The 115,455-nt window shown below is 42.3% G+C and overlaps 8 protein-coding genes across 26 annotated transcripts; 4 read left to right on the forward strand and 4 right to left on the reverse strand.

The window, feature by feature from the left end:
- Positions 1-4,803: 4,803 nt before the first annotated feature.
- Positions 4,804-7,598, reverse strand: LOC306942439 (uncharacterized protein). Of its 2 annotated transcripts, XM_079528319.1 has the most exons (3): positions 7,329-7,598; positions 6,774-6,890; positions 4,804-6,689 (listed from the first exon to the last, which is right to left on the reverse strand). In XM_079528319.1, exons 1-3 carry the CDS (start codon positions 7,519-7,521, stop codon positions 5,953-5,955), a joined length of 1,047 nt encoding a protein of 348 aa, XP_079384445.1. In that variant the 5' UTR covers positions 7,522-7,598; the 3' UTR covers positions 4,804-5,952. The 2 variants fall into 2 exon arrangements, with proteins under 2 accessions (XP_079384445.1, XP_079384444.1); XM_079528318.1 differs by having other exon boundaries at positions 4,804-6,890.
- Positions 7,599-8,570: 972 nt separating this feature from the next.
- LOC306942437 (uncharacterized protein) lies at positions 8,571-12,183 on the reverse strand. The gene is made up of 2 exons (XM_079528316.1): positions 11,903-12,183; positions 8,571-10,982 (listed from the first exon to the last, which is right to left on the reverse strand). Exons 1-2 carry the CDS (start codon positions 12,090-12,092, stop codon positions 9,688-9,690), a joined length of 1,485 nt encoding a protein of 494 aa, XP_079384442.1. The 5' UTR covers positions 12,093-12,183; the 3' UTR covers positions 8,571-9,687.
- Positions 12,184-15,864: 3,681 nt separating this feature from the next.
- On the forward strand, positions 15,865-20,346 carry fam216a (family with sequence similarity 216 member A; the record flags this gene model as incomplete). Its single annotated transcript, XM_079527436.1, has 3 exons — positions 15,865-15,939; positions 17,495-17,621; positions 19,248-20,346. The coding sequence occupies 3 exons, from the start codon at positions 15,865-15,867 to the stop codon at positions 19,376-19,378; spliced, it is 333 nt and encodes a 110-aa protein (XP_079383562.1). The 3' UTR covers positions 19,379-20,346.
- A 126-nt stretch (positions 20,347-20,472) lies between these two features.
- vps29 (VPS29 retromer complex component) lies at positions 20,473-24,812 on the reverse strand. The gene is made up of 4 exons (XM_079527174.1): positions 24,652-24,812; positions 22,010-22,201; positions 21,329-21,564; positions 20,473-21,041 (listed from the first exon to the last, which is right to left on the reverse strand). Exons 1-4 carry the CDS (start codon positions 24,652-24,654, stop codon positions 20,924-20,926), a joined length of 549 nt encoding a protein of 182 aa, XP_079383300.1. The 5' UTR covers positions 24,655-24,812; the 3' UTR covers positions 20,473-20,923.
- A 537-nt stretch (positions 24,813-25,349) lies between these two features.
- Positions 25,350-36,743, forward strand: eif5 (eukaryotic translation initiation factor 5). 2 transcript variants are annotated; one of them, XM_079527172.1, is made up of 12 exons: positions 25,350-25,507; positions 26,288-26,515; positions 29,342-29,624; positions 29,835-29,916; positions 30,776-30,948; positions 31,534-31,645; positions 32,013-32,146; positions 33,130-33,291; positions 33,637-33,798; positions 34,125-34,289; positions 34,769-34,909; positions 36,356-36,743. In XM_079527172.1, the coding sequence occupies exons 3-12, from the start codon at positions 29,553-29,555 to the stop codon at positions 36,452-36,454; spliced, it is 1,302 nt and encodes a 433-aa protein (XP_079383298.1). In that variant the 5' UTR covers positions 25,350-25,507; positions 26,288-26,515; positions 29,342-29,552; the 3' UTR covers positions 36,455-36,743. The 2 variants fall into 2 exon arrangements, with proteins under 2 accessions (XP_079383298.1, XP_079383299.1); XM_079527173.1 differs by lacking the exon at positions 25,350-25,507 and adding an exon at positions 25,537-25,797.
- Positions 36,744-37,885: 1,142 nt separating this feature from the next.
- Positions 37,886-82,132, forward strand: mark3a (MAP/microtubule affinity-regulating kinase 3a). Of its 15 annotated transcripts, none has more exons than XR_013792313.1 (20): positions 37,886-38,513; positions 41,254-41,442; positions 43,670-43,723; positions 52,918-52,966; positions 54,333-54,398; positions 56,060-56,130; positions 57,933-57,989; positions 60,684-60,920; positions 63,215-63,355; positions 65,337-65,436; positions 68,901-69,013; positions 69,144-69,291; positions 71,605-71,825; positions 72,116-72,219; positions 74,147-74,422; positions 75,634-75,660; positions 78,282-78,361; positions 78,808-78,880; positions 80,356-80,400; positions 81,257-81,347. XR_013792313.1 is itself a non-coding variant. In XM_079528597.1 (20 exons), the coding sequence occupies exons 1-18, from the start codon at positions 38,463-38,465 to the stop codon at positions 78,877-78,879; spliced, it is 2,037 nt and encodes a 678-aa protein (XP_079384723.1). In that variant the 5' UTR covers positions 37,886-38,462; the 3' UTR covers position 78,880; positions 80,356-80,400; positions 81,257-81,347. The 15 variants fall into 15 exon arrangements, 11 of the variants coding, with proteins under 11 accessions (XP_079384723.1, XP_079384721.1, XP_079384714.1 ...); XM_079528597.1 differs by having other exon boundaries at positions 78,827-78,880; XR_013792314.1 differs by lacking the exon at positions 78,282-78,361 and having other exon boundaries at positions 78,827-78,880.
- Positions 82,133-85,147: 3,015 nt separating this feature from the next.
- On the reverse strand, positions 85,148-89,551 carry ckba (creatine kinase, brain a). The gene is made up of 8 exons (XM_079527233.1): positions 89,449-89,551; positions 88,814-89,015; positions 87,570-87,724; positions 87,211-87,343; positions 86,484-86,655; positions 86,173-86,296; positions 85,839-86,028; positions 85,148-85,484 (listed from the first exon to the last, which is right to left on the reverse strand). The coding sequence occupies exons 2-8, from the start codon at positions 89,004-89,006 to the stop codon at positions 85,306-85,308; spliced, it is 1,146 nt and encodes a 381-aa protein (XP_079383359.1). The 5' UTR covers positions 89,007-89,015; positions 89,449-89,551; the 3' UTR covers positions 85,148-85,305.
- A 679-nt stretch (positions 89,552-90,230) lies between these two features.
- trmt61a (tRNA methyltransferase 61A) lies at positions 90,231-112,430 on the forward strand. 3 transcript variants are annotated; one of them, XM_079528252.1, is made up of 4 exons: positions 90,231-90,360; positions 92,521-92,901; positions 99,155-99,421; positions 111,145-112,430. In XM_079528252.1, the coding sequence occupies exons 1-4, from the start codon at positions 90,294-90,296 to the stop codon at positions 111,468-111,470; spliced, it is 1,041 nt and encodes a 346-aa protein (XP_079384378.1). In that variant the 5' UTR covers positions 90,231-90,293; the 3' UTR covers positions 111,471-112,430. The 3 variants fall into 3 exon arrangements, with proteins under 3 accessions (XP_079384378.1, XP_079384379.1, XP_079384380.1); XM_079528253.1 differs by having other exon boundaries at positions 90,348-90,489; XM_079528254.1 differs by lacking the exon at positions 90,231-90,360 and adding an exon at positions 90,664-90,725.
- Positions 112,431-115,455: the final 3,025 nt, after the last annotated feature.

The following is a 115,455-nucleotide window of genomic DNA, read 5'->3' on the forward strand; positions in this document are numbered from 1 at the left end:
ATGTTATGTTATTGAGACATGAGACACTTGCCAAAATGTTGCTCTTTATTAGGTCGACGTTTCGGTCGATTAGACCTTCATCAGGACAGATTGTCTGTCCTGATGAAGGTCTAACAGTGTGCGGGACCTTTTCTTTGTTTTTCAAAGATACCCTTTTTAATATATTCTCTATTGCCCTACGCACCTGTCACTAGCCTTCTGAGGTGTGCATCGGCCTTTTGCAAAACAAATTGTTGAACTGGATAGCATCAACTTTGATTGAAAGTGAAACAAAAACATACAAATTATCCCATTTTAAGTGGACCCACAACACTTTGGAATCAACTAGCATGTACACACTACTGCTGCAACACAAGCAGACAGATGGGGTTGGGATCCGGAACCGGAGGAATCAGACTGTTATTGAGGAACCAGGAATCGGTTCCATTACATTTGGAACCGTTACCGTTTCCAGAACCTGTTTTCATCCCACTGTCAGAGCTGGTGTGTGGACTTCACGTCTGCTATACAATTACAATACCAGTGGTTCTCAAACGTAAATGGAACCAAATAGACACTTGAGGGTCCATTTGGTTCCATTTGTACACTCTCAGAGTTATAGACCGTTAAGGGTCCATTTGGAACCCCCCTAAATTGTTCAAGGGATCCGTAAAGGATTCAGACTGGTTAAGAGGGAATCAGAACCGGAATTGGTTTTAAATTCTTAAAGTTCCCAACCCTATACAGAGACTGTATGAGTTAGGCATCAGCAGTGTCACAGGTTACATATACTGTACTGTAGCCTACATGTATAGTACAGTATTATTATATATACAGGTCTATCTTTTCCACAAATCCTTAATGCTGTGCTTGTGCTTTCTGTTTGCTGTGAGTTTCCATGTGTTTCAGCAGTTCTTTTTTGTCATCAAATGTTTGCTTACAATCTTTGCAGTCAAAGCACTTCTCAGTATGACTCAGTATGTGCGTCTTCAGCGCTCCACTTTCAGAAAATCGTCTTTTACACAATTTGCAAGCAAAGGGTCTCTCCCCTGTATGAACCCTTATGTGTTTCGTTAGTGAACCGCTCTCAGTAAATCGTTTGCCACAAACTGTGCACTCATAGGGTTTCTCACCTGTATGGACGCGCATGTGTGTCTTCATGCTTGTCTGTTGGCCAAATCGTTTGCCACAAATTTGACAAGAAAAGGGCTTTGTGTGGCTTTGTGTATGTCTCTGAAGAGCAGATACACAAGAAAATCCTTTACCACAATCTGTGCAGCCAAAGGGCAGCTCCCCAGTATGAATTGCCATGTGTCTTTCACAAATTGAAATAGAGGAAAATCTTTTACTACAAAAACGACATCGCTTGTGAGTTTGAAAGTGACGTTTCAAGGTCTCTTTAGGTGCTAAAAGTTTTCCACACAGACCACATTCACATGTATGTGTTTTAACATGCAGCATTAAAGCCATCCGGTCCCGAAAACATTGCTTACATACTTTACAAGAATATGAGGTTGGACTTTGTGTTGGTGATTTCAGATCATTACATAATCGCAAAGCTGCCATGAACTCATTTTGGACCGAAAAATTCTGCATGTTGTTTGGATCCAGTGTGAGGGAGTCTGTATCTGACTCACAATCCATAGTCTCCTCCATATTATTCTCTCCAAAATGTCCAGTCTCACAACAGACTGAAGAGACAACAAATGGTTCAACATTACAAGCTGAATGTAGATTATTGTCTGGTTCTGATATTCTATTGTTGTCTCCAGTGCTTTCTATTTTAATCAGTGGGGTTATGGTGCACGTTGAGCGTGATGTACTGGCTAGTGGCACTGTCTTTCCGTTTTCCTCTTTTCGGTTTCGACTTATTACGTCTGAGGACAGAGGTTCTCCATCATCATTGCCAGCTTCACTTTCCCCCGACAATAGTGTCACCGTTAAGACATCATTCTCCTCTGGCCCAAGTGGTTCATCTTGTTCCTCCTTAATCAGTGGAGGCTCTGGATCCTCCTTGCCCAGACTGGGGATACTCTCCTGTTTCACTTCACTGACCAAAACCTGGAGAGGGTCTAGAGAGAAGAGTGAAATACTTAAATGTCATTTTGGGAAATCAGCCCCCTTATCTCTGAGGGGACATTATGCCAGAAGGCAGATTATCATATTTAACATGCATAGCTCATCCAGAATCTGAGATGCTAAGGAAAACCCACACCGTTCTCTCTTAGTCCGGTAGATCGAGACGAGATTTTGGGTGAATTGTTCACTTTTTCATAAAAGCATGAAACTTGGTACACTTGCTGTAGAACTCGCCCTAGCCCAGGCGGGGCGTTACCATGTGTATGTGTATATATATGTGCGGTATTTTTTTTTCTTCTTTTAATCAATGCTGACCAATGGAAATTACAGTGATATCTGAACAAATGATCCATCTCTTTGCTATTGTGCTTGCATATTGTAATTTGTGTTTGTTTTGTGGGTTTTTTTCCTCTTTTTTGTGTTTTCTATTGTATTGATTGTACAGTTAGGAGTGGGACCCTCTCGAAAACGAGATACTCTCAATGGGGTATTCCTAAATAAAGAATTTCAAACAACCATGTCTATGCTCGGACGCAATCTAGATGTACGCGGCTGGCGTCGGAACTATCCCATTGAGATAGAATGAGCACGTCCGCATTCCATTGTTACAATGGGAGTCAACGCTAGTGTCGCCACTCTCTTATATTACTCTGAGTCGGCTGTGTTAAAGTTGTTGCTAACAAAGATCATGTTGCTAGGCAGTTGCGGAGTGACTGTAGATTCCTGAATGGTTGCTATGCGGTGGGGATGGGGTGGATACTAAAAGAGAGCAACAACGGTCCTGATGTTGTGAATATGATGTGAACAAAAATAGTTTGTACCAACCTGTTATTCTGTTTAACTGGTTTTCAATCCTCAAAATGGCATCGAGCTGTTTCTGTTTGTGCTCGCTTTCTGCTTTTGAACGGAAAACTTCAACCTCGTATTCAGTTATCGTTCTTTCAAACACCACAAATATCTCTTCAACTGCCACAGTTAGTCTTTCGTTGACGAACGCTCTCAGCATCTGGACCTTCTTTGACATCTTAACAGTAGCCTACTTGATCACTCTGACTGCTTGATCCAGTTGAGTTCCACTGCCCTCCACTCCAGAGAAAGGAGATGGCTCCTCCTCGTCTCACACGACAAAGCGATGTTTGCTGAGCCATGTTGCCATGGCAACATGCAGCAAGGGTCCGCTACTCTGCTTGTAAATCTGCATCTGGATACCGCCTAGACTAGAGCTAGCTGGCACAAAATATTTTCAGATTGTGGTCTGCGGCCTAAATTATAATTAGGTCTACCATGCTAACTAATAATATCCACAAGAATAGCTATTTCAGCAGGATGACTATTGACTAAGACTGAAATGAAATGAAATGATTACTATATTTACCCAGGGTATCTGGGCTAAGCTCAAGAACTTGTTTCCAGCCAGGCCCTGCGCATAGAACATTTCATCGTAATGGTTCAATGCCTTGTTCAAGGGCACTTCAGCGGTGGTAATTTTAACGTGTCGGACCGCTGATTCGAACTGGCGACCTTCCGGTATCAAGACCGCTCCGCAATCCGTTCGGCCACCGCTGCCACTGACATGTGTAAAATAAACAGGCTACATAAATACTTGCAGTATAGGCATATGGTTTACAAAATTACAAAAATAGTCTGTGTGCATAGTATTAGTAGGCCTACATAAATCATGAGGTGCTCGTATCCAGATCTAAACTATTAATGTACAAATATAGGCCTAGTTCAGACTGAAAATATTTTTTATCATAAAATACCATCTCTTGCACATTTAAAATCTTATTTAAATGTTTTATTAACAAGCAATGTTCAAAAGATTGCAATTTTGATTTGTGGTCTTTGAATTGCCCAATAAACAATACAACATTGCCATCAAGTTATGACATTAGAAAACACACACATGGAACCATTCAATGCTGACTATTTCAAATCTGATTGACTCTTTACCTTACAGAAGCAAAAACAATATATGTGAACTGTGAGGTAAGAAATCTTTTTTTGCTTAAGTTGCACTGGATAAAGAGTGTCTGTTAAATGCCTAAATTGTAATCTTTGAAGATCTATGCCAACACAATTTACAAAGCTGATGTTGAAATTTTATGACATTTCAGACCAACGCAGCACATCCGATGTTGTTTTTATAGCCTACTACTTAACCATAATACAAAACTGACTGGAACATGTATAAATCCATGTACTGATTTAATTGAATGAACTTGGGGGGAAACGGCACAATGGCTATTGCATACAGTACACAATACACATACAGAAAAGTACATACCAATGACATTTTGTTTGGCCTTTTCTATTGGTTGAAAGTAATCTGACAGGACATGGGGGGAAGACACGCAAAGGCCGTCAGGATCGGGAGTCGAAAGCCACGGTGCCCAGGCGGTTGAGCTTGAGTCATACTGTCAGGTCTAAATTCTCTCTTCTCATGTAAATGTCACATGACAGTAGGATATCATTGGCGCGATCCACCTGCCATAACGAGAATGGCACCCACACCTGGACATCGAGAAGCTGAGTCAAGACACACACTATAGCTGACCTGTGATGGTCAGGGACAGTGATCAGGGACAACCTGGTGGACTCACTGCCAGAGACGTCCCAGGCAGGCCAGGAGGGTCCCACTGGGCAAAGCCTGCTGTGGTGCACTGACCTGGCTCTGCCGTAACGTCCAGGGTGTCAAATGATAAACTATCAACCAGGTCAAAACATGGTCACGTCCTACTGCACTTTCATTGACATGTGCCTTTACTGTCTTAAATTATAGAGAAATAATCTGCTTTAACACAAAGGACACACAATCCCTCCCCCAAAAACAAACACTACAGTCCTACATTGACTATGTACACAATGCACTCAAATGCGTATACATTTTCAGTACACTAAGTTAACATTACATTATACAAGAATATAACAGCGTCAGCTGTTCAGAAACCTGCCTGGAAAAGAAAATCAGACCCGTGTGAAGTGAGGGGCGCTCTTATCGTAATATGTTATCTCATTCCAGCCAATCACAATTTGCGTCTTCACTTTTGTCTTCAATATTTGTTTACACACTTTTCTTCAATGTTTGTTTACACAAACACTCAAAGCTGGGCATACGAGGCTAGCGCCCCTCGAAAGACTGTTACTGAGATCGGTGGTGTGCCATTTGATGCTCAGTTAATGTTTTCCCATGCCCAGCTTTGTGTGAGTGTGTACCTCATAGCGATGATATGATTGGCTCAGCAAAGTACGTATTGGGGATTAAAACTGAAGACAGAAAAGTGATAGGCAGTGGCACTCATCACAGTTGCTTACCACCTGCAATCCCATCAACTGTAGTCATTTTCAGTTTGGCCCTATATGGTCTTTTTTTAGCAGCTTTGATGGCGCTCCGTAGATCATACCTGGATTCTTTTTGTAGAATTCGTCTTAACCTCAGGCAAATTGTTGCTGTTAATCTGGGCGTCTGGCAGGAATGGGAGCAACTAGTACCGGGATAGTTATCCACACACAATCTAACAAAACCACTTAACTATTCAGCATTGATCTAAACTCGAAGCTGAATCCTTAAAGATTGACCCTTCTGTTGATTCAAAACATTTTTAACCATATTCTGAACACAACTGTCATAATTAGACAAACATTCAGCGAAAATAGTGATACAAGCAGTCATGAGCTGGAAGAGTTTTAAGTACTGACCCCTGGGGGATCCCGGTCAACAAAGTATAATAGGGTTTAAGTGGTTACGTTTTACTGTACTATCCTCAGTGGGATTGATTGTGCAATAGGTGGTCCAGGAAATAACGTATTGCCTCTGGTTGGCTAGTTGACATTGTGGCACAGATTTCACGTTACAGTGTCTGGCCTATGTTTTTTCCACACTTCAACAAATCATTACCCAGTACATGCAGAGGTGTTCTCCCCATGCTTCCTCCTGTGTTTTGCCAGTGAGCTATTGTCTTTAAATTGCTTCCCACAAACTGTGCATGGAAAAGGTTTCTCCTCTGTGTGTACACTCATATGTCTATTTAAGGTTCCCCTAACATGAAATTGTTTTCCACATACTTTGCAACTAAAGGGTTTGTCCCCTGTATGAGTCATCATGTGTGTTTTCACTGCTGACTTTTGACGAAATCTTTTGCCACACAATGGACAACTAAATGGCGTTTCACCCGTGTGACTTTTCATATGCCGTTGGAGACCCCACATACAATCAAATCTTTTGCTACAAACGTTACACGTTCTGTGAGCTTGTATGTGATGTTTCAAGCTCTCAGAAGGCTCTAGATGTGTCCCACAGAGACCACAATCTCGTTTATGGGTTCTAACATGCAAAATTAAAGATGACCAACTAATGAAGGACATTTCACATATTTTACAAGTTGAAGTGGTTGATCTTTGATTTGTTGAATTCGGTTCTTGGGACAATTCTGGAGGTGTCTTGAAGTCATCGGCGAGGGACAGACATAGTCCTTCCATGTTTAAAGATGAGTGAGGGTCCTTGACCTCCTTAGAATCATCATCTTCGTCTTCAGTCTCAGAACAGTAGGAAGAGATGAGATGGCCATCATTTGATGTATTGACTCGAAGTTTTGTAACTTGGTATTCCTCGGTTTGGCTTTGACTGGGCTCTGAAGACATAGGATTCTCATCTTCATTTTCACTTTTTACTGGAGGCAGTAGTTTACTTGTCACCTCTGAGAAATCTGTCTCACCTGGGCCTTCAAACAGTTCCTCTTTAATCAGTGGAAACTCATCATCCTCTTGATCCAGACTGTGGCTCCTGTCCAGTTGCTCATAAAAGCCCTCTTCACTGGCAGAAATCTGGGGACCTATGGGATCAAATTACATTGTTGGAAAGCACAGACCCATGTCATGTTTTTCTTCCTATTAAGATAATTATGTCACCTGAAATCAAGTTTGAAATTGTAACGTGTGTGAGACTAAAGCTTGCTCACTGCATATTTGTTTTTCCCTTTTTACTTCCTTTATATGATTTGAAGTGTAATGCTTAATCATGGTGTCGTCTAGCTCTGGTCCATAGCATATTAGAGCTATGGACCAGAGCTAGGTCATAGGTGTCGTCCACAGTACGTTTTTGTATTGAGTTTGTGCTTTCTTTTGAAATGTTCTGCATATTGTTAATCAATTTCAGTTTCAGAAATCAATAACGTTAATGACAGCAATGCTACATTTCCTCCTCCTCACAATGGAATTAATTGGATACATTGTGCGCAAATTAAAAAAAACATGCTATTTATTATACATGCCTGTTCTATACAACCTAATTTCAGGTTTTAGAATGACGTCCAGCAGCCGCCGGTGTCTATCGTTCTCTGCTTGTAATCGACACACTTCATCCTCGCACTCAATTATTGTCCTTTCAAACACCACAAATATCTCCTCAATGGCCATAGTTAATCTTTCGTTGACGAATGTTCTCAGCATTTGCACGTTAGCCATTTCCAGAAGAAAATAATAAGGCGTTTTAGTAACTACTAATAGCAGCTATAAAACCATGGATGTCCACATACAATAGATTGTCAACAACCGAACAACGCAAGCATTCGCGCACAATTATGACGCCATTCCTTTTAGTTAAAATGTGAACATTGCCTTTAGGTACATACCGCCACCTACTGGTCAATATTTATTATGATATATAGAGTATTATCCATATATATATATATTATTATCCATATAGACTATCTATATTAAAGGTTTTGTTAATACAAAACCTTTTATTGAGGTGGGTTGCCAAATTTCAGCCAATCAGGGGGAAACTAAACATTTAACAGCTTCATTTTGATAATGTTCCAGTTCCAACTTTGTCTTATCATTTCTTGTCATCACTTCCAATTTCACTTGTTTAATCTTTATCCTGTCTGAGTTCAGGATAGAGAAAATAAAAATGGTATCCCAAAAAAATGCATTTTCTGTTCAATGAAGAGCTGGAGAGACATGAAACAAAAGTATTTAACGCTTATATTAACCAAAGAAAATCACTTACCCCATCTTTAATAGTTAACACTTAATACATTAATATCTTGATGTTGCCTGATATCTTGATGTTGCCCTTGATGTTGCACAATGTATAGCCTACTCAGTTATAACTTATTTGCTGAAAATAGCCCATCTACAAGCTCACAATGCGTCACAAATGCAATGCATTGAGCTTAGATCAGATATATTTTTGAGGGGTGCTAGCCCCTCCTATATACAGGTTTAATGTTTGTTTTTAGTTCAATGTTTGTTGAACTAAACGCCATTGACAATGAAGGGAAAATGTACGTCATCTTGTCCCTAACACAAACATTAAATGCCATTAACAAAGAGAATTTAATGTTTGTTTTGTCACTGTTTGTTTTACATCACATCACCTAATCAACATGAGTTAGACTTTAATATATTAGCACCCCTCACTTCACACAGGTGTGATTTTTTAATATAAATCAGATCTAATGGTAGTTTAGTGAGCGATGTTTCTTTTGCCTCCCTAGGGAGGTCCTCGACGCACGTCCCACTGGGAGGAGACCCCGGGGCAGACCAAGGCGCAGTTGGAGGAAATACATCGACTCACTGGCCTTGGAACGTCTCGGAATCCCCCAGGAGGAAGTCACTAATGTTGCTCTGGAGAGGGAAGTCTGGAGCACTCTGGTGGAGCTGTTGCCCGCGCGACCCGACTACGGATAAGCGGTTGAAGATGGATGGATGGATGTTTCTTTTGTGTGCACCATGTGAAAAACAAACCTCTGGACCTGATGTTTTACTGTAACTATACAATGCTGTAGCTAAATACAGATTGTTCTGTAATGGAATTAATGGTCTCCTCAATCGCTACTACTTCATTACACTTAACTACCTGTAAACTAGACTGAACATCCTGCCTACTCACTCATTAGGGTAATGTATTCCTTATGAAACACCAGCAACAGAACATGTAACTTAATTTTAGTTAATAGTTTGTCATCATGCCCCATTCACTGACTGTTGTGAACAACCAAATAAACAGTAAACACGTTTATAGAGGTTACAGCTATGCTGCACTATTATCACACATGATATCAGGAAACTTCAAACTAGTATGGAATATGATAAAACCTTGCATCGTCCCACACTCCAGACTCCAATTTAGTAGTGCACACAAGTAACATTTTCCTACTTATTGATCCCAAGTGATTTGCCATGGCTCGTGTGGGACAACCAAGGCATGGATGCGTGTGTAATGACAACTAATAACAGATTGATGAAAAAAAATCACCTTTGAACGCAAAAGAAAGCGATATGCTTATGGGATCCGCTCTATGCTTTGGTCTGCTGGGTGTAATGACAACTAATAACAGATTGATTAAAAAAATCACCTTTGAACACAACAAAAAGTGATATGCTTATGGAATCCGCTCTATACTTTGGTCTGCTGGGGAAACTGGACAGGGGCATTTGGGATCAATATAAGTAGGAAAATGAGCCTATGTAATTTAGTTTGGAGTTATCCTTTAACAGAACAAGTATCTGGAATGGAAATGTCAGTTTTAGGGCTAGAAATCAATTCAATAATTTATTTCTAACATAAGCAAGCAACATAAAAGAATACAAGCATGAGTAAAATGCTGAAACCAAATCAATGTTTCAAGTTTCGTCCTTCATTTGAAAACTACAGCTGGCGCTTTGCTCTTCTAAACTGTCCACTGGAAGGGAGCATTCGGAGTACAGCTTCTGTGCTGTGTGGAATTTCACATGTCTCTTCAGCTGTCCACTCTTGACAAACCGTTGTCCACAATGCATGCAAACAAAAGGTCTCTCCGCTGAATGAATCGTCATGTGGTTCCTGAGAACTGACTCACGAACAAATCCTTTACCACAGACTGTACAGGTAAAGGGCTTTTCCCCAGTATGAGTTGCCATGTGTCTTTTCAGTGCTCCATTCTCTGTGAATTGTTTTCCACAAACACTACACCCAAAGGGCTTCTCCCCTGTGTGATTTCTGATGTGTACATTTAGATTTGCTTTCTGGCCAAACCCTTTACCACAAAATGGGCAAATAAAAGGTTTTTCACCAGTATGACTTCTCATGTGTATTTTTAAAAGTCCTTTAGCATATATTCCCTTTCCACAAATAGTACAATTGAACGGCTTTTCGCCTGTGTGTTTCCTCATATGTACTTTCATATAGGCTTTCTCGCTAAATACTTTACCACAAACTGTGCAGCTGAAGGGTTTCTCTCCAGTGTGACCCTTCATATGCCTTTGAAGACCTGAAACCCATGTAAATGTTTTACCACAAATATTACAGGTACTGTGAGCTTGAAGGTGAAGTTTCAAGCTCTCTGAAGCCTCTAAATGTTTTCCACACAAACCACAATCTCTTGAATGAATTCTAACATGTACCATTAAAGACAATTTACTTGGAAATGATTTTTCACAGATTTTACAACAAAGAGGAGTTGGGATTTGGTTTGTAAATTCAACAGGTGTCTTGTTACTGACAGACGGATTTTGTCCTTTCATGAGCTGTGCGTTCTTTGGTTTCAGCATGTATAAACCTGACTTAAGTTCCCCAGTATCCTCCTGATCCTCATCACTGTCTTCAGTGTCAGTTTCAAAACGGTCTGAAGAGAGGAGCTTAATGTTGGTAGTTAGATTTCCATCAACTTTCATTTGCGCAGTTGAGGATCCAACTGGTGACTCCGTCTCTCTGTTGTCCTCAGTTTTGCTTTGATTGACATGTGAAGACAAAGGTCTAACTTCATCAGTTTCATATTTCACCGACAGTAATGTCAACATCGAGACGCCCACCTCCTCTGGCCCTAGAAACAATTCCTCCCGTTCCTCTTTAATCAGCAGCAGCTCTGGTTGCTCCTGGCACAGACTGGGACTCGTCTGCTGCACAGAGGAAACCTCCTCTGGAATAACCTGGGTAGGTTCTAGAGGGAAGAGTGAAATATATCAATAATAATGATGACATGCAAAAAGAAACTAGTTCTCTTCTTGGGAGAGAACAATGAAACAAACACAACAGAGCAGAAATGGATTTGAACAAATATCATAATATCACACCATCAGTGGTGTTTTAATAGCCCAAATGTTGAACTCTCGTAGATGTATTTATCGATTCTGACATTTAGCCCAATCACACATACATCTACGAAAGTTCAAATTTTGGGCTAGTGTTTTGCCAAAAAAGTTAGGTGGACCCTAGGTTTAATGCTTTATTGGGTCGTCCACTCACAGTTGACAGTTTTTGTATTGAGTTGTGCTTGAAATGTACTGTAATTCTGCAAACTGTTAATAAATACTTGTACTTCAATCAATCAAACGTGTATATTCTGCACTATTCCACGAGATTCATACAGACAACATTCTCTGTTAACAGAAGTTATTCACAACACTATTAAGCATAATGTAAACTCCTTTCAATGAGGACATTAACCCCTAGCTATTCTAGGGCTAGGCTGGCTATAGGAGTTTAATTTAGCCTTGGTTCAAGTCTTCAAGACTGCTTCATTTCATTGATATTCATTGATATCCAGCTAAAAATGTGGAACTTGACAGGTAACATGTTAACATGCGTCTTTATTTGTGGCATAGCCTAATTAAAAGTTATCATGTTACAAATTAGCCTAAGATTTAGACTCGTAGATGTATTTATCGATTCTGACATTTTCAATCAAATGTCAGAATCGAATCGATCAATACATCCACGAGACTCACGAGAGTCTAAATCTTAGGCTAGTCACAAATAACATATACGAATAAGATGCACACATTGCACACTAAGTAGTAAGTCAGAGTAGTAGGCTAACTTGTAAGTCATAGAGCTGTATTGTTTATTTTTTAAACAAACCTTTTCTTCTACTACTTTGAGTTTTCAAAATGGTGTCCAGTCGCGTCTGTTGTTGAATGTTCTCCGCTTTTAAACGAGTAACTTCATCCTCGTAGTCTGTTATCGTTCTTTCAAATTGCACAAATATATCTTCGACTGCCACAGTCAATCTCTCGTTGACGAACGCTCTCAGCATTCCTACTTTTGACATCTTCAGAAGACAAATTGTAAAACAAAACAACAAAAGGAGCCGGGGCAGAGCTATGCCAACCAAACTGCTGCTGCAACAAGCAACGCGCAGTATTCTGACGTCATTGTTTACTAACGCCCAGTCAGTCGCCCAGCAGGGAACTTTAAACAGTAATAAGCAATGAAAACTAAAAACTAGTTTTCACTTAATTGTTATATGATACTTGATACCCCTATATATATTATGTATATAATTGTATTTAGGCCTATATAGGTAACTATATAGTTACGTAATTATTAATACATAATAATAATAAATAATAATAGCAAAGTCAGAACCATGGAGTTATAACTCCTTTATCAAGTAAGTTTGCCAATACAAGGCATTTTTACTTTAAAAATACTTTAAAAGATTGAATATGGAATATTTTTGATAATAGTATTGAGTCAAATGACCGCCTGTAGTGTAGGAATGCATCGTTCGCCTGTGGATGTGACCCCATGTGTTAATAAGCACTGATCCCACAAAGTTTCAGCAGTAGTATCAGCTCATTGTTTACATATTGACGGTCTGTCAAACAGCGCCAATTAATCCTCGGCCTAAAAGTTTAACTATTTCCAGAAAACAGCAGATCTACAAGCTCACAACAGCACGTGAGGTGTTGTGAGCGTGTAGATGGGCATTGTCACAGCAGCCTGGCATGATTAATTAGTAGGGTAATGTTACATCCTAATCTTTCACAGGCGATACCAATGACACGAATAGCCTACCAATGATAAACAGAGCCTTTTCCAGTGAGCCAACATGCACAATAGAAGTACCATATGATTCTGTTTGACCTGAATGGAACACAACTTAATTAGTAAGTATCATCGAGATTGTAACATAACCCTAGCCTACTATTTTATGGCAATAAAAAAAACCTGTCTATTAGCCTATACACCTGTATGGCAGCATCTGCATTAATTTGGTGTCTTCACTCAATTATACAGGACTTTCCTTATGTCTGTGTGTATACAGTAATACACAAAAACACAAATAACACTTTTAGGGGGTTTTAAGGGTGCTGATTCTGATGAATATGTCCGTAACCTTATTTTATGGTATACTGTAGGGTCCATTTCAAGGGAAATTCCATAGGGTCAATGTCAAATATGAATATTGTGTAAGTGAAGCAAGTGAAGTGTTTATTTTTTGTTTGAGGAGCGCTAGCCCTCCAACATCCCGCTTTCAGACATGATGCTATGTGGCAGCCAAGTAGCTATGGACTTTTAATGTGTTTTTTTTTTTGCCAGGTCTGTCTGCATGGCCATGCCAGGCTAACCTCATCCACCACCACCAACATGTCTACTTCATAGTGTGGAATAATTCTTAGGTGATGAGACACTGGAGTTTATCTGGGTGCAAAGGAAACAAAAATATAGAGTGCATGCAGGACAACAGCAACCTTCAATGGTTCAGACTGTGTAATGGTGAGGCTGTCAGCCAGCCAGATGTGTTTTTAACACATCTGGCATTTCCTACACTGAGGAAATTCCAGCAGGACAACCTTTTCGTTCACTAGGGTCAGTTTTCCATGGTAGTACGTGAAATCTTGGAAGTTCATCTTAAGCCACACAACATATTTTAGCAGAATGATAACCCAATTTGGCAGTAGGCCTACAGATGACCAGCAATAAGGAGCCACAAAAATACAGGCATGACTGTATTTTATTCTAATGAGGACTAACAAAAACAAATTACATTAATTAAGGATGGAACTCTACTATTATATTGTCCAGTTGATATCTACATGTATTAGTTCATCACATACTCAGCCTTAATTTGCCATCGATGAGGAGAGTGAAAAACGTAGCGTGAGGGTGATAAACCAATTTGGTTGTGTTATAATGCAGATGAGTTGGGGATAGCACTTGTTACATTTATTATTATCTCCCCCCATCAAATATCCAAAGGTCAAATTCACAGTGCTAGGTCAAAATGTATTCCTATACATATGGGTCATATTTAGAACTGGGGTTTTCAACTGATTTTCAAGCAGGGACTACCGCCATGACTAATCAACCTGTGGACCACTGTGGTGTCAGGCGGGCCGGCGGGGGATATGGGCTAGGCTATGATTAGGTTTTATCTTGAGTTGCAGTCTGTCTATTCTTGGCTATAGTGGTGCAAGTCTAAGTCTAGTAGTGTCATTTTATGGCTCTAATCTACAGTAGGCCTGTACCAATTCTGGTATGCCAGTGTGGGGAAAAAAACTCACACAAATATGTAGTTCCAAAAGGTAAAAAACACTTTGCTTTTACTATAAGCTCTAGGGATTCTAACAACTCATCCAGAACGTAACTTCACAAGGGACTGTGTTTCATACATGTGCCTCTTGACAGTCTGTGGACTTCATGTCAATGAACTGATCCTCATCGATCATAGTTAAGCTTTAAGTACAAGCCTCCTAAAATGACCACTGATAGGCTAATGATGATGTCTAATTCCACTGTTCTCCCACCAACAGCTGTGGTCTAAGTTTATCAAACAAACCTTCTCAGACCACCAGCGGTCCAAGGTCCACCAGTTGACAACCCCTGATTTAGACTGATCCTATTGAGCATGTAGCACAGGTGTATAGCACTTCTGTGTTTTTCTTTTTAATTAAGTGAGTAACTGAGTAATTCGTATGTATAATATACATACGAATTACTCAGTTACTCACTTAATAATAACAATAACAAGACAACACAAACATATTATGTTTGTGTTGTCTTGTTATTGTTAACCACAATCTTTGCTTAGCATGTTATTTTTTCAAAAGTGACAGCTGTATGCTTTTATTTTGAAGGTGCTACTCCCATGCAGATTGGACATAGATACCTGTTCAAGAACACACCTACAGGGCCCTCTAGTTATAGGAGCCAGCATGCACTTCTAAAGAAATCGTCTGCCCAAGACAATTAGACAGTAGCCTTTCCTTCATTCTAAAGTTATAGGTTTGGACCTTCAGTGAATATGGATCTGTATTTGTTTTTTTGACCTTTATGTATACAGGTGAGTCCCATTGAGATACAATATATCTTGATATTATTAATATATTATTATTAATTATTATTAATATATTATTAATAGGCTATATTATGAATTTACAACAAGGGAGACCAGTTCAGCCCTACTTTTTTATATCATACATTTTCTTCTAACGGGTAGTGGGCAGTCTTATCCTATTTGCATATTTTCTTTATACAGACAGACAGTGGTGTTAAAAGTACATTTACTCAAGTACTGTACTTAAGTACCATTTTGAGGTATTTTTTTACTCTACTGAGTACTTCCAATTTTAAATAATTTGACTTCTAGGCTACTCCACTACATTTCAAAGGCAAATATCGTACTTGGACTCGACCAGAATTATTTGAAAACTTCAGTTATAGTTACTTTGTAGATTTTTATTAATATTATTACAAAAATACTTCAGACCTATAACTACATACTTTGGCCATTTGAAAATAGCCGATTTACAACCCCAAACCATGCATGCTTTTCAAAGGATTTTTATACATTTAGAAAACTTGTGAAATGGGACATTTTGCATAACGAGTAATTTTAGTGGTCTTTTGATGCCAGTACCTTTTTGCTTTTAATCAAGTAAAATTTGGAGTATCGAACTTGTACTTGAAAACAGACTATTTTTACAATAAAAAATGTGAGTACTTCTTCCATCATTGCAGACAGATGATATGGAAAGTTGGAAACAGCATATAGGGGAGGCACAGGAAAGAGGGCTTGGGCCTAGACCAGCTGAGAAATGTGTGCGTCCAAGGTCAGTGGGCTTGACCACCTGCTCATTGCAACGTCACCTCTTCCTGCCATGAAAAAGCAGGTGACGTTTGCAGAAAATCAGAAAGTGAACAGTGAGCATCCAGATAGCATTTTGCCCAGGTAAAGTGATACTGTACCAGCATTTTTTTCACTGTGAATAATGATCTGCTAATCGTTTCTTTTTATTTTCTGCCTATAATTATTTTATTAATTAAAAACAAATGCCTTTTAACCTATAGGTTCCCTAGAAATGAAATAAGGGAATATTATGATTCAATATGCAGTTCATTGTGATTATACTAACTGAAACTTGTTTCAAATTGCAGGTTAACAGGGATACCTGATTCAAATAGCGGTACGTTCATCATGCTCCTTCTCTAGTTAATACTAGTAATATCAGTTCTGAATAACTAATGAAACATTCAAATCTAAAATACTCCTCCATGATTAAGGCAAAAGCAGATATACATAGTTAATAAAATGACAGCTTAATTTAGAGAAGAGAGTAGAGACAAGCATATTTGAATCCAGAACACGAGTTTAACTTTTCTTTCAACTCACTCTCAGTCAACCCAGTCAGCATTTCGGACACATAGACACCATCTCCATGCTGAATCAACAAAATACGTCAGTGTCTTGTTTGGTTTGAAACCCGAGAGACAGATTTTTCAAGACCCAGCAGTGTGCACTTTATCTGTGGAAACTAGAGGAAATACTACACCTGAGGTTGAATTTGGGTCATGCCTGCCTGAGCTGTAACAGGAAGAACGCTGGTGGCTGGTGTCCTAATTAGGAATGCTTTGGTTTGACACACTAACTACAGCAAAGACATACGGTCTATGCTGAGTACTAAACAAAGTTTTCCTTTTCAATCCATTGGTCATAATTCAGTTCAATTCAACTCAATGCAACCTAGATCAATGAAATGAAATTCAAAACATATCACAAGAAGAGGGAGACACTGTAGCGGAGATAAGAAACAGAAGGCAATGGAGGCATGTCTTGGGTCCGATGCACAGTAAAAACCTGTGTTAAATTAATGTATCCATTTGTACAAATGTAACCAAGTGGTTATGTGTTCAATTGATTACATTTGTAAAAACTCGAGATGAAAACTGATGATTTTTATTGTGATTTTCAAGAGCTACATTAGACAGTTGTGGTGTTCTTGTTAACAGTATTGCTCGATGTCAGTGTGAACTCGGACAGTGGTTTGAGGGTCAGGAGACCCCTGGCTAGACACTCTCCACAGCATGAACCCATCATTCACATTCGCAGAACTATGACTTCAGCCCCATTTTTAAAGGTGAAAATCCATGTTATGTCATGCCATGGTATTGTGTTGTATTCAGGTGCAAATTAGCCTGTGTAAACTCACAACATGTCCCATTGTGACACGTTGTGAGCTTGTAGATCTGCTATTTTAAGTATTAAAAAAAAGAAAAGAAAGTCTATATGACATGCCCTAAAATAGTTATGCCCGGTGATTCAAGTTAATCTTATTGAATGCAATGCAGAATATAATCACCTAAAGCCATAAGATTTTATTTTGGGCAGATTTCTAACAGCATGGAATGAAAGACACTAGTGAGCCAGTGACTTTCTCTCTCCTCTAGAACGCAGAGCTGACCCCAGCTCAGAAGGAGTATCTGTATACTATAGCTGAATCCTACAGTGCACAGCACGTGCGCAACCTTATTACCCAACATTACATGAATGTGCTCCACAGGTGCATAAGGACAGGTGAGAGAAATGCAGTTCGTATTTGATTTGTTTGTATTTTGTGTGGGACAATGTGCTGCTGACTTAAGGGAAAAGGAAAAGCTTGCACATCTAAACCTGATCGCTGCAGATCCATTGCATGTAGGATGAAACGTGGAGGAAATGCACACTGCTGTTGCAATTCAGCATCATTTGATAACTTACATTGAACCTTATTGATCCTCAAAGGTGGTTGTTTCACTAGCCATATATAGAAACAAGCAGTCCTGGAAAACTATAAGGAGATATTTAAGAAATAGAATAAGAGAAAAAATGCAATGTCAGACTCGTAATACAATGGTGTTGAATAGTAAGAATGATGCAATTTGTTCTCATTTCATTTCACTGCATGATTATGTAAATTAAAGTTATGTGTTCATTGTTTGATGTTTTTCATAGACAACAGTCCAGAGAGGGACAGTTTTGTTGTGACTGAGGTAAAGCGTACACTAGAAAATAATACAAGTGAAACAGAAGTTCCCAGCAGCTCAAAGCAACAGACACACAGTGGTGCAAAGCATGCAGGGAAATCCAAGCTCTCCAAAATCCATGCCAAAAGACAAGGAAGGTAGGACTAGGAAACAATTTTTCATATAATTTAATGTATTGTTTTATCTTCTTTTTTTTTTTTTTAACAATTTAGCTATCTTGAAGCCAATCTTAAACACCATACAGATAATCTAATTTATTACATATTGAAAATAAATCTCGTCTCTAATTTCCTTACCTAGCACTATTGTACATACAGTACAGTACTACAGAGACAGAAATGTGTATTTAGTATAGTTGCACCTGCACCTAGTAGCTTTACTGGAAAAAAATCTAATACTATTTTTTGAGTGGTGCAAACCACTCCAACAACCAGCTTTGTCTGTATGTTTGTGTACCTGTGTACGTACGTGTCCGTGCACAGGTGAGCATGGTTACCATGGTCACTGACATTACGTCAGACCACAGCTGATCAGGCTATATAAGACCTTGCACCACTCAGTTCACACGGGTGTGATTTTTATTAATATTGCTAATTCTAGTCATGTTGGCACTTTATAGGAATTTAAGCCTTTTATTTTGAGTAACTAAATTCTTTAATACAAACTCTTGTTTTTGTTTTAAAAAACACAGATCTCCTGGTACACCAACATCAAAACATAGAAAGACCATAAAATACACCGCAAAGGTGCCTGGATTAAAGAAAAAGACAAAGCTGAAACGTAAGTTGATCAAATGGCATTAGTATACTATAATCTTTTAAATCCGTTCCCGAGTCCTGACAGAGCTCTACTGCACTGGTTCTCAACATGGAGTCTGGGTAGTGGGGACCCACATACAGGAGTCCTTGGGTGGGTTCCAGGGTGTCCCCAGCATAAAAGATTGATAGTGAGGAATCAAATGGAACCTTTTGGTTCTGTAACTCTGTGTACAAATGGAAGCATTTGTTTCAGAATTAAATTATGACGTTGGATTTTACAGTGTAGATTGGATGAATAGGTTTCTACCTTTTTTAAATTATACCTCATTGGATTTGACTGATATTTTTTATAAGTTGAGGATGAAGAACTGCACAAATAACAAATTTTTTTGGGGCATTTGGCATGAATCTGTGACCAGGATCCAGGAGCAGCAGTCTGTGGGATGACCTGGATCTGGACATTGAGGAAGGACCTGATGATTCTCTCAGTGAATGTCTGAGTTTACTGTCTATAGGGGTGGACGGTGACAGCCTCTCCTCCGATGTGTGACACAAAATATTTAAAAGGTTCTGCTTCTGTGTTGTTCAGTGGATACTAGTCCTACTCCTAGACCACCGATTAACGGATGTTAATATTTTCAAGCATTTTCAGGTTTGAGGTTTGAGGTTGGGACACATGGACTTCAATTGCAGATACCGATGTTGTAAAAAGTCAAATAATGGCTCTAGTATGCTCTAATAAAGCATTCTGATTCTGATCAAGATCTATGACTGGATTGGGGGTTCCGTTCCCTGTGTAGCTCAAAGGGTTGAGAATGGCACGCCTATTGCCTTGCTTAAGGTAGAGCATGTAATTCTCTCTCTCTCTACACTTTTAGTTAAACTAACGGATGATATTGCTGTGTGTGTGTGTGGCGCGCATTTGATCCTCAATGGAGATGAATGGAAGCTAATGTTACACACAGCTCTAGCCAGATGACCTACTACACAACAGCACACGTGCCTCCTGACCTTGGTGTCAAACTCTGGTCTGCCGGAGGTAGACAGCCTTCCAGGGTTCAGTCCTACTGTAATTCAGCCAGGGTACATGCAGTTAGACACAGGGGATGGAACCCCTGTGGAAATTATCTCTGGGCACAGGTTTAGCCAAATGCCACACACAGTCTGGATCAGGATCAGCATCAGAAAAACAAAAATTCTCTCTCACACTACTGCCAATGTGTTGGCCCAGTGTTTTTTTTTCCCCTAGGGTAACCATTTACAGTGTAAATTTTACACTGTACAGGAAAATATTCTGTTGGGACACTACAAGGGGGTACAGGGGCTGCTTGCAGAGGATTTTGTGTGAACTACAACTCCATCAAACAGCACACTCTCTCTCTGGTCTGGGCATGTGCTGCGCAAGTTATGTTCTTTAACCACTTAAGCAGTACTTCTTTGTATGACAAATAGTGGAAATGGGACCGATTATGAACTTGTATTGTAGATCTGCCTTTGCCTAGAATGACATTTTCGGTATGAAGGTTTTGGTATGAAGACGTAGTAGTCAACGCTTTCCTCCCATTCCACAATGTTCATTTCCATGTTACATTTATGTTTCACATTAAACTGAAAGGTTTGGATAACTAATGCAACTACTATCGATTAAATGAGTGAAATTAGATATTTATTGTGGGGGTGAAATGACAATAAGAACACTTTCTCAGGGGTTACATGTACTAACAGGAGATCTGGAACAGCTAAGAGGTAAAAATTAAAATTAAAAAAATGGCACCAAATGACCCCCCTCCCATTGAATACAAATACATGTGACGTTATTGCATCCTCTACAGATACCAAACGATAGCTTGGACACAAGCAAACGTTGATGACATATATAAACCTATATAATCATACACATTCTTTTCTTTTAGAGTTTAAGTTAGCAAACAGTTTGGTACAGCATTAACATTGTGTTGTAGTGGCCCAGGAAGCCGCAGGTGGAAAGGAATGAAACGATAAACATGTAGCCAACAAGTGCGCCAACCCCAAGCCTCACCCTCCTCCTCCCTCTTCTCTGCTGCAATCTCTCCCTCCATACTCCTTCACTCCAGCTTTACGACTTCTTGTACTCAATTCTCTCCACCTTGACGTCGTCTCCGATGAGCTGGTAGACGTACGTGACCACCGTAGATGCCTGGATGTCCATTAACACGAAGGAGGGGATGATGTTGCTGCCGGGAAAAAGTTAAGACTTAATGCCATTGAAGTGACACCGGTGATTGGGACAATCAGCTCATTTCTGCAGTACAGGAGTAGCTCTAGCTTAACTCTCTGTGACATGATAATCTAATGACTACAACCTAACTAGTATTTTCACACATAGAGATGATAGGTCTTGTTTTTTATTGATTCTCTCTCTGGCCACCTTCCTTCCTCCAACCATGTGCTCAAACTGACCAGACTACAATTTCGGCTTTGATCCTATTCCCAACTGTGAAACGGTCTCTTGTTCCCATACCTTTCCAGTGCGTTGTAGGCCCCTGTGGCCGAGCCGGGGTTGATGTAGAACTTGTTTTCATTCTCGAAGGCCTCAAACTTGTGTGTGTGTCCCGAGATGAGGATGTCGACATCCAACTGCCTCTGCAGTAGCGCCAGACTCGCCATATCCCCCCAGGGGATCACCTGGTGTCCGTGGATCAGTCCGATCTTAAACTGGCCCACCGTCACAACCTTCTGCTCAGGGTAGTTCAGGTTCTGTTCAATGAGATGGGTGAGGTATAAAGCAGTGAGATTGTTGTGCTGTCATTTATTTGATGTACATTATTTTTTTCCCCTCAAGCAGAGCACTACTCGCTCTTCAGCATTTACCTTTACTGAGATGAAATCTGACAGGAAATCAACAAGTAGAGGAAGCCGAATTACATTTACATTTGTGGGCTTTTAGTTAATGCTTTTATCGTGCAATGTCCCGAGAGTGGGCATCCTTGAAAACTGACAGGACTTACAGCTGCAGAAAGAACTGAACTATACATGCATGTACTGTATAAGTATTGCACTTTAAGATTAAAGTACTTCTGAGACTGACAGTGATCCGATTGAGATTTGTGTGTTTTTGCAGCTGTGCAACGGAGTGCAAACACACTTGTATACTGTATATCCCGTAACTGTGCACATGTACACTACTACTACACCAACCCACCTCGTCAAAGTCTCCTCTGACAATGTGGACGTCTCCAGCTAGGGTCTTCAGGTAGTCATAGCTCTCCTTGGTACAGAGGTTGCCTGTACAGAGAATGTGTTGGATCTTGCCTGGGACCAAGAGCTTCTTGAACTTGGCTGGCAGGGTGTTGCACCGGTGGGGGATGTGCAGGTCACCTAACACCAGGACCAACTACCAGCACAGGACAGAGAGATTATTTAATAATAACCCATTAATAAGACCTCATTCTACAAATGCCTTCTAAATGAGTGCCTTTCTCACTCTTTCAATATTTTTTCAACAAATTTCAAAAATAGCAGATGTACAAGTTTGCAGCGTGGCACAAAGTGACTTTGTGATCTGCTATTTTTGAATAGCCAACGCTAAAATGACAAATTGAATCTGTACTTTCAGAGAATGCAGAGTAAAATAACAAATACCCACACACTGTCTTCAAATGCAGTGAAAAAACTTGAATAGGGAAACTAGCAACATTTCGGCCTATGCAGCCTTCATCAGGCTATCCAAAAGATAGGCCGAAACATTTATATGTTTACCTATTAATTAAAGTTTTTTCACTGCATTTGAAGACAGTGTGTGGGTGCTTGTTCTTTTTCATTGTCGGGCACTTTACCCTCTCCTACACACCTGTCGGTGTACAAAAGCCTTGCCTTTTTTTGAGAATGCAGAGTAAAAATGATGGGGGTGAAAATAGAATCCAGGTAATTCATTTTTTGTGGAGGATTTAGGATTATATAGGTACTGTATATCTTCCTGCTTCATAGCAGTACTAGCAGCACTATTACGCTGGTCGTGACCACAAGAATAGCTGGTGTAGTGTCATGGATACACAAGCAATAATATGGACCAGATAATAAGCTGTGAAATTGATAAGAAATTTGTAATCCAGAATACACCAGAAGAAATATCTGGCAAGGAGGGCTCGCCTGAGGACGACCTAGACTAGAGAGAATAAGTAAGGGATCAGAGTGCATATTCAAGACATATACATCAAGATATTGTCAGGCTTGACAAAGCAAAAAAAGGAAACAACAATTAATAAAACTGAATGGGAGAATACGCACGCACACACATACATTACAGAATCCTATGTTTTATGTTAAAAAATGTTGGACCCTGTTGTAAACAAGTGTAATGCTTTATCAAGGTGTCGTCCACAGTAACAGTTTTTGTATTGAGTTGAGCTTTTGTTTCAAATGTACCCATTCTGCATACTGTTAATAAATACTTCAATCAATCAATTTTCACACAACACAGGGGTCAATCAATGGTAGAAACATCCACAAGTCATATTCAATATAAAACCCATAATTGACCACACTATTTCCTCATTACACGCTTCAATTCTGTAGATCAGTGATCATTAGTTGGGGACCAGAGCAGAGCATCAAATGCCTGCCTGCCAAGCACAACAATCCACTACTGTCAGTGAACTGGCAGACCTGGCAGTGGCTGTGAAACTCCACAGCTGTGTCCCATTTAAATCCCTAATTCCCCTGTTAGTTAGTGTGCGAGGCAGGCCCTCCACCCAGCAGAGATGAGAGAGAGAGAGATAGAGAACAGGGATCCAACACGGAGCATGGGGCACTTACCCGGTGACCAGCCTGGTTGATTCATTGGAGACAAGCAAGGTGGGGAGGTGGGAGGAGGGGAGCGGGTGAGATAGGTGGGAAGGCAGGATGTGTGTGGAGAAAACAACATGAGGCATGATCAAAGATTGGAAGAGGAAACGAAACAAAAAAAACAAAATAATGGTTTAAAACAGGACAACGAGGGGTTAAAACTGATATTAGAAATTAAAAAGTGAATGAATTAAATAGACTGACATCACACAAAACATCAGTTTTGTTAGTGGTTGCTGGTTAGTGATTTCAATGGGGTGCAAAGTAATGACTGATGTTTCAAGCTTATGAAAGATGGGTGAAATATTATAAACAATAGAAACGTCATTTTAACAGTGGTCAGACCCAGTCACAGTCCATACAATGGTATCTCCCCCAGTTGCTGGTCCTCAAAGAAATGTGTACATGGTTGTGTGTAGAGAGAAATAAGAATGGTAGATACAGTAGAAAGATAGAGGATGAATGAAAAGTTCTGATGTACAGTACAACACGGCCTCTTGCAATGAATACCCTGCCTACTTCAAAATCATATTTAGAATACAAAATGGTTGGATTTGGAATGATTACTACATCAGAAAGTGACTGATGAAACGATGAGATGTGTGATGACATTAGTTGTTAGCCTGCTAGCTTATATAGCTTAAGCTGAACGGCTGACACAAATTCACTATCTAAACCAGGGTTTATCGTCATCAATATGACAATGCTAACTGTAGATAAAAATAGTAGACTGGAAATAAAATCCAAACTAAAATCAAACCGTGCAAACTAAAGAGAGATTTAAAGGAAGCTTGATGAATGCATATAGTGGAGCTGTCATGTGATCCGCTCCTTCACGGGATGGGACTTGACTAAAAACATAAAAGGCTCTCTCTCTGCCCCCCCTTGAACCCCACTGGGGCCTCTCTGTCAACCAAACTCAGCATCGTCATGCAGGCAACGTGTTCCAAACGCCAACGTTTTAAAAGAGAGAATAGGTTTTCTTCTTTTCATACTTACCATTTTATTTTGCTGCTTCTGCTGCTAGTCAACTTCAGGAAGCGTCTGCGCACGTACAGCGTCACCAACAACCAATCAAAAGGGAGTTTACGTCCGTTTACATCAATAGTGAATGGTTTGTATAAAGTCAGCAGATGCTAGCATAAGTAACGATCTCCGGTTTAGTCGATTGTCGTCAGAATAAAAGCATTGTTGTGGAACACGTTAATTAAATGAATAGATCACATTTTGATTATTGATGCCAATTTGGGGATACAGACAAGCTTAATTATTTAGTGATAGAGATTAACTACCAAGGACATAATGATTTCAGGATTGTTTTGATTGATTGATTGAAGAATTTATTAACAGTTTGCAGAATTACAGTACATTTCAAGCACAAACTCAATACAAAGTTTTGTGTGTCTTGCTGCGCAGACCTCGACATGTTGCTTTTCCCATTGATTGATTGATTGATTGATTGATTGGAAATTGTATTCACACTTCACAGTATGTTGACTGGACCTAGCTATACATTTCAAACGAAAGCACAAGTCAATACAAAAACCAGAACAAGGATATGTTCACTTGCCTGCTATTTAGCATTAAAACAATAATATAGATATGCTCTAAAAAAACCAATATATATATATTATAATATATATTTTATATGTAGGATATTATTTTTATTATTATGTTTTTTACGAATAAAAATGAAAATGCAGGACATCTATTATTTTGGAGAAGTGCAGAGGACGGAAGTCGTCGTGTGTCAGTTTGTGCTGACTTACTAGCGCTGACTTGACGCTGCATGGTTACAGTGGTCGTCAGTAAAATCTACGCAGCAGGCACGGTTATTCCGCAGAACATTCGAGAGGTAAGCACAGAGACGCGCTTCTACTACACGCCTCGTTTTTTTATATCCCGACGACGTAGGTTAACTGTCCGTTTTATTATGTCATAGCTAACTAATTCAGCCAGTTGATTTCAATTACGCGACTTTTGTTTTGGCCAATAATATCTGGATCCAACAACCTCGACGTCTCGATGCTGGCGGCTAGCGTTGTTAGCCCTGTGAGCTAACAGGACCGTAATGGCACGTCGTCAATGGGCTTCCTGAAGCATCTCCGTGTATCCAGGCTGGCTCCGTCTATTTCCTGGAGCTCAGTGAGAAAACCCCGACTTTTCCACTTAAATTTAATGTGGCTCTATTCGAAGCCTAAAAGGTGGCTTTTTACAGTCATTGGTAACGTTAAACTTCGCTAATATCCGTTGGTTGAATTTGGTCGCTATCTGTGTATTACTTTGAAACACGTGTGATTAATTTGATCCAGTTAATGGCTGGTTTAGTTGACGATGCCTCGTCGTTCATACTAAATTTAGCTCGACACAGAAAACGTCGATCTTTTGATGACTAGCGTTGCTTTCTATGTATTGATTTATTGACCGTTCATTTAACGCCCCGTCACAGCGACACACGCTCGATTAAAAATGACGTGTAACTTGTTACTTGAGGGAGAAAAACAACGATGCGTCACTTTATTCGGTTGAAAGTACGTCATTTTTGTCAGTCGTAATGAAAGGCCGCGAACTGACACACCTGATTATGTACTAGCAAGCAACATTCTGCTGGATAACAATCATTTTCTCCCATAAGGTTTCCAAGCCCCGAGGACGTTCCAGATATTCCCGTTTCTTTTGAGACGACATCGGCTCCATTGTTGGGACTTTTTCCGCTGAACAACTGTGCGCCTTTTTGAAGCAAATAAAGCACCTTTGCTTGTTAAATCAATTATCATACCTACCAAGCGACAAGACAGACAACCCTTCACTGCGCCTCTTGGGACGATCAGCGTTGTGTTTATGTCTTTGTTTTGTGAAAACGGTAAGTTGTATGAATTGATGCATGCTCGTTTACTGTATCGGCGTGTGTTGATTTAACGGGTGGGATAATTTATAGCAAAACATAACTAATTTACGTTCACTGTGTCGTACAAATATGCTGTTTGTGAGCAAGTGGATCAAAATGGCGTCTCCCAGCTCGATCACTCGTGTGCGGTGACTGTACAGCCCAGATATGGTGACGCACTATGCACCAAGTAGCAGCCTGCTAGAGCCTGATCTAGACCAGGTCGTATAACTGTCGGTCTCGAAAATGGCAGATCTACAAAGTTCTGAGCTTGTAGATCGTCTATTTTCGGCAAGCGACATACCCATAAAGGTAAATTATGCGCAACTCTTCTATGGAAATAATACAGCATGATCTCTGCCCCATCCAGAGCAGATTTTGACCGCTACCACAGTGTCATTGATAAAGCAGTTAGTAGTAGTAGTAGTGAGTCATTTTCTCGGGGTGGATTTAATTATTACCATGGCTGCGAAATACCCCATGAGCTGGAACTCAACATTGTGCAATGTTAGCCGACACTTGGTGGGGAGAGGGGGAGCGAAAGGGAGAAAATGCTTTGGCAGCAACTAGGCCCCTGTTTGTGACCTATTAACAGTAGCAGCCTTTATTTCACTAAACCCAGAGGCCTTCATTTTAAATAAAGGGCTCTTACAAAGCCAATTTAAATAGACTACTGCTCTAATTTCTTTGCTTAGCACTTCCAACGTCACATGATCATTCTAGGTATCACAGGGATATTTTGTTACTTATATTCCCACGGCACTCAACCGTTTATCCATGCAGTCTGTATTTTGGCTGGTTTTAATTTTGTAGATCCTGGAATGTAGGCTTACTGCATTGTTCCTCTCCTAGGTTGCTCTGGACAGTTGCCCGTTACTGGATAATGGTGTCAGACAAATTCCTAAAATGCAGGGGGCTTTTGAGGACACACTGCTGACGTTTCTTTCCTTTTTACATGACTGTTTATTGTGGACATTGTTGAATTTGCTGCTATAGAACATCCTACAAATGGATGCCTATTAGTTTTTGTTGATAATAGTTAATAATCTGAATTCATTTATCTAACCAGCTCAGTGACTTTGGTTAGTTTGTCCACCCTGAGAATTGGAGGTCAGGGCTCAATGACTGAGTCATACCAAAGACCAACTATACAATGGTGCCCAATGCCTCTTTGCTTGGCACTCGGCATCAAAGGCATAATTCCCTGCTCCATATTGGTGTCATGTCCAAGGTGTACATCAAGCTCCCCTGCTACAGAAACAGGAGATGGGTATGGGCCATATGGCTCAAGTCTACTAAACGGATGCCGTTTAGTAGACTTTAGCCCCCCCCCCCCCCCCAAACTACATGTATCACCGAACCCAATGACACGTTCTTTAATGTCAAGAGGTTCCACTTATTTTTTTCCTTTTGACAGTGGGGGCGGGTGATGTCACGACGAGCTAAACTTATATTACATTATGTGGGCTGCCTCTGGAAGTGTGATTGCGCAATTTAAGCAAAACAAAGTGTTTGCCTCTGGAGTCGGGACGCAACGTCCTTTCACGTACTAAATTGGAACTCAGGTTTGGCTCTAGGGGGCATTAAGGATTCTTTAGAAGATGGAACCGCAGTAAAAAGCCACTGTTTACCGGCAGGTAACCACACTCCCTAATTACCCATGACTCTAGAGATAATGTGTAACGATTTATGTGAGCTTTGGACAATGTATTTAAGATTAGTAACAAAGTGGCTTGGAAGAATATTTGCCAGAGATGGGCGTGGCCTACATGGGAAGTTGTGCTATGTAATTTGTGTACGTCCTAAAAGTTATGGGCCACCTGAGGCAATTTTGGAGTGGTTTCTTCCTTGTCCTACTGGCAGTTTGCATGAAATGATTGACTGTCCAATTAGCTGCACACACAAACCAGTAAAAAATATCTCCGCCTCCCAGCCGTCCAGCTTACTATTGATACTAATCGATGACAAGTGGGTACATCTTAACCCCCTTATGGCTATTGACGTATTTGACATAATGAATCAATAAATCCCTTATGGCCAGTGCCGTAATTGACGTAATTGTTTAATTTCCTATAATCGGGGGGGCTTAATGTAACAAAATGTAGCAACTTTTAGCTTTTTTGCTTAACTGCCGATGTAATCTACCTAAAACCGTCCGAAATCCTCGCATGCACGCTCTCGCACGCACGCGGTCTTCATGTGCATCGCTGCGTAAAATGCGATCTTGGAGCTTAATTTGACTTGGTTATTAAAATCATCGATGATAGCTTAGCATCCCGGACATCTGACAAGCTAGCAGATGTTTACGTCTGAACCGGAAGTGATATCGCCTAATTCGCTCCGATTGGTCAAAATCGGCATAATGGTGAAGTTACCGCCACCATCAGGACTGGGTATATACTATAGGATTGCCGTGTTAAAATGAGATATAGTGTGTATGGCACAGATTTTTCTATTGGCATTAAAATGACGAATTAAACATGAATAGTGCAGGCAGAAGGCACAATCCACTGTTAATTAGGCTGGCCATAAGCCAGTTAATATAATTTATACAGAAAAATATCTAAAATAATGCAAGGCTTGGGCCTGGCAGGTGTTGTGAGCTACTGTTGGTATCTGTGGATTAGATTTAGTCTTTGTTGGTATCTGTGGATTAGATTTAGTCTTAACTGAGGTGTTGCTCATGCAAAATGGCTCAATAAGCACAAAGTAAGTATTGATAGATACAAATTGTCATAATGTTTATGCTAATGACACACAGCTTGCTAACAAGTGTCCCCTTATCTCCCTCTTGTCTTGCAGAGCTGTTGCGCAGCCGTTGGAACCTGTGTGGTGGAAACCTAGCCTTCAAGCGAGGAGCTTGCGGCCACAGCGGCACGACATTTTTCATGTCAGAGACCGAGCACGCTTGCAGTCGTTTATGTCATCCCCTCTTTTCCAGACAGAAGATCCCCAAAAATCGCCATTCAAGATCTGTTTATCTTACTGATAGTGCTCATAACATCCAGCCAACATGTCTGTCAACGTCAACCGCAGCGTGTTGGACCAGTTCTACCGCTACAAGATGCCCCGTTTGATTGCCAAGGTACCCAAGTCATTTCCGCTAAGCTTTAGCCATTGTATTTGAAAATGTTGTGAGCCAACAGTCTGTCTTAAGGCTAAGATAACTAGTCGACAGAAGTCAACACATATAGTTTGCATCATATTTGAGTAATTAATTAAGAATGAACATTTATAGATTTTGGCAACTTGTAAGCCAGTGCACTAAGATTTCTTATTTCTGTGTTCTGTTCAGGTTGAAGGCAAAGGGAATGGAATCAAGACGGTCATTGTCAACATGGTTGATGTTGCAAAGGCATTGAACAGGCCTCCAACATGTGAGTAAAACCTGGCTGACACATTTATTTGGAGATTATAATATTATGCACTTCACAGTGCCTCACAATATTATTGCTATATAAAAAAGGCAAATGGATAACAGCAGCTGTTTAACTTTAGCTTACATCCACAACACCGTTTAACTACATCAGCTAATTTAACCTTTTCATCTGTCATTCTCCTGTCCATTTGGCCTCGCTCCCTGTAGTGTATACAACCACAATACAGCTTTTTGTGTTCATTGGTCACAAAGTGCTGTAACGATTTGAACAAAAGGATAGTGTCACAGGATGACAACAAAGTGGTTTCATTAACAGCTTTATGAATACATTCTTTCCTGACTGGACACCACACCAGGGAACACCTGGTTTTCTGCATTCACCTTGAATCTCAAGTTTTAACTAGTCCCTGAATAAGAATAACAGAAACCTAACCGGAAGTCTTTGTCAGTTAACTTAATGGTACGATAGAAAACCACCATACCAGTTATATTTGACCTGTGCAGTCGCTTAAATAACTTCTATTGGAAACACATTTGTCGAAGCTAGATGTATAGCAGAAATAGACTGTTCACCAATACAGTAAAGATATTTTAAAACGGTTCCATGGAACACTGCTGTGATTGGTCTAATAGTCTGAAGAGCAGATGATGGCTTCATGTTAACTTGTTATTTGGTGCAATGCCCTGAATCAAATTCCTTGTATTTGAAAATATACCAACACATGAACAAATTCTACACGTGTCCTAAGGCTGAAACCTAACTAGGCACTTCAACTGGCTGACCTGCCCCTTGAGAGCATCCTTTGAGATGAAGAAAAATGTCTAATGTATGCCTGTATGTTTTCTCCCTCCGGCAGACCCAACCAAGTTTTTTGGTTGTGAACTTGGTGCTCAGACCCAGTTTGATGCGAAGAACGACCGCTTCATTGTCAACGGCTCCCACGAGGCCAATAAGTTACAGGACATGCTTGATGGGTTCATCCGAAAATTTGTGCTGTGTCCCGAGTGTGACAACCCTGAAACTGACCTGGTAAATGTTTGTGAAGCATAAAGATTGAATGAACTAGTTTATAAAGGATCAAAGTTAAACATCTGAGCATTGTACTGTTAATGAGCTCAAGTTACTAGCCATATTGGCTGCTGATGCATACATTTGAAAATGCACATCAAATGTACATCTAGGATCTTTCAAAATGGCATGCATCTGAACACATAGACATATAAAGGTAGAACACCCCCTTTCGGCTGTGGAGCGTATGTGCTCAAGGTAGGGCAAAAAATTCCAGAGATTCCTTGCGAAGCCCCACGGAAGCATGAGTGTGCGTCACAGAGCGCATGTTCAGGTCTGATAAGTCCCGGAAAAGATGCGCTGTGATTGGCCAGTAGTCACTTGAGTGGCAGCGTGACGTAGTGTTCCGTCCACTCTTCCCGCGTACCAGTGTAAATTCTTCCGCCCTCCCGTCAACACACAATGGCTCCAACGAACTGCAGCAGCCAATGAGGCATCTATTTTTTAATATCTGTCTGAACATATTGGTGACATATAGTAATCTATCTTGTTGTTGTAGCTTGTTGGGGTAAATTAGTATTGATTTGTCCATCTTGCAATTCTCAGCATGTCAATCCCAAGAAACAAACCATCGGCAACTCCTGTAAGGCCTGTGGATACCGTGGCATGCTTGACACCAGACACAAACTCTGCACCTTCATCCTCAAAAACCCACCAGGTGAGACCTTTGATATCATTGTATAGCCCTTTCATACCAAGAATGTAGCTAAACTGCTTTACCTGAAGCACTCTAATACAAATTTGGCGTGTAGCTTTGCGTCACAAATCTTTTGAATTTCAGAATCTAGCTCGGGTACTTTCTTAGTGACTGTTAATGTTAATACTACTAAAGTGAAAGGCTTCCATTCCTATTGAGGTGTGTTGCATCAGAGGTTTTCCATGCCCCACCATTGCGCTAGACCGGGATTTGAACCCATGATCCTGGTAGTGGTTTATGAAGCATGTCGGGCTGCTTCTAAAGCAGTTTAGGTTTCCACGTATGAGAAATGTGACTTTAATGACTCGCCTGCTGTTCTTCACCACAGCTATTGTTGACTGTGGATATGGATCAGCTTCTGTCAAGAAGGAGAAAGACAAGAAGAACCGCAAGAAGGACAAAGAAAACGGTTCTGGTAGCGGAGAGGCAGGAGATGATGACATTGATGCTCCGGATGCTGTGGTGTGTAACCTCTACATATGTGTTGAACACACACGTTGGATATACATACACACTTATATTTCAAGATCTTGTATTAACTTGCTCCATTAGTCTGTTAGCTGTAGCATTTGTAGTTTGCGTTATTTATTACAGTTAATTATCTGTTGTATACTGGACAAACCAGAAGGTCTGTCAATCACTGGAGTCTGGCCTTTCTTAAAGAAGTCACTCTCCCTGAATCTAGAAATCCTGCTAGAGACAGACCAACATCAGACAACCTCGCTCCTACAATACTTTTTGCTAATGTTGAAAGTCTGCTTTAAATTCTCCATTTGGAATAGCTGTAAACAGAAACTTATATCTGTAATGAAATGGAAAGCCTTTCTGTGTACAGGACATGTAGTTTGAATTGTAGCCTTTGAATTTGTAGTCATCAGGCAGGAAACCCAAACTTCCCTGTGATCAAGGATAATTTTAGGGCTGACCTAATGAAAGCCTTGATGCGGCGTATGAATCCAACAAGTTTCTTAAAGTACTTATTGGAATAGTTAAATCCATCTTTTATTCCAAAACGGGGGTGACCAAAACAAAGCGGCGCAGGAAAAAAACGGAAACCCAAAACCGGAATACACTCATAGACCGGATCACACAGGCGATTTAGGAACACAGACTAGGCTTTCCTTTGAGGTGGAAAGTCTGGAGACACGAGGTTAACTGTTGGGTGTACTTGCTAGTTGCTTCTATGATACTGTGACTTTTACTCTTACAATGTTTCATTTGTATACATGACAGCACAGGGAAGGTGACATTTCTGCTGGCAGACATTTAAGGAAACGCTGCTGGGGCCATCTATATTCAACTGCTTATCCGTAGTCGGGTCGCGGGACCTTACTGGGGCGTTATCTCAAAATAAATGATCAAACTGACAGCCAAGCATACTGCATTTAGCTTTTGTCTTGACCCCTGCCCTTCCATCTGACCTGTGTATTTGTGTGACCTTTTAGGATGGTGATGACGACGATGAAGACTGGGTGGAGGAGACAACGGAGGAGGCACAGAGACGACGGATGGAGGAGATCAGTGACCACGCCAAGGTCCTCACCCTCAGTGAGGATCTGGAGAAACCCCTGGAGGAGAGGGTCAACTTGTTCTACAACTTTGTCAAAGTAAGAATGGTGATAATACATTGTTAATTTAACTTGTTTGTTTTAAGTAGTTGAAACGGAGTACTACATAATGGTGTTACACATTGAGTGATGTTTGGATAGTGTGGATGTGTTTTTTTTTATAGAACAAACTCTTTATTTTATACTCACAAATGCTAGTCATCTAATCACATTAGCCCACAAATGCTAGTCATCTAATCTGTAGCTATTATTGTTGGCTTAATTATTTTTTGTTTTCTTTCCACTTGCATAACAATATAAATCGCCTTAACGCCCTGCAAACAGCCCACATGTTCATGCTGCTATAATGTTCAAGATAAATCAAATGTATTCTGGTGTCTTCAGCACAAGAAGGAGAGTGGAACCTTAGATGCTGCTGATAAGGACATCTTGGCTGAGGCAGAGCGTCTGGATGTGAAGGCCATGGGACCTCTCATCCTCAGCGAACTGCTCTTCGACGAGAACATCCGAGACCAGATCAAGAAGTACACACGCCACTTCCTTCGAGTAAGTTTGTGCCTACCCTGAGGCATGGTGGTGCTTGGCTGCAGTTGTGGAATCTCAGACTACTGCCCGTGCTTTGTAGTAAATTGTATTCAGCTGGTTTCATAGGTCTGAATTTGCCCATAGTTGGACATTTAGACTGAAACCAGTAGTAATCTGGGCAGAGAGGAATGCCCTAAAATGTGTATGAAATGTATCAAACTCTGATGAAGGGATGAAAATTATTTCTATTGTCTATTTCCACTGTAAATATGGTACATAAAAGTCACATTGCTCGCTGTCTGAAAATATACTGGTCCAATAAAATTGGTTTCTAATGCTACCCACAGTTCTGTCACAACAACAAGAAGGCCCAGAAATATCTGCTGGGAGGGTTTGAATGCCTGGTGAAGCTGCACCAGACTCAGCTGCTGCCACGCGTTCCCATCATCCTCAAAGACCTGTACGACGCAGACCTACTGGAAGAAGACGTTATCTTCGCCTGGGCAGAGAAGGTAGCTGGAGTTGTGTGTGTGTGACAGTGTAAAGGCGGTGCATTCGTGTCTACTTAGGAGAGTGGGTGTTTTAAAGAACCATTCCAGCATTACTACATATCGTCTATTAAACTTTGGCCTCATAACGTATAAATGTAGGTCATTTTTCTGTAAATGGCTTTATTTTTTCTCATATGCTTATATTTTTGTCCATAATCACTGCCATCACTCCATTTTAACTTGCTAGGTGTAAGACATTCAGTCTTGTGAAAACCACAGTATAATTGTTAATGGAGAAAATATAACCAGTTAACTGCAGAATAATGCAATGCATGTTGTACAATGTGACTGACGTTATGAGTAGGCTGTATCTATCTATCTTCTGAAATAGTTTACAGAACTTCTTACTGGGTTGACCGTGGAAACGTATCTTTCCACTGCCTCCACGTAATTCTTTCTAGACTGCATAAAGTCTGACTTCCTGCGCTTTCCTCCACCAGGTTTCTAAGAAATACATCTCTAAGGAACTTGCCAAAGAGATCCAGGCCAAGGCTGCGCCGTTCGTCAAATGGCTGAAGGAGGCAGAGGAGGAGAGCGGGGGAAGCGAAGAAGAGGAAGATGAAGAGGATGACAACGTTGAGGTAAATGATTTTTGACAATCAAAACCAGCAAGCCATCCCTACACATATCAGTGGCTGACTGCAAGTCACTGAGTGATGCTTACAGTACAGCATTGGTTAGCCAATATTTAAACTGTTTTGATAAAGTAAGTTTAATGTCATGGCGTTTGTAGGGTAGTGGTTTTCAACCAGTGGTCCTTGAGGGGCTTCCAGGTGGTCCCTAGCCAAATGGAGAGTTGGTAACCAAATGGATCTTTATAGATCTTTAACTCTTGAGAGCGTAGAATGAATCCAAATGGACCCGTAACTCTCAAGAGTTCAATTATTGTTAAATTGTACATCTGCATTACAAGAAGGGACATTTAAAGCATGTAGAAGAATTGTTATTTTGATCGTTTGCCTGTTATCTCCTATGGTACCACATCAGTACAGCATGGAATTGTGGACAATGATAACATGGAACAATGTTCTAAGTTTTGGTTTTGAGAGGCTACATCTCATCAAATGTTGGTCTGTGGCTTAAATGCTGAATAAATAATGGGCCTTGATATGAAACGGGTTAAACCATTGCTGTATGGTACAGTTGCTTTAAGACTTCACTAAGAGGTCACAGATTTTACGTAATTTGATAAAATTTCTAGGCATTTTGCCGATGTCTGATCAAAACAAACTTGTAGCATCAACTAGCCGCACTGTGGGTTGTTAAATTCTGGACAATGGCCCGTGTGTACTCTGGCTGAGTTTGTACTCTGCTGGTTTTGCACACACAACCATTGGTGTATTCAATTAGTTATTTCTTTGGTAGGTGTTGCACCACAGCAATCCATAATCTTTGGGGATATGCACATTAATCAAACTAATCAATTTAATAGTTTAAGAAATATAATAAAATGGGGCTTAAGTTAATCAGAGTAATCTATTTAATCAGTTATAGAAAACTTATAGAATTTGTTGTGTTGATACATTTTAACCATAAAATGTCTTACTTTAAAAAAAAAGTGCTTATTGATTATACAATTAATCACATCTGTAGAATAATTTCTTTGAGGGAAACAAATTATACTTGCTGCCCTAAGACAAATAACCCGATTCATTCCCTGAAATTGTTAACTAATGTCCTGCATTAAGCTGCAAGTCAGCCCCATGTGCTTAGCACTCCATTCAACATTGTTTCAGAAGACAAATGACAATGCTCACTTGACAGTAATTTTAAGCTTGGACAGTGACTAGAGTCGCAGCGCGACATGATGTGAGATTGTAGCTCTTCTGTGTTTGGTGTGAGACATGGTGCGCAAGTATAAATAAGCAATAGTAGTGTTGGTCACACTGACATTTAACTTGGGATACATGGACACAAACTTGACTAAAGGTTCTGTATGGATGTACTCATGACACAAACATCAGGTTAGATTTATACAAAAAATCCTGACCAAAATGAACACCACCTAATCTGATTTCTGTCCCCAGGTGGTGTATTCATCCTCTGCCCGAGAGCTGAAGGTCGAGATTGTGAAGCCAGACAAACCTGAGAAAGAAGAGGAAGACATCGATATTGATGCAATTTAAAAAGACGATGGACTTGGAAGAGATACTTTCTTGCATTGTGGCTTTGACTCAAATCTTTACCCAAGTGGCTGGCCTTTTTCCTGCCCCCCCTCCCGTCCTCTTATTAACCTTCCCTCTCTCCATCCTCATCCAACAGCCCTGTCTCTGCTTTGTGGCATGAATAAACATAGTGCTTCACTTGCTGCACATGATGTATTCGAGACGATAAAAATGTTAAAAAAAAAAAAAAAAGCTTTTTGGGATTTTAATCAAGGTGTTTTGGGGTGGGGGGTGGGTTCATTTGACTGCACATTTATTTTGTTTCTGTGAATTTTCCAGTCAATAAAGAATGTTTTGCTATCCACCTAATTTAAATGTGTGATAAGTGTTCAGTACTGTAGTCTTTGCAGTGACTAAAGTGTTTCGGCCAATAATTACTAATGCTGTATGGGGCAGGTTATGCCTGGACAATGTAATGGTTCAGTTTTAAATCCCGGTAAACTAGTAGGCTATATATTTTGCATGTAAAATATGGACAAACTAATATGGTGAGTTGGTGACTTTATTAAAAAAAAAACACCCTAGCAGGAGGTTTCCAGATCTTGACATAATCTAATCTTAAATTAGATGTTCTCTACTAAAGTGTTTAGTTTATTTGGTGCTGCTGGGCTTGTAAATACTGACATTATCAGCGAGCCACAATACATTGATATGAGCTTTCAAATGAAGCCATTAATTCGGCAGTGACTGTTTCCGACCGTCTCCAAAATGATGACACCAGCCTGTACTCTGCATTGTGCTCCAATGAGTGTGGAGGTCAGGCCGTTTCCTCACTTCCTCCAGCGAACTGTTCAGCTGTCTGCAAGCAGAGGGGACTTTTTTGCCTTGATAAAAGTCCCACGGTAGAACTTCGTAGTAACAGTTTCCCTGTTCAACACTGTAAAATAGGTTCATACTTTTATCACTGGTAACATAGTTTGAAAGAAGTTGACCATAGATTTGACAAAGTAGGCTACATGTTTATGTGATCTTCCACCCATAATTGACTTGGTTAGTCTTAACATCAGATTGCATAGGCCTATTTTGACTATCAATGATTACTATGTAGGCTAGTATAGTGTTGAAATGTAGCCTACTTTATAGTTGGGAAAACATGTACCACTTGTATTTATATATTAATGGTATGAGAAATCCAGTATGGTAGGCTATGTATACATGTTATTTTCTATTTTAATTAGGGTAATATAACTTACAATAAGTTAGAAATTATGTTACTGTAATATATATATATATATATATATATATATATATATATATACACCTTTACAGTTTAACATCATTTCCAACTTAGTGTAAGTTATATTAGCCTACATTTACTTAAGACAGGCATAATGCTAAACTCACAACAAGTAAAGGCAAAAAAGTACCGTATGCGGTGTTGAGTTGACTCTAATCCAACTCCAGCCTCTGTCTGAGGAGCCATTTTGGTCCCACCTAAAACACCACCACCAGCTTTCAGTGTTCTGGGCCGGAGATGGAGGAAACGGAGCCGACAGCAAGTCTTTTCTGGGTCTCGAAGCTTTGAATCTCTGTTAAAATATCGACGGGTGACAGCGGACGCCATGACGTGTTGTTACAGATAGTTTTGATTGTAAAACCAGAGGAGATTTTCGGAAGCGGCTAACGCCGCCGTCACATTTTTTTTTTACTTGCAACCCCAACGGACAGTGATTTTTGTCTGCCTGTGCTTGCCTTTAGTTGAACGCAGGCCATGTACGGTATAGCTACGCCATGTAAATACTGATCGTTAGGATATCTAGTACAACTTTTCGATCACAAACAAATCTAAAGGATATCGGGGCTGATAACACGTCTGTCTTGTTGGGAGTTTTTGTATATCGATCAATGTGGAGACTCTTTCTTTGCGAGAAGCCTGAATGGTTTTCGGAGGAACATATTCCATTAGTTGAAGGTGGTGCGACATTTACAAAAAGGACAGTAAAGTCTTTAACGGATTAAAAACCCAACAATGTCAACAAAACCTATCCTGCCAACGGTCAACGAAAAGTCGACGGAAAGCGTAAGTAGTAAAAAAATAATGGCATTACACTTTGCTTTGTGTTCGTGATCTACCGTAATATGGTTATTATTAACTCTGGTGGAGAAGTACTTGTGTTGTCTTGTGTGATTTCGGTGTTTCGCTGTGGGTTCACAGGGGGGGTGAAACATTGTTACCAACTCGTAAACACTCATATCCTCTACGTCAAACACGCCCTGTGATCGCCCTGCCCGCACGGCGAACTGGAAACTAAATATCCAAAACACATCCAATAACAAAGTCATTAACTTTGTGTTCAATTGTTGAATGCGTCTGTGTGTGTGTGCCAGGCCAGCCAGGATACACAGGAGGCCCCAGCCTTGTACAGAAACTACAATAATTCTGCCTGCTGGTACTGGTTGGCTAACCCGGTTGGCAACAGGACTTGTAAAAAAAGGAAAAAAAAGAATCGGGCTCGCTACTGGTTTTCCGATGTGTCAGTCTGGGGTTTCAGTCGTTTCCACATATGGACTTTTAGTTTGTCCCACCCATCCCTCTTTACCAAGTAGGACCCCCCCCCCCCCCCCCCCAAGTCAGATTTATTTCCCAAGTCTAGTTTCTGGGAGTAAAAGCTTTGGGAAATAAATCCATGAGCGACTACTACCAGGCTGTTTCCTGAGTGGACACCATGAGATGAGCGTCCAAATGTTCAAACTGAAGACAAATTCATGGCAATCTTGATGTGGATCAACATCCCGTCTCGTAAATCCAATTTAGGTGGTCAATACAAACAACGAGTTTTGTTTTTACTTTACAAACTCAAAACAAAACCTATTTAGTGCAGAGATGGGGGATAGACTATTGGTACTGGTAGCTAGTAGCTACATCCTAGTACTGTGGTTCTTTAACTTATTTTCATGACAAGGGCCCCCAAATGTATATGTATTTTACCCCCATTTGAATAGAATATATGCGAGGGGGACTCCTATAAGAGAACATTTGTGATTTTCTTTTTAAAAATGGCACATTTGCAAGCTCACCACGCCTTACAATCGCGTCCTATTTTCGAATATCCTAAAAATAAAATGGGCCATAAGTATTTGAACTGTTCGTCATTTAGCTGGGGAGCCCCTTTGGAGTTGCCCCTGGGGGTCCCTGGCCTGGATCCCACATTGAGATTGAGGACCACTAGTTTATCCCCTCCTCATTTGACCGAGAGGATTCCCAGTACCACTGTCAGTCGATGCACACTGATCAAGGAAGAAAGCTTCTAGTCTACAGTAACGACCAGGTTGTTTCCTGACATGAATGCAGCTGTAGGAACATGACAGGCTCTCAGTCTGAATGGAAGCATCCCAGCTTTGTGAGTAAACCCACAGGGAATTCAGAGGAAGTGGTAGAGGGTGGGTGATGATGGAAGTCACCGGGAAAAATGGGAATGAATGCACACTCTCTACTCAAAGTCTTAAAGACTGTGTATGGGTATAAGGAAAATAGTATTATTTTCGAATTTCATAAGTTGCGCTTATAGTCTTAGAGGTTGGTTTTATTTATTTTATTTTTTTATCCCACGATTTTATAACCCATTTTTCACCCCTGTATCAATTATCTAACGTGATCCTGGGCTCTACACACCCTCCGCCAACCTGGGGAGAGCAACAGACTTGAACTCATTCTTCCTTCATGCATGAGTGTTCAAGTCGCTCCTTTACACCTAACAGGGGGGAGTTTCCCTGGTTGGACATAGCGCGTGGAAGGAACACGTTATTCCAACTGCTGGCCAGGGCGAGGCAGTTTTAGAGACCAGCATTACTGCATGTTTTTGTGAGGGTACCTACCCTATTTATTTATTTTAATTAACACAGTTGTGACGAAATTACGAATGTAAACAAAACATTTTCATGGCCTCATGAGACATTTTAAAGTCACATTTATTTGTCACGTGATCAGTTCTCATTAACACAATCACTTAAACACAAACATTTTCTTCAATCAGTTGGATCAAAATGTGGACAATGCCGGTGATGTGTGACCTGAGAACAGTGCAGACACTGCAGACTTTAACCTTCAGAAATATTTCCATCTCACTTCACTGTCTTCTTATGCCCTAGTGCTGTACTGTAAATCTTGTGCTGAGAATATTCGGTCTACTTTATGCCTTTTCTTGGTGTGCCATACTACTATAAATATCAGATGGTTTTGCTTGAATTAATGTTAAGAGATGTGTAACGTCCGGCATCATTATGAGTCAGTGTGGCCTATATGTTTTTGTGTGTAAACTCAATTATCTGTGTAATAGTAGTGCATGTATGTGTATTACAGTATCTGTCTGCTGTAATTGCTCTCTCCTGATCCTCTGTGTGTAAGGTCCTGTTATCGCTATGTACTTATGCTAAGAGTGTGTCAATGTTACTAGTGTCAAATTCCATAAACTGCTATTGAATGAAGTGAATCAAGTTTCCTTTAGAGACAAGTGTAGTTGGTATTCCAGGTAATTACATTTAGATGGTATTAGATGGTTGATGATCTGACGGTTCTGACCATTTTTCAATTAAGAAACAAGTCACAGTTTACTTTATTTGAAAGCATAACGGGTACTTTAAGTTCTTGATTGACAAGATGGCATTTTTATATACTGATAAACATTGTTGTGCTTCAGAAATATTGAACAACAATCTTCAAGTAATGACCTTGTCTGCAAAATGGCTACAGTACGTAGTATTTTTGGAGCAGATCTAGTCAACATCATGCCTCACATCTCTAACTTCTTGTCTGTCCTCAGCACACATCTCACAGCAATGGCCGCCAGGAGATCAGCACACGATCGGTTCGCTCCGGGGTTCGATCCCGTAGCTCGGGGGCCGACGAACCTCAACAGCCCCACGTCGGCAACTACCGGCTGCTGAAAACCATCGGCAAGGGCAACTTTGCTAAGGTCAAATTGGCCCGACACATCCTCACAGGCCGAGAGGTGAGATGGAAGGCAGAGGGGAGTGTGCTGCAGAACTATTTCTAAGCTTTAAAAACCTGAATGTTAACATTTACACTCTTAAATTAAGTGTCCATGTGGTCCATGAGCAGATGGAGAAAATTAACAATTTTGCAATAAAATGAACAGTTTATTGCAAAATTCTGGGTTTGAGATGTTAACATTCACGTTACTATTGTTACTTTTCCTACCTGCTTGGGAACAGTTAAGACAGTTTTCTTTTTAACACATTTAGACCTGATGTCAATTCAAAAAAATCCTGATCTAATATTAGCCGTGCTTGCCAGCGTGCGTGCGTGCCTGTCTGTCTGTCTGTCTGTCTGTCTGTCTGTCTGTCTGTCTGTCTGTCTGTGTCGTCTGTGTCTGTGTCTGTGTGAGACTGGCTTTTTCTACTGGTATTTACTTTGTGTTATATTGTTTGTTGGTATTTTTAGTTGGTGTTTTTCAATGCTCTTCATCAAACCATACAAAGAATATTCTTTGTATTCTTGAAATATTTGTGACATCAATATTTTGTTGTGTGAGGCCGCTGAATGTCAGTCATAACGGATCAACGCAGGAACACCCAGCCATGATAGTCAATGGCTGTTTGTTCCTAATTACCACATACAACAGATTTGTTTTTCTAGCAAAGGAGACTTGATTTAGACTTAGACCGGTGATGATGATTTCTGACCCGGAATCTTCTCTTAATTCTGAGGTTAACAATCAATTTAATTTGAGTGGAAGCCTTTTATTTAAAAAAAATATATATATATATATTTTATTATTGGGTTTTTTAATTTTTTTCCCCCTCCTATGTGGGGTCCTTGTTCATATACATATACATGTACATATACATTTGTGATACATAGATATAGACACCCCTCATTTCCCTCCCATCCACCCCATTGTACCCACCCACTCTTCCCCAATGCAGAGACAATGCTAGAGAAAAGAGAGGGGGAAGAAAAACTACAGAAAAAAGCAAAAAAAACACAAACACAAAAAGGTGGATAAATTAGAAGAGAGAGAAGAAAGGAGGAAAAGAGGGGAGGGGGAAAAAAATAAATATAAGACACCGTGTAGCGTGTACTGTACACCCACACACTTCAGAGCAGCTACTTGCGTAGGCGTCCAATAGTTTGACGTCATGCCAGACTACTGGTGTGTCGATGTCACAGTGAAGGCTCAATTTCTTGTGATGGCTTAACTACAGTTTTGCTTGGAAAATAATCTTATTTGGTTGGGCTGTCCCCGAATATTCAAATGGTTGTTTGGCAGGTTGATATTGGGACATAATTTCAATATTTGGATGCTGCATAATCATGTCATGTGTGCACACAGAGCTGATGAAGAGTGTCAGCTTTCAATCCACTGTAATCTGCCACTGGCTGCTTGTGGGTGTTTAAGCTAGTGTGGAAGTGACTGTCTGGGCCTAGTTGTCCCCTTTGGCAAAATGAACATGACAATCTTTAAAATACTTCTATGTACCTTGAAGTGCAAACTGCTTCACAAGATCAATGTTAGTGTAACTCAGAGATTGGCTGAATAACATTATTTTACATGCAACTATGTCAACAGTACATGTTTCACATTCTAAATGACTTTGACTTAAATTTCCTTGTCACTGCAGCGGCAGATATTTTATGTATGTAAAAAGTATTTAAGAGCACTGTTTGTGTAACTAACTAGGAGCTTCACAGAAGAATATTTTCTACATTCTTTATTAACTACAATACAACTTCCTTCTAGTTGCCATTTCATAGTCTTACACAGACAAGATTTCCAAGCTACCATGTGTTTTGGACAATGTGATTGGAGACATGGCTTACTGCATTTGCCATAATGTGCTGGCCTCTGAGTCTGCAGAGATCAATCTCAAACAATCTCACTGCAAAAAGCCTGGTTTTCATTGGCTAATTGAAAATGTGTATTGATACTTCCTCGGAAGGTACAGGGAATATCGGGCTGTCCCAAATATATTTTGGACGGCCCTACTAAACTTTTCCTTTCTATTTTCCCCATGTCTATTCCATTCTGAAGTGTCCTTGAACAAAACCATGTCCCTACTGTACTATACCTGTCCTGTACACTCGAGCGTCAGCAAAATGCCTAAAATTCTTCTGTTCTGTTCCGCTCTGTTCCATCCTATTTTACTCTCTATTCCAGTGTTCTGAATGGTTCCGTTCAATTATCTCTGTTTCAAATGTCTTTTCTCTCTCCACAGGTGGCGATTAAGATAATAGACAAGACACAACTGAACCCAAATAGTCTGCAAAAGGTAATTCACCCCATCCCTCCCTTCCTGTTCATGCTGGGATAAATTTAACTTATAAATGCACAAACCGTCCTCACGTTGTCCTCTGTCCTCACATTCTGGGAGGACAGCATGTGTGCATGTGAGATGTGACGCAGGGCATCTCTGAGAAAAACCAGTATACATACGGCAAATTATACCCTTTTGCCGTACGACAGTGTCACTCGCTGAAAATGGCACACATACAAGCTCACAGCTTGTGGATTGTCTATTTTCGGCAGGTGTACGACGGACAGAGTATAATTAAGCAAATGAACACGCATGCGTTGTGGACTTTGCTACATAAATAAACTAGAAATTGCAGTAAGGGTATTTTGATAGGTAAAGATGATAAAGATCAGCTGTGATAATAAATGTGATGTGTGTGTCAGAACCAGAGGGTCAGTTCAAGAAAGTGGTTTTCTTTAACATTTCAAGTTCAACAACTGCGAGACGGAAGAAATAGGGATCATTGGGGTTGTCTTTTGGCTGTGTACCTTGCACTGGTCACAGAGCAGATCAGTACTATTACTGTGTACCTTGCACTGGTCACAGAGCAGATCAGTACTATTGACTCCTTGCTGCGCTGGAGGGGGCTTGTGTTAATCAGACAACCAGAACATGGACCGGGACACACTGAGCCTGCTGGCTGCCTCCCTCTCTTTCGCGTTCTCTCTCTGTCTTTTACTTTGTCGTTTTGTCTCCTTTCTTGCTGACTCGCTGTCTGTTTTACTCTCTTTCCTTCCCTTTATACTGCTCCTGCTGTCTCTCTGTTTCCCTGCAACGGAGTCTCCCCACTAAGCACCTCACTGCTTCTCCCTCTCTCTACTTCCCTCTCTCTCTTTTGCTCAGTGGTCGGTGGCAGTTTCCATCAGTTTTTCCAAAGCACCATTGATTGTGGGTTCTTTGTGTGTGTGTGTGTGTGTGTGTGTGTGTGTGTGTGGGGCCTTGGGCCGTGTGGGGCTGGCCGTCACTGCTAAGCTGAGTCATGACAGGAGCCTGTTCACAAAAACAAAAGGCGTCAGGCTCTTTGTCGGCAGGCCGTGTTGTTCTGGGGGGGCGTCATTACTTTGTGACCTGCTCGGCTGAAATCAGTCAGTTGTTACTGAAACTGCCATAGAGAAAAACAAGATTCTTAGCGATTATTTTTGTCTAAATATAGCCTCATGTCACAGAATGAATTATATTTGAATTCTGTGTGCACTTCTGAAATCAGCCATGTTTTGTCCTATACTTATATAATGATAAGAGATATTGTTTTGAAGTCTTAAAATATACAAAGTGCAATGCTACCAGAGCTATTTAAAGACAAGGCGCTCTACTTCATGCTTGGGCATTGTCATTTTTTTATCTAGGCTTTTGTCTTTCCTCTTTGAGGACAGGATTTGTCAGCTACATGCTATTTTATTTGCTATGGCTTTGAGGTGTTTCAATTATTATTTTTAGTCAAAGGGACATGGAGTATGTTTTATTAAAAGTATTTTCCACAAATGGATATCTTTAAAGTTCCTCTGCCTTTCCAGTTCTTCTATATTTAGGCTCTCACTCTGTCTAAGTTCTTTGTGATGACAGAAAGTAGCTTGTCTTTAGAGTCAATCCACTGAGGCATGCAAGGAATAGAACCCTCAACCCTCATGCTATTTCCATTCTTATTCCATTGAGCTACACAGACAACTCTGGCAGTCTTGGGCGCTGATCACATTGGCAAGCAGTAGAGGAAACGGTAATTTCCATTTTCTGCTGTGCATTTGAAGTGGTCAAGCATGAACTTGGTTCAACTTGAGACTGAAGCATGTCAAAGTCACTTCAGTGCGTAACCTGGCAACATTTTAGGCATTCTGACCAAACACAAACAGAATCTAATAGGGAGGTGCTTCCCGGAGCCACAAACCAAAGAAAGAACATTGGAAGATGCCATTTTATAGCAACTGATTAATTGTTGCAGTTTGCACTGTCCAGGCAAAGTGGTACGCTTTGCAGCTGGCGCTTCATTCATCCAGTGTGATCGCAACCTTTAGAGTCACAGTCTACTCATTTTAGCTATCCAATGAATTGAACCCCAAACTCTGTCAGTTCTGTAGTCAACACTCTGACTCACACAGGAAATGTGACCACTAGCCCTTAGTAGTGTTGGTGGCGTTGGCGCCATGCTTCCCCCTCTGAACATCGAGGGGGATTGAACCCTACACAGTAAAACTTTGGAGTGTTAATTTAAACCTGACTTGGCGTTGGTGGTGGCGCCATGCTGTCCCTGTTTCGCAGGGCCACTGTTTAGCCTGTCAATCTCAGTGCAATGCTGCACTTTTGTTCAGGCTCAAATACGTCTCAAAGGATCAAATCTTGGACATTGTGTTTGTCTCCCTTCTCATCTGTCGGCTCCTCTCTGCTGCTTCCTGCAGTGATTCTGGCTACCTGTGAGGTCCATCTGACACCATTGTGTTTATTTTCAGCATCTCCTTAATAGTTGGAAGAGTTGATATCAATCCTGAATCCTCTCACATCTGTCACTGTCCCTATATGTAATCTTCTTTTACTCTCCCTTTCTTCTATTCTCACTCTGTTCCCTCCTTTGTGCTCTTCTTTTTACCGGCAGACCGTCTCTTTAGTCTATCAGGGTAAAGGTTGAAGAAATAGAGCATGCTGTTAAGTCTTGATTAAATGTAAACACAGTAGTTCCCAATACGCTTCAGAGTTCTGAAACTCCCTGCCTCATCTCCCCCTCCCTCTCCTCAACCATTTCCTGTTTCATAAACTGACCAGTGACCAAAGTTCAGTAACAGTTCTTAAATACCTAGTACGAGACTAGTACGGTAATCACAATTAAATCCATTTGTGTGCTCTAAGTTACAAATGGATACACTAACACAGGATTTACTGTGTTGTTACATTATAATGTTTATGGTCTGTCATTCTGTTGTAAACACAGCATAATGAATTGCAAAAGATATTGTAATCATAATATTGATAAACGTTACATCCATCTCACAAGAAGCCATTTAGGAAGTGTGGTCAGAAATATATTTACTTCTACTAGAATCAGAACTATATTTTATTCTACTACAGAATCTGATGTCTACACGTCAAAGGAGGAAGTCATTAGTAAATTCTAGCCACATATCCTCTTTTCCATGTAATTCTGTTCTCCTTTTGAACATGGAGGGGGAAGAAAAGTTCTACACAATATACTGTATATGATTGTGAACAATGCAGGCCTGGTGAAGATCAAACATTACAAATCACCCCTAAATGAAAGGGAAACAATTTAATGTTGATGCTTGATAGATATCTAAATAATTATTATATCGAACACACGTTCGTTCATGATGACTATGTGATTGTATTGATCTACCCGTGATTATTATCTCCACAGACTCATATCTTGGCTTGTTGATCTATCAGTCTACTTGGTGGACTGTGGTTATTAAAAACCTACGTGTCAACTCATTAAGAGTGGAGATGTCTCATCTGTGGTCTCCTAAACCAAACTGACATTGTGTCATTTGGCCTGAAGGTGTCTGCTGCATGCTAATCAGCATAAAATATGACGTGTTGGAGATCTGTGTTTCACTGCAGTGATGTGACTCGGAGGGTTTCATCACACTACTCGTCCCCCGTAGGGTCGATTCACATCCTGGGCCTCCTGACAGTTGTGTTGGTGAATCACTCTCATCCTGTGTTTTTCCACTCGGATGGAGCTGAAAGTTTCAACTTTCAAAAGAGCAGACCTAGTCTTGGTATTTGCCAGTATTTGTTATCGTTTGATTGTGTTCTTGACCTGTGGTGTCAGGTAGGTAGACATCCCAGGGAGTCAGAGACATACCATACTGACCTTTTGTATAATCCGTAATGAATTGGGAATTTAACACAATTAAGGCCTTGGACGTGTATACACCTCTTTTCTTATAAAACCGCAGGTGGCCTTGGACATGTATACACATCTTTAGGGCTTTTTTATTTGCGCATGCGCACTGCCGTTCACTTCCGTTCACTTCCTCAGAAAGAATGGCTCGTATCTCCTAATCTAGGGAACTCTCCATGGTTTTGACCAAATGTTCTGTCTTCATTTCTGAATTCAGCATGCCTCTCGTTTGGAATATTAACGCTTCTAGAGAGACTTTAGCCAGATCTTAATATTTGCAGGGTTTGATTAACTGCTTTTCATATCCCCAATATGTGATATTCCTCTTCTGGAATGGCCATTAATTTGTATGGCCAGTGGGGTCAGACTGAATTAAATAAATAGTGTTTTTCAATTTAGCAAAAAGAGAAATGCCATTCCTATCCAAATTGTCCATTTTGTTTAAAAATTTAAAAAATAGATCTATTTCAGAACTGTAATAACCTCACAACACAGCGCCTCATGAAGGTGGGAGCCTCAGCTTGTAGGTCCATTTATCGTATGAAGAAGTGTATATATAGGAGTTATAGATTTAAGCTTATCAATTAGGGCTTATCGATTACTAATGGAACCCTGTTGCCAACTCTGTACACCCAAAGCGAGAGCTGTGTCCGCAGCCAAGTGTACGGCGGCTGGGATGAGGATCAGCGTCTCCAAATCTGAGACCATGGTTCTCAGCAGGAAACGGGTGGATTGTGCAGTCCAAGTAGGGAATAAGGCATTACCCTAGGTGAAGGAGTTTAAGTATCTCGGGTTCACGAGTGAGGGGACGGAGAAGGAGATCGGCCGGAGAATCGGAGCGGCAGGGGCGGTATTGCAGTCGCTGTACCACACTGTTGTGACGAAAAGAGAGTTGAGCAAAGCACTCTGTCTACCGAGCAATCTTCGTTCTTACTCTCACCTAGGGTCATGAAGTGTGGGTCATGACCGAAAGAATAAGGTTGCGAATACAAGCGGCCGAAATGAATTTTCTCCGACGGGTGGTTGGCATCTCCCTTAGAGATAGGGTGAGAAGTTCAGTCACGCGAGGGAGACTCGGAGTAGAGCCGCTACTTCGTCGCCTGGAAGGGAGCCAGCTTAGGTGGTTTGGGCATCTGGTTAGGATGCCTCTCGAGCGTCTCCCTAGGGAGGTCCTCGATGCACGTCCCACTGGGAGGAGACCTCGGGGCAGACCAAGGCGCAGATGGAGGGATTACATCGACTCACTGGCCTTGGAACGCCTCGGGATCTCCCAGGAGGAAGTTACTAATGTTGCTCTAATGTCTGGAGCTCTCTGGTGGAGCTGTTGCCCCCGCGACCCAACTACAGATAAGCGGTTGAAGATGGATGGACCCTGTTGCCAAGCTACCCTGGGAATATAACCCATGACTTAGACTGTTCCTCACTAGTATCCACGGTGGGTTTCCACGGTGAATACAGATACGGGGGACAAAGACGAAACTGTCCTGTCCTGGTTAAGCAGCAATGATAGGGCTTCCACTGTCACAGTCAAAACAAGCTGCGATTTATTCCTCTATACTTTCTCTAACAGCAGGGAGAGTATTTAGATTATAATGATGGGCAGAGCTGTAGTACGGGCGCAGGGTAATGACAGTGAGGTAGACCTCAATCTCAGGCTAAAACATCTCCTCGTCTTCTTTTTCTTCCTCTCCCCTCCTCCTCCTCCTCCTGGGTAAGCAGACAGAGTCCTGGCCCCATTTGTTACCATGGCATCTCTCAAAAGGTTGATTACATCAAAGGCCCCTGACAATGATGGCTATTTTAATTAACCCTTTAATTAACCAGACGCTGTCTTGCTGATGATGGTAGATGAACTGTCATAGTTGACACATGGAGCTGGGGTTCTGAAGTGAACCATGGCATTTAGAGGCGTTTTAAATGTTACATGACTGACATTATTGATCCTACAGATTTCTTATTTTAGTACAAAGCAGTGTATCATTTAATGATTTATTTGAGCGCCCTTCATATTATTCTTATTTGTGTCATCTAGTTCTTTGTAGAGGAGGAGTGTACTCACTGTAGCCATTACCTTACATTTCTTGTATATTGCCTAATTATGGAATAACGTCTTTTTTTTCTCATCTCATTTGTTAGCCCTCTGCACCGTGTCTAGTCCTAGAAATGGGGTCCGGGGTTAGAGTGGAGTCAGGGGACAGCATCCTTAAACATATAGTGCATTTATAATTTATCAGGCGGTCACGAGGACAGAGAAAGGGTAGAGAGGATGACACGTGACACAGGAAGGAATACAGGTTCTGGTGGTAAGGCGTGGCACAGGGTGACTGAAAGCTGTTTACTCCAAGAGCCAATATTGTGTGTGGTATATTTACTGTACAGTAGAGTACACATTTCTGCATTTCTCAGTATGGACGTTTTATCTCAGATTGATGAAAAGGCATTTTGTCTATTAATCATAGTTCAGAGCTGTGCACAAAAGTATGAGATTTTATTTTTTATTTGTATTTTTTCGGAGGGGGTGGGGGGTAGCCGATCTACAAGCTCACAATGCCTTGCATTGAGAGGCATTGTGAGCTTGTAGATCTGCTATTTTCACTATTTATCTGTGGAACCAAGTAAAAGAAAATGGAATGCTTCAACTCCTACATTCCATGTGCTTATCAGGGTGGCGGGCCGGCTCCCTAGTTCAAATGTGATTATTTTGGGGGAGCTGACAAATTAATCTGCCATGTGAGTTCAGTAGTTTTTTACCTTTTGTGGAAAACATTAAAGTTGGTTAACAGAAAATAGTTGGTAACTTTTATTGGACTCACTTTAACATAAACAAACATGACTATTAACATTGAGATTAATCCATTGAGACCTGGAACGCATCCATGTCACGTTAGCGTTTAACCACATTAACCATTAACCCATTTTGGGCGGGAACCCCTTTTGGTGTTTTAAACATTATGTTATAATTTAGCTATTGAAAAATAGCAGATCTACAAGCTCATAGCGCGCCACCGAGTGGCGCGCTATGAACTTGTAGGTCTGCTATTTTTGAAAAATCGTTAAAATGTGCCTCAAATCTTTCCGAAAATTGTCATGATTTAGAAAACTTTTTTTTTTAAATTTCGATGTCAGGCCTGAATGGGTTAAGAGAAGTATACATTCCTTGCCACTCATGCCAAATCATTTCCTTCTCCCAGCAGGGTGTTCACATGATTAGTACGTCACAACATTTTGCCCGTGCATGGCTATGTAGGTCGATACACGAACATACACACACGTACCACATTTATGCCAACAAAGTCAGACCCATGCAATCCCGTACATGAATGTGTGTACATTTACATGAACATAAACCCACACACCTCACACAGAGTATTGTCTACAATGTAATAATAATAACATTAGTTTGGAAGAAAAAGAGTTTGATATTATTTGATATGAGGCTGTCTAATGTGGACCTCTGTGCATTTCATCACGTGGCAGGCTTTTTCTAAATATCCGTTTGTGTCCGTGTTCTGCAGCTGCAGACCATCAGAAATTCAACTAGCACGCAAGAAGCATCAGCCCCTATTCTCACTCCATGAAAGATTGATGCCTTTTATATTTTTATGTAGATGGGGGGGGGGGGGGGGGGGGGGGGAGCAGTGAGGAGAGGGAGAGTAGCGTGGGAGGGGTGGTTAGTAGTGATGGTATGAGGGGGGGGGGAGCAGTGAGGAGAGGGAGAGTAGCGTGGGAGGGGTGGTTAGTAGTGACTAGTGATGGTATGAGGAGAGGGAGAGTAGCGTGGGAGGGGTGGTTAGTAGTGACTAGTGATGGTATGAGGAGAGGGAGAGTAGCGTGGGAGGGGTGGTTAGTAGTGACTAGTGATGGTATGAGGAGAGGGAGAGTAGCGTGGGAGGGGTGGTTAGTAGTGACTAGTGATGGTATGAGGAGAGGGAGAGTAGCGTGGGAGGGGTGGTTAGTAGTGACTAGTGATGGTATGAGGAGAGGGAGAGTAGCTTGGGAGGGGTGGTTAGTAGTGACTAGTGATGGTATGAGGAGAGGGAGAGTAGCGTGGGAGGGGTGGTTAGTAGTGACTAGTGATGGTATGAGGGGGGGGGGGGGGGGAGCAGTGTGGGAGGGGTGGTTAGTAGTGACTAGTGATGGTATGAGGGAGAGAGAATTAAAGGGAATTGTAAAGATGCTCAGAGAGAAATGAAGAGGGATCAGAGATGGAGGCACATGGAGAGGTAGAGATGGAGAGGGATCAGAGATGGAGGCACATGGAGAGGTAGAGATGGAGAGGCACATGGAGAGGTAGAGATGGAGAGTGGGGGAGGACACGTAGAGAATGTAGTTAAAGGGATCAATATTAAGTAGCACTTAGTTCTTTTCGTTCCCAGTTGGGCCAGACAAAAGACAGTATTTTGTCCCTGACTGATCACTCAGCACTTTGGGTGGGATGGTAACAGCTAGCACACTTTAAAACTTTATTCACATCACCAGGTTGTCACCACAACGATGTGACAAGCAAATACGCTCTCTTTGCAGAACAGGGTTTTCTGTAAAACATTCCCTTGTGGGGGGTGGTTGCTATTTGAAATTCTTCACTGTGTGAATGTTTTTAACAGAGAGTGGGCAGTTCAGAGATGGTAGGAAAGCTTAGAGGAGACTGTGTAGGAGAGACAAACAAAATGAAAGAAGCTGAGAGGTAGTATGGGGAGAGGGAGACTGTAAGGGAGACAGAATGAAAGCTGAGAGGCGGACAGTATAGCGAGACAATAGGACAGCTGAGTGGGAGACGGTGTAGGAAAGACAGACATTAGAACAGCTGAGAGGGAAATGGTGTAAGACAGACACAGTAGGACAGCTGTGGTGGAGACAGACAGTAGGTGTAGTAGACACTACTAGACAGTGTAGGAGAGTCATAAGAGAGAGGTCTTCAGGTGGCATTTAGTGGGTCAGGAAGGAATGACACGTGGGTCTACACACCATTAAGCACACTGAATATTTTATAATACCAACACTTACCTTTTACCTTTTTTGTCTTGTTTTTGTAAGAGCAAGTGTCAGTTGTCCAAAATGGCAGATATGACATATGGGAATGAGACTGAGTTGAGTGAGTGTCTTTCTAAATGCATCGAAACAGGCACATAAGTCCCTGGCACAATGGCACATTGTCAGTACATGTGCTTTATTACTGACTATTTCTGGGAAATCATCAGAAGAGTTGCACAGAATGATACATGAAAATGATGTAAAATGATCTCCTGTAGTGAAAATGCATCATCATGAGGTCCATATAATCACAAGTAAATTATTAATGCCTTTTCTTTTCTTTTTTCAGCTTTTCAGAGAAGTTAGAATAATGAAGATCTTGAATCACCCCAATATAGGTAAGTGGATGACATTTGCTTGCATGCATGCACATAATCACACACATACAGTACTACATGCGCATAAACTGCATTTAATTGCAACATTAATATAGACACGAGCCCATAACACAAGCACAACAAACACACGCAACACAGTGGATAAAAACACGTGCACTTGTCATGATGCCACACGGCACCTAGGCAGATCAGACCCGACTAGAGGGTATGTTTGGTTTATGTGAAGGGACAACGCACCATGGTTTCCTGTGCAGAGACATAATTACCGGGCCGATGGTCAAAACGTTTTTCTCTCTCTCTCTGTTCTTCTCGCACTTTCACTCATTTTCTTTCTCTCCTTCCCAAAATGTCTATCGATCTTCTCTCTCATTCTGTCCCTGTGTCTCTCTCGCTTTCTCTCTCTCTCTCTGGTCTATATTTAGCAGTGTTCAGCTGCTCATCATGCAGTCCTTAGCCCGATTTATACGAGTGTCCCGTGCCGAAAATAGCCGATCTACAAGCTCAATTTGTGTCAGACCGTAGCGCGTGACACCGCCATACAACAAACTATAGTCTATGAGTTAAGAAAAGTCTGTATAGAGCGTCGCAGTCCCGCCTCCTACCATGGACCAGGAAATGAATCCCAATGCATTTTTCCCATAGACATTTCAACAAGTATTTATTTAAAGACGGTTACACCGCGGACAAAGCCAACTCGAGTCGTGACAACTCATGACAACACAAACAATATTTTGGACCAAACAAATAATTACAAAGAAGAAAAACAACAAAGACAGTGTTGTAACCTGCCGTTTTTTTCTTCTTTCTAATTATTTTTTCGGCCCCAAAAATTGTGTTTGTTGTCATGATTTGTCACGACTCGAGTTGGCTTTGTCCGCGGCGTAAACGTCTTTAAATAAATACTTTCTGAAATGTCTATGAGGAAAATGAACGGAGAATCATTTCCTGGTCCCTGGTAGGAGGCGGGACTGCGACGCTCTATAGAGGGAGCAGGTCTCTGATGGTGAACATTGTTCCCTGAGATGCGGAAACAGTGGTGATCTTTTACTTTTGTCTCTGTCTCTCTAATAAAACACAGCACGAATTACTTGCATCTCTCTCTCTCTCCCTCCCTAAGTGTCCTCTGACAAATCTGTTCGTTCCCGTTTAATATTTTTTAGGTATTCATGTCCATGAAGTTGTGACTGTTCTACAATGTTGTAGATCAATGTAAATGTCAAACATTGATCACTGCCCTGAGATGTAATTGAATTTCCCTGAATAATTGTTTCTAACTCGCTCTGTCTTTATCTCACTCCTTTTTCTGTCTGTCTCTGTCTTTCTTTATCTATCTACATCACTTGCTGTCTGTCTGTCTGGCTCTCAGTCAAACTGTTTGAGGTGATTGAGACCGAGAGGACGTTGTACTTGGTGATGGAGTATGCCAGTGGAGGTGAGTGACCGTCACAAACACCCTGACCTGATCTGTCTTATAAATTCCATGAATCTATGTGTCTCTGTCCAAATATGGAGATGACTGACCTCCAAGAGTACTGTACTAGTGCTTTTATACAGTGACAATAGCATACGGATGTAAACCCCACATCCTGAATGCGAAACCCAGGAGGGCCAGGGCATTGCTGTGGTCAGGACATCCTAGAGTTTATTTTTATTTTTTATAATTGTTTACTTCCTGTTGCTTTTCTGTTCCTGTTCTTTTTCATCTGACCTATTTATTGTCTGGTGTACTATTTTCATATTGATCTGTAATAGAGGATTTTATCTCTTATCTTATTTGTTATTATCTTTTTTTTACTATTTTTTTTGGGGGTGGGGTACCAGCCCCTCCAATGCATGGCTTTTGAAGATTACGTCATATGGCAGCCAAGTCTATCGGATTTGTAATGTTTGTGTAGAGCACTTAGGACGTAAACCGTTTGCCAGCCAAGTCTGGACTTTAATATTCGTTTTTGTGCACTAAATGATGACTTAAGACGTCGTCATGTGGCCGATATAAATACATTAGGCACCACTCACTTCACACAAATTGGCAAGTACCCCCACAATAGTTCCTGCCAATGAATGCTGGCCCTTAGGTAGTTGCATCCTGCCCATGTTTTTGGGTCAAAATATCCCTGAGCAGGTTGTTGCCTGTTTTCCTCATGTCATTCCTGAATACACAAGAAACATGTATCTATCTACACATGTAAATACACTTAAGCATACATGCCTGCACACACGTCACACTCTTAGCACATACTCGATGCACAATTTACACACACTTCTCAACCATCGGCGCCATTTGACACGCCACTTGACACGCACTTGACAGACTTCACACAAAGGCATCGATTCGATACATGCACAGACACGTAAAAAGTGTACACACACGTGCACGCGCAAAGGACACACTTAACACAGATGCGCAAGCACCCCCACGCTTCGACGGTCGACCACTCTGCTTCTGTTGGCACACGAGAAAGTACACTACAGTCACGTTTGGGCTGGAGGGGGATGCATGAGCTCGAAGGCACGAGACGGCATGGGCTGAGGGAAGTAAACAGTCTGATGTTGGACGCCATGTTTAGAATAAGCAGCATTATTATTATTATCATCATCTCCGAGACAGACACAGCTTCACTGGCAAGAAGTTCAAATATTGCATAGAGGGAAAGTGTTGGGTTCTAATCCAACACATGAGAAGGGATATCATATGTTTCTCTGGGTGGCCAGCTCGCTTAGTCTTTTCATATCGGTGTCCCTAGGACAGAATCACTTGATCTGGGGATCCATGGCATAACGTTTGAAAACCCCATGTCTATTTGCTAGAGAGACTGCCCTGTACATAGAAGATCCCAGGTTGAATTTCCACCCCTGTACCCCCTACTTTGAGCAAGACACATACCCCCTCAGTGCTCTAACTCAGTTGTAAGTTATTCTCCTACAGTACCTCAGTACAGTCAGTAAACACCCTATGTAGGGCTGCTGCTTTGGGAAGTTGAGTTCGATGATGATTGTTCTTCTGTAAAGTTATTATATTTGCGGTTTGAAGTTACTCTTATGTCCCTTCTCTCTCCCCCTTACATCCATTCTCTCTCCTCTCTCCTCTTGCAGGAGAGGTGTTCGACTACCTGGTCGCCCATGGAAGGATGAAGGAAAAAGAGGCCAGGGCTAAATTTAGACAGGTACCCAGTATTTTCCCCTGCAGTGCTCTGATTTCATCACTCTGTTCTGCCTTGTGGCTGTTCTCTCCAGACAGCCCAGAGACCTGACCTGAGAACAGCTCTGTCACCACTGACATCCTGAGTAATGAAAAATGTCTAAACTAAACCACTTCCGCATCACATAATCTATGTCTTCCCGTCCGCAAGACCCATGGACCTATGGGACAACACATTTTAACCCTGACTTTCAACTGATTAAAAATGCAACAAATACAACAAACAATTGACTCATTTGGGTGGAGAGATGAAAAGGCTAATGAAAAAAACTCACCACCACCTCACCAACTAAATTGAAAGGTGAATGTAAAGATGAGTCACATAAGTGTAAATTCGCTGAAGTCATCATATGAAGTTGTGACATGTGACAATCTTCTGAAACGGTTACACTGGTAACAGTTGTACAAGGAGAAGTGACCTATAACTCTCTACCTTGGTTTAGTCGTATCATTATAAAGCAGAACTGAAGTGATAGAAAACTCAGGAATAAGTCTTTTTAGAACCAAACAAAAATAAAAGGAACGTTGGAAAGAAAATTGCTCATTTGTGCAGATGAGATAAAAACAAAAGACGAAGCAAACACTTACCCTAACCTTAGCAAAGAGAACAGTGCTTAACCCTGGTGTCAGAATTGTGCATTGAGTCGACACGGTCCGCATTCCTTTGGTGTCAACATGGCTTACCCTCTGAACGCCAAAGTTACCTGCCCAAATGTAAAATATTTGACTATACACGATCAGTGTGTGTTGATTGCTACTGTAGGTCGCAGTTTACTATGAAAACCTGCATCTCGTGTCCGTCAGGCCTCGTGACACGATCCATATATGGCCAATACAGAATTAATTCCATATGTTGATCTGACCTCATCAAACCCTTAGATCTCCATATATGGAGCTGACCTGTTCTGACATTCCATATGTTGATCTGACCTCATCAAACCCTGGATCTCACCTGGATCTGCATATACTGTATGGAGCGGTCCAGCAACTCTACCTCTGGCCTTTAGGGCGAGGTCGCTTCTCGCCCTCAGGGCATCTTACTGGTTTTAAATAATACAATATCAAACAAAGTCATGTGTTGAACCACAGGGGAATAATATAGTTGCTTATATTGTCACTGTTGGCCGGAAATGTTCTTGGTAATGCTTTTTGTTGGTTAAATATTAATAAAAAGGACAGACAGACCTAACCACTTTCTACTTGGTCTTGGCATCCGCATTTTGGGCATGTCACTTTAGGCAAAAACCTTGTTACACATTGTGAGCTTGACTATTTTCACTACTCATGCGATGAGGGGCGGTGGTGGCTCAGGGGTAGAGTGGAGGGATGGGAACCGCAAGGTTGCCTGTTCGAACCCGGGCTCCCCCCAGAGCCAGTGTCGAAGTGTCCTTGAGCAAGACTCTGAACCCCTAATTGCCCCCCATGTGCAGGTTGGTGCCTTGCATGGTTTCCTCTGTCATCGGTGTATGAATGGGTGAATGTAATGCACAATCTATGTAAAGCGCCTTGGATGAATGCGCTATCTAAATGCATCATTTACCATGCGACAAAGGACAAAGGCATTCATGTACTGTATGAAAAGAACATAAGTTGAAATATGGAGATTTCATCTTTATCGCCCGACTGACGATATACCAAGCCCAGCCCTAGTATTTAGCCCGTGTGTGGTCTTATCTTCCCTCTCTCTGTCTTGACTACATCTGGTAACCTACTGAGTGTGAGACATTAGACTAACTCTGTGTGTTTGTCTTTGTCTTGTGTGTCCAGATTGTATCAGCAGTGCAGTACTGCCACCAGAAGCACATTGTTCACAGAGACCTTAAGGTGAGTAGAAGACGTGGAGTCTTCTGCACTTTGATTAAGCACTTTAACCGCTTGGGGTCCCTATTAAGGGCATGTCATTATGGGCGAAAAATGCAGTTTAAGTAGGATTTTCAACACTATAAAACCCACATTATGCTCACAAATATGACTTGATGAATACAAACATTTTGTAGAATGTCATAAACATTGGCAGAGATTATGATGATGATACTAAGGCAAGAGGGTAACATCTACAATACCAACCCCAAGAAGAAAAACGAACAAAAAATACAAAGAATTTTCATTCTCAGTGGACCCTCAAAGTACGTATGACGTGATAGTAATACTTAGAGGGCGCACAATAAAACCCACAGTGTTAACGTATCCATTTGTAACTCCCGAAAGTGTACAAACGGAACCAAATTGTTAAATAAAACACTGAGGGTTTTACCGCGCACCGATGGCACAAGGCTCTGCATTATACCTTTTTTTTTTTGCGTCACTATCTGACTCATAATCACAGTGAAAGATGACCTCTCGGGTATTAACCGCTATAATAAACCTCCATAAAGCCCACTGGTGGGCGGGGGGGGGGGGGGGGGACGCTGGTGGGCGGGGGGGGGGGTTGTTTCTACATGTGTGAGTCACACGTGTAAGGAGCGTAAGTGGATCCTCTTTCCTTCTCACCTGCTCACATGTTTCCCCCTGCTCTCTCCCCGCACCAGCTATTGTCGTTTTAATGGCACCAGCAGTACACACCAAGCTTCCAACTTCATATTAATATTGATGGTTCCGGTATTTTTATCTAGGCCTCGGTGGGCCAGGGGCCTCCACGTCACTGGGAGTGGTGTTGGTGGAGAGTCTGTACAGTATATATATCTCCCATTTGCCGGCAGCTGCTTGTCCAAAGCCTGTTTTTCTCTGCACACACACACACACACACACACACACACATGAAAGAAACATGAGCCAAAGATTTGAGAGTAGCATGTGTGTACGCACTGTGTGTGTGTGTCATGGTCACATGGGAAAAGGAGAAGTGGAAATGGAACATTAAAGTTTTAACAGTACAGCGGCTCGGACTTGTCGGCCACTTTGTTGTTCTCGAGCAGCTCCACGTGACTTCATCACTTTTGGTCCACGTGACGACGATCACTGCGGATGCTTCTGGAACCTGACTCCCACATAGCAAAATAATCTTACGCTCACGCAATGCCACACGTGTGAGCTTGTAGATCTTGTATATCTCGTAGATCTGCTATATTTGGCGAATGTTCCCCCCAGAATATGGTTGCTAGAATTCGAATGGTTAACAACACTGAGGATTTTGTGCACTTTCCTTTTTTCTGTTGACATAATGAGACTTTTAGCTGATGGTGGTTCTCTAGATGTTCAGTACGGTGAACAAACAAGCAGTGAGTATCTTGCTCAAGGACTTTTATAGGATGCACTGCAAAAAGTGGCCCATTTTAACCATTTAAACGAGCATAAAGTAAACATGTGTCCCCCATCAATGATGCAGAAACCCTCCTAAGCACTGCGATATATTTAATTGCTTGAGTATATTTAAAGGATAATGAACAAGCAAAGTGGTCATTACTGAGATATAAACTCTGAAAGGGTAATGCAGGACCTAAAATCACCCAGAAAAAGTTTATTTCTCAAAGACTGCCTCGCTGTTAACTATCCTGCTTATTGCACAGCTACTTACTGAGGAAATCAATTATTTGACATAAAAAAAATGTATAACAAAAATAATGTAATAGATTTTATTGATTTGAGCCATACCGCCCTGCTTGTGGTCAATGTTAGTAGTTGACAAATGAACACACGCACAGAGACCACTTAATTCATTTGTACTGGCTTTTGCTACATTGGCTATATTCTATTTCACTCATTTACTGCCAGAATTGGTTCAGTGTGTAGTCCCTTCCCTGCCCAGTGAGGTGCCTTATTCAATGGGCAAAAATTACTCTGGGTCTTAACCGGAAGTTGGCTAACTGCTAAGTGATCCTCCCGCGGAAGGATCGCTTAGCGACACTTTTGTTATGAGCCGTGAATGAAGCTTGTTTTGATCAAAAAACGATATCTGGGAAATGGAATCCGAGATAAAAGGGTTTTAAAAATCCATTGAGGTCCGTCTATGGCAAACGCGGCCATCTTGTTTCCAGTCCATTGCCTGTTTAGCAATAGCTATAGAAACCAGGAGCCTACCAGATGATAATGAGACGTTGATCTTTCATAATTCAATAAAATCAAAAAAGGTTGTCAAAGTCGTCTTTGGCAGTGAAAGCCACTGGGGAAAGAAGTTTTCAAAGACGCCAGTAAATGAGTCGTACTGTTGAAATTACTTATTGTATCATAATGTCTTGTCTATGGCTGCTGTAACTCTCTCGCTCACTCGCTGCCTTGCTCTCTCCCACAATGTTAAGCTACACCTATAACCTGGGTAAAATTTGCGCCATTGGGAGGTAAAGGTGAGAAACTTTATTGTGAAGGGACGACAGGATGAGGACAGGTGTTGTTGCTGCGTAATTGTCAAGAGTAATGGCTGTGCGCGATATTGAGCAGTCCAAACTTGTATCAATACGTCTGTAGCAACAGAATAATTGTCATATATATATATGGGGGCCTCATATTTGGTCTTGAAACGGGCATAAAAAAGGCCGCCCCTGACTATTTAATGTGACCTTGCACTCCTCTGTGTGTCTCCAGGCAGAGAACCTGCTGCTGGATGCAGACATGAACATAAAGATAGCAGACTTTGGCTTCAGTAACGAATTCACTATGGGAAACAAGTTGGACACGTTCTGTGGTTCCCCTCCCTACGCCGCCCCGGAGCTGTTCCAGGGTAAGAAATACGACGGCCCAGAGGTGGACGTCTGGAGTCTGGGAGTCATCCTTTACACATTGGTCAGTGGCTCGCTGCCTTTCGATGGACAGAACCTCAAGGTGAGTGCAGATCTGATGCTCACACTTACAGGAGTTTTAAAAATGCAGACAATTTTTTAGGGATGCACCCAATATTCGGCCACCGAAACTATTCGGCGGAATAGTAGCAAAAAATGCCACTCGAAACCAAATTGTCAAAAAACCGGGGTTACTGTAACCTACTGTTTTGTTGTGATGACGTGATCAAAACATGGCTTAACCCATTTAGGCCTGACGTCGAAATTAAAAAAACGTTCGCTCTGAAAGAATATTATATTCAAAGATTTGTGCCACATTTTTACGATTTTTCAAAAATAGCAGACCTATAAGCTTGTAGCTTATAGGTCATATATGCGCTATGAGCTTGTAGATCTGCTATTTTTCAATAGCTAAAGTATAACATAATGCTTAGTTAAAACACCAAAAGGGGTTCCCGTCCGCACACACATGCCTGTACGTAGCAACAACAAAAAAAAAAGTTAAAAAAAAATATATATATATATAAGAGTAATCATATTTGGTATTATTCACTTCCCATCTGTCTCCTTGTGGGACTGGACTCTTGGCTTTTGTGGTCACCTGTGACTCACACCTTTCCACTCAGACTAGTGATGCAATCATCCAGACTTTAAATCCTTAATATCAAACAAGTTTGATATTATCATGGTGGCCAATGTGTCTGAGCAAATCAGGAGGTTAGAACTGTAAAACTCATCCTCACACTACAGGATCATTTGGGCAGATAATCAGTTCCGACCAGCCTCAAATGGAAATGTTGGCAGTTGTATATAAATCTGCCTCATTATCCTATAGTGTGAGCCCAGCTTTAGAGAGTGAAAGAGAGAGTTTGACAAAACAAGCCTACTGAAATGAAGCTTTGCGTTTGTTCAGGCAGTGCACTCACTGCACTGAAGCCGCACATGCATCAGCTGATCAGCCCAGCTGACTTGTGCATCCACCAATCACATTCAAACAAATCAATGCCGTGTGGTCTATAGAGGGTATGCACATGACATCATCGTACCTGGAAGTTATGCGGGAACGCCCACTGAGTGGCAAAAAACTACTTTCTGGCCATGACAGCCCATTCATCCAAACAGAAAAGTCCTGTCTGATTCCATTAAACAATGTTAAACTCACCAACATTGCAGCTGTACAAAAAGCTTGAATTATCCTCTTTCTATCTGCAAAGTTTTTGTTTCATAAAAATCCACCATAGAAACGTTATGAGCTACTTTCTGTCAAGAAATGCCCTGCATTTGATTATTTGTCTAAGTGTCAGAGTTCTGGAGTGCTTGTTTTCAATAACACAACATTTTACTGCCTCCTGCATTATGTGACATTTAGAAACGGGTTGAGTGAAACGGGTTTAGTGAAACCGGTTGAGAGCAGGACGGTTGAGTGATTTCCAACGAGCGCTTCCAAACTCCAACACTCCATGCTGCTCAATGTTTTGCCACTCAGTCTAGATGAGGGGGGCGTGTCCTGCTGGGAAAATCATGCATGTGCATACTCTATTGAAGCTGACCGCTCGTACTCTTTGCTATTCATTCAAAACGCTGCTGCATTTCAACTCTGATCACTGCATCATTTTAGTCCAGTCCCCAACCTCTTTGTATTTATATCTGGTTTTGTGCTATTGTTTCATATGTTTTAGAATGATGTTTATTTATTGCACTCCCTGTTGTATCTCTTTAGTCTTGCCTGCTGCTTTGATTCATTGGTAGGTCGTTTGACTCTTTCCCCTTCTAGCTGCGCCTTGCAAGGGCTTAACTCCCAAAGTGTCAGTTTGCTCGCTACAAGTGCTGGGTGCCATCCTTCTCTCTCTGACCTTGTCCCTGGTCCGCGTTTATAATGTGATCCTCCAATGCATACATCAAGTACCCTTCGTAGTATTCTTGTGTAGACACCATCCAGGGCCTTTTCCTGCTGTAGTCCACGTCTCCTCCCTGTACAACAGATTTCCACACTCTTATCATTCCTTACAAAAGCACTGAAATATTTCATCACAAACACATTCTCTCACAGACACTTTATCAATTACACCATGGAACAGTTCTTTCCCCGCTTTTTTTCTCCCATCTTAGTCGTTACCAAATGACTCACACCCTTGTGGGAAAAGTCTTGTTAAACTGCCCCTGTCCTCTCCATGGGAGTTGAGGGAGGGAGAGTTCTCTTTCAACATGTCCACCATAACACAATTACTTCCACAGTTGGAGATTAATGATGAACTAGCAATTATTTTTGCGAAACATTGAGGAATACACAGATGTATTATATCGCTGACTCCTTCTTATCCTTGTCTCCGCCTACAGGAGTTGAGGGAGAGGGTTCTCAGAGGGAAGTACCGCATCCCGTTCTACATGTCCACAGACTGCGAGAACCTCCTCAAACGCTTCCTGGTGCTCAACCCGGCTAAGAGGGGCACTCTGGAGGTGAGGGAGGACCTACAGAATGTAAATATGACCTATTTTAAATTTGAACCACATCAGAATGCCCACAGCCAGCTGGAGAATGCCTTCACCTCTCCTGTATCTACCATCAACTCCTCCACCACTTCCTGACCCCTGCATCCACCCTGCATCTTCTCCAGTACTCTCACACACAAGTCATCTTTGTCCGAGTGTGTTGAGGCCTCCCTCTCTCTCTCTCTCTCTCTCTCTCTCTCTCTTTCTCTCTGTGCATCATCAGTCTTCCATTCAGTTCCTTACAGATTTTGTTTCCTCCTTTGTGTGGTCTGTTGTCAGTTGAGAATTTGTGGTAGAAAAATAACAATAAATAAATATAATGATACAATTCACCCTTTGTCAAGGCCCGCCCGTAGTTGTGCCCCTCTTCGCACCCATTGGTTGCCGTTTCGTGGTTGGACAAAATTCCTCTCTCTCCATCCACTACATGAAATAACATGTTTTTCAGTTGCTTCATATTGATATTCTGTGCATTCAATTCTTTTTTTAAACTTGGTGTCAGTAAAAAGGAACATCACAGGTGCAGCATGGTTTGTTTTTAAGCAAATTAGCAAATTCAATATACCGGTAAACAAGGCGGAACCAGGCAGAAAGAGCCTGCTGGTTAGTCAGTCAGGGACCAATCAGACGGCTGACAAAGGGTGAATTGTGAAAACATGGGAAACGGTTGAGATTGGGTAAGATGTGATAGTGGCACATTTGTGCCGATGAGATCGGGGACAACACAGTTATGGCACATATTTGGCTACCGGCATGCAGTGTTCCTTGGGAGCAAAATCTAAAAATGGTCTTGTCCATTTCAAATGCAAATGTTCTCATTCTAGTTTCTAGGCCATCACATTGTTTTTTGTTTTTTATTTTACGTGCTTAGCTTACCCATGTTAACACCACCACCTCTGCTCTGCCACGCCCTGTGATGCAATGAAGTGCAATGCACAATTTGATACCCAGCTTTATTATGGCACATCATTTGTATTAACTTCCAACATGATCACTTAACCTGATTAGACTCAAAGGCAGAGTCCCGGGCCGTATAGCGCAAGACCCTCCATATCAAAGGCATAGCAATGTTCCCATTCTGTCTGTTTGAAGGAAACAGTCGATACATAAGTGAATTAAGTTGAATGTGTCTGACTTGAATATAAAGCCTGAGTTATACTTGGTTGCTCGTCGTGTCGTTCACCAGATTTCTAAGCTCACGTTGTGAGCTCTGTGTGCGGAGCCAGCGCGCAACTAGGTTGATTTTGGGGTTAAGAGGACCATGTGTCAGTGAAATGTCTCCACACCAGTAGCCACATGACCGGCCTAGTTCACGCTGTGAAGGGGTGGTCTTTCTAATCAATGCAACCCTTACACTGATTCATTAGATCACACAGTGAACAGATGTCTTATCTCAGCTCTTTATGATGACCCAGTAGGCAGGTGATGGACAGCAAAACAAAAACCATAGTGCATGCTGATAACACATTCTGTTACACAATAGACTGTTTAATTAAAAACCCACTGCGTTTTAGAGCTTACGTATTTGCACCTTTTTAATCAACCCATTAAGACCAGAGGTTGATTCTACAAATGCTTTATAAATCAGTAGTCCTCACACTTTCAGGTCAAAAACAGACGTAGAAGCTCACAGCTTCTATTTTTAGCTGTATAACTGCTATTTTTGAAAAGCCAATGCCTAACATCTAAAATGCTTTCCCCGTTTGAATGGTTTTATTAATGTAACACTAAAGTTGAGTTGTGTGCTCCCACCCGGGAGTTTAACTCCCACATGGGCGTTTAGTCCCGTTTACACGAGAAACTCAGAGGTCAATCTTTCTCCACTGATGGGATTTGAAGCACACTCCATGTTTATTACAGAAGCACAGGAAAATGCAACACTCGCAGTCCCAATAATATTGCAGTTAACTGGTGCCCGGCTAATGTACATCTGTATCATAGTCTCGATGTGTCATTCTCTAATTTCCAGCAAATTATGAAGGACCGCTGGATCAACGCAGGCTTTGATGAAGATGAGCTCAAGCCCTTCACTGAACCAGAATTGGACATTACAGACCAGAAGAGAATAGGTAATGTGTGTGTGTGGGTGTGGGTGTGGGTGTATGTCGCGTATGTCGAATTTGAAGTCGGTGGGACGAACGGTTCTCGAGTTATGTGCATTGCAAACGTTACAGAGACATTTATAGATTGATGATAATACCGTTATCCATTATTCTCTAATGTAATTATATGCTCAATACATCCTGATAACTGCTGCAACAACAGAATGGCTGAACTGCTCCCAATATTTCAACACTGCAGAACTTTTAAAGAGAGACATGAAACATGCTGATAAATAAAGAGAAAGAATGAGGACAGAGAGAGAGAGAGATGAGCAGAGAACAATGAGAGGAAGCGGATGAAGTCAAGAGGGATGAACAAGGATGCAGAGAGACTGATTAGAAGGATGAAATGGAAAGAGTGAAAGGGATGAATGCTGAGATGATTCTTGTGGAGTAGATGGAGAGAAAACGGCAGAGGAAGACAAATGTATGAGAGAAGGAAGTCAAATGAACAGAAACTAATGAAGCCGATATAAGATGAGAGAAAGAGGAGAAAGTGAGGGGAAAAAGGAGGGATGGGTGAATGACACAGATAGGAAGAGGAGAGAAAGGCAAAAGAGAAATGGAGCCAGAGAGGGAGGGTCGTGAAGAGATAAATTAATGAGAGAGAGAGAGGGGGGGTGGGGGCTAAGAGGCGGCATCACATGTTGTTCCTAATCAGAGAGTCGGAGCACGTTACAGGGAGCTCCCCATCTCTCTTTTTCTCTTGCTCTCTCTTCAGTAAAAGTGAATTCCCTGCTGCTTTGATGAAGCTGTTATGTAGGGCTGTGACGCTATGGATTTTTTCTTAGCACTCTGAAACGGAAACGTATCCAGGCAGTTTACCGCACTCAGCACTAGCCCACATGTACTCCATGCTAGAACACGCTTGCTTGGGGAGAATGTTGCATGGTTGAATCCCTCCCACTGCACTGCACTGCACGGACCCTAGAGTCCTTATTCTGGGGGGTGAACATTCGGTGCAAATAGCAGATCTTCAAGCTCACACCGTGTCCCAAATGTCATGTGTTCTGGCCTTGTAAATGGGGTATTTTCAGCGACGAGATTTGGTGAGGGGAAAAAAGGAGTGGCCACTTTCCTCTTTCCTGTGTCTCATTTTTGCTTTAAAACGGACGAATAATGGTACAAAGATACAATAAAACAAAAGATACTTTGACAGATACAAACTGTTCTAATGATTCCTGCCCAGTGCATGACAGGGTATTGTAATCACTCCTGTCTGTGTATCCGTCTGTTAGTCTGTGAACAAAATAACTCCAATGGATTTTCATGAAATGTAGTAGGAATGGTTTGTTGGCTGCCCTGAAGAGATATTTCACTTTTTGGCATGTCAAGGTCATAATCAAGGATGAAGTAGAGGTTACACAATCAGTCATATCTCAGGAAAGGAGAGACATAGAAAGATGAGGTTTGATGTGTTGGATTCCTCATCGATTTTTGTGTGCCCACGCCCATGGTGCAAGTTTTAAGGTATTATGTCGAAAGGCATTAGGAGACTGAAATGACACAATAAAAATGTGAACCTGTGCTAAAAGTATTTTTTGGTATATTTTTTTACCATCATTCATTCATTATTATTATTATTATTATTTTATTTTTTTCCAACAAAGTATTGACTATAGCTGAGTAAGCATACCTGTTGTGGACCTCGATGCAAATCAGTTATTGTTGTTCTGCAGTCTTTAAGTGAGGGATAGTTGTACAAATTCACGGTGTGATGCGTTGATAGGGAAGGATAGGTCGGTAGATAGATGGATAACAAAGCATATGTGTCTGTCGCAGTTGCCCTTCTCATCCTCACAGGCAGGGAGGGGGGGGAGAGAGGGAGAGGTGGAGCGAGGTAATGTGGAGCGCTCACTTAGACAAATATCTGTTCCAAGACCAGTGTGTAGCTCCACCTGGCATGCTCCGCTCAACGTGAGCTCTGTTAGTGGCTGACTGGGGCTGGAAACCAGCGCACGTCAGAGGAGCGTGTGCAAGTACATATTTGCGTGTGTGTACATGTGTATATGTGCGTCTGCAGCCATGCGCTTATTGTCAGCACCTGTCTTCTGCTGACTGATCGAGCTAGAGGGCAGAAAAGGGATCGATTTTGTGTGTGTGTGTGTGCGTGTGTGCGTGTGTGCGCGTGCGTGCGTGCGTGCGTGCGCGCGCGCACGCACGCACGCTCATTCGTGCAGTGGGAGAGTAATATCACCTGAGCTCCACTGAGTCATTCTGAAGCCCCGAAGAGTTTTTGCTTCATTTAATAAACCATAACCTCCCTCTGGGATCTCCATTGCTCCATTTGCATAAAGCATTCACTGGGCAGGAAATCCACAGCCGAAAAGATGCACACAACCCCACAAATGGAAATGGAATATGCACAACACATCAGCCATATGGTCATGGGTATGACTGTGTTATGATGCTCCATATTATCGCTCCGGGGTCCTGAGGAGGGAATGCAGCATTTAAACATGGCAATATGAAGACACAAAGCTAGTCGGAAACAGCAAAACGAATATACAGTTGGGTGCCACCGATATTGTCCCTTATCATTTGACCCATTTAGGCCTGACCTCAAAATTTTAAAAAATCCTTCTAAATCCTCCAGTTTTCTGAAATAAATATTTTCACGATTTTTCAAAAATAGCAGACCTACAAGCTCGTAGCGCGCCACTCGGTGGCGCGCTATGAGCTTGTAGATCTGCAAACCTCAGCAAAAAGAAAAGGACAATATCGATGGCCTCCAACTGTATGTGGAGTCCCAGCTGAGGGTGGGCTGTAGCACGACATCATTCATTAGCTTAACAACATCTGCACACTTGTGGTTTCATTAACCATCAACTCTTTAGATGATATTCACAAGGCACTGAGCAGAGGGGCAACAGCATTTGTTTCGTTTTAACTGGATGCTTGCGGTTCCTTTCTCCAATGTGTAGGAAACATTAGTTAAAAAGCCTGCACAGAGATAATTGCACAGCAATGGATAACATACCGGTATTCACTAGTTAATTACTTAAATGGCTTTCACAACATCCGTGATTGTGGTTTTGTCTGACCAGAGGGAATTTGGCTGGTAATCACAGGTTTTGCTTAGTTGTAAGCATACATCGCTTTTGGTTAATAAGCAGAATGTTTTTCTTTATAATTAAGAAGGTCAGGTCTATTCTTGTAATGGTGTATCTGGGGAAAAAGCCATGTTATATACAATATATTCGCCTCTGTACCTTGCAGCTGTCTGGATCTTAGTTATTCTCTTCGAAGTCGATGAGTTTTAACAGAACCCAATGCTTGTGGCCTTTCTGCAGATGAGATGGTGTGGTTAGACTTTTTATCTTTTTTTTGGTACGTTTTACACCCTACTCATGAGGGTGAGTAGAGTATATCACGTAGGGTATATCATGGCATATAATAAGCATTTGAATCTGTGTTTCCCTTGTGTGCAGATGTGATGGTGGGGATGGGTTATAACCTGGAGGAGATCCAGGAATCTCTGGCCAAGATGAAGTACGATGAGATCACAGCCACGTACTTGCTCCTGGGCAGGAAGGCCTCCGAGGTACAAACCACTTCACTTTCTCTGTTGTTGGTATATTGTGTGTTATACATACAATATGCACACAAATGTGAATGTGTCTATTTCTCTGATCTGTGTGTGTGGTGTGGGTGGTGTGGGTTCTCTGTCCCAGTTGGAGCCCGGTGAGTCAGCCTCCAGCAGTAACCTGTCTCTAGCCAAGCCTCGACCCAACAGTGAGCTCAATGGCCAGTCTCCATCTCACCTCAAAGTCCAGAGGAATGTTTCTTCCAACCAGAAACAAAGGCGCTACAGCGAACAAGGTGAGATAACCCGTATTTATTTAAATATTATTATATGATATTATATTAGCCTCCAAATCCATTTTCACAATATATGTTTGACATATTTTGTCCACTTTAAAATGTATTTTCCCGTATGTTGGCTAAAAACATATTGCATTGCCCCCTGTTACATTTTACATTTATAGCCAGTGAATTAGAATCATTTTGGCCACATAGGCTAGCCAAAGAGCTCGTGGAATGTACTGTAGTCTCTGCACCAAAGCGTTTGATGCTCAGACAATCCACTTCCGCATGCCGCATCCAATGACCTGCTGTTGGCCTAAGTGTTGGGAAAGAGGAGTGACGCTGTGGCCTCACGTGATATACTATGTCCATGCAGTCTCAACTTCAAGAGGAGGATTACAAGACCCAAAGATCAAATCTGTCTAGGAGGTCATAATAGCCTGTGTAGATCCACTTGTTCCAGTGAGAACATCAATATTTCAAGCCAAGCAAGTCAACCCTCCCTCTTGTTTATACCAAACCGATAAGCCAATGCTACCAGCTTGAGTGAGGAAGGACCTCATCATATTTCATTATTTACTCCAGATGCCATCTTTAACCCATTTTGGGCGGGAACCCCTTTTGGTTTTAAGCATTATGTTATGCTTTAGCTATTGAAAAATAGCAGATCTACAAGCTCATAGCGCGCCACCGAGTGGCGCGCTACGAGCTTGTAGATCTGCTATTTTTGAAAAATCGAAGAACGACTGACATAGAAACATAGCTTTTTCAGAAAACTGTCAGGATGTAGAAGACATTTTTTTAATCTGATCTCAGGTCAAAATGGGTTAAAATAAGTATAATATTGATATATTGTGTGTTTACAGTATATACTTGTCTTGGATGTGAATAGTAGCTCAATATATCTTGAGTGGCAACATATTGCACATTTCTATTATTGGCATTGAGTTCAGGAGCCCTCTACTGGCCTTAAAATGTAATGCCAATAGAAAGTGGATCATAAAGCATATGATTAAATGCTTTAGTGTGGGTTAATAGTTCATGTGGAATGTCGAAATGGAATGACACAAAATGTACAAATGGAACCTTAACCAGTTGAATTTAATACATAGTTTCAGTAAGTTTGAGTAAAATACAGACTTGCTGTATCTACATGGGTAGGAAATAAAGCTTCTTGGTTTCCACGCAATACTAGTCCTGTGTGAATAGACCTAAAAGAGAGCTAGAGTTGAGACTAATGCCAAAGCCATGGAGACGGTGGCAGGTGAGTATGCAAACGAGGCTGAGACCACTGGCAAACCTGCCTATACATCATAAAGTCTAATGGCCTCTGCTGTTCAGAGAAAGAAAAAATAAATCTGCTTGACATTGAAGACTAACAAATTTAAATGCCCAGTGCCCAGTCTGCCCACTGTGGTGTGGGTGGTTGCTGTTTCAACATAACTCACACCTGGCCTTAGTAAAACTAGACTCTGGGCATAAATCGGTTACGGCACCATCCACACGACACCGACTTGGCACAGAAGGCATACTTCACTGTGTTTAATTACAATAGATAATTGCTGTTAAATAAAAATGAACATAGTAGCCCTTCTCCTCCAGGCATTGCTTGAATGAAAATCCTCCATGGGATTGACTTGAAGCATTGACTGCTTCTGTTTGTGGTGCTCCTATACCAGACAAATGTGGCAATTTCACTCATTTGGCCTATTATTTTACCTGGTATGTGGTTATCATTGTACTTGAGCAGGATTAAACACGTTTATCTACACATTCTGATTAATACTATAATTGGAAATGTAGTAATATAATTGAGTATGTCTGTGGTTATAATGTCTGTCTCAAAATAATTATTTTCAATGTTTTTGCTTTCTTGAGCATTAAAATATTGTATTACTTTTTATTTTAAAAGGAGAAGTGTGTTTGCTCAAATCAGTGGAGACTGAGAGATGGCTTCAGTCCGAACAGCCACGTGCGCCGCTGAACACCTACATTAATATTCATGAGCATGTGCTGTGAAGGGACAACCCCCAAGCAATCAGCCATGCACTGCCAGGCACTGCAGACTAGTCGATACATTCCAGGAATCTCTGTATGTCTGTCTTTCCAATTTCCATATCTATAGAACCGTGCATCCGATCGACTTCACACTAGGCAGGTTTATTGCAGAGGACACATGCAAGTGCAGTGTTGGATGTGAAGTTGATTGGATGAGCTGTTCTCCAGAAAGACGTGTCACATGTCATTCGTTCACTCCGTTCCCGTTTCTCTTCTTCACGGAAGGAAGAAAAGCCACAAAATAAATGACGGCTCTCCTTTCCTCTCCAGTTGGTCAAAACGTCACTGGCGGGACAGGCCACCCCAAGCGGAGTCAGACCACTACGGCGGAGAACAGTGTGAAGGAGGAGACCGGGGGTGTTCAGCTTCGTAAGCCAGGCACCCCGGGGAGTCGTGCAGTTCCCCCTGGCAGCCCGCTGCTGGGGAATGCTAACAATCCCAACAAGGCTGACATCCCAGACCGCAAGAAGGGAGCCACCACTGGCCCCAGTGTAAGATAGTGTGTGTGTGTGTGTGTGTGTGTGTGTGTGTGTGTGTGTGTGTGTGTGTGTGTGTGTGTGTGTGTGTGTGTGTGTGTGTGTGTGTGTGTGTGTGTGTGTGTGTGTGTGTGTGTGTGTGTGTGTGTGTGTGTGTGTGTGTGTGTGTGTGTGTGTGATTGAATGATTACATCTATTATATTTACTTATTTTTTCGATCACTTGGAAATTGACTGATTTTTAATTATGAATTTGTCTATGAACTACTAACTGATTGCCTCTACTCTTCTGTTGTGTGTGTGTAGAATAACACCGCGTCAGCAGGCATGACCAGGAGGAACACGTATGTCTGTAGCGACAGAAACAACACAGACCGCCTGTCAGTTATTCCTAATGGGAAAGAGAACAGGTACGTTTCAGTTTTGTGTTTTTTTTTTTTTTTTTTGTCTTGCCATTCCAAACGGTTTGGCTTCAGGTCTAAAGGTTTGTTTCCGCTGGTTTAAGAGAAAACACCTGGAGGTTAATGAGGTTAAGGACCCCATTTGTTTTCTTTTTCTTGTGTTTCTATTATGTTACTTTTCCCCCCTCTTCTTCCGTTTGTCTTTTCTTACTTACTTTTCAATTCTACCTGTTTGGGTTTTTCTGTTGTTGTTTGCTGTTGATCAAGCAGCATGACTGAGATGGCTTGTGCGACTACTAGCCCCTCGTCTGCCTTTGCGCCCGGCGCGTTCGGTGCCTCGTCCAGTTCGGTGCGGATGAGGTATCAAACCGTTGGCCCTCTGTACGCTTGCCAGGCAGGGTGGGCCACTCTGCCGCACTCCTACTACGAGCTGGACTACTGCACGCCCAAGTAAGACGGCAGGGACTGCAGATCTCGCCCCTCGTCTGTCTCCTCTCTCTCGTGTTTCTCAAACACCCCCACATTCCCACTCCCCTCGCTAATCCACACAGTCAACCCCAACATCCAGCTGCTTTACGCTGCTCGTCTTAACCTCCTAACTAAACCATGGACTTCACCGCTTGGCTGAGGAGAATAGAGGCAAACGCTTCTAATGTGGTATTTCAACCAAGGGTTGGGTGAAGGGAGACTTGAAGGGCTAATGGACTGTGGTCGCATTCTGGATTTAAGGTGTCTGATTCATACTTTTTGAAACCATTTGTTGAACAAGAATATCCTGAATCCAGTTTGCAGGTGTGTTTTTTGAGTCTGTCAGTCATCTATCATCAACCACAAAACAGAGAATCTCTCAGCTGCTCTCTCAAAGCTCTGCATAGGAAACACTGCAATAACAGCTATGATCCTGGTCTCTCCTCAGTCCTCTGCTCTGAACTTTGAACTCTGAGCCCCCCTCCCCCCCAGCTGGACCCTTCATCACAAAGGTCCAGATATATCTGTCACTCACTCATTACTCTGTAGTTCTACCGTCCCGCCCCCTCAGTCAGCCTTGTTTTTGTTTCGTTTCCAACTGAATAGGTATACCACAACTCGCATCGTTTAAGAGAACGGTCTAAGCTTGACACTCAGGACGTTAAATTATAGGTGCTATAAGTGGTATTCTTTTGGTTAAAAGAAAATGTTTTTAGGTTTTTTTAGTTAAGAGAACCAATTTATCAGCTTCTATTTTAATATTGTTACAATTCAAAATGTGTCTGCTCATTTCTTTGTTTCATCACTTCCAATTTGACCTCTTTTATCTCTCTACTGATTGGATGAAATTGGTATCCCGACTTGAAAATTCGTGGAGATGGAAACCCTGTTATTGAATACTCTATGATTCACTCAATGATTACTATTAGAATATACAATATAGAGAACTAACACTTATTTTAACAAAAAGATATATCACTTACATCCCCTTTAATGCTGGATACATCTTAACGTCGCACTGTTAAATTTGGCTTTTCTACCAGATAGATACCCAAGTAATTTTCCCACCCTCGGTTTAACATCTAACAGGCCAGGTTCACTTAACCTCGAAGTCAGTGGAATGAAGAGACGCCAGAAATCCATGTCATAAATATGAAGACTCAATGGGAGTGTGACGGCAGCCAGAGGTTTTCCTCTGCACCAAGATACTGTTCCGTACCTATATACTGGTCCTAGGGTTGTTATGGTACAGCACAGTAGATTGTAACCACTTAATAACTCTATATACTTCATCATACGAATAGCAAAAATTGTTCACTACAAGCTCAAATTTGGACAAAGAAAAAAAGAAATTGCCCAAAATGGGGACAATGTAGTCACCCTGGCTATCCATGACTTCTACAATCCACAATGTGATTATTTCTCCATGTTCCACTTTGACCTCTAACCCCCACCGTCTCTACCACAGCACCGTAGCGGTGTCTCCCGGCGGCACCCAGAGGAACCCGGGTACGTCCACCCACAGCATCTCCAATGCCACCACGCCCGACAGGCTACGCTTCCCACGAAGCACCGCCACCCGCAGCACCTTCCACGGGGGCCAGCTGAGGGACCGACGCACGGCCACCTACAACGGACCCCCGGCGTCGCCCACCCTCTCACACGACGCCACGCCCCTCTCCCAGGGACGCAGCCGCGGCACCAGCAATCTCTTCACCAAGCTCACGTCCAAGCTCACGCGCAGGTAAGGCAGATTGAGGTGCTGGTGGGATGTTTGTCGTTACAAGGCCTGGTGGAGTAGCTCGGTTATTACCCAGGTTGTAAACCGGAAGGCTAACGGTGTGCGCTGCTTTGTCTATGTGCCTTTATGACGGGGTTGGGGTTTAGGCCTCTTTCTGCTCATTCATGACAATGGATAAATTCAAACTCAAATTGTATATTATTATTATTATATATTTTTATTCCAGTGGTTCTCAAATATTTTATGTCAAAGCCCCCAGATTTAATCTGAGATTTTCCCAATTTTTTCGAAAAAAGAAACTAATTTGAAATAGATCTATATTAGATCTATAGTATAGATCTATAGTAGATTTCGCAGATCTACTCCAGATGCACTCCTCGCATCACGACACATTGTGAGCTTCTAGATTAGCTACTTTCGAAAAGCCAAAGTATAAAATAGGGTGGTTAATGTGTTTTGAGAACCACTGTTTTATTCAAATCACATTGGTTGGTTATTTACTTCATGGATAAAAAGAATATTTATTTGCTGACTTAGTGGACTGAGTAGGAAATGCATAGACCCCAACCCTTCTGTTAACAGTAGAATCCCCTGTGACTCCCTCTGTACCAATTAAAAACCCAATCATAGAATTAGCGTCATTAATTACATGCTTTGGGAGGGGTCGCTCATTGTGCTGTAGAATGTGATTGATTCTTAAACTGTATTTGTCCTATCCTGGCTGCCCGATGAAGACATTGATCTATTTTACATTGGACTGAATTGAAACGCTGTGTGTGTGTAAAGTACACTATTATTACTATTATTATTATAATTATTAATGACTTGTAAAATAAATATCAATTTTTTAAATGATTGGTAACTTTAAACTGAATGTTAATAATAATAATTATTGACTTGTAAAATAAATATAATACATTTTAAATGATTGGTAACTCTTAACTGAATGTTGTCCGTGAATGAGCGTAAAAAAAAAAAAAATCCTAGTATACAGAGCAGGCAGCCAGGCTAGTGACAACTGTTCTGAGATGACTGATCTAAAATGAGGAATTGAAATCAACACCTTTGATAGTTGTACGAAACTGCTCCTCTTTTCACTGTTGCTGATTCCAATCACTCCATTTTTGTTCACTCATTCAGATTTCTCATAATCTTTTCCCCTTCACTTCCTCCTTCACCATTTTCACTGTTCCCTTGTCTGGTTTCTGTTGTAGAAACATGTCATTCAGGTTTACCAAAAGGTAGGACCTTTGTCCTTTGCCTTTGCTCTGTGCACAAGTGAAAACAAATAACTTTACTCAACTCGACTCAACTCTTAACTCCTAAAGCCGTTGGCTGCTAACTGCTTCACCTACTAACACACACACACACACACACACACACACACACACACACACACACACAGCTTTGTAGTTTGTAGGCAGTAGGTGCAGTCATGCACCAACAGAGTAGTGCTTACTGGTCCTTGGAGATCGCTTATAGCCTTGTCCTTCTAGTAGAGTCAAATTAGGGAATATTTGAACCAGGTGAATCCAGTCAACACCTGGTAGGATATAAAACCAGAAATGGTAGTGATCCCTTAGGACCAGGGATAGGAGGAATCCCTGCTATAATTTATTCTTTGTCTTATGAGCATGTCGCTCAATGTAAATAACAGGTTTTCAGTTTACTTTCACAGTGAAATTCAGTTATTTTCTGTCAGTGACACAGTCACAGTCTTACCACAAATAAAATATAAATCAGGCTCTGTGTGTCTGCAGGATTTCATTTCAAAGAAACACTACACCAGCTGAGTTCATTACTTCCTCTCTGGTTGAATGTGTCCTGATTAGTGGAGGCACTCTGGTGTGGTGTTGGGTTGAACTGACAGATTGCATTCACGGTTCCCTCCGTCGCACATGTACCAGTTTGTGTCTTAAGTAAGCTGTTATTGGCCAGAGAGACGACTCTGAGTAAAGAGACAACTGATTTGGGAGGCAGGGCCTATTAGCCTTCTCCAATGAGCTAGGTGTCATCCATACACAACCACGCAGAACAAACAAAACTAGCCTGCCACTAATCAATCGCCAATGCATGCATGGGGTTCGCTTCTGCAGCTGCTGTTTTGTTTTTTTCCTTTTCACCACATTAATGATTTAAGTATTGAACTGTGTGGAGTGAGTTTACTGTTGTAAATACACACTGGAGACTGTGACATGATGTTAAAAAGGGTTCTGTGTTGCAGCCTTGATACTAGCAGTACGTATGTGGTTTTGGTTGTGGCAGCGTGTTGCTCACTGTCTATGTGATCTATACAGAGCAAATATGTTCCCTTTGGCATCATGTAGCCGCAATGACTTTAGCACAAAATGTACACTCAAGACAGTAGATGATTTAGATTTGCTTACATTTGATTAACTTTACTCATACCCAAATGGAGATTCAACTGAGTAACCTTTTGTGTAGCAAAAAGCAATACAAATGTCGTTATTTTCATATATATATATATTTTTGAAAATAACGACATTTGTATTGCTTTTTGCTATATATAATATATATATATACATTTATATATATATATATTTTTTTTAAGACTTGTGTTAAAGAGATTATCTGGCGCAACAGTGAATCATATACAACCAGTGTTTACTGCTCTCCTGTTTCTAGATTTGACAGGAAAGCTGAGAGGACGACTAGAGTAGTTAAAGGAGGAAGCCTCTAATATGCATGGTTCCATGCGGTGGTTATTTCTGAACCACTGCATCATCATCAACGGGAACAAATCTGGTCAAATAAGTGATGTTTTTGCCACAGATCCTGATCCAGAGGTCAGATTTTCACAACACTGATGATTCGTGGCTCTATTTGTCCTTTGGGTTTTCACTTCACTAATGTGAAAAACAGGAAAGCGGGTGTAGACCAAGGGGATGATGTCACACTTGGGTCTGTGCCTACATGATATGTTTGGTGTCTGGCTGAGAAAACCTGGATGCTTCCCAGATGAGATTTATTAAATCCCTGAGGCTGGAATAGAATATGGATACGGTTACAACACAAGCAAGCAGAAATTGTCTCCAATCTCAATATAATCTACAATGGAAAAGGCTCTAAACTCTGGGTATGAATACAAATACAGATGTTGTACCTGAGGAGGAGTGGGCTTATTGTCATGACAACGTGTATACGCAGTGGTTCTCAAAGTGTGACCTGCAGGGTTCTATGGGGGGCTTCTAAATGGACTCTTATAGGTCTGTAAACTCTGAAGTTGTGCAAATGGATCCAAATCGACCTTTATGGGTCCATTTGCACACTTTATGGAGGTTCTTGAAATGTAAATGTTTGAGAACCACTGGTGTAAACTAAAGTTTTTCCTTTATTGCACTGAAGAGGATCACCTGGTATTCGCTCCTATCTCACAGTTTTGTGGGCCATGTCTCCAGACACAGCAGTGCCCTCTAGTGGCTGGCTGAAGGGTAAACTGGCTCCATCATCCTGCCAGTGCCATCTATCAACTGTCATTGGTCTCTGTCATCTGTTTTAGACAAGAGGCTCTGTTGTCATCTATCACGCCATCATCACTGCGTCCCTGTCTCATTCCTTTCACCTCATCTTCCTCACTTGATTTATCTGCTGTCTATCATCTTCCCATCCATTTGGCAAATTGGTCATCAGTCAAATGCGCTGGTGATCCCACATCCTCATTTCTCCTCTCTGGCGTTGGCTAGCTTCACTCACTCCTCTCTTCACTACCTCCCCTTCTTCTTCTTCTTCCTCTTCCTCCTCTTCTTCTTCTTCTTCTGCCTTCGATGTGTGTCTTCCTAACCTTCCTGTGCCCTTTAACCTTTGACCTGTCCCTGCTCTTCCTTCCTACCGTGTGTCTTAGGGTCAGTATTGACCCAGCCAAAAGGCAGACAGGCAAATCAGGGCCTGCCGTCCCCTCTGCCCAGGGAGCAAAGACCCTTAGTAAGTCTTCTGTCCAGCTATCTGGCCTGTTTATTTTCTTTCTTTCTTCGCTCCATCGCTCGATCCTTCCTTCCTTCCTCGTCGCCATCTCTCCATTCTTGGCAAATGAAGAGTACATGAAATTTCATTCTTTTTTTTGACATTTCAAGTCTTTCTTTGGCTTTCCATGTCCATTCTTTATCACTCTTTAGTTTTTCTTTTTCTCTTTCACTCTTGCATTCCTTCTATCATTCTTTCTTGCTCTTTGTCACTAATCTCTTCCTTTTTCTCTTACTCTTTCTTTATTACCCTTTGATTTGTTATTTCATTCTTCCTTGTGCTTTCTTTCAATGTTTTTCTTCTCCTTCTCACCCTTTACTTCTTTGTTTCTTTGTTTCTCATTTTCTTCTCGCTATTTCTTTCTCTCGCTCTCATGTTTATTTTTCAAACCCATGCTCTTTTTTCAGAATCCATCTTTTCTTCCAGATTCAGGAGCAGCAGATATAGAGAGTTGTAGGAAGTCGCAGAAGGAGATCTAGAGTAAGGGACCGCTTCAAATCTGTCCCCCTCCCTCCACCACACACACACACACCAGTCAGTCAGCTCTGTCACGGTTACGTAGAGGGAACACAAACACACATGACCTGCAGCGTCCCTTGTCTTTGTGTACACATGTGTGTCACGCATTCCACAGTTCCTTGTTCCTTCCTTCCTTGCCCCAAGATTCAGTCTCAGCCCGTATCTTGAACCTCTGCTATTGCCGTAGAACACAGAATCCCACAGGATCTTTGAAACCCATGCCGCCCTCCTCCTCCCTGCTCCAGGCTGGACTGCATGCAGCCTTACACAACTCTAAAACCAAGTGCTATTGGAGATGGTGGGGGTGCTAGCTCGACACTGGAATTTAGATTTTGTTTTGGTTACAAATTTATTTAACAGTCGCTCTGCATTGTCTCACCGTTTCTAGGACAAATCTTATCAGGTATATTTTACCCAGCGACAGGAGGGGACAAACAGAGGACAGAAGACAAAATGGGCACACAACGGCTCTGCTTTGCTTTTCCTTCCAATAATCAATTCATTTACAGAGGTCAACTTTTGGAGATTTGTCTCTAATCAGTCAGGAACATCTTGTTACCAGGAGATATTTGGGTAGATGTTTGACCTTACTGTATATGTCAACTACTGAAATGTCCGCAGTGGATCAAAATTCAGGTCATGTCTCTGCTATGCCAGCACCTAAACCTCACTGTGTACAATGATGCACTGTAACACACACTACATTGTATTAACAGTGTCCTAACACACTGCCTTATATCAGGGCTTCACAATTTTGACAAAAATAATAAATATTAGTACAAATATAAATTGTGATTACAATGAAGGCAACCCTTTAAAAAGAAATACAGAATATATATTTATACTATACAATACAACATGTCCAGATTCAGAATACATTATGAAACTCATACCTTTACCTTGTTCTATGGAAATTGCAGTAGTCATTTTGGGATTTTAAAGTCTTTGTCCCACTACATCTCTTACATTGTATCTGGAAGTCACATCTATGTTCTGGTGATTGTGAAACTACCAGTGCTTTAACACATCGCTCCATCAGCTGCATCTCCGTCTCACTCTCTGTTGAATGTTCTGTACAGCATTTCTTATATCTGTCTGCTTTTTATTTTATTTTATTCACCTTCACAAAACACATGAAGGCGTTTATATTTGCCACTGATCATCGATGGGTTTTCATTCTTTATTTCATTCCCATTGATCCTAATGGAAGGATAAATGTCTTCCATTGTCGCTGTGTCTGGTAGAGGCTCTTTTTACACAACTCGGCTTCACTATTCTTTTCCTCTTTCTTCTGTGACAACACTTTGCTCCACATCAATTCACTGTTTACTAAAATAAACTCACTATTTACATAAAGTAAAATGCATATCTGTTGTGCACAAACCACAACTTTGCTTTTTGTTTTTCTTCCCTCCCTCATCAACTTTTGCTCCCAGAGTCTCAACCGAGTTTGAGAGAAACGGGAGACCTGAGGGCTCAAGGTGAGGTTGTCTGTTTACATTCCCAGTGACCAGTAGGTCACTGTTTTCATGTTCTCCGTGTACAATCTGTCGGTCAAAACATAAGCTGCCTGGTTCCTCCCTGCACTGTGGTGTCTTCTGGGTTGTGTCACAGGTTTCCAGAAATTACTCCAGTTGTTTTAATGTTTGTTCTGTTGTCAGGCGCCATGCGTTAACTGTGTGTTGTTTATAGTTTTGCATGGTGCTGCATTTGTGTTAATGCATTTGTTCACTAATGTTGCATGTTTTGGTATTGTAAACTAAAAGCTAGCCAAAACACCCTACTTACCTTTTTAATTTAACATGGGTTTTATCTACTGGGTGAGAAATCCCCATCAACCATAATGAATCAAATGCTTATACATTTTGTCTGTGGTTGTTACATTTGTCTAATCTGCCAGTGACTTTGGCAGATAACCAACCAGTCTCTTCTCTGTACTAATTATAAAATTGTCTGCTAAATTAATTCTGGTTAAGTTGCTGGTTCATTTTGGAATCGACTGCCTATTGCAGCTAAGAACTTAATGGAATCATTACAAAATTACATCTCCTACCCTCTTCCTTTCTGTTCATGTTGCCCCAATGGCTTCAACTCTTACTGGCAGACATCTTAATTAGGGCTGCAACTGTTGATTATTTTCTTAGCGATTATTGTGTTTATTACTTTTCGGATTAATCGAACAAAACTCACGGTCCTCAGTGAATATTGCTTGGAATAGTTTCCAATTTATTAAATCTATTCGTTTGATTAACTGTTGCATCCCTAATCTTGATGCCATTCCTTTTTTACAAATCCACAGAGAAGAGAACTAATCCTGTTCTTTGTCTCCCCTGACAGTCGCCATGTACCTGGGGATCAGAAGGGGGAAATTAAAGACAGTGGTAAACCCCGCTCCCTCAGATTCACTTGGAGTATGAGGACCACCAGCTCCATGGAGCCCTGCGACATCATGCGGGAGATTCGCAAGGTGCTCGACGCCAACAACTGCGACTACGAGCAGCAGGAGAGCTTCCTGTTGCTGTGCGTGCACGGTGACGGGCACGCCGAGAACCTGGTGCAGTGGGAGATGGAGGTGTGCAAGCTGCCACGACTGTCACTCAACGGCGTCAGGTTCAAACGGATATCTGGCTCATCCATCGCTTTCAAAAACATCGCTTCCAAAGTTGCCAACGAGTTAAAGCTATGAACAAAAGGGTTTAAAACGAAAGTATAAATATATATATATCTAGAAGTATTTAAGCTGTACAATCATCCAAGTAGCAGTTTCCAAATGTCTTTCTTTTTTTTTCTAAACAAAATACAGCAGAGTATGTATTGAATATTATAATGTATAGAGTAAGGCTTTTTGGCAATAATCACTGAGTTACTTACTAATATCTTGTCAAGTCTGTACCGACCACACGGGGGCTCCACCATTGAGTTGAATATGATTTGTCATGCTGTGAACGTTGACAAAATGAGCATTTCTAGTCTTATTTATTTCATAATTTTTTCCCCCTTGAACATCAACGATAACAAATGGAAATGAACGTAGTTTTTGTTTTTTTCAGTGTAAATAGTGTATCTTACTTTCAAGACGGCTTCACCGCAATACGGCTTTTTTTCTCCTTCTTTTGTATCGTTTTAAAGTAGAGATGAGGGGAAGTCCATAGAAATGCCCACATGGTTAATAAGGTTCACTCACGTCTCAATTAAAGTGTCTGTCAACTTGAATATTTGTCTCCCAATATTCATTTAGTTTTTTCTTGTTCTTTCTTTATGATTGTGGTTTGTAATTAGATCGGATGTAGAAATCAAATGTAGAATTTATGCTTTATCGTTTGAGTCGGTATGACGGTTTTGTTGTTCACCAAGATAACATAATATCGTCTCTGTCGTGCGGAAACCTCATGTCAAAAACTTGTAAAAGTGCTACTTGTGTAGCGCTGGATGATCAAGTAGGATGTTAACTTATGAAAAACAACGTTAAAATATGCAGATGAGGTTTCAGCCCGACAGTAAATGGTAAATGGTGCATTTATATAGCGCCTTTATCCAAGGCGCTTTACATAGATTCACCCGTTCACACACACATTCATACACCGATTGCGGCGGAAGCCATGCAAGGTACAACCAGCACATCGGGAGCAATTTGGGGTTCAGTGTCTTGCCCAAGGACACTTCGACATGTAGACAGGAGGAGCCGGGATTCGAACCGCCGACCCATGGATCATTGGACGACCTGCTCTACCTCTTGAGCCACAGTCGCCCCGCAGTGACGATATCTACCTTATATTGCATCCGCAGCACGTTGTGAGTGGAGGGGTAAGGGATGGGTTTGATCTGTGAGAGCAGGGGTGGTGCTGGGGTACAGCGTTGAGCCTCCTGAAGGTCTTAGTTCAGTTCAATATCGTTTAAAGTGCTGGGTTTAACAGAACATCTGTGACATGAGGTGCCTAATTGATAACCCCAATCCCACATCTGCTCTCACAGGCCCCCCCCCACCCTTTTACTTACAATACAATCTAGGTTTCTGCAAATGTGCTCATCAGAAGTAGCAGGGCAAGAAAGCACATTTTGACAAGGCAATTCAAAGTGCTTTACATGGCACTAAGACAAAATAAACAATAGAATGTGTACAGTTGGAGGCCATCGATATTGTCCTTTTCTTTTTGCTGAGGTTTGCGTGATCTGCGCAAAAGGACAGTTAACCCATTTTGGGCGGGAACCCCTTTTGGTGTTTTAAACATGTTATAATTTAGCTATTGAAAAATAGCAGATCTACAAGCTCATAGCGCGTGGCGCGCTATGAGCTTGTAGGTCTGCTATTTTTGAAAAGTCGTGAAAATATTTATTTTAGAAAACTGGAGGATTTAGAAGGATTTTTTAAAATGTTGAGGTCAGGCCTAAATGGGTCAAATGATAAGGGACAATATCGGTCCCAGGCGGTGGCGTAACCGTCTGGGCACCCGACTGGTAATCCAGTCGCAGTGTGCCGCGGGTTCGACTCCCGAGCCCGACACCGCCTTTACTGCATGTCTTCCCCCATCTCTCTCCCGTTTCCTGTCAGCCTACTTTCTGTCCCTTCAAAAACCAATAAAAGGCGTAAGCCGCAAAAGAATATCTTTAAAAAAAAAAAAAATCGGTGGCACCCAACTGTAGCAGTAAAATGCTGCCATACTGTACTGTATGTGGCAAAGGTTCTTTCAACTTTGATTCAAACGAACAGAGTCCTAGCAGAAATGCACTAAACACTAAGTAAGTAGCCTTGCCGAGCCATGGGGCCCATAGGGCAGGAGCCTATCTCCTGTTTCTGTAGCATGAGGCAGCTTGATGTACAAGTACACCCCCTGGACATGACGCTAGTATGTGTCGCAGGGATTTACCCCCAATCCAACCCTTGATGCTGAATGTCAAGCAGGGAGGCACTGGGTCTCATTTTTAGAGTCTTTGGTATGACCCGGCCGGGGATTGAACCCCGACCTCCCAGTCTCAGAGCGGACACTCTAACCACAAGGCCACTGAGCTGGTACTAAACACTGCTTCTCCACATTTAGTTTTGGGGACAGAAAGCAGACCTCACCCACATGCCTTGAAGGGTCTGGATTCTGGAAGGTTCATGTATATGAGATAAGAAATGGCTTTATTTTGAAAACACTGATGGACACGGAGCCAGTGTAAACTAGAAAAAGTTCCCCTCGGGGCACAGGTGTCCACCAGGGCAGGTCAGGTTGTGGCCTCCTGGTGGCGCTATAATAGGCCAATGTGAAAAGGGTGACATTTCTTCTCATGCCTTGGATGGCAATTGGATGATGAGGCATTTCGTTCCAAAAATGTGTTTTGCAAAAATCCACCTGTTGGTGGCGCCATAACAGGCCAATGTGAAAAGGGGATATACTGTATTCCTCAGCCTAGTAGGAAAGTCTGAAAGATTTCACGTATATTGCATGCTGCATTCATGATTTGAGGCCTTGTTCAAAACGGGCCAATCCTGCAAACTTTGAAAGCCAATGGCCAATTAGGATGGAATCTGAAATATCGGACAGATCCGATTTGTGGGATTTTGACAGAATCTGAAGCAGTAATATCAAAATGTGTTTTTCAAAAGTCAGCCTCCTGGTGGCACTATAGCAGGCAGTTCTGGACCATTTGGGGCAGAGGTTCATCGTTGGCATCCAGGGAGTGTGCAAAATTTGGAATAGACCGGGTTAACTGTGCCAGAGATTAGCTGCACACAGACGAAGATTCAGTTTCTTGGTAAACTAAGGACTAGCAGCATTCTGAAGCAACTGCAGCTAGTGAGATCTGCACCAAGTGACTTTCTGGTTATTGTAATGATAGTTTTGCTGTGAATGACATGCAATAGCTGTAAAACAGTGACAAGGTTATCAATGTCATGCTAGCTTTAAAAGCATACAATAGAAATACTGATGCATCTCTTGCCATCTTAAGTAAAATTTATGAGCAGCCATGGGGATTGAATTGACTGCACAGGGTCAGACCTTTTAATTTAAGTGACTGTAATGCTAAAGGAATTTCTCATTTTACAGTGAGGAACATCCAAATGTGTAACCTTTTCTGAAGCTTAGTCTTGCATGTCGTACTTTTCCAATACACACATTCACTTGCAGTCATCTGCCAAACATTGTTATACCTGCTTTGGAAAATGAGTCCCTCACCATTATAAATACCACAAGTGTACATTTTAACACCGGTTAACCTGTTTCCATAAAGATGACAACAATCTGATTCTGATGAGAACATTTTTTATTCCCTGCTCAAATCCACTCTCACATTCAAACCACTATGTGAGAGTTAGTGCCATTAATACAGAGTGCATTCCAGGACAGAGTTGAACATTGAGACAAACGGAGAGGAACAGTAAGAGGGTGCGGGAGAGATTGGGCTTATTTCTGGGCGGGCATTAGGTCATCGATGGACTGTCCCTTCTCCAACTTCTTCTCCATCTCAATCATTAGCTTGAGTCCATCCACCACCCCCTGCACCAATTCCACCTCAGAGAAGCCCAGCCTGTCGGCATTGGAGATGTCAAACGTTCCGCCCACAGCAGCCGTGTCAACACCACCTGAGGGAGAGAACAGGGTGGATGTTCGGTCAGTTAAACCCTATACACAGTTGACAATCATTTGATCTTTTGCCAGTGTTGCTGAATGTTCACCTATTAATACATGTCCAGATAAGGGATGCTAGGGTTTGTGTGGTTGACCACTTTAACCCTGGGTCCCTATTTTGGGCATGTCATAGGTGAGAAAGGTGATCAGCAAGTGTGTAGCCAAACTATCCAGCCACATATGAAAGAAACATTGCATCAGTAGATGGACAAGATTTCCCAACAAGAAAAATATTTCTCTTGCCAAGAAGAAAAAAAAAAGGCAGTACTAGCAATGAAGTTTGAGTTGTATGGAGAATGTGTCCTCACCAGTTCCACGTTTCTGCAGCCTTAGCCTCTTGAGAATCTCCTCAAATTTGGCATGTTTGCTCAGGTTAGGCAGTTTGACATGCACTCCTGCACGCAGGCCGGTTCCCAGGTTAGAGGGGCAGGTAAGCACGTAGCCCAGATGATCGTTCCACATCATTGCATGTCCCCTTTCTTTGAGCAGGTTCTCGATCTGCAGATTCAGTGATAAGTTAAACCCTATATGTTAGCCAACTCATTTACACCCCCTAGGGTCCATATTCTGACATGCCCAGAATAGGGACCCTATGGTTCATGTGATTAAACCCTGATCACCCGATTTGTTTTCACTACCAACCTTGGTGAGGCCAGTGCAGAAGCGGTTGAAGACTGCCTTCATGTCTCCTCCCTTCTCCATGGAGATGACACGAAGATGGTCCTCCTCGTTGACCCACACCAGTAAGGTCTTGTTTTCATTATGCCTGTCACACACAAAAGCAAAGCTTGTTTAATCTACCATTTGAAAATGTGACACCTGCACAAAGATAACCAGTAGTCAACCAACTGCAGCATGTATATTAGTATACATTTTCCTTAAAAATTGATGCATGTCGATTTCCTTCCGACATATTCAGAGGAAACTAACTCTAAATGGTCAAAGGCCCCTACCAGATGCCCCTGGCATCAGGCCAGTCGCGGCCCATCCCAGCTGCTAGCAGCAGAGGAGAGACTGGCTTGTCGAACAGGAAGTGGTCATCAATGAGCTGCTGTTGCTCAGCATCTGTCATGTCCTTGAGGGCGTAGTACTTCCCCTTCAGGTCTCCTGACAGAGTTGCCAGAGCTGCAAGGGAGGACAAACGAGTTCAGAAAATATTGAATAGACAGACTTCAGTCACTTTACTGGCAATACTACAGGAATGTTATAGCAGCCACCACTAGAGGGCAGTCTGTGCAAACTTTACAGCAGGCAGCATTCTGGACACATTGATGTCCATACCATCAGTAACAGTACAGCAACAGTCATAATGTGACACCTATCACAGCATTGTTGATTTTGTCACATTGCTTCACTCACCTCCTACTAGCAGTGAGTCACTGGCTGTCGCACACAAACACATGTACACTTGTTTTTACAGTAGCCAATTTATTTTATCCCTTTCCTGCCAATTCATTCCCTGCGGTTTTACCCTTAATAACCTGCCAGGAACCTCCAAAGGGAGGTTCTACTCCTCCCATTTAAGACACGCCCACTGACAGGCACCGGCCCAGCCCATAGGAGTACATGCAGCGACAAAGATCACCCTCCCCATCCAACTTCCCCCTCTCCAACACAGGCCAATTCTGTTCCCTTTATATAGGTCAAGATAGAGGAAATCCTCTGTTTTAGCCATTGTACCTTCACTGGAGAGTTTCTCCACAGCCCGCCTCTCTCCACGGCTGCAGTGTGGTGGCAAAGAGATACCACGGATACTCCTGCCTGTTCGGACGCGGGAGCTCAGGACGTAGTTGGAGTCAAGGTCATCTCCACCCTGAGGAAGGAAGGGGAAGAACAAAGTCAATTAGGGATGTCCTTGTGTTGTGTGCGCTGCGTTTTTAATCATAGACTGCATCTTGACCGTTTTATTTGCAAGGTTGAGGCTAAGGCTAGTGTACAGTACACATGCAAAATGTGTAGACGGTATTCTAATCTCCCATTGTATGAATTTGACTAGAATGGTTTGAGCCACGCAATAGGCTGTTGTATTGCGTCAGTACCTTGAGGTTGGCAGGGTTGAGGTCGGTCTTGTGCTTGTCTGTGGGTTTGTAGCCTCCATGCCTGTCCTGAATCACGGGGTCCAGCAGCTCCTTGAAGACCTCATATGTCTCCTCGTCACCAGCCACACAGCCCACAGTCATAATGAAGGGATGGCCTGGATACATGGAACAGGAATATATTTTAGTCCCCTTTAGTCATTTGAGAGTGTACAGCGGTATCCTAACTATTAAGAGTCGGGGTGTCACGATTCTAGAAATTGTGTTTGTTCACAAGTTGATTCAATTTTACACCGTTTCGCAATTGAAACCATGGTGGCTTTTGCACATTAGGAAACATTCTGTACTCTCCCATGTAGAGGCGCTTCTATTATGCAACTGCAGTGTGCGCTCCAGACTTTATATCAAACAGCAGGTGCCATCAGCTCTTGATGACTTCCATTTTAAAGTCATGGATTAAATTCCTGATGTGGGTGCCATTAATGCAGTGCATGGGGAGCAGTTAGGGGTTAAACTTGCTCAGACAGAGGGGGGGGGGGGGGGGGGAGATGCAGGGGCAAACCAAGGACTTTTGGATTCCCAAAAACCCTAGCATCACATCACATGCATGATGACTTTGAATTCAATGAGAGCCCTTAGGTCAATCCATGTCTGGATGACACCATCTATGGTGAAGCCTTTGTGGGTGACACTCTGTCAGTTTCTTGCACATTTGCAGGGTGAGGAAATTGTGGTTCTAGTGCCAAATTAGATCCGTTAACTCATCCTCAGCCGATAGTCCCTTTGTTCATTTTGGTCATATCTCAACTAAATATGAGGGAAAAAAAAACATTCATGGGCACAGTAGCCCATCAGATTTGTCAAAAATAGTCCTTGAAAATGTTGGCATGCATGGTGGGCAATTTTGCATTTGGCTGTAAAACACTACCTACAGTATTCATAATTTGGAGCACCTGCTCTGCAGCATTACATTTAAAGGGTTAAAGATTTTTTTTTTTTTTTTTTTAAACCAGCCATTGATATTACATCCGACATGCCCTATGCGACAGAGAGTCCCTTTGTTGTCATAAATCTAGGCCAATCTTCAATATTGTTTTAACCATAAGCAGACAAGGTCACAGTGAAAAGCCCCTCCCTTTCTGGGCATGCATTAACACTAATACCACGGCCCGCGTCTCGTTATGAAGCACCACCGATCAAATTGAAAGCAGCTTGGAGGGTGGGGGCTTTTCCTTGTCCTTTCTTACCTGGGTTATCAACCCCGGTTTGAATGACATCATCCAGAGTAAATCCACTGGGGGTCTGTTTGCTCCTCAGCCGTTCGTACATAGCAGGAGTCAAGACCTTGGACATATGGTTGTTGTGTTTGCTGAGGTCTGGAAACTCCTGCTCGGAAGCATATTTCATCTTCATCGAGTTGTGCGTGTTACCGAAAGGCATGATTTCTCCCTAGACGCCAGTGGGGGTGGAAGACATGGATGAATTAGGTTGGGGGTGACAAGAACCGGGGCAGCAAAGTGAAACCGAGAGATCACAGATCGGATTATTCATAATAAATCTTAAATCTACAACATGAAATGCAGCACTAGGATTTACGGAGATTACGGCGAGGGTTGCAATCCATTGACAAATATATATATATTTTTTAAAAAGGGTGCAAAAATGTCAAATTTTCAATAAATACAATCTTAATTATGTTAGAATGCATTTAATGTTTAACTTAGATGGATAATTAGGCAATTTTCACCATCTGTCGACATGACCACATAGCCTACATCCTGACAATAAAATCTTAAATATGCTACTACTTGAAAATTAAAACTAAATGCATTTCGGTAACAATAAAATTGTGAAATCTGAGGGAAAGACAAGATCATCATACCTGTTGTCGTCGAACGTCACTACTACTACTACCAGTAGATACAAAGATCCCTATTTTAACAGCCGAGGAACAAACAACCAGCAGCGTCTAGCAGCTCTCCGGTAAAGGACAATGATCTGCGATCCGGTTTTATACAAGACGCAGTCGCCTCCCATTGGCTAGTATTTGCAGCCCATTCATTCCATTGGAGGCGCTGGGTTGTCTTTTGGAGTTAATTGGACCGCATTCTCCAATTGTATGATATCAAAATGTGCTTCATTTGATTAAAATGGATGGAATTCCTTGTTCTTGTGCTTTCCACAAGAACAAAAGGTTTTGGGGGGTTTGTGGGAGTCTGGGAGAAGGGGTGGTGATGGTGCTGGTGCTGGTGCTGGTGCTGGTGCTGGTGGGGTGGTTCAGTGAAAATTGTCAGAAAACAGGAGAGGATACTCCTGGCCAAAACAGTATGAACTTGAACTCGAAGAATGTGCAATTCTAATGCAATACAATAATAATAATAATAATAAAATAATACAAAAAATGCAATATATATATATATTCTATAATAAACAATTACACTTTTGTTTTTTAGATAAAATTATCTGATCAGAATATAAGGTCACAACATGTACTGATGCAATACGTTGTACGCTTGTATATGCTTTTTGCTATATTTATGCGACATGTTTGCACAAGGAAGAATAAATACAGCTTTTAAAAAAAGACATCACCTTTATTAAACGTACAAAAAAAGATAAAAGATAATACAGAATGAAACGGGACTCCATACGTCATCATTTGGAGCCACAAACGCGACAGACTTACAAAACATCTGCACGCCATCTTCTCATAGAGATGGGAGCACGATGGTTTGTAGATCAGTGCGTCCCTCCTCCGCTCTGTGGACTTCCTGTGACAACAAGACCACGTTGTGTAAGTGAGTGAGGTGCAGGATTAATGGTTAGCTGCTACACTGCTACTACATTACCCAATGCAAACATTTTATCATTCATTTATCGTCGCAGAGGACCGTGGACTGGGAGTAACGTTACTTTGGAGAAGGTATCGTAGGATTCTGTCACACCTTTCAAAGTTATTTTAAACAAACACAGGCTAGCGTACGCTTACTATGCTAGCTTTGCTAACATTACCCCCAAATAAAGTTCGACATGTCACATGGACAAGCAAGACGTGTGTGTTAATATGATTTTCCTCCGAGGTGGAACGTCTGGTGACGCGAGCCTATGTGTATGAAGGAACACAACCTGAAAGAAAATAATAATTTTATATTTAAACATGTGAGTGTTTTATATTTAAACATGAGGTTCACAACTAACTTCACATGACAGTCATGCTTCAGGGCTAAGAATGCACATGCAATAACTGAACATGCATGCTTTTAGAGCTGAACATTACAATTATTAGTGGATCAGTAGGCGCTCTAGCCCGTCTCCGGACCCCCCGGGTTGAGCTCCTTTGGACCTACCCCCCGGGTTGAGCTCCTTTGGACCTACCACGTAGGGTCCGTTATCTCCGGCTTCAAGCGACATGGGATGCAATCTGACTTTCCCTGATTTACCCCTCTGCTGCGGTGTGGGTGTCACGCTGACATATTCCAAAAGAACCATATGAACGCTATAGGAGACAACGAACCCTCTCACCCCCCCGCGAACGGCTCAGAAGCCGTTAAGTATTTTTAATGTTTGTACGACCGTTTTGGCAGCTCTGAAATTCTCTCTTGTTGACATCCCATTGTACCGCCTCCAGCCTCTCGGTTGGCTAGCTGCGCCTCCCTACGCGCCTCGTAGGCGCAGCTAGCCAACCGAGATGTCAACAAGGAGGGACCGAAGAGAGAATTTCAGAGCTGCCAAAACGGTCGTACAAACATTAAAAATACTTAACGGCTTCTGAGCCGTTCGCGGGGGGGGTCAGAAGGTTTGTTGTCTCCTATAGCGTTCATATGCTTCTTTTGGAATATGTCAGCGTGACACCCACACCGCAGCAGAGGGGTAAATCAGGGAAAGTCAGATTGCATCCCATGTCGCTTGAAGCCGGAGATACCGGACCCTACGTGGTAGGTCCAAAGGAGCTCAACCCGGGGGGTCCGGAGACGGGCTATAGGCGCTCGGGTATTAAAATAAAACAATATTTATCGCAGTGTTAAATTATTTTACACTGCAAGTGCACTGCAGTAAGTTTTACAAAGTAGTGAAGTACAACACTACAAATGTATTAAAGTGAAATAAAATAACCATAATTTAAGTTTGAATTGTGTTTCTTTCATGATGGATCCATAAGTGCATACCTAGCCTAAGATTTAGACTCGTAGAGGTATTTTTCGATTCCTCTACGAGAGTCTAAATCTTAGGCTAAGTGCATACCCAGGGTCACACAGGTGTCATTTCAGTTTATAAACTAGATATTGCCTAGCTTTTAGTTAAAGTGAGCACTTTATTACACTGGGACATGTGGACTGTGACTGTGCTTTTGGGCATGATTGGGGATTGGACAAGGATGAAATGGTTTACAGCATAAACACAAATGTCATCATCAGTTCAGTATACTATAGATAGAATGTATGCGCATTCGTAAACCGAGTGGAAAATCGTGTGGCAAAGTGAGTTTAATGCGATCAGATCACTTTTCCGTTTGGATGTACAGTATGGGCTGTCAAGGTCAAAGTCATTTATTGGTAGGTGTTCCCGCATAACTTCCAGGTATGACGATGATGTCACACGCATACCCTCTGTAACCACGGAAATGCAGGCCCAGCATGAAAGTGTGACATCACGCTCACAGCATGACATCACATCGCCTTATAGGCGAACAATGAACGAAAGTGTTAGCATTCTAGCGCATTAATGTAATAATAAGAATCTTATTAGGGACTATATAAGAACGCCTTGGATTCAAGTCAGGTGCTAGTTCTGCTCGTCCCTTCGTAAACCAGCTACCTTTATACAGTCCTATAATGGCTTCAGGTTCTCCCTAAGGTAACAGAACCTCGGCTATACCCTCTATTGCATTGTTTGTGGTGGGCATTCAGTGACCCAAGGTGTAGCTTTAAAACCCTTTCACCCACTTCCTTCTCAGACCCTTGCAGTTGGAGAGAGCCACCGACACTCGCCATGAGTTTTGTGGAGTACTCGGATCGTATCCAGGATGGGGATATTGCCATCATCTACGTGAGCCACGACCAGATGATGGCCGTGAAGGTGCAGAAAGGCGTCCAGACACAGACGCGCTACGGTGCCATCCGCCACTCCACAGATCTCATAGGCCAGCGCTATGGGTCAAAGGTGACGTGCAGTAAGGGTGGCAGTAGGGGGGGTGGCTACGTGTTTGTGCTGCACCCCACCCCGGAGCTGTGGACCCTCAACCTGCCCCATCGCACACAGATCCTCTACACCACCGACATCGCCAACATCACCATGATGCTCGAGCTGAAACCAGGCTCTGTGGTCTGTGAGTCAGGTGAGCTGCAACCTTCCACCTGAATTAGACTATTAGACTAAATTGACACTCATTAGCCCCGCAGACCCCCATTTGAAAAGATATGCCAGGGACCCCATGCATAAGAGCTCTAGCAGTGATTCTCAACCCGTTTAATTTCAAGGACCCCCAGTTTGACATGCATGATTAGTCTACGGCATTTCTATCTCTGGGACCCCCAATTTATATTGTAAAATCAAATGTTAATTTAACTCGAGTGTACAAATGGAACCAAATGGACCTGTTAGGGTCCGTTTGGATCCATTTGTATACTCTCTGAGTTACAGACCCATAAGGTTCCAAACTATCATTTAGCTGGGGACCCCCTGGAACTCCCTCAAGGACCCCTGCGGGTCCCCGGACCCCACTTTGGGAACCACTGTATTAGAGGCTAGCACTGCATCCTTTGGTTTTGTTTGTAGTGTGTTTTTTGTTTCGCTTCATGGTACACTATAAATGTCCTCAGACTGAGGTCGTTTATTGTGATGTGATGTGTCGTGCGCGTTACGTGACACCTACTGTAAGTAACCAAGTATAAAATGGGGCGTGAGTGGTTAATCGGACTAGTCAATAATCAGACCAATCAATTTAACCAATCAATTAAAGAACATGACTAGGTATGACTGTGTCAGTTTGTTAAACAGAATAAAACATTATACTGCTTAAAAATCATTCAATTAAATGATAAGTAATTGCTTAAATAATTGTTAATAAAATTATTGATAAAGTTGCAGCCATAAGCCTGGACTGAAATGATGATGTTGCTGTGTTAGGTCAGTGTGCCCTTATAGTACACAGAACTGGCTCAGCCTGTTGGTGCACATACTGCTATCTCATCTGTGAGATGTGGTCCAGTGTTTACCAACCAACAGGTCTCGAGATGTTGTCATATTGTTTTGGCTTTATTGTAGATATAGTTTTCTCACCTATTTTCCCATACAACAAGGCTGCCCCTACCCTCTATTTGATTAAAACCCACCTTGTAGACAATATACTGTAACAAGATATTTATGTACAGGTAGGTTGAAGTCACCCAGTCAAATAAGACTAGTGGTATTATTATTATTATGATTATATATATTTTTCTAATAGATTAGATAGATTTCTACGGAGCCCTGGAGTGGCCATTGTGAGAAAAATAATGTATCTCGACCGGTCGAGATAATTATCTTGACCGGTCGAGATATTATTATCTTGACTGGTCGAGATAATTATCTTGACCGTAGATTTCTAATTGATTAACTATTGTAGCCCCAATTAACTTTATTGAATTGATGTATGGTCAAGTGGTCCACAAATATCGCAATGTCACAAACTTGACATGGCATCAGCTTTTCTTAATGTCAGTTAAGAGAAATCCTGAGGCCTTTGGACTGCTGCTTCCTTCTCCATGTGCCTCGCCCTCCTATCCATCTGATTAACTGGAACTACCCATAGGGTGTGGAGAATGTCATTATGGATGCATGTTGCAGGCTCGCTTGCCCCCAAAGGCAGACTGAGTGCCTGCCGCAGTGCTTCATCATGCTTAACTGCTGTGCTGTTGTTCCTCCAATGGCCGTCACATATTGATGGAACCGGGGAAATGTGTGCTGCATACACGGCCAACCGATTGTGTGTGTGTGTGTGTGTGTGTGTGTGTGTGTGTGTGTGTGTGTGTGTGTGTGTGTGTGTGTGTGTGTGTGTGTGTGTGTGTGTGTGTGTGTGTGTGTGTGTGTGTGTGTGTGTGTGTGTGTGTGTGTGTGTGTGTGTGTGTGTGTGTGTGTGTGTGTGTGTGTGTGTGTGTGTGTGTGTGTGTCGCACGTCTGAGTTGTCTCCTGACTACGCAACAATTGAATTGCCTAGTCAGCTGTGCATGTGTATATTAATCACACACACTGGAAACCACTCCCCCCAGCCATATGGAGAGGGAGCCGCAGCATGTCTGCAGTGATGCAGCGATGTCAGCCTCCTCTCACAGATGTACTGTACAGGTCAGGGAGGAGAATGCTGGCTCACTCCTATCATGTATGCAGAGTAGACCGTCAGCCAAAGACTGCAGGCTGACTCAGCAGACGCAGTGCACCGTCACATGCCTTGGTTGAAGTAAAGTCCACACACTAATGTCTTTAGTTAGTTTAGGCTTGTTTTCTGCTATTTTTAATCACATCTAACCCTTGCCGTCTCCATTTTGGACAATGGGGATATCATTGCCCAAAATAAAATGTAAAATACATTTGAAAGGTTTTTGAAAATAACACAAATAGCAAATCTACAAGCTCGCAATGCATTGCATGACAAAGTGAGCTTTTAGAGCTGCTATTTTCTTAATTCATTGATGTACGACAAATTATACTGTATAGGGCCTATAGTGGAGAAAATCTTAATTGGTCACATCACAGTGAAAACGACGAGTTTTAGTGGGATTAGGATGGTTAATTCTGTTATACAGATTATACACTCATACACAGAAGTAACATTTGACAATAACACTGTGCTACCTTGCTGGTTTTCCATGTCATCAATGGTTGGATGGATTTCAGTTCAGTTAGTGTTAATTGTTCGTGTGCAACTCTTTAACTGGAAAACAGCTGTTTCCTCTCTTCAGAACGGAAGCACCAGACAGACACCAGATGACTCAGTATATTTCATTTCCCCCAACAGGTTTGATTCCAGAAGAATATCCATTTAAATAGATGCTTTAAAAACCACATGATGGTTTATCCAATCTTTCATGTTAAATTGATAGTATTTTAATAGCAACACTTTATTCATTGTGTATTTAATTAGTGTTGCATTCACACACACACACACACACACACAGTATGGTTCATTTTTCACTGACACACACACACACACACACACACACACACACACAAACACACATACACAGATTACACACACAAACACATCATCATGGATTATTAAAGCCTGTAGATGGATACTGCAGTATGCCCTGCAGGGTGACTTTGCAAGTGAGCTTTGTCAACACACTGATGATTACTGTTGATAATGATATTGGCTGTTCTCTGAGAAGGCCTTCAGTACGCACCATGCGGTCACGTAGAGGAGAGCCCACGTGTGTCTTGACTGCTGTGGGTTTGACCTTGTGGTACTTCATTTGGTTGCAACCTCCTAGGTGATGTATAAACGGAAGCTTGTTCGACATGCACTTGAAAGTGTAAGTCCTCTAAACGCCTTCGACCTCGTACACATTCGTTAGAGAGGTCAGGACAAATCCCAATATTGAGTACATGTTTATTATTTGTATTAGATCCCCCACATGAAATGCTGGTGCCCTGTGGTAATAGGCTAGAACTGTCTGCATTCCATGTGCCTGCCTGTCTGTCAACAATGTTTATTATTATCATTATTGTGACCACTACGCCTTTATTGACCTTGCAGAATTCTATCTTATTGGAAACAAACAGGAGAGGGGACAGAGAGAGACTAATGATGCGTTGACTACACACCACACGTTTCCCCTCGTTCCTCTTATTCTATCGTATCCCTTCGGCCACTCGTACAACCAGCCGCCCACTGACTTGATGTCCTGTTCCCTGAATAGATCAGAGTCCTTGATATGAGTCACACGGGTTCTCTGGATCATTTGCATTGACGCAGAGCTGCTCTTCAAGGGCTAAGAAGAAGAGATAATGAAATGGTTCAGTTGGCTATGTAGAAACTTAATTGAATTTGTGTTTAGCTGTGGTTGAATAAAGCAATTTAGCTGGTGTTGAAATCAACCAGGCGTCTGTGAATTCCACAGCCCTGACTCGGCTCTGATAGATTGTGTGTTTGTGAGAGTTGGGCTCACAGAGATGTTGGCTTCTGCTGTCCATCACTTTTACTCTTAACAGCCGAGCAGCCATTTCCTCTGTGCTGTAAACACTTCTTTACAAATGAAATTCTCTCTCCTTTCTCCCCTCTCCTCTTTTCAATGAATAACTGTTCTCTCAACTGCTCTCTCTACATCCGTCTCCCTTCCTAGCAGTGGCTATCTGTCTCTCTTTCTTGCTCTTTCTTCCTCTCTCTCTCTTACACTCAAACACACATCTTTCACTCTTTTTCATTGTCTCATTCATTCTGAATGAGCTCTTGTAGCATTGAAGAGAGCAGTTCTAGTGGGAAATCTTCTGCTCCCTCAATCACTGGTTAACCATGGTAGGATGGGAAGATGTCTTTGCTCGTGTAACTATTGTTGTCAAGAAAGACTTTAAACTAAGGATTAATTCAGTCCTGTCGGCAACCAAACCAAGGGTGCTCTCGGTGGAAGGCGGTTATTCTCTAAAAAACATAACATTCCCCACACCCTTTGAGTGGTTTACAGTTAATCGGATGGATTAGGAGGGCGAGGCATATGGAGAAGGAACCACCATACCTTTTTCATTTTATTACATGAGCTGCAACGCCATTGCGAAACTATTGTAAATGAATGATTGATGATTGATTATGTTTAAACTCTTGACTCAGCCCATTTCACTTACCTGCTTTAAATTTCCTAGAAGGCGTAAGTCATATAATGGTATACATTTTATAAAATATAAAAGTATTGCATTTCCAGGGTCTATTATACACCACTCTAGATTGTCCTTGAGAATGAGCTTGTAGTCTAAATGGTTTGTTTAGTTCCATTTTTTGATGTGGGGTTTTTGGGAGCCCGTATGTGGGAGGTACATGAGGAAGGCTGAGTTAGGATTCATAACATGTGGAACCAGAGCTGGGTGCTTTAATAAATAATGAACACCACTATATTTGTCACACCATTTCCACAATCCTGCTATTTTTTTCACCTTTTTTTTCTCCCACTATTGTCTCTGAGATTTGCTGCCACCCTAAAAGCATCTCTACTACTCTCTCCTCCAGTCAGAGAGTGAGACTGGAGGAGAGAGCCCCCCAGGCCCCCTGGGGCCCCTCTCTTATGGCCCCTGGCTCTGACCTCCCTCAGTCGTCCGCTTCGACGGCGTGCCGTTTAGCAAGTCAATGTGCCGCTGTGGAGTAAACATAGCCTCCATTGTTGCCACGGGAACAAAGGCAGCAGTGACGCAGTGCTGTCTGGAGGGGGTGTTGGGGGGGGTTTCGCTGTAGCCATGGTGCGTAGCCATGTCCTCAATTCATGCCAACTCGCTTCAATTTGACCACGAGTCACATGACAGTTTTACGTGTACACTCTCTCACTCACTCGCCTTTTGTCCCCCTACCGTGCACACACATACATCCACAGGTGCGTAGCACGCACACACACAACACAGAACACACACACGCACTCTAGCAGGCTGTCACAATCCGCACACTAATGGCCATTGTTTACAACAGGAAGTCGGACCATGTTCTGGGACGCGGCCTTAGTGTAATCACGGCCCACTCCAAAAATGCAGCCCAGACGCTGTGTCGACCAGTCTGACTAAGCTGGCAGAAATCTCTCCAAAATAATCTACTGATGTACAAAGCAATATGTAATAGAAGAGTGTCAGCAGAAATGAATGGTCCATAAATACCATGATATTGCTTTTAATGTCCAGTCCAGTTTCCCAAAACTGGATCGGGACCCATTTGTGGGTCTCGGACACATTCTTATGGGTCCCTTATATTTTTTGTTTCCTACATTTTGTTATGACTTATTTCCAAACATTTTCATAAAACATTAGCAAAAAAAGCTAAAATGTTCATAAAATAAAAACAAAAATCCCAAAAATTAACAAATGTTTAAGAAGTAGTGAAAATAGCCGATCTACACGCTCACAATGTGGCGCGAAGCTAGCCTGGTTAATAAACCAGACCGAATCAGCCGTTGGCCTACCAGCGGATTACGGTCTGGCGAGGCTCAGTAGCACGCCTCTTTCCTACAACCGAGAACAGGTCGGGCCAATCGGGACACGGTATGCAATATGGGCGGGCTTTGGTACAGTGACGTTCAATGCTTGAGACCTTTTGACTGACAGTAGCTCTGACCAATTGCATCAAAGAGACATTGTATGAACCCGCCCCCCGGGAAATGAAATCCAAGTGGAGCCAGCCCAGACTAATATACCGCGACAGTGTTGTGTGATATTAGTCTGGCTTATTAGCCAGGCTAGCGCGAAGCAGCACCTTGTGAGCTTGTAGATCTGCTATTTTCACTAGTTTGGTTCCCGGGCAAACGTCTAATTATCTTTTTGGGTCTTGAGCTAAAATGTTTGGGAACCACTGCTCTAGGTTCCCGTTCTGATTATGGAGCCCCCTCTGTGTGGTCTCAACCCTCTTCTCAACGTATTTGCAGGTACAGGCAGTGGGTCTCTGTCCCACGCCATCCTACGGACCATCGCTCCGACGGGTCACGTCCACACGGTGGAGTTCCACCAGCAGCGTTCGGAGAAGGCCGCGGAGGAGTTCACGGAGCACCGCGTGGGTCACCTGGTTACCGTCCGGAACTTGGACGTATGCAAAGAAGGGTTTGGAGTCACCGGTGTGGCTGATGCCGTCTTCCTGGACATCCCCAGCCCCTGGGAGGCCGTAGGACATGCCAAGGCTGCTCTGAAGAGACATGGTAAGATGCTGATCGATAGACTAGACAGAAACTTTATCTAATACAATTTTAGTACTCGAATGATTTAGTGAAGATGTGATTGTAAACATTTGTAATATTTGCTACTTGGAACAACACAAATGTGAATGCTTGTCTCCGTTCCATATTGTGAAACGAGTAGGGATATCTGATATTGACTTCATTGCCGATATCCGCTATCCCAATATTGTCCAACTCCTAATTTCCGATACCGATATCCGCCAATACTGATATATGCGGTCGTGGATTTAACATATATATATATATATATATATATGATGCCCCGCTGGATGCATTTATAAATGTAAGGTTTTCCAAATAATTCCAAATAATAGGCATTACCCCAGGTGAAGGAGTTCAAATATCTAATAATAGGCATTACCCCAGGTAAAGGAGTTCAAGTATCTCGGGGTCTTGTTCACGAGTGAGGGGAGGACGGAGAAGGAGATCAGCCGGAGAATCGGAGCGGCAGGGGCGGTATTGCAGTCGCTGTACCGCACTGTTGTGACGAAAAGAGAGTTGAGCCAGAAGGCGAAGCTCTCTGTCTACCGAGCAATCTTCGTTCCTACTCTCACCTATGGTCATGAAGTGTGGGTCATGACCGAAAGAATAAGGTCGCGAATACAAGCGGCAGAAATGAGTTTTCTTCGACGGGTGGCTGGCATCTCCCTTAGAGATAGGGTGAGAAGTTCAGTCACACGAGAGAGACTCGGAGTAGAACCGCTGCCTGGAAAGGAGTCAGCTGAGGTGGTTCAAGCATCTGGTTAGGATGCCTCTCGGGCGTCTCCCTAGGGAGGTCCTTGATGCACGTCCCACTGGGAGGAGACCCCGGGGCAGACCAAGGCGCAGTTGGAGGATATACATCGACTCACTGGCCTTGGAACGTTTCGGAATCCCCCAGGAGGAAGTCACTGATGTTGCTCTGGAGAGGGAAGTCTGGAGCACTCTGGTGGAGCTGTTGCCCCCGCGACCCGACTACGGATAAGCGGTTGAAGATGGATGGATGGATGAAATAAAAATAATAAATTCGGGAGAAATTTAAGTGAATTAGAACAGATAAATTAAACCGATTATTTTCCGATATTACATTTTTATGCAAATATCATCTTATAATATCGGGAGGCCAATAATATCGGACATCCCTAGAAACGAGTAAATGTAGTTTCTTACTCCTGGGTAAAACATGACATTAGTTACATGATCCTTTCTGTCTCCTATTTTAGATTGTTTTATTTCAGAGGTCAGTGAAGAAAGACAGGAAACTCACGGACCATATGGACTCACAAGGACCATATGGTCTGCAATAATTGGCTGAATCACGGGGTGGAGGCACCCCACATCATTTCATTGTCTAAATGTATTGACATGCTCAATAAAAAAGAGACAGATTAATCAATTATGAAAATAACTATTAGTTGCAGCCTTAGCCTACATCTACGTTAAGGCACCCGTGGGTGGAATGGAACGACATACAATAGTCACCCGCAGTCAAAGGGGTTGAAGATTAATTAATTACGCAGTCAAAGTGATACGAAAAAAGTCAATATACAGTATAAAATAGTCAAAGATTAGAAAGTCAGTCCTTGTGATATACTGTGCTGTTTTAACCACTCCGTATAGCCTTGCAGAGTTGATGATAGTGCAGCTTCTGTGTCAGCCTGTGATGCAACAATCAGGATAGACTTATCATAAAGTTATGCGTGATCAGGGAGTACAGGAGGCGTATGAGCACACAGACACAGTCCTGGCTGGGGGGCTCCAGTGCCAAGAGTCAGTATGAATTGGCACCAGCAGCTGCCAATCCACACCACCTGGGTGCTGTCTCTCACTTCCAGTCCAGATGGGAGAGGGTGAAGGTGACGACATCATCTGTTGCCCTATTTTGTCTGTAGGCAATTTATTTTGTTGAATGTGTCGGACAGCGAGGAGGTGGTGTGGGTTTTGATTATCCTCTCAAAGCACGTCACGATGACGGGTGTGGGTGCGCTACAGGGCTTTTGGTTTCTTGGGCACAGGGACAATAATGGTCTTTTTGAAACAGACTGGAGCAGAGAGACACAGTGTCACTGAGATCTGCCAGCTTGTCTGTACGTGCCTTGAAGACTCGCCCAGGGATACAATGTTGGCCAGGTGCCTGGTGGGATTCATCTGTTTGAAAGATTACACACAACCGCCCTAGATATTTAAAGTGGGAAGGATTCATATCCGTTTGTTTGTGTGCACCACTCTGCTGTCCATGCATTAAAAGGTTGTTTTCGATATTATTGAAGCGTGGAGGTAGTTTCTTCACTAGGCCCTGCAGCCGATGAGAGAGTTAGGTTGCCAACACTGGCTACCACATACTCAGAAGGATAACCTACCATTAGTTGGAGTTCCTCTTGTAGTATAATGTTATGTAATTGACTGTTTTAAATTGTGCACTGTATGCTGAATTTTGTGACGTATGATTATACAGATCTTTGCTTCAAAAGAAGGGATCATTTTGATTGAGGTTAGGTTTATGGTTTGGAATGTAGTGGTTAAGGGATGACTGTAAGGTGACATGTATAGTTATATAATTTTAATGTGCACACGTAAGTTTGAAACCGTCCTGTTTTGTGTGTGTGTGTGTGTGTGTGTGTGTGTGTGTGTGTGTGTGTGTGTGTGTGTGTGTGTGTGTGTGTGTGTGTGTGTGTGTGTGTGTGTGTGTGTGTGTGTGTGTGTGTGTGTGTGTGTGTGTGTGTGTGTGTGTGTGTGTGTGTGTGTGTGTGTGTGTGTGTGTGTGTGTGTGTGTGTGTGTGTGAGAGCCCTCTCAAACACACTCAGTGTCACTTGATAATGATTCTCCTATGACTCGTCCTGGCATGTCAGAGAACACAAGTGTGACAAAGGCAAACACCCCTCCCATCTACTGCTGTCCGCTGGCCACACAGTTCATCTTACTGTTCATCATCTCTGACCATCTAACCAAGTCTTTTAGAACTCATTAACTTTTGTGTTGGTGTGTAATTCTTCAGTGTGTACTTCCTGTCACAGAGGAAAAGAGTAATATTGGGACTAGAACACATTCCACGGTTTCTGTGGCGACCTAAACCCACAATGCACTGTGGTGGGCAGGCCCAGGCAGGTTGGCTGCTCAGTGGACACGTCCAGTTTTGTGTGTGGATTATGGGTCAAATCGGTTTAAGTATGTTTAGCCAGAATGCTCAGCAACCATTCTTTCTGTAGTCCAGTGGGTAGTAGTAGTACCTGTCGTGCCATATTCCTGGTGTGTTCTCTAAAGTGATTACTAGGGACATCATTTAAACTTTGACCCTAGCATACCTATTCATGGGTGTTGCAATGCGAAATCGGTGTGGGATCCCAGTCAACAAAGTCTGTACTATATAGAGTTTAAGTGATTAACCCTCCAACAACTACCTTTTAGCTTTAGGCCTAGATCAGGACATCAGGTCACATCTTCTCCACTAGAGCTGCTAAGACGCCAAATGTGCCATCATGTGGTACATTGCTTGATTGATTGATTGAGGTATTTATTGAAAAGATAATGGCATACAATGATTCCTGATGGTACCAAGCCGCTCTCAGTAACCTTCAGCCGAATCTTTGGTTGTATTGGGGACCTCCCTGGACCTTGGTAAGGTGGTATGAATGTAAGGTAGGGTGTTGCAGTGCCCCATGCTCTGTCACAAAAGTCCCCAGTGGAGAGAGACAGGGAATGGCAGGAGAGAGAGATGGGGAAGGACATGCAGCAAAAGGGTTGGATTTGAACCTGGGCCAACTGTGGTGGACTGAGCCTTAATGTTATGCGTTCTACCAGGTGAGCGCACCACGCTCATCTGATTTAAGAACATCAATTATATAAAATGTGACTTTTCTGTTTCTTGAACAAAGATGTAACTGTGGCTATTGTAGTCCGTATTAGTTGTTGCTGGCGCTGCTTACTTTGTAGTTTTGTGCACTACTGTTTTTAATTAGGGAGTTCCATCTCCAAACCCCTCGCATACATTTGACCAATGCACTGTCCACCCATAGCAATGAACTGGATTGGTGCTTAATAAACTGTACAGGGTGCATGCAAATATTCCCATGGCAACATTTAAACATCAGTCTGTAATGGAATACAGGCCCTGGAGAAGCAGTGATGCTCCCTAACCCTGCCTTCCCTTCATCTTATACCTCCTCTCTCTGCCTTTTATGGTGCCTTTGCTATTCCTTTCCTGAGCTACCACTGACCTCCAGCCTTAATGCGTGCGCACACACACACCCAGGCACTCAAGCAAACGCATGCACACACTCACACAATCGTTCACATACAAACACTACGTACACCACACACACACACACACACACACACAAAAATTTTCACACACATTAACCAGACATGTAGTGATGCAGCCCAATAGCCCATACACACACATGCGCACATGCACAGATAAATAAAAGCATGCAGCCAGTTATCCATGTAGGAAGCAGCCCCATGCCCATACAGGGTCATGAAGCAAAGGAGAGAGAGGTTGTGTCTCCATAAGGAAACGGTTAATTTGCTTCCTCCTGTAGTCTGTTGGGAGAAGGTTTTGTTTGTCTCCAGAGAGCTGGGCTAAACCGAACATGGTTGCGTTGCAGTCCAGGGCACATTTTTGGCTGCACTTGAAACCACTGAGGCCTGTCTTGTGCGGACCAAAGCATCAAACACTGCACACTGCACAGGGTTAGACGTTCTATTCCCTGAAGAGCTCAGTGGCTAGGAATCAGATGTGGCACTTGATGTTCCAGCTAGTCATACCTCTGTCAGTGTGTTGAGTCGAGTTAAGGGGTTCCATTCCCTGTGAATGTGGGTATAATTTGGCACTGGTAGCATTCTGGGTTTGGATAGAGGTGTCTTAACAAAGCCCACTTGTTACTTGAGAAAACGTCAATAACATTTCTGTTTTCTGTCATCATTCTGCCCTCTGAGCTGATCGCTTGAGAACTAAAGTCACTAGAAAGAGAATGTTGAGGCACAAGCCTGTGGAAATTGAAAAATGTTCCCTCCGGTTGTAATTCTTTTCATTTCTTGGCTTATAGCCTGGCCCGCTATTTAGAGGAGCTGCATTCTGAGAGAACCAGGATACTGGCAGAGCCATCCATTCCCCTCCCCTCCCCTGGCAGAGTTGGGACACTTATTATGCAAGACTCAAGCTAGTGTGTCTCATTATGCACAGACTGCAATGAATGCTATTGTACACGGATACTCTAACATACAAAATACCTAGACTCATATTCATAATACTGTTTCTCTCTGTGGTAAAAAAAAACCCACAAGGTACATTCAATGTTTGAACTGTTACTGTTATACGTTCCCAGACTCGCTAATGCTATTAGAAATAATGGTTATACAAGATAAATGCCTATTAAGACACAGAATAAAAAAATAAAGATACAGAATAGAAAAAGGTCGAACACAAATGCTTAATTAAACATAGCATAAAATGGACTACAATAAACTAAAAGAAAAACCTACTTCCCTGTTTTTTTCCAGACTTCTTCAATCTATGACTTGGCCCCTCCCCCTTCTGTATTATCTGGTTGCTAGGACACATTGGAGCTGTGTTTACAGCTGCACAGAGTTAGAGAATGAATGCTGGTCGTATTTGTCAAAGGCATGAACACCATGTGAAACATCCCAAATGTCTCAAACGGCACAGCTTTCATACAATGCTCTCTTCAGTAGGCATGCTACTCCAGACACACAGTTTAAACTGGCATTTTCTCTGTTAATGCAATGGAAGTTTAAGAATCACACTGCCCCTATATTCGTTATGAGATGTCATGAATGCAGTGTTATTGTACCAGTAAGACGCCCTGAGGGTGAGAAGCGACCTCGCCCTAAAGGGCGTGGTCGCGTGCACGCATCCGCCTGGGTGACGGCAGATGGCAGACTGCTGGGTGGGCGCTGGCGCTTTGGCATGGGGGGGTCAGATCAACATATGGAATTAATTCTGTACTGGCCACACATGGAGCGTGTCTTGAGTGTACAGGGTTTGATGAGGTCAGATCAACATATGGAATGTCAGAACAGGTCAGCGCCATATATAGAGATCTCAGGGTTTGAGGTAAGATGTAGAGTTGCTGGCCGGCTCCATATATGCAGATCTAGGTGATGATCCAGTCTTCTCCATGTATGGTTATCCAGGGTTAGATGAGGTCAGTGTCATGCTCTTCATATAGGGATATGGCCATATATGGTGGCGTGACGTGTCACAGGGCGTGATGTCATGATGCGTGACTATATATGGAGGTGTGATGTCATGAGGTGTGACCATATATGGAGGCGTGATGTCACGAGGCATGACCATATATGGAGCTTGACCAACTGACGGGAGACGCAGGTTTTCATAGTAAATGCGACCTATGGTCGCAATAAAACAAAATCAGTCACAAGATGTATTTACATTGGCCACATGACGTCTCATGTTGTTATTTAGTGCCCTAAACAAACATAAAAAGTCAATACACTTGACTTGGCTGGCAAACGATTTTTGTTAAAAGTGCTCTAAACAAATATTACCAGTAAGATGCCTGTGGGGTCAGTGTCTTGAGTGTACAAAGTTTGATGAGGTCAGATCAACATATGTAATTAATTCTGTATTGGCCATATATGGAGCATGTCACAAGGCATGACTGACTGACAGGTTTTGCAGGTTTTCATAGTAAACTGTGACCTACGCTCGCAAAAAGTCCATAGACTTGTTTACCGCATGACGTAATTTCAAAAGGCATGCATTGGAGAGGCTAGCTCCCCTCAAAAAAACAATTCCAAGCAGAGTGGAGAGTCCACTCCCCCCAATGTGTTTTTATCTTCATTGAAACAGTGAGTTTGGAAAGATGAGAAGGCATAGTTGTATAGGGGAGACACAGGGGGCAGAGGCATTAGCTGGAACTGATCCAAGGCCAGGTGGGTGTATATACAGGCCTAGAGACGGTGGCTCAGTTGGGAGCACTGTTGCCTCACAGTGAGAAGGTTCAAAACCAACTAAGGATAAACTGGGATCTTTCTTTGTGGAGTTAGCATGTTCTCCCTTGGTTCACAGTGCGCTTAAAAGGTACTGGCCACAGAGCTGGAGCTGGACCCTGGGCGCTGCTCACTCGCTGCCCACTCGCTGCCCACTCACTGCTCCCAGTAGTTGAGTTGGGTTTAATTTCTCCAGGGAAATGTGAGCAAAACGGTTGAGGCATTTATGTTTTGTTCAGTTCAATAAAGTTATGTGGGGGGGGGGTTATGTGGATGAAGTATAGTGTAGCTGTCAGGCAGTCTTGTAAATGGAAGTGGATATCGGACAAATTTCTTTCAGTGGATCTGCCAGCATCGTTTCGGTCTGATGGTATGGTACCATTACGGATTTAGTGTTAGTATTGACGAGCGGGGGGAAGTGGTGGATAAAACGGCAACTGTGTGCAAGCACTGCAACACATGGCTTGCTAGCGGCATTATTTCCAATATGATGACCCATTTACAAAGACATCACCCCATTGTGCCCGTTGACAGTGCAAGGAGGCGAGAGGCGAGTGGGAAAGAGGCAGAGCACCTCCTTCTCCCCACAGCATTTAAACGGATTCTCCAGTGGGCAGATTCAGAGAGGGCAAAGTCTATAGCTAACGAAGGTTATGCTACCCTATGCAGTCATGGAGGAGGGAGGATTTCAGCATAATGATTAGATGTTCTTGAGCTACACTCTAGTGTATAATACCACCCCTCACACTGAAACCTCAACAAGACTATTATGACAACAGATGTAACTTTATGAACAGACACAACCAGGGGTTGTCAAAGAACTCCAACACTGATGGATATATATAACAACCTATCTAGGTATCAATACCTAGATCTATATCATGTAACTTAATAGATTGCACTGTACAGTAAATCCCTGCTGTACTGTACTTCTTAGTACAGCTGTAGCGGTAGGAGTGCCATCCTGTAGTCCCAAGGGTCAACTAGTGAAGATTTCTTGGCAAGATTCTCCAGCCTCCTGCTGTGATCTCCTCAGGGTTTCGTTTAGCTAAGAGACCAAATCAGTGGCGATCTCTCTCTCTCTCTCTCTCTCTCTCATATTCATTCATTCATTCTTAACAACTTAGTTGACATATATGCTTTCTAGCATGACAAATAGTGAAAATACGTGTTCTACAAGCTCCCAATGCGTCTCAACAGTTGAAAGTGGTTAATGAGAGGAATATTGTGTTGGATAATACTGGGTTAAGTTGAGGGAAAAAAGCCACTGCATTAAAAACCCGTCCAACCTATGATTTGGAGGTCAGACTATGGATTGGAACACAAAATGGGCCACAGGGATTATTGATAATGGAAGATGGAATAGATGTAGAATATAGATATTGATTTTTATTAAGAGCATAGCTTTTGAATGTTGTCAACCCATTTGGAAAGGGAGAATAGATTACATTGAGTGAGGGTTTCGACTGAGGAATCATGCGCCAACAGGTGCTACTAGTACTTTGTCCATTTATACTTGGCCGCCCTTTGTCCATTTATACTTGGCCGCCCCATTGTTGTCGGGTATTTGCCATATATATTTACGCATACCTGAAATTCGTCCTTCGCATTTGCCGAAACACAGTAGAATCCAGAGTGTTCATTTCCTGCAAAGCCCAAATGTACATAGAAGCAAGCAGCCACGAATATCGCATTTTGAGCAGATTATGAGCCGTAATTCAAATAAAGACGGCATGCGTGCGTGCACGAGCGTGCACACGAGGATTTTGGCCGTTTTTAGGTGGACGCGATCTGTCGTTAGCTAAAAATGCTATTTTAAAAAAAAGCTAAAAACTCTGCCATACGTTTTAGGCACCCCGAACAAAGGTAAGTTTAACGGCTATGGCACTCAACCTGTTTTAATAGAGAGAAGTATTGCCTTTTCCAATTTCAATACTGCGAGATATATATATAACGCGTTGGCCTGCATCTCAAACAGTACGTGCTTGTGTCCAGAGATCGTGTAGGAGTTGAGGTCTCTCCCTGGACCCAATGTACCCCTGCTGCTCTAGGGAACATAACGCCACCACCACCACCTCTCTCATCTGTCCTGCTGTCTGAAACAGAACATTAAAGGGGGGAACATTACATTCTTCTCCCACAAGGGGGGGGGGGGGGGGGGGGGGGGGTGCGTGCGACTGTGGGTGGGTGGCAGGGAAAAGGGGGGAATCCTGGGTTGAGTGAGTGGACCTGTCCTGATCGTGTCTGATGCACACGGACGCTGCTTTTCTTCTGCTCCATGTTCATGAATTCAAGCGCTGTTTGGCCGTGCACAGACGCTCAGCTCACGGACGCAAAGGAAAACAAGCCCAAAACGACATAGTCATATTTTACCAGCTGCACGCACGCGCACACACACACACACACACCTGCTTTGCATTACTTTACCTGGATTAGCTTACGTGTTGTACCTGAAAGTTGACATTAGAATCCCTTGGTCAAATAACATTGGCGCTCGGCGGGTTAGTGGGTTGTTGCTGGCTGCAATGCTATCCCATTGGCTGAGAGGTCGGCTAGAGGCAAAAAGTCTGGTTGCCTAGAGACGAGGCAGCCAATCAGGACGATAGCTCGTCACTACAGCAAGTGGGAGTGAAAGCCAAGCCGAGAGAAAATAGACCAGCTGTGCTTACACAGCAGCTGGTAAAGAGGTGCCCGCGTACGTATTATCATAGAAATACATTGTATTTAGGGTGTCGCGCGTGTACGGACCAGTTTTTGGTAGGTTCGGTGCGCAATGGTGTCGCTCACCGCGTCTACCCTCATGTTTTTGCATTGCTATTAGATATTAGGAGGTACCAGCAGGTGGGCCAAGCAGGGCTGAGACCAATCTAAGTGGTGACATGTAGCGCCGCTGACTACTGATTGGTCAGAGCATCCTCACAGCTGTGTCAACACACAGACAGAGACGCAACAATGTCCCGGACACGGATTTCAGCTTGCGAGTCGTGGTTGCTACGGCCGCCCGTTATTGTTTTATATTTTTGTATCTGTGCGCAGGATTTCCTGCTGGACAAAAACGTAGTCTGGGAGGTGCTACTGGACAGGGGTGCACATTCATACATCATTAGTGTCTCGTGTCCATAAAAAAAATAAGCTATGCCAAATATCTCAATAGTGACAATTTCACTTTTAACTAAGTGTAGCAACAGTGAAAACTTTTTCAAAAAACTGCATATGTCAGGCCAATTAAAGTCTTATTTTTTAACTTTTAGTGAGAATTCAGTCTAGACTGAACCGGAATCTCTGGTGAGGATGTCTGCATGTGTAGCCAAATTGCTTGTGTAGGAAATCAAGAGTAAACTACACCTGTTGTAGGAGTTCTTCATTGTGTCCTCTGTGTCTATCTCTGGTCTGACTGTGTTCCAACAAGGGTACAAATGCAGTACCGTACCAGAGCAATAAATACACACAGTTTACTTTGGTACATGTAGCATTCACTAGCCATTCTAACAGTCTCTCTGAATGCATATTGGCTGATCAAAGGTGGCTCGGAGATACAATCAGTGTGAAGAATATTCAGGGCTTTACTTAATACTTGGCCTACTGGCAGCTTACATAACACATTCGGCACTGATTGGCCCAGTGGTTTGCCAGATTAGCTGCACACACACACAGACACAGAGCGCTTTTCAAGACCGCTCACCCCATTGGTGGGATGCCATAAAAAATAGGTTAAAAAGGTTTCACTGACAAACTAAGACATATAATTGGGAATGTATGAAAGACTGTGTGTGTCCTCTTAACTGTCATTTCTGTCCCTATAACTACCCACCTCGTCCTGGCCAATGTTCTAGTCTCTAATTATAGGCCAATTACCTTGGGGTTTTTCTTCTACAATATCCACACTGTCGGCTAGTTTCACATCAACTACCACCTTTTACTGCATTCTCAATTTCTCACCGAGTCATCAACCTTCTCCTATTATCTGTGCATAATGCCTCTTTGGGCCTGTTTGGTCTAATGGATTGTAAGCTGTAGCAGCACTCATGTTGCAAATTACACAGCCACACACAGTGGCAGCGGTGGCCGAACGGATTGCGGAGCGGTCTTGATACCGGAAGGTCGCCAGTTCGAATCAGCGGTCCGACACGTTAAAATTACCACCGCTGAAGTGCCCTTGAACAAGGCATTGAACCACTACGATGAAATGTTCTATGAGCAGGGCCTGGCTGGAAACAAGTTCTTGAGCTTAGCCCAGATACCCTGGGTAAATATAGTAATCATTTCATTTCATTTCATTTCATTTCATTACACCTGTACGTGAACAAACAGCTTAATGCACTGGTAAATTTACTCGTTTTAGTCAATTTGGACATTTCGTGACAAATTCTCGTCAGTGTTACTCAAAATGTTCAGCTGCAGATGAACAAGGAGAGCATCGTTAATGTTGTCTGATTACACAGAATGAAAGGACCTTCAGTGACCAGTTCCTCAATTTGCTGTCAGTTGGATTGTGTGACTTTGCAAAAATTGACACATTGACTACTTCCTCTCTGTCTCTCTCTGTCTCTCTCACTCACTCACCCACCCACTCACTCACTCACTCACTCACTCACTCACTCACTCACTCACTCTCTCTCTCTCTCACACACACACTCTACCGACATTCCGGCTCTCATTCTCTCCTCTTGCCCTCTACCTCTCCATCCTTCCCTCCTCTTTCTCCCCTGCATTTCGTCCTCCCACTCTCCAGGAGGTCGTGTGTGCTCCTTCTCTCCGTGTATCGAGCAGGTCCAGAAGACGTGTCTGGCTCTGTACAAACTGGGCTTCGAGGAGGTCAGCACCATGGAGGTCCTGCTGCGCGTCCATGACGTGCGCACCGTCTTCCTGGCGCTCCCCGACTTCGGGCCCGAAGCTTCCGTCTCGGCCGCGTCAGAACCCAGAGAGGAGGAAGCCTCTCTCAGATCATCCTCAGCTCGCCCCAACATTCCAACGGTTTCCTGTAAGACCACCACCCCCGCCAGGGAGATGCCAGGCCACACCGGGTACCTGACCTTCGCTACAAAACCACGGACATAAGGTGTTATTACCCTCTTAGGTTGTATTTGTTGTTGAGATACATGGGCGATATTTTGAAACAGGGGTGATTTTATGGGTCACATTTGAGTTAGTTAACCACTGAAGTCTGTATACATTGTTGTATGACAAATAGCAAGAAATAGTCAATCTACACGCTCACAAGGCTTTGCATCATGATGCGTTGTGAGCTATTCCCTCAAAGAGATGGACGGTGCAGCAGCAGTGCAACGTTCTTGCAGTTCAAATTCTGACATTAGCATGCACTGGCTCAAAATGTTTCCCATGCCTTGACTTACAAAATAGTGAGGGGACAACGGAACTGTCATGAACTCTGCACTGTAAAAGTGCAAAAGTATTTTCATGCTGAGATCATCTTTGTTTAGTTGTAAGCCAATGGAATAAGGATGATGATCAGTCGAGTTGCATATGGCAAACCTGGTCCGCTGTTTCATCTGCTGCCTTTGGACTTCAAACTGAAATCACACTTCTAAATGGAGGGGGGGGACTTCCTACTGATGTGATTTAATGCTTTGTCCTTCCCTCTTCTTACGCAATCTGCTCTGTTCCAGCTTCAGTTCAGCTTTTCTCCCTTTTTTTTCCACATACTTTTTTTAATCACTGAGGGAGACTGTGTGGTTTTAAACATCTACGCAATCTCTGCCTCTCTCTGTTTTTCAAAGGCTTTAATAAAATGGAACAACCAGCTTAGACTGCACTGTCCCGTGCTGTTGGTTTAATGCTGGTGGATTTGGAGTTTGTTTTTTCTTTTTTTTCTTTTGTTACAGCTGTCACCTGGTGCTGTTATTTTGCTTGCATCAAGCAAAAATGTCAGTAGCCAAGTCATTTTATACGGCTGTTATGTCCAAAATGGACAGATAAGGGAACAAGTAACAACAGTTACTCCGTTGTTTTAGTTTGTGCTTTTTGAATTTAAACAAATACAATAAATGTGTGAAAACACCTCTTGTCCCTTTGTCCTTATAACACTACCATGTGAATGAACCTGTACCTTGACAGTTTTACCTACAGATCCATTTCTTTAGCAAACTAGTTATGTTGAATAAACTGCATCAAACGGGGTGTCTGTCAAAATCACATGGCAGTTAAGAAAACTGACATACCGAGGGGAATCTTGTACACAAGCATAAAGTGAAACCATTCCTTTGCTTGTTGACATATACAGTATTTAGGAGGAGGCTCTGGAGGAGGCTAACCATCTTCTACAAGAGGGTCGGTCTGTGTGTGTTTTCCTGGAGCTACTTTCGCAATCCGCTGGACAAATCAGCGCCCAAATTCCTTGTGCACGCTGCTATTAGGCTAATTTAGTACTTCCACTTTATACATGTGTTCTTATACTTTTAATAATATATTTAAGATGACTAATGTCACATCCTGGCCACATGAAGTCTGAGATACACATTGGAGCCACATTGTACCCTTGTGGATCCCGAGATGCACGTGATTAAAAATAAACTTTGTTGAACTTGTAACCTCACTGGTGTTCTGCTGTGGCTCCAAACCAAAAAAGGTAGAGACAGACGGAGACGAAATGTTTTTATAATCCTCATGGGGGCCGGCCCGCCCGCCTTCCCCCCGCCTCCCTGGCATCGCTGTTGCCAGCCAGGGTGTTCTTGCTGGTGGTGGTTTCATATTGTGAAACAAGTAGCCTAAGCAGAGTACAGTACTGTATGCATGCATACCCATACCTGGCAGGTGAAAACGAGCATCCAGATAAGCATTTCAATGCCTCATCTGCATGTGTACAAGGGAAAGGCAACGCGGTCCACCCCCCACCACCCCCCATCCCGGACAGTGAGGAAAAAAGAGGTGTTAAGGTGCCAGACTTGGATGGTTAGAGCTTACATACAAAGTCAATGCAAGACGAGAATTGCGCGAACGGGCGCGACCTGGTGCGGTACAAACGGGACGAACCGAGGCGAATATATATATATATATATATATATATATATATATATTCAGGTCCAATTCCTCATGGGGGCCCCCCACAGACTCTACGTCACTGGAGACAGAGGTGCTTGCTCCATAAAGAGGAGGGAGGTATTGAAGAAGTCTTTTTCCCTTCCTTTCTTGTCCTCTTGCCTACCCTCCTCCTCCTCTCTCCTTCCCCCTGTTTTCTCTTCACTCTACAGCTCTCCTCATCCCATTCTCTCCCTCCTTTCCACTCCGTTGCCCTCCCTTTCTCCTATACTTTGCTCTGCTCTTGACTTCAATTCAATGTCTCGCCTCTCCCAGCTTCCACAAACAGAGACATGATCTTTCATAAGCAGCCTGATGATGGATTACATAAAGTCACTCCAGGCTCCACACTCCATTAATGGGGAACAGATCCTGTGTGGTGCAGAATCACCGGGAAATCGTTACTGGTGTATTTAATTCCTACAGTGGGTGTCCTGTCTACATTCATCTTCTCGCTCGGGGAAACATTTTAAAGGTCGTTTACAAAACATATCCATTTGGAAATGCTACAAAATACATTTTGAAAAGCAAAATATGTGTTGCTGCAGTTCTTTAAAGCTCTCACTGGAGATCACGTGTTGATGGGGACTGAACACAAAATCTCCCTGTCACCGTCATAATGAGCAGTGACTTCAGTAATAATACATAGCAGTTTCACTTTGTAGGGAATACTCAGGATAGGTGTCAAATATTTCAACTGCCAGATTACTTTTCTCTAAGGTATTTATAATTCCTCAGTGATGTAACACCTTCCTGTGGGTGCATTAGTCAAACAAAGCCCCTGCTGTATTTAGTGTGTGTGTGTGTGTGTGTGTGTGTATTTATACACTAGTGTAGGACAGTAGGCCAGGTTAATGGCGTAACCCCAGGCTTTGCATGGGTTATAAAAGGACAAAGTGTGTGTGCAGGTATGCTAGGAAGGCAGTGAGTGACTGTGACCGCACAGAAACGAGAGCCAACGTTCCACTATCGGGCCAAGAGGGGCTTGGCCAAGCCGAAGGTTCATTCAAACTGTTCACAGTGTGACTGGAAAACCAGGCAACCAGATGCAAATTTGCAAAAAAAATGAATATGTAAAACATTCTATTTTCTTGGTTATAATCATGGCAAGCAAATGCTGTTCACAATCGATTGCAAACTCACCGCTCATCCTGTTTGACCCTATAGTGGAAACCTAACTTAACTCAACTAGTTTTGTTTGGAAGGTTGCAGGGTTGAATCCCTGAACCAGAAATGATTGGGGGCCACTTCCCTCAAGGTGCCCTTGAGCAAAGTGTTCAGCCAACAAATTATCAGTAAGGCATTATCATTGGTCAACTGTAGAAGAGCATGGCAGAAGCATTGTGTGAAAATGGGTGAATTATGAATGATTGTGGTGTCAATCGATTCAGCAATGCGTCGCGATTCGGCCGTGTAGCAATGCAATGCATGTGACATAATTGATAATCAATTATATATTATTATATAATACTGTATAATTATATATAATATAATTCTGTGTTCAGTATATCCGACTGCTTGTATTGACTGATACAATTTGCCATGCTGTGCAGTAATAGAAAACTGAGGCATTGCAATGCATCGTAGAATCAAATCGTTACCTGGTGAATCGTAATTGAATTGTGAGGGCAGTGCCAATGCACACCTCCTAATGAATGAGTTGTGTACAGTAACAGTTCAGGATGCTAAATTGCAAGTGTAAATAAAATTAACCTGCCATCCAGAGGTAACTGCTTTTAGCCCTGGCCGTAACCACAGTCTAGTAATCTGGACAGGGGCAGTGCTGGGAATAGCTGCTCTGAGCCCCTGGAAATCCCGCTGCTAATGAGCTTTACGCCTGCTCTCCTGAGCTGTGGTGAGCTCTGGTCTGTGGAGGCTACCAGCTAGACTGTGACCAGTGACCAGTCTGCCGCTGACCCTGCACGGGACAGATTGGCACGCGATGCGACCCCTCTCTCGGACAGATCACAGAGCAGGAGAGGGCACGTTGGGTTGAGTTAGAGCCAGG

The sequence above is a fragment of the Electrona antarctica genome (genome assembly GCF_951216825.1).
Source record: "Electrona antarctica genome assembly, chromosome: 18".
Classification (NCBI taxonomy): Eukaryota; Metazoa; Chordata; class Actinopteri; order Myctophiformes; family Myctophidae; genus Electrona; species Electrona antarctica.

Excerpts from the sequence above, each read along its gene's own strand:
- LOC306942437 (XM_079528316.1), bottom strand. The coding sequence starts at position 12,092 with ATGTCAAAAGTAGGAATGCTGAGAGCGTTCGTCAACGAGAGATTGACT. Across the intron at positions 10,983-11,902 it reads TCAAAGTAGTAGAAGAAAAG|AACCTACCCAGGTTATTCCA; the intron begins GTTTGTTTAAAA and ends TCTTCCCTCTAG.
- eif5 (XM_079527172.1), top strand. The coding sequence starts at position 29,553 with ATGTCTGTCAACGTCAACCGCAGCGTGTTGGACCAGTTCTACCGCTAC. Across the intron at positions 31,646-32,012 it reads CATCCTCAAAAACCCACCAG|CTATTGTTGACTGTGGATAT; the intron begins GTGAGACCTTTG and ends TCTTCACCACAG. Across the intron at positions 33,799-34,124 it reads ACACACGCCACTTCCTTCGA|TTCTGTCACAACAACAAGAA; the intron begins GTAAGTTTGTGC and ends TGCTACCCACAG.
- LOC306942439 (XM_079528318.1), bottom strand. The coding sequence starts at position 7,521 with ATGGCTAACGTGCAAATGCTGAGAACATTCGTCAACGAAAGATTAACT. Across the intron at positions 6,891-7,328 it reads AATTAGGTTGTATAGAACAG|GTCCCCAGATTTCTGCCAGT; the intron begins GCATGTATAATA and ends TTGATCCCATAG.
- ckba (XM_079527233.1), bottom strand. The coding sequence starts at position 89,006 with ATGCCTTTCGGTAACACGCACAACTCGATGAAGATGAAATATGCTTCC. Across the intron at positions 87,725-88,813 it reads AACCGGGGTTGATAACCCAG|GCCATCCCTTCATTATGACT; the intron begins GTAAGAAAGGAC and ends CCATGTATCCAG. Across the intron at positions 86,297-86,483 it reads CCTGATGCCAGGGGCATCTG|GCATAATGAAAACAAGACCT; the intron begins GTAGGGGCCTTT and ends TGTGTGTGACAG.
- trmt61a (XM_079528252.1), top strand. The coding sequence starts at position 90,294 with ATGGTTTGTAGATCAGTGCGTCCCTCCTCCGCTCTGTGGACTTCCTGT. Across the intron at positions 90,361-92,520 it reads TGACAACAAGACCACGTTGT|ACCCTTGCAGTTGGAGAGAG; the intron begins GTAAGTGAGTGA and ends CTTCCTTCTCAG. Across the intron at positions 99,422-111,144 it reads GGCTGCTCTGAAGAGACATG|GAGGTCGTGTGTGCTCCTTC; the intron begins GTAAGATGCTGA and ends CCCACTCTCCAG.
- mark3a (XM_079528587.1), top strand. The coding sequence starts at position 38,463 with ATGTCAACAAAACCTATCCTGCCAACGGTCAACGAAAAGTCGACGGAA. Across the intron at positions 65,437-68,900 it reads TACAGACCAGAAGAGAATAG|ATGTGATGGTGGGGATGGGT; the intron begins GTAATGTGTGTG and ends CCTTGTGTGCAG. Across the intron at positions 69,014-69,143 it reads TGGGCAGGAAGGCCTCCGAG|TTGGAGCCCGGTGAGTCAGC; the intron begins GTACAAACCACT and ends TCTCTGTCCCAG.
- vps29 (XM_079527174.1), bottom strand. Across the intron at positions 21,565-22,009 it reads TCAGAGGAGACTTTGACGAG|AACCTGAACTACCCTGAGCA; the intron begins GTGGGTTGGTGT and ends CTCATTGAACAG. Across the intron at positions 21,042-21,328 it reads GCCTACAACGCACTGGAAAG|CAACATCATCCCCTCCTTCG; the intron begins GTATGGGAACAA and ends TTTTCCCGGCAG.